General features: G+C 40.4%; 1 protein-coding gene across 1 annotated transcript; it reads right to left on the bottom strand.

The window, feature by feature from the left end:
- Positions 1-14,874: 14,874 nt before the first annotated feature.
- LOC141111082 (uncharacterized) lies at positions 14,875-52,221 on the bottom strand. Its single transcript, XM_073603075.1, has 6 exons — positions 51,964-52,221; positions 33,363-33,552; positions 29,358-29,416; positions 25,623-25,664; positions 22,035-22,085; positions 14,875-18,136 (listed from the first exon to the last, which is right to left on the bottom strand). Exons 1-6 carry the CDS (start codon positions 52,142-52,144, stop codon positions 18,030-18,032), a joined length of 630 nt encoding a protein of 209 aa, XP_073459176.1. The 5' UTR covers positions 52,145-52,221; the 3' UTR covers positions 14,875-18,029.
- Between the last annotated feature and the right edge of the window lie 91,958 nt (positions 52,222-144,179).

Genomic DNA, 144,179 nt, shown 5'->3' on the forward strand with positions numbered 1-144,179 from the left:
GCGCTCACCTCAGAGTATGTGACTAAGTCGCTAAACAAAGTCAGAGAACGCTTTTGAGCCACCCCGCTGCCTAACACTCCGTCCTGGCCCCTCCCCTACGCGTCTTCGACACAAGGCTGATGATGACACATATGCCCTGTGTCAAAGACGCGTAGGGGAGGGGCCAGGACGGAGTGTTAGGCAGCGGTCGTGTTGGGACGGACGCCATATGGTCACTGCTTCACCTATTTATATGCTTGCTTTAGAGTGGTGCACTGACGCACCCTGAAAATGTGAGTACCCCATTTGGGGGAGTGTTTTATCTGGTTTTGGAAATAAATAGTTTAAAACGTTATTACACTATATGGTTCTTTTCTTTCTTCTTATCCACTGACTGTTCCCGTGTTGGAGCCTATGATCCTGTGATCTCCACAGAGCCCGGGGTGGCTCAAAAGCGTTCTCTGACTATGCTTAGCGACTTAGTCACATACTCTAAGGTGAGCGCATTACCTTGGGGGAGTCACCTGTATTGCACCATCGCATGACCTGTAGCACGTGAAGATATAAGCACGTTTGAATATACCACCATTGAAGATCACACACAAGCACTTTATTATCTATGTGCAGGACTTTTTACATGCTCAGTATATATTTATGTTGTTCAATAAGGACTATTGTGTATTTGAATTGTGTGGCACTAAGCACTTTACAGTTTGTTTGGAACATGACAACTTTTTGGTATCTGTAGCACTTATGATATATATCTAAAGCATATGTGGTTTCATATTTGCAGTATTTGCTTATGCACTTAATATTCATTAACTTTTTGCGATTATGTTTATTTACATTTTTGGATGGTTTTATATTATTACACTATGTGGAACTATTTTATTTTACTTATCCTTTGGTCTATCTGAGCTCTCTATTGATCTGATATTTAGAGGCGCCTCTATACATCAATACAGTGACCTCGGCTGGTAATATATGCTTATCCTTTGCCATGAAGTCCATCTTTAGGACCTAGCTGAGCACATACTGATCACCCTAATAAGAAGGTCGCCAGCTTTCTGGTAAGCCTTTTGAGACTGTGTTTTCCGGTGTCACCTCGGCTATCCTTGAAGCTTCCTTTTCTTTCCATCTCTGTCATGGATTTTGGGACTTTATCTAACATATACTAATTTTATTACACCTTGTCTACTGGTTTGAAAAAATTTGTCATGATTTTTAATGGGGACAATTTATCGACACTATTGGAGGTGAAAACCAAGATTTTCATCTTTTTTATCATGTGTATTTGTTGTTCATTTACCCATTAGTTCATGAAATTGTTTAATACTAATGCATTTTTTTGCAATGTCGTTCAATTGCTTGGGATCAAGGTTATAGTGTTCAGCAGATATTTTTTATTTTAACCACAAGCGCAGATTTTCCTTTTTGCTTTTTACTGTTTAGTTATACTTTAAGAGCCCATTCACACTGGGGCAACTTTGGATCCGACTTCAAGTCGCCCCTAGTCGCCTCAAGTCGTGCTACATGAAAAAATCAATGTAAGTGAATGGATCTGTCTTAATACACACTACTGCAGTCGCTCCGACTTCAGAAAAGGTTCCTGTACTACTTCAATCCGACTTGAAGGCAACTTGTACCCATTGATTTCAATGGAAGTTGCCTCCAAGTCTGATCACTGTTCATACTGAGGCAACTTTACAGGAAGCAGAAAGGAAACAGAAAGTGATTTCCTCCACTAAACAGCCAGCCCCCTCCTTCTCACACACAACTGATAAGCTCTGATTGGCCACTTGTAAAGTTCCCTGTCCTGGAGGCGACTTCAAGTTGTGTTGTAAGTTGCCCCAAGTCATGCTGTGATTCATACTCAAGTCGTGTCCAAGTTGCCTCCCAAAGTCGTGCTGGAAGTCGTGTTGCCCCTGTGTGAATGGGCTCTAATAGTGCAGTACCCTGCAAATGTTACAATTTGTCTTTAATGCCTCAATTTCTTTTCGAAGTATAGCAGTTTACTTCTTGACATTTGACTGTGCCTAGGCACTCTTGTTACGTAGCCTTATGATTATAGCTATACAGTATATCTACAGTGAGCTGTCATCAAAGACACTGCAGAATATGACCGATAATCTCATAGGTTTCATAGGTGTATGACTGTGCTGTTTACTTCTCTCCTCGAAAAGGAAGCTGTGCCTAATGACTAACGACTTCCCTTCTTCTTTTTTTTTATTCTGTGGATTTGAACTTCCTAATTCTTCCCTGCTTGCTTTTGACTATTACTCCATCAGTCATTAGATTATCAGTCATCAGGAGGACAGTTTTGACATGAGGAAGCAAAGCCTTAATCTCTGCCAAGATGGCCTCCTCCACAAAGAGACATATTGCAGAACAAGACATGGTAAGTCAATAATAGGAAAAAGATCACCTGTGTGCCAAAGACAATACTGGCATCCTAAATAACCCTTTGACCTCTGCTTGCTTTTTTAGCCACCACTTCTCTAATGAAGGTCTTCTTTAATTCCATTGTTTAATTCCATCGTTTATTGTATTGAAACTGAGGGAAAACATCCAAAGTTTTTCCCCAAACTGCTAAATATATTGCCAATATTAAAGAGACCCTGTCTCCTTTTTTCTAGGAGAAACAATTATTATGATGTGCTATTTCCAGACCTTAAAGAGAACCCTGATGGGTTTTACTTCTTTTTTTCCCCCTGCAAAGTAAAAGCATAATGGGCTAGTATGCACTGCATACTAGCCCATTATGTGACACTTACCTGCAAACAAAGCCCATGCTGTCCCTGCTGCAGGCCGCATCCATGTTCACCCCTCTTCCTGCCGGGACTGCAGACTCTGATTCTGTGACCGCCTGGAGTCACGTGATGGCACTCCCTCGCATGTGCACGGGAGCAGTCTGTCACAACACTTGCTATTGAAACAACGACACGGCACAGCAATGACATCATTGGCGCAGTGTACAGCAAATATCTCCTAAACGGTGCACGTTTAGGAGATATTTACAGTACCTATAGTTAAGTCTTTTTATATGCTTACCTATAGGTACAACTTACCAATGGAGGTTTACAACCTCTTAGTTTCTGCGTCTCCCGCCACTTTAAGAGGGTTATGACACCGGGAGGTGGGGCGCAGCTTAAGATCACGTGACTGCCATGATTGACTGTGACGGGGGTCACGTAGTCCGAGCTTTTGGTTAGTCCACGGTAACTGTGCTTGGAGCGTGCAACACGCATACTCTCAGCACATGTGTATAAGCAGTAGATCTGCATGATTAATTGTTAAAATATCTTTATCGCAATTCAACCCCCTTTATGGTCTTAAAGAGGAGTTCCAGGCTGGGGAAAATTTAAAGTCAGCAGCTACAAATACTGTAGCTGATGACTTTTAATATATGGACACTTACCTGTCCAGGGAGCCTGCGATGTTGGCATCCCAGATGATCTTTGCATCAGCTGTCGGGTGTTGCCGCCGCCATTCCTGGTAAAGGAAACCTACTGCGCATGCACGAAACGCGCTGCACTTTCAAACTGGTTCGGCAGTGGAGGAAGGAGGAGGGGGGCTGAACTTCCAAAGGACTGTGCCGCGGCGCAGTCTCCTGAAAGTATGGAAAGGTACCTGTCAAAACAGGTACCCATTCCCCCCTCCCCCCTGCAAGGTGCCAAAAATGGCACCGGAGGGGGGGAGGAAGCAGATAAGCGGAAGTTCCACTTTTGGGTGGAACTCCATTTTAATACAGCATTTCCTTGATTCACGTTAAACAAGTGCAGAACCATGCAGAGCTGTCAAAAGAAAAAAAAGAAAACTCAGCCGGCAAATGTTTATCAACAGTGATAAACAGAAACAATGTATCTCTCAGTTCTTTTAGATCAAAGGAATGAACTTCCGTCTCCCGAAATGAAGGCAGTTTAATCACTTAAAGACTAAACCTTTTTTGACACTTGCTGCTTGCAAGTTAAAATCAGTATTTTTTTGCTAGAAAATGACTTAGAACCCCTAACATTATATATATATATATATATATATATATATATATATATATATATATTATGGCTGTTACTGATTAAAATTTTCGTGCTTGATTAATTGATTTTTTTTTTAATCGATTAATCGACTAATTTCAATTAATTATAACGCACATACAGATCCAACTGCTTTTAGCTGACATCATGCGTAGCTCCTCCCCCGTACACATTACGTTCAATCAGAACTTCCTCAGGACTTCCTCAACGGGGTTGGGCTACGGCATCACCCTACAGTCTATTTAAATAGCACCATTGTGCATCAGGGGGACCGATGGAGAGCCAGAGACATCCATCACCTGCTGAGACAGCAAAGTGTCAGCTCTTTGGAAAAAAGTGTATCATAAATATTTCTTGATTGCTGGATAACCAATCAGTGTCAGTTCATCGTCAAACTGACTTATAGTCAGGAAAGCACTCAGATATGTTGATTTTCATAGCCAAGTCCAGGATTTACATAGATGTTTATCTGAATACTTTGACCAGTGAGATCAATCAAATCATTAGGATCTGTCTTCCTTAATTTATGATTTCACGGACATCAATGTCACCGGACTCCTCCCCCCTTCCCTTCATTAGCAGACGGGGGCACTTGGGGAAGGGGGGAGGAGTCCAGTGACGTCGATGTCCGTGACGTCACCGGATCTCCAATGGAACTCCCTGAAGACCCGGAAGCCAGCGGAAAGGTGAGTACCGATCAAAATAATTTTGATTGATCAAAAAAATTAACGATTAATCGAGGAATTAATCTTTAATTTTCCAAGCCCTAATATATATACATACATATATTAGCAGAGACCCTAGAGAATAAAATGGAGATTGTTGCAATATTTTATGTCACACTGTACTTGCGCAGTACAGTATACTTCAATGAACTAAAGAAAAACTAAACAAAATAGTAAGCCCAATTTTTTTGTATAATGTGAAAGATGATGTTACACCGAGAATCGTGATCTTTATTCTAAGCAAAAAAATTGTGATTCTCATTATATCCATAATTGTGCAGCTCTAATAGACAGCAATTCATGCAAAATATGCGGCCCCTCGATGCTATGGACAAGGTGCAGAGAGGCTTCGTATTTGCATACGGCCAGCACCAAGGGGTTAATATATTCATCCACTGTGATTCATGTAACCCTTCTCTTGAAATCACTATTGAGCATCACCATTGTTTTGTGATATTAGTGGCAAAGTATTTGTGAAGTGAAGCTTCACCTTATTTACTAAGCTCTGGAGCAACTACACTTGCAGAGTGCAACTGTGCTTCCAAAGTGCACAGTCTTTAGTAAATCTCCCCCAAGGATATATTTAAATGTAAAGTAAGATGAAACATTTTTTAACCTCCCTGGCGGTATGATTATTTCGGATTTTAGGTGCTGAAAGTGGTACAATTATTTTGCATGGAAATTTGGCGTTTTATATTGTAGGTCTATAATTATTAACAATAACACACTTAAATCTGACCAAACAAGAGTCTAGTAGATATCCCGGGTATGATAAAGTTTGAAACACAAAAACATAAATTATAATATAATAAATAAAAATAAATAATTAAAAAAAAAAAATAATAATAAAATAAATTTCCCTACGATTCACTATCGCTCAATTCTGCAAGTGTTCTAATTTACTATCGCTGTTTTCTAGCTGGTCTAAAGCCACTTTTGATGTAAAGGGACACTTTTTGGTTGCTATGGACAATCTCCAGTTTCCAGGCAGAAAGAACAGTATATATAACATAAAACTGCTTGCAGGGCATAGGACAAAGCACTGGGCACAAAAGGGATGTGAAATAATTTCATACAGTACTGTAATCTGTAAGATTACAGTACTGTATGTGTTATGGTTTTTACAATTTTTTGAATTTGCTGCCAGGCTCCGCCCCCGTGCGTCGCGCCGCTTGCAGGGAAAGGAACCTGGCACGGAGAGGCTTCAGAGGAGGACGGAGCCCACAGACACTGCGGGGGACATCACAGGATCCCGGGGACAAGGTAAGTAAAGCCACACCAGGATCCTGCGATGTAATCCCGAGTGTGGCTCGGGGTTACCGCTAATGGTCCTGAATTTTAACCCCGAGCCACACTCGGGAAAACCACCAGGGAGGTTAATATGAGTTATAAATCTTTTTGTTAGTCATGGGCAGATAAACTACTCACACTTTAAACAACACATACTTTTTTTTAATAACCCATAATACTATTAATATGAAAAGTTCATAGTTTGTGCTACGGAAGAATTCAAACCCTTTGTAGGAGTCTCGTACTAACGATCAGGAACTGGGATTCACAGTTCCGGGTCACCTGATCGCTATGATAGCCTCTGGTTGGCTATCACACTGATCAGTCACCATAGAAAAAACTAAAATAGGGCGCACCAACCTTGCGCATTACCCAAGTAATGTTTATTGGTATATAAAGAAAGGAAATATACTCACAAACGGGTCAATCATAAAAGCATTTCAAAGCTCATAATGAGCTCAAAGTGACCAGGTCACTAGGACCATGTCTAACATACCGGAGGACCTTTCAGATGGGTGACGCGTTTCGAGGGGAGATCCCCTCTTCCTCAGAGCCGATCTGTGTTGTTGCATTGACACACTTAATATAGCAAGTGGGTCTCATCACATGGTACTGAGACCCCTGCCACTGGTGGGTGGGGATGGGAGTAGCAAAAAGGCGGGCCACACTCCTGAACATTAAAATCACAGTAATACTGACAATAACAATACAAATGAAAATAATAATAATAAATATAAAATGAATGCATTACACACATCAAATGAAATTATGAGAAGCAATTTCCATATAATAATAATAATAACAACAATAAAAGCTATGACATCTCAACAAATCTGATAGTGGCAGTCACTGTGAGCCCGCCCCTCTGTTTACTTCTTCTTCTGAATGAAGAGAAAGATGCAGTGGGGTTGATTTACTGAAGGCAAATAGACTGTGCACTTTGCAAAGTGTAGTTGCTCCAGAGCTTAGTAAATGAGCATAAGCTCTTCTGACTTCCATCATCCAATAATGTGCAAGCAAAAATGCTGTTTTTTTAATTCTTCTTGCATGTGATTGGGTACATTTTGCAAACTGAAGCCTTACCTCATTTACTAAGCTCTGGAGCAACTACAATTTTGTAAAGTGCATAGTCTAGCTGCCTTTAGTAAATCAACGCCAATGCATCTTCCTCTTCTTGCAGGAGAAGAAATGTAAACAAATCAAAGTGTGTAAAAAAATAAAAAAAATAAGAATAAAAAATAAATAAAAAAAGAATGAACAAAGAAAAAAATATCAATTCATTAGCATCTATGATTTCAGGGTCATTACCCGACCTTGATTTTAGAGTCAAGGTTGAGATCAAAGGTGAAGGTGGGGGTTAAAGGTTCCAGTCATCATATTTTGGGTAGAATAAAATAAAAAGAAAAAAAAATTAAATTAGTATCAGTGTCAGTGTGCTTTTGGGAGGATAAAAACAAATGCAAAATGTGCACCGTTGTTTCTGGGCTGCACTATGGGTACAAACAACAACTAGCACATATGTGGTATCACTGCAATCGTCAGGAGCAGGAGAATTTATTTTGGGTTTAGTGGTAAATTATGATAATAGCAACAAATATACAGTTACTTTTTCTTTAATAATTAGAAAAATATTGTGAGATATCCGTTACCATTTACCACCAAAGAAAGCCCAATTTGTCCTGAAAACAAACAAGATATAATCCACCTGGATACACAAGGTAGTTGTGATGATATGTACAGTTTTACCAATACAGGTTAACTACTTTAAGACCGGGTCTCTTTTTTAGATGTGGTGTTTACAAGTTAAAAACAGGTTTTTTTTGCTAGAAAATTACTTAGAACCCCCAAACATTAAACATTGTTTTTCTAACATCCTTGAGAATTAAATGGCGGTTGTTGCAATACTTTCTGTCACACCGTATTTGCGCAGCGGTCTTACAAGCGCACTTTTAAAAAAAAAAAATACACTTTTTTTAATGAAAAAATAAGATAACAGTAAAGTTAGCCCAATTTTTTTTATATTGTGAACGATAATGTTACGCCGAGTAAATTGATACCCAACATGTCACGCTTCAAAATTGCGCCCTCTCGAGGAAGGGTGACAAACTTTTACCCTTAAAAATCTCCATAGGCAACATTTAAAAAATTCTACCAGTTGCATGTTTTGCATTACAGAGGAGGGCTAGAATGATTGCTCTCGCTCTACCGATCGCGGCGATACCTCACATGTGTGGTTTGAACAGAGCCTGGAGAAGAAATGCTACAAAGGAAAACCACACAAACTACAAAGCACTCACTAAGAAATATCACAAAGCAATCTTCAAAGCAAAAAAAGAACATTTCTCAAACATCATCTCAACAGCCTTAAACCGCCCTCAGGAACTTTTCAAAATAGTCACGCAGACTATGAACCTCAAATGCCTAGAACCCCCAGCAAACTAAACTCAAGAATTCTGCAATGAATTTTCAGATTTTTTCATCAACAAAATCGACAACATTTGGAAAACAATTCAACAGAAAAAAACAACCAACCTCATGCAACTAAAGCAAAAAGAGGAAATAGACACGAACATCACACAATCACCAAATTTTTTGCTGATTCCAATCACCACTGACACCACCAAAAACATCATCAGAAGCCTCCGAGACAGCACATCACCAAACGACATCATTCCCACAAAACTCCTGAAAGAATGTTCAGACATCTTGGCTCCTACGATAACACATCTCATGAATCAGTCATTCAAAGAAGGGATTGTTCCGATCACCCTCAAGCAAGGCATTGTCAACCCCCTCCTAAAGAAACCCAACCTCGACCCTAAAGACTCTAACTACCACAGGCCGGTAACAAGCCTTAACACCATCTCCAACATTATGGAGAAAGCAGTAGTACAACATCTAAAACTCCACCTGGACACACACAAACTCTTGGACCCACTGCAGTCAGGCTTCCGCCCAGGCCATGGCACAGAAACGGCACTTCTTAAAATATGGGGCGACGCCCTCGAAGCAGCAGATGATGGAGAATCATGTCTCCTGGTACTGTTGGACCTCAGTGCAGCGTTCGACACAGTGGACCACAATACTCTACTCATCCGCCTCACAGAAGTAGCAGGAGTCACAGATTCAGATTTACCATGGTTCCTTCCTAGGAAATCATTCACAGACAGTGAAACTAGGAGCCTTCACCTCTGAAACTCGCGCAATTTCTTATGGAGTCCCTCAAGGTTCACCCTTGTCACCCGTGCTCTTCAACATCCACATCCGCCCACTCCTCAAAATCATCAGAAAATCGGACCTCTGCTTCCACTCATACGCTGATGACACTCAACTCTACTTTCGCATCACCGGACAAAAAGACCAATATCACCGACTAGAAAAATGCCTTACATTGATAGACGACTGGATGGATCAAACTCAACGGATCTAAAACAGAGTTTCTTCTCCTCCACGCAAACCGAAATACAAAAACTAAGACCCCATGGACACCACCCTCCATCCTTGGACAGACCATCTCCCCAAGCACCAAAGCCAAAAGTCTCTGAGTCATCTTTGACTCAGAGATGTCGATGGATGCACAAATAGGATCAGTAGTCAGCGGATCTCACCATCTTCTCCGCCTGCTACGTAGACTCATGCCTTTCATTCCAGAAGAGGACAAAGCAGCAGTAGTTGGAACTATCATCAATTCCCGACTCGACTACGCAAACTCCCTCTACATAGGACTTCCTTAATACCAGATTGCATGCCTACAAGTCATCCAAAACACGGCAGCAAGACTGGTAACGGGAAAAAAAACCTGGGAATCCATCTCCCCATCCCTGAGGACCCTACATTGGCTAACCGTAAAGATTCGGATCACATTCAAGACCCTCTGCCTCACCCACAAATGCACACAAGGAAACGCTCCTCAATACGTATGCGAGAAAATAAAACACTAGGCACCTTATTGCTGTCTTCGATCAACTAGCCAAAACCTCCACCTCATTCCCAAGTCCCGCTACAATTTAAAGGGAGAACGAAGATTCGCAGTCCAAGGACCACGGCTATGGAACACTCTACCCATGAACATCCGCATGGAAGAAAACCATCAGGCCTTCAGAAAAAACACAAGACCCACCTCTTCTAAGATGCAGGACAACACAGGAGGGATCAAGTGCCTTGAGGCGCAATTCAGTTCGCATTTGTAGCGCTATAAAAGTAATTCATTCATTCATTCAACACCATTTTCATATACGGGCGCTACTCACGTATGCGCTCGCTTCTGCACGTGAGCTCGACGGGACCGGGCATGTTTTACATTTTTTTTTTTCTTATTTATTTTACCTTTTACTTTTTATTTTTACACTGTTTAAAAAAAAACACTTTTATTCCTATGTAAACATCCCTTGTAATAGAAAAAAAGCATGAAAGGACCTCTTAAATATGAGATCTGGGGTCAAAAAGACCTCAGATTTCATATTTACACTAAAATGTAATAAAAAAAAAAAATTGTCATTTAAAAAAATAAACAAAATAAATTGGCCCTTTAAGAGCTATGGGCGGAAGTGACATTTTGACATAGCTTCCGCCCTGCAGTGTCATGGAGACGGGGATCTTTCCCTCACTCGTCTCCATGTCAGCCCAGGGGACAGACGCGATCGCCTCCGCTGCTGCTGACGGCACCGGTAAGCGGCGGAGGGCACCGAATCGTGGCAGGAGGAGGGGGCCCCTCTCCCGCCTCTGATAAAAGTGATCTCGCAGTGAATCTGCTGCAGAGACCACTTTTATCTTGTACTGGACCGCCGGCCGAACACAGAGATACCAGGGTTATGGCAGCTAGCCCAAAGTAGGGACGTACATCGGCGTGTAGCGGTCCGGAAGTGGTTAAAGTTTCAAAATTGTGCTTAGGCATTTACATTTGTTTACCCTTAGGTGTAAACGGTTGATGTTATTAAAAGTTGCATTTCCATTTCAAACTACAGCCAATGTAATTTTCTAAAACTGTCAAAATAATTTCTTGTAATATGAAACCTGGAGGTGTTCTGTACACTGTTGGTGTATGTGAAGCTTTCACAAATGTAATTTCCTGCTCGTGTAATTGTCTAACTGATTTTCTTAGATGTGCCACTAAAATACAAGTCAGAAGTAGGAATAAAAAATAGAAAATTTCAATTTTGATAAGATATCCCCAAGGGTTAACTGCTTCTAAATGAGCAACTTTCCTCATCAGAACACTGAGCGTGGAAGTTTGCTAGATGGCAAACTTCCACAATTGCTTGACATGGGGCCTGAACATAAAAATAAATGGATACAATACCACCAATTGAAAACATACATAGAATCAAAAATACAGCCATTTTTGACTAACAGACCATTAACTAGTTTCGAACAAGTGTTAATAGACGAGCGAAAACGATTCAAAACTGTTTATTGTATATAAAATGTTGTTTCCCTCCGGACCTCTCAATGAATTAGCATGCATAAGAAAATGGGAGAATGAAATAGGGAGTTTGATTCCAGTATTGGAATGGGATAAAGCATTTTCAGTAATAAATAAAACATCGGTAGCGGTTAAACATCAAAAAAGAAACTATAAGATTATTATGAGATGGTATTGGAGTCCAGTGGCCCTAAATAAAAAAAATAAAGATAATACAGAGACTTGCTGGAGATGCCTTAAGGATGGGGGAACAACGATACATATATGGTATGGGTGTCATAGAGTGAGAGATTTCTGGAGTAAGATATTTGAAATATATCAGAAAGTATTAGGTATTGAAATACAACCAGATGTAAAGGTATCGATACTATCTATAATACCAGGGTCAATAAAGTCAATAAAAATGAATATCCTTCACCATATGACAACAGCTGCCAAAACAGTTATAGGGCGTACACACGGTCGGACTTTGTTCGGACATTCCGACAACAAAATCCTAGGATTTTTTCCGACGGATGTTGGCTCAAACTTGTCTTGCATACACACGGTCACACAAAGTTGTCGGAAAATCCGATCGTTCTGAACGCGGTGACGTAAAACACGTACGTTGGGACTATAAACGGGGCAGTGGCCAATAGCTTTCATCTCTTTATTTATTCTGAGCATGCGTGGCACTTTGTCCGTCGGATTTGTGTACACACGATCGGAATTTCCGACAACGGATTTTGTTGTCGGAAAATTTATCTCCTGCTCTCCAACTTTGTGTGTCGGAAAATCCGATGGAAAATGTCAGATGGAGCCCACACACGGTCGGAATTTCCGACAACACGCTCCGATCGGACATTTTCCATCGGAAAATCTGACCGTGTGTACGGGGCATAATAGCCCGGAGATGACGAGAAATAAAAAGTCCTATAGTACTGGAGTGGGTTTGTGAATTGAACGAAATACAATATATGGAATGGCAGATCAGTAGAGAAAAGATCACAAAGAATCAAAGGTCAAAAATTTGGCAACAATGGGAGGAATTTCGGTCCTCAGCATATATGATGCAATACTTATGAAAGGGAATAAACCGCCCCAGGGAGAGGTAGGGAAAAATATATATATATATATATATTTTTTTTCTCTTGGTATTTTTGAGTTAAGGCTGTTGGATGAATGGAATAGAATAAGGTCCTGTGGAAAAGGACAAGGGAATAGAAAAGGAAGATAGATGGATATAATAGAAATTGTCTTTTGTTAGGGACACAGGATAATATGTATAGCTATAGTAGTAAAGTATTCGAATGTATATGCATTTGTATAAATTGTTTATAAAATTAATAAAAATGGATTGAAAACAGAACTGAGCGTGCAACAGGGGGTTATAATGAACCAGATCCTCCCTTTCAGGAATCAGTCTGGAAAGTACATGGTGAAACAAACAGCTATTTCTTCATGACAGAAAGGGGTAGTAATCAGCAACTACGTTTGTTAAAATTTCTGCAATATACATAGGGAAATATATATTTTTTTCTCAACAGAAGTGGAATTACTTACATAAAATAACCTGCATATACGTGTTTCTCTGTGTACACTTAAATCAATAAATTACACAAAAAAAATAAAAAATCGTTGACGATTAAAGAGGTTTTTAATGCTGTTAAGGGAGGAGCATTGGAGCACCAAACCAGTGTAAGTAGTACTATTTTGGATCAGTAAAAACAATAGCATTTTAACAAAATAAGCACTATTGGAGTCCTTTTCCTTATACGCATGACACGGATTGCACTGCAAAGAGCCAAGGAGACACAGCGGCGGCAGGGGGAAAGAGAAGCAGATAGCTATAGGTTCAGTCCTGGAAGGAAAAAAAAGTGATATATAACTGAGCTTAATTGTAAGGTCACATATTAGGTGAGCACACATCTGGTTGGGGAACACAAGTGTATTTCATAGTCACTAGTATGGAGTATTTAAACGGATACGGAAAGAAGTATTTGGATATATAGAAGCATGCAAGCACGGCATAATTGAATCACCATCACGGATGTATTGCACATTAATGGACTGTTTGTAATCACATGTATATTCAATACTACTGTACGGATTTACAGATATAATCATTGTTTATAGGACATTGATGCACTTTACAAATTGAAGATAGAAGACGGTCTTGCACTTAGGAGATATTCTTTTTAATGAATAGTATATAGTTTTATTAGTGTAATTTATTGATTTAAGTGTACACAGAGAAGCACATATCTACAATTTATTTTTTGTATGCAAGTATTTGCAAACTGGAGCACTTTTGTCGAATTGCATTTAATTATATAGTTTATTTAATTTACAGCATACACAGCGCAGCACATTTTATAATTATTTTAGGTATGCACACATAAGTTTGGGGATGTGATAAGTGCTAGTAGCTTTTTCACTTTTTATTATAGCAATATAGTTGCACGCAAGACACTATACTAAAGAAGTGGCGTTACACTTTACATAGTTAGTAGGGTTGAAAAAAAACACAAGTCCATCTAGTTCAAACAAACAAAAATATCATACAATCCCATATACACAATTCTTCACCCACAGTTGATCCAGAGGAAGGCAAAAAACCCCAGCAAAGAATGATCCACTTTGCTACAACAGGGGAACAAAATTCCTTCCTGATCCCCGAGAGGTAATCGGATTTTCCTTGGATCAACTTTACCTATAATTGTCAGTACCCAGTTATATTATGTACATTTAGGAAAGAATCCAGGCCTTTTTTAAACTCTACTGAGCTGGCCAGAACCACCTCTGGAGGAAGTCTATTCCACATTTTCACAGCTCTTACTGTGAAGAAACCTTTCCGTATTTGGAGATTAAATCTTTTTTCCTATAGACGTAAAGAGTGCCCCCTTGTCCTCTGTAATGGCCTTAAAGTGAGTAACTCAACACCAAGTTCACTATATGGACTCCTTATGTATTTATACATGCTGATCATATCCCCACGTAATCTCCTCTTCTCAAGAAAGAATAAATTCAGTTCCTGTAATCTTTCCTCATAGCTGAGCTCCTCCATGCCTCTCCTATCAGTTTTGGTTGCTCTTCTCTGCACTTTCTCCAGTTGCCCGATATCCTTTTTGAGAACTGGTGCCCAAAACTGAACTGCATATTCCAGATGAGGTCTTACTTGATTTGTACAGGGGCAAAATTATATCTCTCTCTTTTTAACATTTCTGCAGGTGTTTCTCTGTGACCCTACTGCAATTTTTTTCCTGTCTCTGCAACCCCTGCACAAAGATAGAAAATTAGTAAAATGTTCTCATTGGGGACACAGACACAGTGATATAAACCTGGCTTTACACTCCCCCTATGTATCAAAAACTAAACTTGCATTCAATAAAAACAAACAGCATGCAAAGCTTCAGATTTAAAATACTCAATTTATCTACGAAAAAACTTTTCATGAGATTTTTATTCATTTTTTTCATATTCTGAATCAGAATTATTACAACATGTTTAGTAATGAAGATATTAACAACAATAATGGAAATAACTGATGTGTTGGCATAAAGGAAAGCTAACAAAATACAAATGGGTTTACATTTTAGTGATCATATCTAGAAAACACATTTCCAGTTTTCACACCAAAATTGAAAATGCGAATTTATATCATATAGAATTGGTACATTGACTTTGCAAACACATTAGCTATATGTAAAGAAAAATCAACTGTAAATTGTCAAAAAATGCAACATAAATTTCCTACAATTTTCAAAAGCGTTGTGTTCTATTACAAACTGTTCTTTTATAGATTAATGTGGAAATATCTTGGGTAAATCTACAGAATTTAATTATTATTTTATCATTTTTCTGTCCAGTATAAAAGATGAAAGATTGCACATAGACATTTAAACAATACAACATTTTTTACTTTTTCAAAGCACATCTCCATTTATTATCTTAAAGACCCATTTAGAGAATCTGCTTGTTTCGTTTTCTACTTATCTAGCTCCTTTAGGTAAAAAAAAACAAAAAAAACTGTGACTTCATCACCCAATGTCACGATCCTCTTCTTTCAGTTGTGCAATGAGGAGGAGCCTGCAGGGCACATTACATCACATAGGGGCCTCCTGCAGAGCTAGTGGGGTGTTAATCGATTCCTGACCGGCTCACGCAGATATACTGCGGCACAATGGCTCTCCTGGGCGAAATCCCGTATGGGTACGTCCTTCCCCTTAGTGGCTGCCAGAGGGTGCGTCCGTGCCCCCGCTGCACGGCGGGGGACCCAATGCGCATGGCCGGTGGTGATCGCATGCACGAGTGCCAGAACGGAAATTTGTGTGTGTAATTTGTGAGAGAACACACATTTAACCCCTTGATCGCCCCCTAGTGTTAACCCCTTCCCTGCCAGTGACATTTACACAGTAATCAATGCATTTTTATAGCACTGATCGCTGTATAAATGTCAATGGTACCAAAAATGTGTCAAAAGTGTCCGATCTGTCTGTCGCAATACCGATAAAAATTGTAGATCACCGCCATTACTAATAAAAAAATAAAAATAATAAAAATGTCATAAAAATGCCATAAATCTTTCCCATAGTTTGTAGAAGCTATAACTTTTGCGCAAACCAATCAATATACACTTATTGCAATTTTTTTTTTTAACAATTGTGAGTTAAATCGACGCAGTGTCATATTGCAAAAAGTGCCTTGGTCAGGAAGGGGGTAAAATCTTCCGGGGCTGAAGTGGTTAAAGAGGTGGGTCACTCCGCGCACAGAAAGCTAACCAGGGTTACTGGTCTTCTCAACAGGATATGCTTTCATAGGAACTGTTAGGCTTCTTGTACACGGGACGTTTTTACAACCTCTCCTGAACGACTTAACTTGACCGACTTTTAAAACTTCAGTTTTGCCACATTTACATGGTGCGTTTAGTTGCGTTTTGATGTGTTTTGCATTTAGAAGCGTTTAAAAAAAAAATGTATTTTTTTTTCAAAATAGCCAAAAATGAAAAATGCGTGTAAACGAAACGCGGCTAAACGTGAGTTTTTTCGCGTTCTAAAAAATGCCTCTAAACTCAACTGCCTAGAAACGACTATAAATGACCCTGTGTACATGGACAGATAAGATAACATAGAGGAGAGTTCAGGGGCAGATGAAAAAAAAACACCCAACTGCTCGTAAACTTCCGTTTAGCAGAAGCAGTGTACATGAGGCCTTAGCAGCCATAATTTCCAGCTCAATTAATGAAGAAAAGACCGGGCATCATCTTAAAGCAAAGCCCTATAGTAAAGCTGGAGCACATTTCTTTCAGTTTTGCCTAGAGATTAGCTTTAATAAAAATACCAAACACGGTGTCTTCAACATTAAATTCTTTAAAGAGAACCTGTTGCAAGACCATTCATTTCATTAACAATGTTCCCATAAGATTATATATACATTTCGTGTATTTCAGGTATATTATATAACTATAAAAACCTCCCTTGTGTGGACATTAAAGAGGCCTAAGACATCTGATGGTGATCTTGTATTTGATTTCAGCAGCCCCAGCAGATGTAGAAGTATCACTCAACTGACACTCTATACAACACAGTATTTTCCTTCATTTCTCTCTGACAGCTACATAAAAGCATATGTGGAGGAGAGGGGAGTTGAAGAAGAGCTGGGCCAGCACATAGAGTAATTAGAAACTTCCAGAAGAGGAGAGGAGTATGACGTGCAAGGTGTGTGTGTTTGCTCGGAGAGGTACTAGACAATTAAGTCTTCCTGGAGTAGACAGGTTTTCATGCAAGTCAAAGGCACATTGTAAATAAGCTTAAAATAATGCAATTAAAAAACACTGCAAGTAAGCATTTAAAATAGTTAACTTTTCTGTTCTTTACCTACAATTTTTTTTTTTATTTGGTGGAAGAATCTGTTTAAAAATCTACAAAATATAAAATATCCATGGTATATTTGATATAGATGGCATTGTAGGTGCTGATTCTGCTACCAAGGCTTTTTGCAATGCATTATCATTACTAATGTAGTTAGAACTAGCAGTATTGACTCTTCTGCATATAGAGTAGTGAATTACTAAAGAAGCAATTTCCCCCTCGGCTATGTTTACTTTGAAAGTCCAGGCAGGTTCAAGGTGAGTTTCTGTTTTGTTTTCCATCAAATAGAGTCGTCTAACCACTCTCTCTGATTAATTTCTTGATAGAAGAAAACAACTACAGGAGGGCCACAAGGCTTTCTATAGTAGTGCATTACACTGTAAAGTGCATAGAAGCTAAACACAAGTTCTTTTAATTCTGTAGTGCAACTCAAAGTGATAAAGATAAAACTATAGTTGACTCCCCCCTTTGTTATATTGCATTAAGCTCCAAAATGTGATTCCTTCTTGCTATGATTAATGTTTTAGGTTCAATAAAAATGTAGATATGTTAATAAATTTAATTTATAAATTTAATTTAATAAATTTTAATGAATGTAGAAAGGTAGATACTGGTTGAGCTGCTGGTTGCACTGTAGGACATACCATAAAATGATGTGTTGTCACAAACATATGTACAGTTTTGAATATGTTCATACAAGGTAAGTGGTGAACGGAAGCCTTCAGGACATTTACTTGCTTGTAATGATAAGCAAGCCAAGGATCTGAAATAAAGCCACAGTTAGGAGACTGGTCTGGACTGCAGAACTGGCACTTGTGGTTTTTACAGGTGTTGTAGCTGAAATTAAAAAGACATTTAGTTAATATTTGGCTTTTTTTTTGCACTTCTACACATATGTCATGTACATCAGCGATTTTTCTCAGCCTTGAATTGTATTTGCTGTAAACCCAACAACAAGAATGTACAATTTTCCTTAGACGTTGTGCCTATCTGTTTACATTTTTTCAAGCTCAAGTTCATTTTCTGCAATTATAGAAAATACCTGTTAATCTTGTCAGAAATTTGGTGTCCTTGAAAATCTCATTATATGCAATGGAGAGTTCATCATGCTTTGGTCTCAAGTAAATCCGAGAAGCCAGAGAGGTTGATTTTTTTTTTTTCTTGAGATAGCGTGGTCGTGGATTTTTAAAGCTCACTTTGGAATTTAGTTAGTAGCTTGGTGCATAATGATTCTTAGACCCCCATACACACTATTACATTTTCTGCAGATTTTTGTCTTCAGATTTACCAAAACCATGTAGTGCAAGGGCCTGCAAGATTGCATACAAATTGAAACTCTTAAGGTTTGACCTCATATTATATGATTTTGGTAAATCTGAAGACAAAAATCTGCAGAAAATCAAATCGTATGTATGGGGTTTAAGCTTTGGTCAAGGTCAGCTTTAGTCAGGGGAGGGTACTCAATGTCTTTGGAAGAACCCTGATCCAGGAGTGAAGGTTCTGATGGCAGAGATACAGCAGTGGGGGAGGGCTGTGAGCTGGTGCCATGTCCAGCCATGCTGCACTGTTTCTGGGTCCTGGGGAGATAGTGAGTGAGCGTTTTTATTTTCGATGCAGGCATACACTGGGGTATCCCAAGGGGGTTCATGTGTTGCAGGGTTAATTGCAGGAATGTAAACCCCTGGAATCATGGCCGAAATCCCGAGTGGGTCCAGAGCTCTGATCCGAGGCGGCCTCTCCAGTCCATGCCGCGCATGTTCCCCTACCGTCCTTGAATATCTCAACTAATAATATTAGTGAACTACAAACACCATCTTCCTTATTGGGGTTGTACTGTAGTCCTAACACACTGTGGGGTTGATATACTAAAGGCAATTAGACTGTGCACTTTGCAAGGTGCAGTTGCTCCAGAGCTTAGTAAATAAGGTGAATCTTTACTTTGAAAAGAATACCCAATCACATGCAAGGAAAATAAGAAAAACAGCATTTTTGCTTACACGTGATTGGATGATGGAAGTCAGCAAAGCTCCCAATCAATTAACCCTTTCATGACTAAGCCTATTTTTGAAATTTGGTGTTTACAAGTTAAAATCCGTATTTTTTGCTAGAAAATTACTTAGAGTTCCCAAACATTATATATATTTTTTTAGCAGAGAATCTAGAGAATAAAATGGTGATTGTTGCAATATTTTTTATCACACGGTATTTGTGCAGCGGTGTTTTAAACGCAAATTTTTGGAAAAGTGACACTTTCATGAATTTTAAAAAATCCAAACAGTAAAGTTACCCCAATTTTTTTGTATAATGTGAAAGATGATGTTACGCCGAGTAAATAGATACCAAACATGTCACCCTTTATAATTGCACGCACTCGTGGAATGGCGACAAACTACGGTACCTATGAATTTCCATAGGCGACATTTTAAAAAAATTTTACGGTTACCAGGTTTGAGCTACAGAGGAGGTCTAGGGCTAGAATTATTGCTCTCACTCTGACGATCGCGGCGATACCTCACATGTGTGGTTTGAACACCGTTTACATATACGGGCGTGACTTCCGTATGCGTTTTCTTCGCTGCGCGAGCTCGCGGGGACAGGGGCACTTTAAAAAATTTTTTTTTTTTTTTTATTTATTTTATTTATGTTTTTACTTTATAAATTGTGTTTAAAATTTTTTTTTTTTTTTTACTTTTATTGCTGTCACAAGGAATGTAAACATCCCTTGTGACAGTAATAGGTGGTGACAGGTACTCTTTATGGAGGGATGGGGGGTCTAAAAGACCCCCCATCCCTCCTTTACACTTCAAAGTATTCAGATCGCCAAAAACGGCGATTCTGAATACTGTGTACTTTTTTAAATTCGGCGCCATTGGCAGCCGAGTAAACGGGAAGTGACATCATGACGTCGCTTCCGCGTTTACAACGAGAAGGCTGGAACGAAGCCACTCACAGCTTCGTTCCAGCCCGCCCCCAGCCGCCGAAGGCAGCCGAATGGACACCGGGGCTCCCGATCGCACGGGAGGCCCGGTAACAGCAGCGGGAGGCGGCGGGAGGGGGGGGATGTCCCCTCCCGCTCCTCCGGTATAACAACCGAGTGGCTTTTAGCTGCATCGGTTGTTATACACGGGTAGCCGATCGCCCGCTGTAAACAACGGTGCCGGGATGATGCCTGCAGCTGCAGGCATCATCCCGGTATAACCCCGGAAAGCCGAGTACGCATATCTGCGTACGGTCGGCGGGAAGTTCTTGCAGAGGTGCAACTGTGTAAGAGTCAATAGGGTTGATTTACTAAAACTGGAGAGTATGAAATCTGGTGCAGCTCTGTATAGAAACCAGTCAGCTTCTAGTTTTTTTTTGTCAAAGATTAATTGAACAAGCTGAAGTTAGAAGCTTATTGGCTGCCATGCAGAGCTGCACCAAATATTGCAATCTCCAGTTTTAGTAAGTCAACCCCAATGCTCCTCAAGCATACAGGGGTTGATTTACTTAAGACAAATAGACTGTGCACTTTGCAAAGTACAGTTGCTCCAGAGGTTAGTAAATGAGCAGAAGCTCTGCTGACTCCCATAATCCAATCATGTGCAAGCAAAAATGCATTTTTTTTTGTTTTGTTTTTTCCTTGCACGTGATTGGGTATTCCTTGCAAAGTGAAGCTATACCTAATTTACTAAGCTCTGGAGAAACTAAACTTGCAGAGGGCAACTGCACTTTGTAAAGTGCACAGTCTACTTGCCTTTAGTAAATCAACCCCCCAGCTTGGGCAAGTTGTCACCCTAAGTGTCACCCTGAAGTGTGTTACTGGCAGGATCACCAGGTAAAAATAAGGGGAAAAAAGCCTCAATGAGGACTCTAATGCAGCCACCACACCCAAGGACTGATAAGCTACAATATATGATAAGCTACAATATATTCATCATATAGGTGTAAGTTAATATGAGATAATAATATAAAATAATGTTTTGGATACATTTTTTTCCCCATTAGCTGTCCTTCCTATAGAAGAAAAACAGGATGGACAGCTAAACTCCAATATAACACCTTTATTCATATCAATCTTGATCCATACACCAACAGAGGCATGGTTAGCTAATTGTATCTGTAACCTGTGCCTCTGTTGGTGTATGGATCATGATTTATGTGAATAAAGGTGTTATATTGGAGTGCGGCCGTCCACCCTGTTTTTCTTCCATTGATTGCCTAGGCTGAGCCAGCACCCTTCATCTAGGCCAGCAAGGATGGTGTGAATGTGGGATCATCACCTGGAACGGTAATCTCTTTGTTTCCTGTGTTTCTCCTATGTCAGGAAATTACAAAAATACAGCAGCTCAAAACCATACAGCAAACATATGCTTTGACCATGCAGTGCAAAGTAGCGGGTTTTAATGCCTCTTCCCCAGCAGCACATACTCACCTTTATTTAGATCCCCCTTTTCTCCTTTTATCCAATTGGAGTGTGAATAGGAAGTCCTGCATAAGTTCTAAGTCATTTGAAAGGAGCTTATTTTTCTTTCCATCAACTTGTGACAGCACTAGGCCAATCAGCAAGCCCAACCAGAGTAAGTCACATACTCCTAGAAAGTCATAGGTATTTTCTTTGCTCCTAGTGGTTGAACTGAGTGGCAGTGGAGTGAATATATACTACTGGGGATAATGATACTGCAGTGGCAAAGCACAGGTCTACTCTAAATATTTAAAATGTACAATTTCCTATTTAGTTTTTTCTTTATAAATATACCTGTGATTGCAGAAGAAGAATTGTGGGTTGTACTGCTGCTGCTGTTTGATGCTGAAATGATAAAATAATATAAAAATGTTCATGTTTCTCATGTAGCTTAAAGTCAATATTAATATACTCCTTGCATATCCTGATGCAAAGTTTTGATAATGTAAACATCTGTAATCTTCCTAGCCCCACATATGTTAACTAACAACAGTCATACTTTAAAAAATGGCACATAAAAAAATTAGGACTGCTTGTTCAAGTTTTGGAGCTAATTCACTCAGAACAGACAGCTGCTTGAGAGATAAATCGCAGCGAATTTCTCTCCGCCAGCTGTTTATTCTGGCTTCAGTAGGGGGCGGTGTGGTGCATGATTCAGCACATCACACAGTTCCCTATTTTTTTTCACTGAACTTTATTTAAGGTGTGTACAAAAGTACACTTTATTCATGTCATTGTACAACAGAGCGATGAGCTGTGCTGCTGTTTAGTAACATGCGATCCTATACAGTGCAATGTGATAAAATGCAGGACATCTGGTCTGGGCTGCATTGCAGTGTGAATGGGACACACAGGGATTGATTTACTAAAACTGGAGAAGGCAAAATCTGGTGCAGCTAGGGCTGCCACCTGTCCAAGATTCACCCAGACAGTCCAGGTTTTGAATAAGGTCTCCGGGTTTCAGTCGGTCTGAATCCCGGACACATTATTCAGACTGGGCTGTGGCTCCCCAAGTAGCCTAGATACTGTAGTCACACAGCAATCTGTTTCTGTCCGGGATCTGTGGTTGGTTGTCTGGGGGCAAGTTTGTAATCACTGAGGGGGGGTGTCAACAAGAGCAGTTTGGCCACACCCACTGTTTGCCACAGCATGCATAGCTACTCTCCCTGGGACACCCAAAGGTGTGCCAGGTCTTTTATAATTTTATAGTGTATACTATGGAAAAAAATTGGCCCTGTGCTGCTAAGATGTTCAGGTTTGACTTGAAGAAAAGTTGGCAACCCTAGGTGCAGCGCTGGAATCAGCTTCCAGGTTTTAGTGAACAAGCTGAAGTTAGAGGCTGATTGGCTACCATGCACAGCTGCACCAGATTTTGCACTCTCCAGTTTTAGTAAATTAACCTCACAGAAAACAATTGATTTTAGTGTGTCCTTGCAGTGATCTGCATTTCACATTGCACATGTGAATTCAGGCTCAATGGATCAATTGTATAAATTAGCAATGACCATATCTATTATTGTTTTAGTCAGCGTATGACCATCTACATGGTTGTACAAAAATATAGGATGTATTTACAAACTTACTGGTGTGCTGGAGTACAAGTATTGACAGTAAACCTCCAGATAGCAGAGTGATGACTACATCAGTCTGCTACTGATTTTTCATTGTCCAATCTACAAGTTGGGGTGTGGTCTCAGCCAGAGTAAAGACAGCCATAGATGAATCTCGGCCGGTTCAGCAGGGATTGGCTGAGATTCGAACCATGTATGGGCGTGCTGATTGTACCCAAATTGATCGATCAATCAACTTGGGTACAACCAGCTTGTCAGCTCTCCCTCCACAGGAAAGAAAATCACACTGTCTATGGCCAGCTTTAGACTGGCCATACAAGGATGAGAAAATTGAATACATATCTCCATCCACACAAGGGAGGTGAATGGAGGTATTGTATTCTGACAGCGGGGACGCCTCTGCTGTCAGAATACACTTATAAGCACTGCAGCCAATTGGCTGTAGTGCTGATTAAACAAAAATTTTCCAACAAGACCATTTTTGAAAAGTCGATCATTAGATCAACTTCTCATGAATTGGAATGGCCATAGATGGGTTTAAATATGTCCAGTCCTCGCTGAACCAGCTGAATTTTGATCCATCTACCACCAGCTTTATTGACCAATCTGTGTTATTGGTAGTAGGCATTGGTGACTGGGTTATGTGGGCTCATGGGAGGGTGCTGTAGCAAGAAAATGACTACACAAAATCAGAAATCCTTTGGCAGGTAAAACTGTTGCAGATTATGGATTCAACTTTTTTTAACTGTTCTCCTGGTGTTCAGTTTTCCATTAAATTAGTGGCTCTGTCTTTATCATGGTCACACATGTCTGGATCATCGAGCAACAATCTTAGGCATGGTTTCTGGAAGGTTTGACATACAGCCTTCAGTAGTAAATATAAACCTCTTAAGCTATTTTGTGCTTTTTTGGAATCAACTTATTTTATTGTTTGGTTTTCAATGTACTTATTTATATATTGTATTTCTTAGAAGTCCGTATTCTTCTGCCCTGAAGAAGACCTCTACTATAACACGGTTGAAATGCATTGGGGTTTTTCTGTATGACTTTCTACAGTTATTATGCCATCTGTATGCTCACTATATACTTATGCATTGTATGCCATCCAGCCTTAGTTTTAGAGCTCATGTCTTGACAGACAGTTGTGCTTAGGTATACCATTTTTTGTAATAAACATTTTTTATTAACTATTCTGGATTTATTTGCTGCAATACAAAACCCCATAGGGAAATTCTCCTCATCCTTTTTTCTATCATGGTCACACATGTATTAAAATACAACACAAACATTTAATTCTATTAAAGGAGCAATGATATTAAAAATTGATAGTAAGCTCTGCAGCTTGGATAGACCAACATTGAATTTAGCTGGGTCCTTTCTTTCTCTGCTATAGTATTGAATAGAATACTTTTTTTTTTTTTACAAATTTCTGAGCCATGGTGACTTTGCAGTATTGGGCCCACCAGAAACACTGCCTGTGCAAAGTTTGTGTATTTTCCCAGTGTCTCTACAGGCTTTCTCCAGGTACTTCATGTTTGACTGCAACTCAACTATATGATGGCAGGTTGTCTGGCTTACATCCATACTAGAGGGTCTATCTTTTTTTGCCTCTGTTGGTGATATTGGATTGTACACCATTTTGGCACCAAAGACTTCCATTAACAATTTATTTTCTCCTGTGCAATGCCATTAATATTATATATGCAGCTCTTGCAGGTGTACAGGGGCCTCTGAGATTTTGAGGCCCATTAAAATAAGATCCGTCACTGCCTGTAATGAACACTAGAATTGCATCGACCAGGGTACATTCAGTGAATCAAAGTGCTCTGGAAATGAGCAGATTTTTAAAAATAATTATGTTATCACACAATTTAATGACTTGGATTACGTGCCATTATGATAGTAATAATTAGGGACCAAATATATCTGCTCAGCAGTCCCTTGCTGACTCCAGTGTCCATCATTGGACACACACACACACACATATATACACTTTTTATACTTTTTCTGTGACTTTTTTTTTTAAATCAGTGAATAGAACTATTGTATAACTGTCTCCACTGCATATAGCAAGATCTAAATAAAGCATACAAATTCCCTAATTGTCAGAAGCTGATATGCTAATGCTTCTTACTGTGGAGTGCCAAAGCTTACATTTTGGAGCTCCCCAGAATTTCAAACTCTAGGAGCAACTGAGATGCCAAAAGCATATATGACCTTTTAATGAACATTAGAAACCTAAAATGTGTGCTTTTAAATAGTGTAACAGAATGCAGAAAAACTGAATAACTAGACATTAAATTTAACTTACCAATAGTTGTATAATTTGTAGTCGCTGTCGGACTGACGGTATCTAACGAAAAAAGAATGTTTAGATCACAATTTTAAAAACAGCGAAATAAATATATGTAGCACCCTCTAGGGTACAGTCTATTGTGAAGAAAATGTATTCTGACACACAGTAGTCTGTGTGAGTCTGGTAATTGGTTGGGGTTACTGTAGGTCAGGCTGGAGGGCTCTACAGGTCAATTGTCTGGTACCTCCCCCTGGTTCTAGAAGCTACTGGAAGTTTCTAGAAGCTAGTGGGCAGAGGAGATGAGGCTATGATCTGCATATTTCTGGGGAGTCTGACCAATCCCTAGGCAGGAGGCCTGGCAGGGTGGTTGGACCAGCCCATAAATATGGTGGAGCCTGGCCAGGGTGGGTTATTGTAGGGTAGAAGATGGAGTGTTGAGGCTGTGTTGTGGAGCCTGGGAGGGGACCCTGGGGCTAAGGGGTCTCTACCTCCAGGCTGACAGCTAAGGAAGGAGAAAAGCTGAAGAGAGGGATCTCCACTAGCCTTCAGTCTCTTCTAGCAGACACTGGACTGGATAGCATGGGAAGACTTGGACAGCAGGAGCCCAGAACAGCAGTCTTGTCCACAGCAGCAGGATTCCAGGGACAACATGAGTACCTCTACAATCCACCCCCCCCCCCCCCCCGGGCCTAAAAGGGAGAAGTCTGTCGGATGCAATTCCCATCAAGCTTTCCAGGGACAGTGCCAACAGCTAAACCCAATTCCTTGTCCTGGGACACTTTACAAGGCAGACAGGTGGGCTGGTATTTTCAAGAGAGGGGACGTAAAGCTCCCGCAAGTTTGTGACTTTGCGAAATTCCACTAAGGGAGCACAGAGCTCCTACAAGGGGAATTCTTACTGCTGTTTCCAGTCCAGAGTTTGCCAATGTTGTGGTGTACATAGTGAAGGAAGTTGTCCTTGTGTTGTTCTATCAAGTCAAGTTGGACATCCCATAATCCCTATTTCCCATCCAAGTTGTTTTCCCCCAATAAATAAAAAAAAAACAAGCCCATAGACTGATTTCTGTCTTCATGTGAGAGTTGGAAAGTGCATGTCGCCTTGCTGTTTAGGGGAGACCCAAAATACAGCGGCTCTCTAAGAGGTAACACTACATATATATTATGTATGAATGTATATATAAGAATGGCTAGCAGAGACCCTGCAGATGTCTGGTTTGGGGTTTACATCCCATTCAGAATTCTGTTGTATACATTTTGGGACCTCTAAGTCCACTCTTGGAATACACTTCTCCCTTTAGTCAATTTAATATCAGGTAAGACGCATTGGGGCTTATTTACTAAAAACAAATCCACTTTGCACTTCAAGTGCACTGCAAGTGCACTTGGAAATGCAGTCGCTGTAGATCTGAGGGAGACATGCAAGGAAAATAAAAAACAGTATTTTTCCAACACGATTGGATGATAAAATCAGCAGAGCTTTCCCTCATTTCAGATCTTCCCTCCAGATCTACAGTGATTACACTTCCAAGAGCACTTTCAGTGCACTTTCAAGTGCACTTATAGTGCAGAGTGGATTTGCCTTTAGTAAATCAACCCCATAGCCATTATCCTACTGCCTGAGGATAAAATAGGTCAAGACATTAGTTGGCTTGTATCTGTGCCTAAACAGGGCATTCACTCTAGGGAACATTACACATGATAACTATTGCTAACTCACAATATACATTGATCAGCTATAACTTTATGACCACTGACAAGTAAAGCAAATAAGTAAATAATTATCCTGTTACAATGGCATCTGAAAGTGGGTGGGCTATATTAGGCAGCAAGTGAACATGTTGTTCCTGAAGCTGATGTGTTGAAAACAGAAAAAAATGGGCAAGCATGAGGATTTGAGCTACTTTGGGCCATATTGTAATGGTGACTGGGCCAGATCAACTCCAAAACTGCAGTGGCCAGGACCTAACTAAAGTGGTCCAGAAGAGGAAAACCAGTGAAATAGCAACAGGGTCATGAATGCAGGTGAGAAGACAAGGCTGGCCTGTTTAGTGCAAGCCAATAGAAGAGTGACTATGCCCTATACTTTAGCGTTCCCAGCCTAAATTTAATGCTGCTGGACTGTGGGCATCACGAGGTGTGTCTTCGTCTGAGGCTCCACATATACATGCACCTGTGTTCATGTGGGATGTCAGGGTCAGTGTCAAAGGTTAGGGTTGTGGTCAAAGGTCAGTGTCGATTTTAGGTCTTTAGGTAGGTTTAGAAAAATACACATAATGTATATGAATTGCCACAAACATCCGGAGTAAGGGTATTTATTTATTTGTCGGTGGGTCATGGTAATGGCAAGAAAAGATAAAAATATACATATATATATATATATATATATATATATATATATATATATATATATATATATATATCTGTCTAAATTGCCCCCTAGTATAGGTATGAATGTGAGTTAGGGACCTTAGATTGTAAGCTCCTTGAGGGTATAGGGACTGATGTGAATGTATAATATATATGTAAAGCGCTGCGTAAATTGGCTTCGCTATATAAGTACCTGAAATAAATAATATATATATATATATATTTTTTTTTTTTTTTCATTTTTTTTTACTATTTTGGCCAATTTTCATAATAATATAAAAAACAGGAGATATCCATCAACCTTTTCCACCAAATGAAGGCCTAATTTGTCCTCAACAAAAAAAGGTTAGAATTCTCCTGGATACACTAAGACCTGCCAAAGGATTGAATCGTGTATGGGCAGGCTGCATGTACCAAATATGCAATGATTTTTACAGTTCTGTTCAATTCAAAACATATTAATATATTTGTTGAATAAATTATTGAAGGACACATTTTCATGTGTTCTAATTAAGTATATCACCTCTATCTGTAGGCACTTTTTGAATAAAGATCTAAGGTTGTCTGTTCAAATATTTAGAAAAAGTCAAAAATTTCTCTGGTGTGTACTTAATTTTTCTTCCAACAAGCCTGCATATATATGACTCAATGCTGAATGTTAGGCACATTATCAACACAAAAGAGGGAGTCTATATGATCTCAAAACATTGCCTTATGCTTTTCCACTTTTGCAAATAAAGAGAAATATTCTTTCAAGGTGCACTTCTGAAGTCTCCTCCACTTATTTGCTAGTCCATCATGACATGTAAAGCTCCAGCGCTTTCTTTTGGAGCCAAAACTTAACCGACCATTCTTCTTTTTCTTGCACATTTCTACTACTGAGTATGGCATTCCATTAAAGCTCAGATTTACGCTAGGAAATTTGAGGCACAGCAACATCAACATACCATAGCCTCTATGAAATTTATTACTTTTATTACTATTTATTATTATGTAGGCATACACCTTTATAGCGGAAACATCTTAGGTATGCACGTAATACATTTCCCTAAAGCATATTTAAAGATACCTAGAAGAGAATGTCCATAGGCAATCCATTGTTTTGCTACCCATTTAATGAAATGTGTACTTTTAAAGAATCACAACTATTATACTACATTTTAAATCTACAAATAACTTAGCCCTTCCCCTCACATATGCTTAAAGTGAAAATAAATGACCACAGACCATAGGTTCTCAAACCCACCTGCCTGAGGAATACCTTTCTATAACACAGAAGGATTAAAAATATTTCCTTTAGCTTTTTTGAAGACATCCAAAAAACATATACTGTTGGTAGGGCCTGAGGACAGGTAGGAAAGCGTCTGTAATACATGAACTTACCTGGACTTAATGTTATGGAAACAATGAAAGTAGTACCATTGGCATTTTGTATGTGAGCACTAAAAATAAGAAATAAAAAATAGTTTAGTTTTATTTATATAGGAATGTTGTTAGTACAGAAATACCAGATACAGTATGTTAATTCTGATTTAAGCTGTTTATTTGGTTGCAAGGTTGATGGCTGTACTAGTGCCCAGTAACAATCATTTTAGTTATTGGAATAGGCATAACCATAAGCACCAATTCACACATAACCACAGGTAGCATGTGGTATATATGGATTTTGATGGGGCATTCTGTTCATTTATAATAGCCCCTCACCTCATGTCAAGATGCTTAACAATGTACCACAATGCAATGCATGAAATTACATGCACTGTGTTGGGGTGCAAATTCAAAAAATATGTTGGGTTATGTATATTTGTGGACTGTGACTGAGCTTTAAGGACCTATAGAAAATAACTGGGTATCAACAAACCAAAGAATGTGCATACAGATCTACGGAATAGTGTAAATTGACTCTAAGGGGTTAATTTGCTAAAGGTAAATCGACTGTGCACTTTACAAGAGCAGTTGCTCCAGAGCTTAGTAAATGAGCAGAAGCTCTGCTGACTTCCATCATCCAATCATGTGCAAGCAGTTTTTTTTTTCTTGCAAGTGATTGGGTATTATTTGCAAAATGAAAATGTACCTAATTTACTAAGCTCTGGAGAAGAGTCTTGTTCCCTTTAGTAAATCAACCCCTAAGTGATTAGATAAATTAGTAGAGTCTCACCTGCTGCCATCTTATGCTGATACAGCATAGATATGCATATATGTTCCTTGTACACAATATGGTCAAAAAGTTTGTGGAAAATTTGTGGAAACCTTACCATCATACCAACACTATGGAGTTTATTTACTAAAGAAAATAGGCTGTTTACTTTGCAAGGGAAGTTGCACTATTCAAGAGAATTTTCCACAGAGCTTAAAAGAGAAGTTTGGGTTTCAGAAAATAAATACCGTATTTATCGGCGTATAATACGCATCGGCGTATAACACGCACCCCAAGTTTAGGAGGGAATTTTAAGGAAAAATCTTTTAGGAGGGAAGTTTAAGGAAGAAAAACTTACATTAAAATGCCCATCAATGCAGCCTTATCGGTGTCCATCTGCAGCCTTGTCAGTGTCAGTGCAGCCTTGCTCCAGTGTCTATTGCAGCCTTGTCAGTGCAGCTTTGCCCCAGTGCAGAATTGTCAGTGCAGCTTTGCCGCAGTGCAGAATTGTCAGTGCAGCCTTGCCCCAGTGTCCATTGCAGCCTTGTCAGTGCAGCTTTGCCCCAGTGCAGCCATGTCAGTGCAGCCTTGTCAGTGCAGCCATGTCAGTGCAGCTTTGCCCCAGTGCAGCCTTGCCCCAGTGCAGCCTTGCTCCAGTGCAGCCTTGCGGGATCGCCGCGATCCCTGCCGACATACACAGCCGTGTGTAAATTCAAATATGGCGCAGAGACTGCAGGGACTCGGCGGAGCCGAGATACGCATACCCGAGAGTCCTCGGCTTTTCTCCTATAGGGCGGGACTGGGCGGGACTGTAAGCGACGCCGAGAAAAGCAGCGCCGAGAAAAGCCGAGGACTCTCGGGTATGTGTATCTCGGCTCCTCCAAGTCCCTGCAGTCTCGGCGCCATATTTGAATTTACACACGGCTGTGTATGTCGGCGGCGATCGCGGCAATTGCCGCGATCGCTCCGATCAAACAAAATTGGTGGGGATCGGCCTATAACACGCACCCACGATTTTTCCCTGATTTTCAGGGGAAAAAAGTGCGTGTTATATGCCGATAAATACGGTAAATACATATACTCACCTAGGTGGATGCAGCATCAATCAGATTCTATGTTCTATATTCCCATACTTCTAAGACTGAGCAATCAAAGACCACTGATCACTCAGTTCTTAGCCTTCACTGGTTCTCTGGGCTGTGGAGGGTGTGGGAGGGGCTGGCTCAGTCTTCCAACAGCTCACTGAGAGGCTAAGCCAGTTGTCGGTCCAGGCATTTGGGTGGATCCCAACTGTAAGGTCGGGATCGTTCCTGAGCCTGGACTGGCTATGTGATGTCAGCCGGCAGAGGGCTGAAGGCAGTCCAGTGGGCTAAAATGGGTCACAGGAGTCACGGGTCACAACGAACTTCACAAACTGCATCTACAGGAGAAGTATAGCCAAAATTGCTTTAGCCTTTAATGAATGGAGTGAAGCTCTGCTGACTTCTACCATCCAATCATGTGCAAGCAAAAAACATTTTTTTTTCTTGCTCATGATTGGCAAAGTGGACTTCTTTGCAAAGTGGAATTTCACTACATTCACCAAGCTCTGGGGAAAATGCCCTTCCAAAGTGCAGCTTCCTAAGCAAAGTTAACAGCCTATTTGCCTTTAGTACATCAACCGCTATATGACCAGAATGCACTCTTCCAAATCATTTCAGGTTCAGGTGTTTGCAGTGAAGGGTAATGTTTTTGCTACAGCATACAAAGTAATTTTAAACAGTTGTGTGCTTCCAACATTATGGCAACGGTTTGATGGGTTGTCCATTTTCTTTTCCAGCATGACTGTACTCCTGTGTACAAAGCAAGTTTTATTAGGACATGATCTCATGATTTTGGTATGGAGAAACTTGTGTGAATTGCACAGAGCCCTTGCATTGCCTTTACTGAAAACCTTTGGCATGAATTAGAATGCCAATTGTGAGCCAGGTCTTTTTATTGCACCGACGAACCTGACTTTAATGGTCCTTTAGCTGAAGGCGCAAAATTTCCTACAGACACTTCCCCAAAGGGTTGAGGTTGTTATAGCACAAACAGGGACAAATCCATATTAACGCCCATGATTTTAGAACAGTATCCTCAACAAGCTCAGGTAAGTGTAATGGTCAGGTGCCCAAAAAACTGTTGGCCATATAGTGTACATACTGTACTTAGATAGCATTGGACATAGCGTTTCCTCAGAATTTCCTTTTTTTAACATTTCTCACTCAAACTTGCATACATAAACAATGTTGAAAAGCCAGCATATCCAAAGTGCTATCTTTCTACCGAGGGAAGTATAGTCTTGTTCACACATTGCTAGACATAGGGAGAATGTTTTTGTTATGTTCATGAAAAAAATTACCCCATTGCATGATTTCCCCTTTATTTTTGTTCTGGAGGCAGCTACAAATTTTGGAATTACCCTCACATTTGTTCCTGGTGACATTGATGATCAGAATAATGATTGAGAGTCAATCACCTTAACAGGAACACAGACAGCAATAAAAACAACGATTCTAACCCCTTACCACTCTATTCAAAGAAAAAACAAACAAACAAAAAAAAAAAACCTTTGGATATATTTTAAGTTTAAAGCACATTTTAAACCCAAAACCAAAAATGGACTACATTGTAGCTCACCATATCTTGGATGTGGTGGCTTTATTCATTTTATTTTCTAGTCTTTTTTCCCTTATTTTCACCTGGTGATCCAGCCAGTAAGTATGTTATTTTTCAATTAAAATACTTTAACAGATCCAGCGGTCCAGACAAAGTAGCAGTTAGAGGGTTTAGACAAACCATATAACACTGACAGGAGTGCTTACAATGGTCAGCTTTTATTAATTTCGTATTTAAAAACTTTATCCCAAAAGAAAAAAAAAACTGTTTGCTGTAACAGCTTATAAAATGTTAGCTGTAGTTCAGGTTCAATTTGTTAGTCAAGTCCATCTAATTCTGATAGTCTAACACCACTCTCCCCTCAGACAAACAATGCTGCTGCCCAAAGGTGTCTCCATCCAGAGTGGAGGCACCCTAATATAGGAAGTGTGTGACTGGGCTGGATCACCAGGCGAAATAAAGGAAAAAATAATAAATAAATAAAACTAATGTAGCCACTACATCTAAGGATTGGTAAACTGCAATATATTCCAATTTTGGTTTTTGGTTTAATATCATTTTTTTTTTAGTTAATAGAGGTATTTTTTTTTTATCAAAGTATGACTACTCACGTTATGTTAACAGATGTTACATTTTCCGGTGACGTCCATTGTGCCTGCAATAGATTTCCATTCTGAAATGGGTTTCGAAACAAGGGGCTTCCATTGCAGCTAATATTGCTACCAGACCAATTTCCAACAGAATTGGATGAGGATAATGCTTGTAAGATCACTGTGACGTTACCACTGCCGTCCAAATGAACTAGAAAAAAAAAGTATTATTATATATTATAGGCCTTAAAGCTTACTCTCCACCAGTTGTTCCACCAAATCCCTACCCTGCTCCGCCCCTAATTCCACCCCTAAACACACCCTCATAAATTATATCATGAAATGACACTTAAATGTTTTATGCAGAATTAAGTTACAAAAATAAATATTAACAACAACTTTATCAGTGCCTATTAGTGCAGCCTCACCAGTGCTCATCAATGCAGCGTCACCAGTGCTCATCAGCTCAGCCTCATTAGTGCCCATCAATGCAGGCTCACCTGTTCCCATCAATGCACCCTCTTCAGTGCCCATCAATGCAGCCTCGTCAGTTCCCATCAATGCAGCGTGACCTGTGCCCATCATTGCAGTGTGACCTGTGCCCACCAATGCAGCCTCACCTGTGCCCATCATTGCAGCGTGAGGTGTGCCCACCATTGCAGCCTCACCTGTGCCCATCATTGCAGCGTGATCTGTGACCACCATTGCAGCGTGACCAGTGCCCATCATTGCAGAGTGACGTGTGCCCACCATTGCAGCATGACCTGTGTCGAGGAAGAGAGAGGGTAGCCAGATCATCACAGGGGAAGAGAGAGTGGAGGAAGAGGAGAGCTGATGGATCACAGAGCGCGGATTTAGCGAGCTGTAACAGCTTACATTAGAATTGCTGTCTGCTCGGGATTACACACAACCCCGCCTCCTGACATGCGCCTGTGATAGACAGAATGAATCTCAGCATTGGACCGGCATTCTGTCTATCACAGGCGCAGGTCAGGAGGCGGGGCTGTGTGTAACCACAAGCAGATGGCAATTGTAATGTAAGCTGTTACGGCGGGCTATATCCGCGCTCTGTGATCCAGCGGCTTTCCTCTTCCTCCACGCTCTCTTTCCCCGGGGCGATCGCTGGGAGAATGGCTCCCTGCCTCTCCTCTCCCAGGCAGCCCGCGCTCGTAAGCCCTCATTTTCCACTCGCAAAATGCAAGTAGACGAGTGGAAAATTTGAGGGCTGTTATTATATATAAATCTGAAACAAACCTGTTGCGGTTAAAGCCAAGTAGTCAAGGGCTGCATATCAGCCACTATCGATTAGCTCAATGGGAACCGGCTCCACAGAGAGCCAGAACAGGGATCTGTCAATGTAAACAAACAGAGCCTCGTTCTGACAGGGAAGTAGAGTGAAATCGTCTGTTCCTAATGGTTAGTAGGGATGGGCTTTCTGTCGAACATGAGTTTGATTCGAACATTGGCTGTTCGCTCGTTCGCCGAACAGCGAACAATTTGGGGAAAGCCGCGGAACACCCTTTAAAAGTCTATGGGAGAAATCTAAAGTGCTAATTTTAAAGGTTAATATGCAAGTTATTGTCACAAAAAGTGTTTGGGGACCCGGGTCCGGCCCCAGGGGACATGTATCAATGCAAAAAAAAGTTTTAAAAACGGCCGTTTTTTCGGGAACAGTGATTTTAATAATGCTTAAAGTGAAACAATAAAAGTGAAATATTCCTTTAAATTTCATACTTGGGGGGTGTCTATAGTATGCCTGTAAAGTAGCGCATGTTTCCCGTGTTTATAAGAGTCCGAGAGCAAAATGACATTTCTAAAGAAAAAAAAAAGTAATTTAAAAGTGCTAGCACTAGTGCCGGCTATTAATGAAATGTTGGTCCCGACAATACACATAAAAGTAATTGAAAGTCATTGAAAAATAAAAGAAAAAAAATGCGTGGGGGTCCCCTTCAGGTCTGGTATGGATATTAAGGGGAACTCCGCGCCAAAATTTAAATAAAAAAATGGCGTGGGGTTCTCCCCACAAATCCATACCAGTCTGGTATGGATTTTAAGGGGAACTCCGCGCCAAAATTTTAATAAAAATGGCATGGGGTTCCCCCAAAAATCCACACCAGACCCTTATCCGAGCATGCAACCTGGCAGGCCGCAGGAAAAGAGAGGGGATGAGAGAGCCCCCCCTCTCCTGAACCGTACCAGGCCACATGCCCTCAACATGGGGAGAATGTCCCCATTTTGATGGGGACAAGGGCCTCATCCCCACAACTCTTGCTCGGTGGTTGTGGGGGTCTGCGGGTGGGGGGCTTATTGGAATCTGGAAGCCCCCTTTAACATTGTACCCCTACCATTTCACAAAAAGAAAGTGTCAAAATGTTAAAAAAACATAGGAGACGGCTTGGGACAAGTCCTTTATTAAAAATAAAAAAGAGATTCCAGCGATGTAATCCAATAAATCCATGCTTCTACCCCAGCGATGTAATCCAATTCTCAACCTCCAGCGATGGATGATCTCCAGCGACTCCAGCGAGGAACACGCACAGGATCCTGCCTCCACCGGAGACACCCAGCCAATGACGCGGCGCCAGCTTGACAGCTCTTATGTAGCTGAGGGCGGGGCCACCTGTCACGTGACCCCGACCCCCTCTGACAAGGGGAAACGCCAGGGTTTCCCAGTGACGTGTACAGATGACCCCACCCCCCTCTGATGCAACGGGAATCCTGCGTTTGATCAGAGGGGGCGGGGTCACCCGTACATGTCACTGGGAAACCCCGGCGTTTCCCCTTGTTAGAGGGGGACGGGGTCACGTGATGGGTGGCCCCGCCCTCAGCTACATAAGAGCTGTCAAGCCTGCGATCTCTAGCGATGGATGATATATTGTTATTTTTTTCAAAGTTGTCATTTTTGTTTGTTTATAGCACAAACAATAAAAACCAAAGAGGTGATCAAATAGCACCAAAAGAAAGCTCTATTTATGGGGTAAAAAAGGACATCAATTTTGCTTGGGTACAGCGCCGCACGACCGCACAATTGTCAGTTAAAGTGACGCAGTGCCGTATCGCAAAAAATGGCCTGCTCATTAAGGGGGCAAATCTTACGGTCCTTAAAGCTGTTGTATACCCCACTTTGTGGTTTTTATCTACAGGTAAGCCTATAATAAGGCTTATCTGTGGGTAAAATGAATATTTCCTTAACCTGTACAGTTTAGGAAATATTCACCTTGCATGCAGTTGCTGACGTCAGCGGCGCATGTGCTCTGAAGGTCTGATGGATGCTGCCGGAAAATCAGAGTTCCTTGCTAGAACGGAGGACTCCCATGCATGTGCAGGAGTTATGTCATTGCGGCTCCGGCCACTCACATCCCCGAAGCTACGAACCCAGAAGAACATGTCAGCTCCCTCAGCGGTAACAGGGAGGCGGTACGGGGGCTTCGTTTTAAGGTAAGTATTTCATAATGAGCTAGTACGCGATGCGTACTAGCTCACTATGCCTTTTCCTTACAGGTTTTTTTTTTATCGGCCATTCAACCGCTTTAAGTGTTTAATGCACAAAAAAAAAAAAAAAAACAATATAATATCCAATTGTGTTGTAAAAATATAAAATTGTGTTGTAAGATATAAAAGATGATGTTAAGCCAAGTAAATAGATACCTAACATGTCGCGCTTTAAAATTGCATGCGTCCATGAAATGGCACCAAACAATGGCACCTAAAAGTCTCCATAGGCCTCGCTTTAATAGCCTTTACAGGTTACCAGCTTAGAGTTACACAGGAGGTCTGGTGCTAGAACTTTAGCTCTTGCTATACTGTTCATAACATACCTCACATGTGTGGTGCAAATACCGGTAACATATGTGACATTCGGTGGAGTTCGTGAGAAGTGGTGAACCTAACCCTCAGAGCGAAGCAGGGGATAGAAGGTACCCGTACTCGGAGAGTGTAACATCAATCGGATGTGTTTGATGGGTGATTTATCTATTTGTATGAGGTGAACAGGCATTGCTTCTGGTGGTGTATGAACACATTACAAGGAAGATTTGCATATTAGTTTCTGCGAAGCACAGAGCACTGGGTGTTGGACACTGTAAATTGTGTTGTATATTTAGTTTTTTCCATATTTGATAGTTATATGGACTTTTCATTTTGAAAGTATTGTTTTTTATATATGTTGCACTTCACTGGTTGTAGAAATATCCTGTGTGACCTATGTATGCAGTCGCCTTTGCGCGTGAGCATGGGGGGACAGGGTTGCTTTGGATTTTTTTTTTTTTATATGTTATTTTATTTTTTAATTTTTACAATGTTTCTTTAAATTTAATTTTTTTTTAACACTTTCATTGCTGTCACTGGAATGAAAGGAATGTAAACATCCCTTGTGACAGCAATAGGCAGTGGCAGGTACTCTTTATGGGCAGGTCTGGGGTCTACTAGACTCCAGACGTTTCCTCTGGCCCCCAAAGCAGCAGATCAGACACAGATCAGTCTGACTGGCTACTTTACCCAACCAGTAAACATAAAACCAAAACCAGAAGTGACAAAATACTCGAATACAGGCCTACCCCACTTTTAAGTACACAATGGGGTTTATTTACTAAAGCTGGAAAGTGCAAAATAAGGCTCACTTCTGCATAAAAACAAATGGGCTTCTAACCCCAGCTTGTTCAATTAAACTTTGGTTATAAAACCTGGAAGCTCATTGGTTTCTATGCAGAAGTGAGCCTGATTGTGCACTTTCCAGCTTTAGTAAATAAACCCCATTGCGTACTTAAAAGTGGGGTATGCCTGTACTCTATGTTCTTAGAACATGGAGATGATCGGGGTCCTCTGTGACCTCTATTGGCTTCAATCCTGGGTTCCCCGGTGGGAAGGCGGCAGAAGGAATAGCTTTTTTAAAAGAAAGAGCAACGCCTGCTGAAAACAAAGCTACCAGGATAATGCCTGTAGCTGCATGCATTATCCGGGTGTATAGCCACTGCAACTGAAAGATGTACAAGGTTGTGCAAGTGCAGCTGCTCCAGAGCTTCACTTTACAAAGAATACCCAATCACTTGAAAGAGAAATCAGCAAAAAACAACATTGTTGCACATGATCAGATGATAGAAGTCACCAGCACTCTCCCTCATTTACTAAGCTCTGGAGCAACAGCACTTGCAAAGTGCACAGGGTTGGACTGGATTCAATCTCCCCAAACAGCTTTGTAAAGGATAGCAGTTTGAGGGATGTCTTACTGGAACCTTTACCTCTGGCCTCATAGCAGTCACAAAGAAAATTTCTACTTAGCTTAGCGAATGAGGTGACGCTGTGCTGACTTCAATAAATCATTCAATCATGTTTGAGCAAAAAAACCTTTTTTACTTTCCTTTGCACATGACTGGCTATGGCTGACAAAATACATTTTTTACTTCTTTTCACCCCATTTACTATATTTGCTGAAAAATACTATGCAAAGGGAACATTCCATTTGCAAAAGATTACCAATTCATTCACAAAGAAAAAAAAAATAATAATTTTTGCTTGGACATGATTGGATCAATGAAGTCAGTGCAAATTTACTCTATTTAATAAGCTTAGTGAAAAATCTCAGTGCAAAGTAACATTCTCTGTTCTAGTGAGTAACCCGCTTATATTAGACATGTGTAGAACGAAAACATTTGTTTCGTTCCATTTCATTGCGATTAGTTGATTTTCAAAATGTCCTTTAGTTAAATTCATTAAATTTTCAGAATTTGTTTAGTTTTGTTTTGTTTATTCATTTTCAAATTTGATTAGAATTTTCCGACCAAATTGAATACAATTCAACAGAATTCTGAAAATTCAAATTGGCTGCTGAATTTTTCACATCTAAGAATTGCAACATGTTTACAGTTTATATTCGTTTCCAATTTTTAATCAAATTTCGTTATTTTGGACAATTTTTGTTTCGTTATTTCGGTGGATTAGTTACTAATGTGATTCAGAATTTGGGTACATCCAAATTTCCAAATAACGTTAAAATTTGCTGGAAATTCCCTTTAGAACAAAACAAATCGCACATATCTAGTTTGTATACCCTTAGAATTCAAAAATAACAAATAACAAATTTGCATAAAAAAAGAAACACTTAGCTAGGGCCCTTTCACATGGGCTTTCACTTCAGTTCCACTTGCTGTTTTTTAGGTGGACCTGATCGGCAGTTTCATGTGGTTCTATGGGTAGACTGATGTAAGTTCACTTGTGTCCGTTTACACCTGCCTACCTCCGAGGCTATGTGTCAAGGTCAAAGCCAATGTGTTGGCATAAAAAAAATTACAAAGTATTAGAACGTTTTTGGGTGTGTGCTGATTGGAGTTGCAGTTTCTGCATCAAAAATGTAGGCACCTATACTGAATATATTTCGGTTTTATAAGATATGAACATCGATGTATTCACCTTAATTTAAAATACATCTAAAACAAATTTTTCATTTTGAAAAAAGTATGGAATGGTTAATACCCCATCAGATCTTTATTTCTTGCTATCTGTGTTTAAATAGGGTGATTCCCCTTCACTTCCTGTGCTATAGATGCAACAGAAAGTGAAAGGAAATCTCTGTAAAGTGAGGTAAACCTCTTCTTAGACAGTTGTCACTGGAACAAGCACCCCCATTGGAAGGTTTACCCTCCAATCCTGCTTTAGGTGTCCTTTTATGAAAGTGCGGTAAAATACTGCTTTTCAGTTCTCAGGCATTCTCAGAGGAGATCGCTCTCCTCTGAGTGCCTGTTTATGAAAGTGTGTAGATCGCTTCTCATGTTGAGTTGAGGAGCGATCTACAAACGCCGGGAACTCCTGAGAATGGCTCCTCTCACTGTAAACTCGCGTGATATAGCGGGATTACAGTATGAGGAACCATAAAATACAAAGTGTAACACAAATCAGCACACATTATTCCCCAACATATTAATAAAATAATAAAGTTAAATTCCCCCTACACAATATACATTAACCTAATTATAAAAAAACATTGTTTTTATCAATATTTAAAGATCATACATGTCCCTATTTAAATGTGAATGGTGTATAGTAAATGAATGTAATGCACATATGTAATGCAGCTATACACCATTCATATAAATGCAAAATACATTTATAATCATTAAAAAAATAATTTTAATAAAGTATACAAGTATAAATATTTATTAATAAATTAAAATAAAATATATTTCATAATTGATAAACATAAAAATTGATAAACTGGTGCAATGCGAGAACACTGCGAATCCACTGTGGGTTCCCGCATCGCACCGACTCGCATGTCAGTTCACACTGCCATATGCGAATCGCTGGGGAGTGTCAATACATTGTTAAGGACACCCCCAGTTCAGCTTGCATATTGCACTGCGAACTGACAGTCCAGACATGCGATCCGATTCTGGTCCGAACAGAAAAAAGGGTCCTGTGCGTGTTTGCACCGAATGCAGTGCGATATCAGCCATACTACCTGTACAGCTGATATCGCAACGCACAGACATCGCATGTAATGTGAATGGCAGTGTGCTGCGAATTACATGCGATGCCTGTGCGATGTCCGGCATCGCACAAGTGTGAACTGGGCCTAAAAGTTAACACCCCCAAATCAGTTTGCATATCGCAGTGTGATCTGCAAACTCGGACAGTAATCGAATCACCCATGCGATCCGATTCTGCTGTGGACCAAAAAAAGGGTCCTGTAAGAGTTTGGTCCGAGTGCAATGCAAATTTAGCAATACTATCTGTATGGCTGAAATCGCATTGCACAGAGATCGGATGTGATTTTGCACTGCAGTGCGGTGCGAATCACATCCGATCTCGGACACCGCAGCAGTGGGAACTGGCCCTAAATCATATTGCATTTGCACCAAAATGGTACAGGACCCTTTATTTGGTCCGCACTGGAATCGGATCGCATGGGTGTGAACACCCATGCGATCCGATTCCTGCACCATTACATAGTTTGCACTGCGATCTGTGAAATGATCTGGGGGTGTCATTAACTTTACATTGACACCCGCAGTGGTGCGCAGATGTCAATGTAGGTGCGATGTGAAAACCCACTTAGGAATCACGCTGGTTCACGCATCGCACAAGTGTGAACCCAGCCAGAGACGTGAACATCTAAAAAAATATATATACATATATCTATATATATATATATATATATATATATATATATATATATGTAAAAATATATATAATAGATGTATCTATATATAGATATATCTATAGATAGATATAGTCTATATATATCAATAAATATCTATTTATCTATCTATATATATAGATATAGATATATACATATCTATATCTATATATATATATATACACATATATATATATATATATATATATATATCTATATATATATATATATATATATATATATATATAGATATATATATATATATATATATATCTATATACATATAGATATATATATATATATCTATATATATATATACACTATAAATTTCACCAGTTTCAGGCTTCTCACTCTGATTCTCCACTTCTGAAATGGTGAATCAGAAAGTGAGAATTCTGTCACAGATCGCCAGTGAGGTGCTGAGATCGCACCTTCATAAACTGGCCGTTTCTGTGAAGTCAGTTACAAATTCTCACTGTGCTGAGATAATCAGCGGAGAACATGTTCTCCACTGATTATCTCAGTTTCATAAACTGGTTATGAGCTGAGATCAGCGGTGAGACTCGGGATCGCTGCTGATCTCAGTTTCATAAAAGGACACCTTAGTGACAACCAAAATGTTGAATTTTACCAGAGTCCAAACTGCTATCCAAAACTACAGAATACATTTTGCCTTTTAATACACTTTAACCACTTGAAGACTGGGCATTTTCTGGAACTTTTTTTTACATTTTACGTTTTTTGTGATAGAAAATTACTTAAAACCCCAAAACATTGTATTTTTTTTAAACCAGAGGCCCTAGAGAAAAAATTGGTGGGTTTTGAAATTTTTTATGTCACATGGTATTTGCACAGTGGTTTTTCAAATGAAATTTTTGGTAAAAAATGTACTTTTTAAAGTTTTAATGCAAAAAATACAATACACAACCCATTTTTTTTGCAAAATTTAAAACATGATGTCACAGCAAGTAAATAGATACCAAACATGTCACGCTTAGAATTCCATACGCCCACACTAGGCTGTTTCATTTTTCCAAAGATGTGATTTTCATATGACTTTGCTTACGCCCTGAGTCTCAGTGATGTAAAAGATATATGCCAAATTTCAAGAAGATTGGATAATATTTAGGGGTTGCACACATTGATCACTTTTATCAAAGCAAAGTCTGTGGGCTTCACTTGATAAGAAGTCATATACAACAATGCTGGATGAAGAAAGTCCCATTCACGGCTTTCTAGAAGAACAACGAGTGAAATTGGTTAACTACATCCAAAATGTCCTAAAAGACAGAAGTCACCCAAGAGACGACTACAAAGAGTTATTACAACTCTCACTCTTGTACCTAGGAGGTTGGTCTAAAAATGACTTCAGTTTCAGGATCCCAGGGGCACTGCATCAAGCAAGGTGGATGGCAAAGGCAATATATGCACTTAAAATTGTCCTCTTCACTAAACAGTTGAATATTCCTCAACGACAATTGGAAGGAATGAAACGGGTTGCACATTTTGTCAGCCTCATATATGTTCGCTTTTGGCATGAGGTAATTGTAAGTCGATGGGGATGGGCTCCAAAGAATGATTTGGATATGCTACAGCCTTTACTCCCCTCCCCAGATGCAGACGTCAAAAAATGTGCTTTCACAGTTGCTAAGAGACACCTTTGGTATCTGTCAGAAACAAACGAAGGATTGGCTTTTTTGGACGAACGTATTACTCAGGCTGTTAAGGAAAATATGACTAAAAAATTAGAAACCAAACCTGCAAAGAAAAAGGAAGTGAAACGATTAGAGGGTAAAAACACGGTTTTTGGAGGTAAAGACCTGAGCCATTTCGGTACTAATAAAACAAAGACATTCTTTGAATTGTTTGGGATCCATGACGTGACAGAATACAAGGGATTGCATCGTTCAAAGTTTATTAATATAACACATGTTTTGCCTATCATATTACCTATTAATCTTAGTGTATAGTTTTAATATTATTTTAAGTTTGTGATTTCTAGTTTTCCCAATAAAAGTAATTAATATTGAAAAATCTTATTTTTTGCCTACTTTTACAAAACAGATCAAAGTGTGCAACCTCTAAATATTATCCAATCTTCTTGAAATTTAGCATATACATCTTTTATATCACTCAGACTCGGGGTGTAAGCAAAGTCTGCCAAAATTTTACAGTTTATTTTTTTCCATTAGAAAATGAAACACCCTATCCCACGTGTATGGAAGGTCTATAACAACGTTTTACTATCCGTAGACGATGCTTTAAAAGCCTTTACAGGTTACCACTCATAGGCGTGTGCACAGGGTGTGCCAGGTGTGCCTGGGCATACCCTAATGGCCTTGTGTGGTGCATATTCCCCCCTGTTTAGACCACTGATATTTCATCCAAAAAAAATGTTACTAAATAAAATAATTTTAAAAGAATAAAAATACAACTACTGACACTGACCACTGCCCTACTGACACTATCAGTACATATACACATGCATATGTATTTGAGCTTTGGGGTGCACAAACTAATGCAATAGACTGCGCACACCTATGTTACCACTTTAGATTTACAGAGGAGTTCTAGTGCTAGAATTACTGAACATGATCCGATGTTTGCAGCAATACCTCACATGTATGGGATGATTGCTGTTTGTGTGCGTGCATGGGGAACTGATGCATCCGTTCGCTTTTGCGCGCTACTGTGGGAGGCGGGGCACTTTAATTTTTTTTATTTAATTATTCATTTTATTTTTATATACTTTTTTTACACTGTTGCTTTATATTTTTTTAAATCATTTTTATTGCTGTCACAAGGAACATCACTGGGACAGCAATAAGCATGTGACGGGTAGTCTTTATGGAGGGATCTGGAGTCAATAAGACCCCAAATCCCTTCTTTGCACTTGAAAGCATTCAAAACGCCAAGATTTGTTTTTTTTTTAAAACTTTCGAATTTCAAAAAATAGCGCCGTTGACATCCAGGTAAACTGGAAGTGATGTCATGTCATTGCTTCTGGATTACCATAGTGACCTGATCAAAACCGATTATGGCTTTGTATGGGTCTCCGACTAGCGGGTGGCAGTGCAGGCTAGTAGCTCGGGTCTCCTGGTGGGACGGGAGGGCCTGAGAGAGCTGCAAAATGCGGCGGGAGGGGGGAGTAGCGTCCCCCCGCTGCTTGTAATAGCAGTTAGGCTAGTTAGCTGCTCTGATTGCTATTACAAGAGAGCCTGAACATCAGTTCTAAAAAATGGTACTGGGGTGATGCCTGCAGCTTGAAGCCAAATTATGTGATTTGATGGCAAGTGGTTAAAGAAGTCCATGTATGGATATTTTATACATAGTTACATTGGTTCAAGCTGACATCACGGCCCCACCTCTTCACCTCATCCAATCACGGAATGCTTTGCATTCATTCAGAAATTGCAAAGTATTCTCTGAATGATGCCTGTGCCAAGTGGACAACCTCCTGTGTTTAGAATGCAGCCACATGGCATTGGACCTAGAAGCAAGAAGAGATCACAAAAGTAGTGGTGTCTCCTTCAGTGCTTTCAAGCTTCCAGGTGCATTGGCCAGGTATGGTATATGCATGGACCAATGTAACTATGCAAAAAATCTCCTAATCTGGAATTCTTCTTTAACTTAGGACATGAAAACGAAGAACTGCTTTGTAAAAAAACTATCATCTTATGGTGGCTTTATTTTAGGTCAATACCAAAATCTACTGAGCCAAAGCTTCCTAACTGCTTATGTTATTGTATAAATAGTAGGTAAAACTGCAATTAGTCCTGATCTAATGAAACTTGTTTTACCCATGTCTTGTTAATTATTAGTTATGGTAGCATTAGAAGTTAGTGTAAATAGTTTTCGCAATCCTAAAGATGGAACAAGTAGTCATTTAAGTATTAGCTGCAGCGGAGTTGTAAAGGAGTTGTAAAACCTGAAGGTTTTTCACCTTAATGCATTCTGTGCATTAAGGTGAAAAACCTCCTGTGATGCAGCAACCCCCCAGAGCGCCCCTTATATTTACCTGAAGTCTTTCCAGCGACGGGGACGGTCTTTCCAGCAACGGGGACGAGCACAGCAGCTCCAGCCGGTGTCTCTGGTCCTGATTGAACAGACTGATAGCAGCGCAGCCATTGGCTCCCACTGCTGTAAATCAAATCCAATGATGCAGGAGCCGGGGTGCGGGCCAAGTCCTGCTGTCTGTGTCAATGGACGAAGTGCCCCGAGGGAGAGCAGCTCTCCAACGGTGCACTCGAGAAGAGGAGGAGCCAGGAGCACCTCTGAGGGACCCCAGAAGAGGAGGATTGGGGCCACTCTATGCAAAACCAACAGCACAGAGGAGGTAAGTATGACATGTTTGTTTTGTTTTGTTTTGTTTTTAACAAACCTATACATTGACTTTAACATAAGAACTAGTAGAGGAAAAGGAAAGAAAGATTAGTGACGGAAATAATATTGGTAGTAAAAGAAGCTATAATGGAATTTCATTCTAACAATATGTTAATAGAATGAGTGATTTGAATACCAGTGGATTGATGGAATATGCATAGATGCAGAAGGGTTGATTTACTAAAGGCTATTAGACTGCTTACTTTGCAAGGGATTTATCCCCAGATCTTAGGGAATGAGTAGAAGCTCTGTTGAATTCCATCATCCAATCATGTACAACCAAATATGCAGTTAATATATGTTCTTTTCATGTGGTTGGGTATTCCTTGTAAGTGATATTTGACCACGTTCCATAAGCTCTGGGGCAAATCCCCTTGCAAGGTATACCTTCCTTTGCAAAGAAAACAGCATATTTGCCTTTAGTAAATCAATCTCAGTATCCTAAAGGTACCAGTCAACAATTGTGTCCTTTTTACTCAGCTTTATAACAGTAGGATTTAAAAATGATTGTATGTCTAAGGTATGCCCATCATCCTTTACAGAAACCCACAAGCTGACTAATCTTGGTAGAAGATAAGGTAATCAGAATGGAATTTCCAAGTTAATGTTTAACTCTCCCCTCCCCAACAAGTTAAAATAAAACTAAAGTGAAAACTTTTTTCATTTTGGATAGAGTGGAGAATTTTAAAAAGCTCTGCCAGTTTCTTTGTTTTATTGTTCTTGTCACATGGGCAGACCAGGAAGTGAAAGTAGATCTATTCAAAGTGATGGAAATGCCCTATTAGACAGTTGACACTAGGAGAAGTGTCTCCATTGGAAGATTTCCCTTCTATCATAGGTGTGCACAGCCTCTTGCATTAGGGTGTGCACCCCAAAGCTCAAACACATATGTGTGTGTGCATGTGTGTATATACTGACAGTGTCCGTAGAGCAATGGACGGTGTCCGTAGAGTACAGATTGGTGTCAGAAGGGCAGTGGACAGTGTCTGTAGTTTTTTTTTTTAATTATTTAATTTTTTTATTATTTTTTTACAATATTTTTAGGAGCTCTGTTAGGGGGCTTTGGTGCAATATCAGGGGTCTGAACAGGGGGAATCTGCACCACATAGGGTGATTAGGGTGTGTTCAGACACCTATGATTGCTATTCTGTTTAGATTTGAAAATTTGGGATTTTCTCTGACTTTCATTCCCATTGTGAAAGGTTAAAAAGAGAGACTGAATCACCCTAATGGGGATGCAGATAGTAATGTAATTCTGTCAAGGATTATATTATCCCACCACTCTATCCAAAAAATATTAAGAATTGTCTTTGGCTTGCATCAGCGATCTTTGAAAGGACATACACATATACACTTGGCTGGTGTGAACATGCATGTTTATGCTATAATAGTTCTACAGAACCTTCATACCCTTGGCTACTATCTTATGTCTAGGGGTCCCTTAAATAGGGAAGTGTACCTATAGGTAAGCCTATATAATATAATAAGGCTTACCTATAGGTACTGTAAATATCTCCTAAACTTGCACCGTTTAGGAGATATTTACTATATACACTGCCGCCAACATCATCGGCGCATGCGTACTGAAGGAATAGCCTGCTTGTGCCGTTTCTTCAGGGCCCGTCCCTTGTCCGGCACACTTGCGCGGGAGTGACATAGTCACGGCTCCGGCCAATTACAGCGCCAGAGCCGCAAACCTGGAAGTAACTCCAGGAAACATGTCGGCTGTGTGAGCGGTGTGTTGGGGCCGATCCTGGTCATCATTCTAAGGTATTTCATAATGAGCTAGTATACGACGCATACTAGCTCATTATGCCTTTGTATTGCAGAATTTTTTTTGGGGGGGGAGGTCTTTTTTCTGAGTTTTACATCCTCTTTAAGTAACAAATCATCGTTCAAAAACTTCTATTCCACACCCTATGCCAACAACATGTTACTCAACAAAGATGAAACTGTATAGATGGTCCTGCAGGAAGCTCAAGCTTATTTTGAATATTTAAATAGTAGAGGAAATTAAATACAGTATTCCTTCTTCTTGGAGTAATTATATGGCCTGTTTGGAAAATTATGTCATGTGAAACGAATATCAGGAAATGTACTGAAGTTATATATAGCAAAACATATAAATCAATTTTGTATTGTATAAAACTGACAACTTTTATAACACATATGATCCTCCATAAAAACATCACTAACCTGAAAAAACATGGTCACTTTTTGATCAATACAAATGTGGTAAACAGTATAAAGGCAATAAAGCATACACAAAAAATAGAATTTTTCCTACAAGATCACATATGGGAAATATATAGGCAGCTTCTCATCTGTACATCAGTGTGTCACTGTTAAAGGAAATATATTTGCACCTTGTGATAAGTAGAGTTGAGCTGAACACCCTTCGGTTTGTTATGAACTCTCAAACTCTCTCACAAAAATTCGGACCCAAACCGCAAACCCTTTTACAGTATATGGGACCCGAACTTGAAAAATCAAAAGTGCCCATTTTGAAGGCTTATATGCAAGTCATTGGCCAAAAAAGGGTATAGGGGCCTGGGTACTGTCCTGGGGGAAATGAATCAATGCAAAAAAAAAAAAAAAAAAAAATTTTTTTACAGGAGCAGTGATTTTAATGATGCTTAAAGTGAAACAATAAAAATTAAAAACTCTTTTAATTATAGTGCCTGGGGGACCCCTTTGTCTGCCTGTAAAGTGGGGCATCTGTACCATGTATAGAACCCGCTGCAGCAAAACTGATATTTATAAAGAAAAAAAATGACATTTAAATTACTGGCAATACAATACCATTGCCAGCAATACAAAAATTATTTAAAAAAATGTGTGGGGGTCCCCCAATCCATACCAGGCCCTTCAGGTTTGTTATGGATTTTAAGGGGAACAACATGCCAAAATTTAAGAACAAAACGCCCCCCCCCAAATCCATACCAGACCCCTTTCCGAGCATGCACCCGGGCAAGTCAGGAAAGGGGGGGGGATGAGCGAGTGCCCCCCCCTCCTGAATCATACCAGGCCACATGCCCTCAACATGGGGTGATTGCTTTGGGGCGGGGGCCCCTCCCTATGTAAATGAGTATAGAGTACTCATTCACCAAAAAAAGTGTCAAAATGAATAAGGACAGGAGGCAGTTTTTGACAATTGCTTTATTAAAACATTTAAAAAAACAATGTCCCCTGATGTAGACCCATTGTCAATCATGACGCCAACCGCACCGCCAGACTCGGAAAAAATGCTCCGCCCGCCAAGGCTAACTGCCGAATGCCTTCTCTGCCGTTTGACAGCTCTGAAATAAATAAGGGGTGGGGCCACCTGGTGACATCACCTTGTGGCACCGCCCCCTAGTGACATCACCAACCGAACAACCCGCTGAGCATCCCGCAAATTTGAGTGTTTCCTGGACGGGCCATAGTTCTACAGCAGTATCACTCCTGATGCTACAACTGTTCTATAGTAGTATCACACCTAGGACTAGAACTTTTCTACAATAGTATCACTCCTGGGACTACAGCTGTTCAAATGTAGTATTACTCCTGAGACTATAACTGTTCTACAATAGTATGACTCATGGGACTACAACTATCTACAGTAGTATCACTCCTGTTAATACAACTTTTCAACAATATTGTTACTCCTGAGACTACAACTGACCTCCAGTAGTGCCACTCCTAAGACTACAACTGACCTCCAGTAGTTTATCTCTTGGGACTAAAACTATTCAACAGTAATATCACTCCTGGGACTAGAATTGTTCCACGGCTAGTTTGGAGCCTTTGATCTAGTATTTCCTCATCAACTTACAGGCAACTTGTGATTGGGGTCTGGTCTCTCCTCTTCCTGATCATCCAGGAAAATTGAATTTGATATTGTGAAATGTCTTTGCTTTGACTTATGTATTGAGTATTCCTTTAGTCTAATAACTGTGTTATTCTTTATAGTGACCATATATACAGTTGACTGATAGTTCTCCTGAAGAAGCCATCATTATGGCGAAACATGTAGAGACGTATTCAGTTGTATTTTCTTATGTACTGTATGGTCTGTTTTTGACAATAACATGTTGAATTTTAAGATGTCTGTCTTAATAAAATTTTGATATATTATTATATATATTTATTGTTTTGCTGTGTTATATAGCACCCTAAAAATCAAATTTTCTTTGATCTGTTCTACAGTAATATTACTCCTGGGACTAGAACTGTTCTACAGTAATATCACTCCTGGGACTAGAACTGTTCTACAGTAGTATCACTCCTGGGACTAGTACTGTTCTACAGTAATATCACAGTAATATCACTCCTGGGACTACAACTGTTTGACAAGTCACACTCCTGGGACTAGAACCCTTCTACAGTAGTATTACTCCTGGAAAAACAGCTGTGTTATTGTAGTAACACACCTCAAACTACAACCATTCTACAGGAGTATGACTCCTGGGACTAGAATTTTTCTACATTAGTTTCACTCCTGGGACTACAGCTGTTCAAAAGTAGTTTTAATCCTGAGACTATAACTGTTCTACAATAGTATGACTCCTGGGACTACAACTGTCCTACTGTAGTATCACTCCTGGGACTAGAACTGTTCTATAGTAATATCACTCCTAGGACTACAAATGTTCTACAGCAGTATCACTCCTGGAACTAGAACTGTTCTACAGTAACATCACACCTGGGACTACAACTGTTCTATAGTAGTGTCACTCCTGGGACCACAACTGTTCAACCGTAGTGTCACTCCTAGAACTGTTCTACAATATTATCACTCCTGGGACTACATCTGTTCTACAGTAGTATCACTCCACGGACTAGAGCCGGTCTAAAGTAGTATCACTCCTGGGGCTACATCTGTTCTACAGTAGTATCACTCCACGGACTAGAACTGGTCTAAAGTAGTATCACTCCTAGGGCTACAACTGTTCAACAGGAAAATCACTCCTGGGACTTTGAACTATAGGAACCATAAGACAATAACATGAGGTAGTTAAACAGAGCTATAATAGGGCTTTGATTAGGTATGCGGTTGAACTGCAGCAGTATAAGGCTATGACCATTGTTCTGCGTAATGCTTGAAAAAAAATTTGCAGATAAAGGTACAACCACAAAAATGGTTTTAGTTCAGCTGTTAATATTGTTACATCCATAGCATCACACTCATTTAATGATCAGAGCATCAAATCAGATATTCCTGGATAAATATTTGAGGTCAAAACAGCCCCCTCCCTGAAAGTACTCAGGGAGTCCTGCAATGAGGATTAAGTTTGCCACACACATTGCAATCTGACTATACAATCTCCTTTAGAGTTAGCAACACCTGTGTAGTTCAAGTGCTTGCTTAATTATATGAAAATCCATTAGATAGTTTAGGAACGACCTTTTTTGCTAAATCGATATTAATTTATACAAAGATACAATCAGATTGTAACATGTTTAGTGAGCTTTAGTCACTCTTCTGCAGCAAAGTAGTCTTATTCCTCTTGTTGCATTCTCAAATTTACTCAGAAAAAAAGAATACCCATTCAAATATCTATAGCAGCTGTGTATTGCTGCAACCTATACATTGCCATACATTACTAGAATTTTTTAAAAAATCTTTGGTTTTTATAACATATGTTCGATTTTCTAATGGTTAGTGGAGTCAAACCAATGATCCTTTTCAACTGTAGTGATGAGAAAATTGTAATGTGCGTGTTCTAGGCACAAAAGAAATCTATTTAATACATTTGGGATTCCACTAAAGTAAAAAGTCTGGATGAAATTGTAGGAGCATTCAAACTAAATTTATTGATTTAATAATGGCAAAATCTAATCCTATGATGAATGACTTTTCAGAATTTCCGCACAAACATTAAAGTAAGATTCTACTGGAATATAGCCAGGTAAAGACACAGATCCCCCACCCCCCACCCTCCCCCCCCAAAAAATTATTAGTTTTACTCCACTTACAGACATTCACCTACATATCAGTTTTGGGTGGCCTGAACCTCCTTTAAAGCATACAAGCTAGCAACTTAACCTGATCATAAAGTACCATGTATTGTCATATATAATTAATAATAATAATATAATATACATAAAATAAAATAGTCAACTTACCGGTGTAGTTTGTATTATTTGAAAGTGTTGCAGGAGAGACAGTCAAATTAAAGGCTGAGGTGCTGTTCCCAGCAGTGTTCATTATTTGACATTGAGCATCTTCAGCGCCATTAATGCCCAAAATTGTGGATATGACCAGAGCCAAGAACAAAAGAAGGTTGGTAATTCCTGTGTGTGCCATTGGTGATGGGAGCTTATTCCTATGTAGTCAGCAAGCACACAAACACTGAGAAAATACGGGCTTGGGAAAAATCTACCTTATATCCAGCTGTTCTGATGCAAATTATTAAGGGTGGGACTAATAGCCAGCTAGCACACTCATTTCATAAAGATTACACATTAACTATTACACAAAGTACTGAATGCTTAGGGGAAGTTATTATCTAAACCATGACATATACTATTCCTGTTTTTTATTATCCAAAACCTGACACTTCCCTTGAAATTTACATACCATTGGACATACAGGTACAACTGATACAAAGTAAGAAAAAAAATGTAATAAAGACAAACAGTAGAAGAGAAACAACAAAAAAATACATATATTTAAGTACAAGCAAACTCAATTACTAAAATGTAATTTGCACTTTAACAGGTTAGAATTTCAAAAGTAATTTTCAATCATTTTAAATCTGCAGCTTTCATTAAAATAATGATGATCCTATCACAAAGGTCCTTGTTCAAACACTTCCTGTGATTAGGTGTAAACTGTCATCCAATTGTTCTCCTGCATTGTCGACCTGTCACATCCTGTCACAGAGGTCTCCAATCTTTTCAGTACAAGGGCCATATTGTATATTTTACAAATACATGAATAAACTGGAAATTAATTATAAACACGCTCCAAGAAATAACTTTACTGTATTTTCTAATAAAAGTCCCCTCGTTTAACATCAGAACCCCCCCCCCCAATCACATCAGAAGCCTTTCTAATCACATCAGAAGCCCCAGCAATCACTTTAGAAGCCCCCCAGTCACATCAGTTGTCTCTTCTTTCACATCAGAAGGCTCCTTCATCACATCAGAAGCTGCCCAATAGCATCATAAGCCCCCCTTTCCATCAGTCACCCTGTTACATTGGAAGCCCACTCCCCCAAATCACATCAGAACCCCCCTCCCTCCTATTCACATCAGAAGTCTCCCCTTTTACATCTCAAGTCCCTCCATTTACATCAGAAGTCTCCTCCATCACATCAGAAGCTCCCCAATCACATCAGTAGCTCCCCCTTTCCATCAGTTACCCTTTTATATCAGAAGCCCCTCCAACCACATCAGAAGTCTCCCCATCATATCAGAAGCCTCCTCCATTACATCAGAAGCTTCCCCTTTCCATCACTCACCCTTTTATATCAGAAGCCCCTCCAACCACATCAGAAGTCTCCCCATCATATCAGAAGCCTCCTCCATTACATCAGAAGCTTCCCCTTTCCATCAGTCACCCTTTTATATCAGAAGCCCCTCCAAGCACATCAGAAGCCTCCCCCATCATATCAGAAGCCCCCTCCATTACATCAGAAGCTCCACTAATTGTATCAGAAAGCCTTCCTCGTCACATCAGAAGCCTCCTCCATTATATCAGAAGCCTCCTCCGTCACATTCGAAGCTCCCTAATAACATCAGAAACCTCCCCCATCATATCAGAAGCTTCCCAATCACATTTTTTTCAGAAGCCCCTCCAAATACATAAGAAGCCTCTTCCTTTGACTTGAGGAACCCCCTCCCCTTCCATCAGTCACCCTTGTACATCAGAAGCCACACATCACATCAGAGTTGCTGCTGGCCATGTACTATCTTACAATGGGCTGGATGTGGTCCTAATTTGGAGTCCTCTGGTATGGACTATATGCGACTGTGCCAGCAAATATTTAGCAGGTGTACCCACTGTTGTCACTATGAGGAAGTTGATGAAGGCAATGTGCAGCTGACACTGGAGCAAATGCACACAGACTGGAAGTGTTTGAAAGAGGCTGGAGGAGACCAGTAACACTGAGACGGCCATAGGGATGAAAAATGTGAAAACATTATTTTATATTTTAATGTCTATGCAAAAACTGCAAAAACAATAAATTACCGTATATTCCCACTTATTGCTCAATCTTCCATACACCAGAATTATTAAAATAAATAAACTGAAAGGCGCATGTAATGCTGTTTGATACATTCAAATTGTATCGAGAAATAACATATCTTGTTGAGCTGTCCGGTGCTGACCAAGTGTTCTTACGGGATGAAAAAATATTTCAATGTATGCAAGACAAAAACTAAAAAATAATATATAGCCAGTGTTGCACCTTTAAACCTCCTTAGCATAACCCTTTCAGCCTTTTTTTACATCTATGTATGGAAAAAAACAATCATCCTATCAGGTTTACAGTGTCAATGGCATTTTCTATAGTATGGTAAGTGGTGACAATGCTGGGAACAGCTAGCAATATCACAATGATGTCATCACTTTCAAGACTTTAGGCTGATGTGGCAGAACACAACATTTTCATGTCCTGTGATCCTGCCCAGCTGGTGTACACCCTGTACATTACTGGCAAGTGGCAACAGTTCTGAGAAGGAAGAGCCCTGTCAGCCTCTGAATTTTGGATCTGGGCAGTTTGATTTATTTTCAGTATGTAATCATCTCCACTAGCCCAGGGCTGTTTTATTGCATCAGTGGAAATGATAATCTGCTTCAGCCTTACTCCAGCTCTTCCCTGCGTAGAGATAGTGGTTATGTGACCACGTTATCAACCTAAAAAAGGTATTTTATAGCATACTTTTACAAGTTAATAATCACAATCTCATTGTTCATTAACTTCCTTACATTTTGTCTAGTTTTCAATCAAATTAGCATGCTGGACATAATTCCCACTGTGGGAAGCCCACAATCCCCAGGCCTGCTGTTAATACTAGCCCATATATCCACCTTTACCACTAGGCACATTTTTCAAACAAGGAGCCCAAAAAAAGGTGACACAGGTAATTGAGGGTGTTGTTCCCTCAACACTTTATGAATTAAAGTGAAACTCAAACCAAAACTCATTGTGTATTTCTGGATGGGGTGGGAGGTTTAGGTCCCATGCACACAATCTGCACACTGACATTTCCAGGACCCATTGGTGCCATGCACAGCCACCCATTGAAATGCATTAGAAAAGGTGTACACTGCCTGCTCCGGGGGTCATGTAAAGCACCCCACTAACTTATGCACTGAACACAGATAGTGTGCACCTTCAGAACATACTTAAGTGCATGTGCGGGTGTTTTATGACATCCTTGGCATTCAACCGCGTACAACCACCTCTTCAAATGCATCTCAATTAGACTTTAAGAATGGTTATTCCAAGAGAATAATCTGACCATCAAGACAGACCTCACATTTTGCTGAATCACTACTAGAATGAATCTTTATAGATTCACTCATCATTAGTTATCTCCCCAATTGTGATCTGATCCTTAGTGGTTCCATCATGTAACAATATTAAATAATATAAAAGGTAATTGTGAATAGAATTTTCACTTGGAGGTTGTTCTGCCACTCTTTCTGGGTTAAACCCTATTTTATCAAGCAGGACATCCACCTACCCTTAAGCTTGCTCCTGCCAAATACTCTCCACACACTTTATTCTTTCCAGGCTACTCTTTTCCTCCATAGCTGGAATAGTACCAGCCAACCTCCTACCTTCTATAATCCTTCTGGTCCCCAGACTCAATTTGCACAGATTTTTAACTTAGATGTATTTGTGCTGATCTAACTTAACATGTTTACTGAAAATTTTGGGGATAAGCATGTGAAAAGCTCACACACCTCTACCCGTTCTACCTCCGGTCCATAAGAAATGATCATCTTCTTCTCTTCCTCTCTCCTCCCACCACACTGTGACCCACTGCTAATGTTGCACAAGAATTTCACATTCTTTCCATTGTGCCTAAATACATCCCATTCTTCATCCTCCCTGCTCCTCTAGTCCATGGTCATCACCTGTCTTCATCCCCTTTCTCTCTCCTCCTCTCTCCCTATACCTGCATAAGCTCACCATTGCCTCCTTTCTCCTTCTACTCCAATCAGTTTTTGTTCTGCTTTTCCTCCATGGTGCAACTTCTCTCCACGCCCTGTCATGATTATTTTCTACTATACATCTCCGAAACCTACTATCTGCTTTGTTCCCCTCATTCTATCCAGAATCATCTGTCTCTTCTCTTTTCCTCCACAAATTATGGTCATCTCTGCCTCTTTTCCCAGTGCCTCAAAATCAGCTACCGCCCTGCCTCCTACAACCTGCATTGTTGTAATCTGCTTACACTGTTTCCCCTCTTGAATAGCTCTTGTGATATGGTTTCCTTGATCAAATACAGTGATATGTGACCTGCTTAGCTATTGTTTGATTGCCCAGCAATGATTGATTACCTGTGTGCTATAACTTGCACACAACCTAAAAACTATTCATTCTAAATTAACCTGTTCATTAACATTTGGGAATACATTTGCTAGTATTTTAGTTACTATATGGAGGAAAACACTTCAATTTGTTTAAAAGTGGTACACCTACAGCAGACAAACACATTTCTAAATATAAATTTTAAAGATATAGTTAAGGAAACCAGCACAGCATTGCTGACTGAAGAATAATACATGACTTAACAGAAATCTATGTATCAATGTGTCGACTCTTGTTTCATTCACCAGACCAACAAAGGGGATATTTATGAAGCTGTCAATGTGACTTTCATTAAATATACACTGGTGGTGCATCAATTAATATTATTTTAAACCCATAAAACTGGAAGAATCTCCTGCAGTGAATGTTTTGTAAATGTCAGACTAATTGCTGTATAAATATGACTCAAGCGTTTAGAAATCAGTAATTAAATCTTTAAATCATCACATTTAAATTATACTTTTATTTATATAATTTATTGATATAATTGAATATTATTTTACATTACATTATTTTATAGTAGGGATAATGTTATTATATTTAAATGTATATTTCCAGTTTTAGATTTTAGTAGTTATGTAACAGTATCATGTTAGATGATATTAGATAATGTTAACATAATAATATTTATACCTTTTTGTGCCACTATGCCTAATGCACTATATTACCAAAAGTATTGGGACACCTGCCTTTACACGCACATGAACTTTAATGGCATCCCAGTCTTAGCCCCTAGGGTTCAATATTGAGTTGGCCCACCCTTTGCAGCTATAACAGCTTCAACTCTTCTGGGAAGGCTGTCCACAAGGTTTAGAAGTGTGTCTATGGGAATGTTTGAAAAATTCTTCCGGAAGCGCATTTGTGTGTCTTTATGGACTTTGCTTTGTACACTGGTGTGCAGTCATATTGGAACAGGAAGGGGCCATTCCCAAACTGTTCCCACAAAGTTGGGAGCATGAAATTGTCCAAGATGTCTTGGTATGTTGACGCCTTAATATAATATATATAGAGGGAGAGAGAGAGAGAGAGAAAGAGAGAGAGAGAGAGAGAGAGAGAGAGAGGTTCTCGGGCAGTCCTCTTCTCTTTTAATTTTGTGGGTTTTTTTTTTTTTTTTTTAATTATCAGCATGAGCACTGGATGTTTGTACAGCAACCTATCTTTTGTGTGGGAAGAGTGACGTGAAATTACTTCTTTTAATGAATGTATCAATGTATAATCTTTGTATAATTTACACTATATTAAATTGTATAATCATTTCTATCTAATTTATATCAAATAATTGGAATACCATATATATTACCAGATTTACAAGTCTGCGTTTATTGATGTGAGGATGACAGACCAAATTTGGCAGCATTGGTATACCTCTGTTGACAACCACTCTACAACCAATTTGCCTACCCAAACCACCCATACTCTGCTAAAATCCTGCTTCATTCTGAAATGATATTGAATGAGTGTTTTCCCTGTGGGGTAATTTGTGATCTCTAAGGACAGGTGCCCACTCCAAAGACTGGATCAGTGAATGGGCAGGTGCAGGAAACAATCACCAGCATTGTTACTTGCTCTAGCCAAAATGATGGCTGCACTATGATGCAATGTGTCTTTCCTGTCTCCACACCTGCACCCCCAGATGCCTTGACCTGCATTTCCAACCTCACAGGTACAGCCACATCTTATCTTCCCCTGGTAGCCACGTTAAGTTGAGTCCAAGGGTGTATCAGAGCTGACGCTGTCTAAGGTAATAAAGAAAATAAAGGTAAACCACACTAACCTAGTGGGTAAAATAAAATAAACTTTACTATACTACATCAGGATGTCTAAAAAACACATGAGAGAGTAACCACTTTTGAAAAACGTATCAGTGATCTTGATGATATTTTTCACCTATTCATCTCCAGGGTCAGCAGTTTAGATACTTGACGTAAAGGGACGTAAGATGAAACTGCTTATCGTGAAAATAGATTGTGAAAAAACAACTTTCAGTTAGGCTCGATTCACACCTATGCATGTTGCTTTTGAGCGTTTTTGGAGGTTTTTTTTTCATGCTTGGCACGTTTTTGAGCCGCGTTTTTGCCGCGTTTTTGCCGCGATTTGCGTTTTGCGTTTTTTTTTTTTTTCATTTTTTTTTACAGTCTTAACAAAAAATTACAAAAAAATAAAAATAAAAAAAAATAAATAAAAAAAACGGCAAAAACGCACCAAAAACGCACCAAAAACGCATCAAAAACGCTGCAAAAACGGTGCACTTGCGTTTTTGATGCTTGTCCATTGAAAACCATTACATGCAAAACGCTGCTTTTTGCATGAAAAAAAGTCCCCGACCCTTTCCAAAAACGCAGAGATACAAAAAAGCATTGATGTGAACATGTTCCATAGGAACCCATGTTAAAAAATTCCCGTGCATTTCTGCAAAATGCAAAATGCATCAAAAAACGCGCTAGTGTGAATGGGGCCTTAATCCGGCAAATTTAAAAGGGTGAAAGGTGTGGATTCTGCAGTTTTTGCAAATAGCTGGTTTCTTCTACACTATTTATGGAACTTAGTTCTAATACAGTATCTCACAAAAGCTTTTCATGTGACAACATTGAAGAAATGAAACTTTGCTACAATGTAAAGTAGTGAGTGTACAGCTTGTATAACAGTGTGTTATAGTGTGTTACATTTGTTGTTATCGCTCTCACTCTCTCATACTGGTCACTGGAAGTTCAACATGGCACCTCATGGCAAAGAACTCTTTGAGGATCTGAAAAAAAGAATTGTTGCTCTACATAAAGATGGCCTAGGCTATAAGAAGATTGCCAAGACCCTGAAACTGACCTGAAGTTGGCCAAGACCATACAGCAGTTTAAAAGGGCAGTTCCACTCAGAACAGGCCTCGCCATGGTCAATCAAAGAAGTTGAGTGCACATGCTCAGCGTCATATTCAGAGGTTTTCTTTCTGAAAAAGACGTATGAGTGCTGCCAGCATTGTTGCAGAGGTTGAAGGGGTGGGGGGGTCAGCCTGTCAGTGCTCAGACCATATGCCGCACACTGCATCAAATTGGTCTGCATGGCTGTCGTCCCAGAAGGAAGCCTCTTCTAAAGATGATGCACAAGAAAGCCTGTAAACAGTTTGCTGAAGACAAGCAGACTAAGGACATGGATTACTGGACTGGATCACCTAAAGGGACCAAGATAAACTTATTTGGTTCAGTTGGTGTCAAGTGTGTGTGGCGGCAACCAGGTGAGGAGTACAAGTACAAGTGTGTCTTACCTGAAGTCAAGCATGGTGTTGGGAGTGTCATGGTCTGGGGCTGCATGAGTGCTACCTGCACTGGGGAGCTACAGTTCATTGAGGGAACCATGAATGCCAACATATACTGTGACATACTGAAGCAGAGCATGATCCCTTCTCTTCCGAGATTGGGTCACAAGGCAGTATTCCAACATGATAATGACCCCAAACACACCTCCAAGGCGACCACTGCCTTGCTAAAGAATTAATACTTGTGTCAATTCAAATCCTATAGGGTCTAATTAAAGCCTAACTATGCTCTTGCTACCACCAGTCTATTTCCATGGGTATTGTTTGTTCCATATCTGCCTAAATTGTCTCTCTGTCACAGACCATTCTTTTATACCTGGAGGTTAAGTTCTTTAGAATCCTAATGAGGGGGTAAACGAACACGTTCAACAAGACATAAAGGACTATGGGGATCATAACATACACTTTACATCCTTCCAATCCTCATGGGATACATTCACTAGTGGCTCCTAAAATCAAAATATTGCCATATACAGACCCTCTTGTCATGCTGTAAAGTCTTCCCTGGACTTAAAATTGCAGTCTGCTTGGAAGTCATACTTTTAAATCACCTCTGTCTACATAATCTAACTACTCTATGGGGGAGTTCACCATGATCTACAGTTACACAAAGTGCCTATAATTTGAAAGAAACTCCTATACCAATTTGCCTCCCTTGTTATACACAGCAGAAAGAATATCAAGGCCCTGGAATTCCTCTCACATCTGAACACTTCCATACCTAACATTAATTTCTGAGATGAGACCCTTTTTCATATTCCATAGATGCACATATGAAATTTGTTCAATTCTGTGAGCAACTATACATAGATACTCTTTCAGCTTCTAGACCTGTTCTCAGAATTTCCTTCAACACCCTGCTCCTTTCTCAACTGCCGCAAGAACAAAATTGTCCCTGGACAAACACATCACGTGTCTTCTCTCCTAACAACACCTCTGGCTTAATGGGACACCTATTTAATGGTATAAATCCAACTCTGACATGCTTTGCCAATGTTACAAACTGGGGTAGATATACTAAAGGCAAATGGACTGTACACTTTGCAAGTGCATTTGCACTTATTTTCATTTTCAAGAATACCCAGTCAGATGCAGAGAAAAAAAAAAAAGTTTTGCTTACATATGATTGGATGATGGAATCAGCAGAACTTTACCACATTAACTAAGCTCTGGGGGAAATGAGTGCAACTGAACTTGCAAACTGCATAGTCTGTTTGCCTTTAGTAAATCCACCTCAGTGTGTTCCTTGAGACCTTTGAAAATGGTTCCATGAATGAGGCACTTATCATTCTATTGCCTTAAACCAGTAAAGACAAAATGCAAAATGGTTTCTATTGCCCTATTTCACTCTTAAATAGTGACATCAAATTATTTGCCAAACTTCTAACATCACTTCTATCAAAAGTGAATCTCATGCTTATTAATCCAAGCCAGGTTTTATGCCAAGTATCCATGATAATATTTAGAGGCTGTATCTAAATATTGATATTGCTATTGCATCCAAACAAAGTAGTTTGGTTATTTCTTTGGATATTTGAATAGCCTTCATTGATGTTCATTGTAATTTTCTTTGGGAAATTATAACCAACAGGGGGTTTGGTCCTTTTATTCTTAAATTGGTCCAGCCCTTAACAATGTCCAGGCTAACATTGATATATTATCAGCTTTCCTTACCCAGTGGAGCACCTGGCAGGGCTTTCCTATATCACCCTTGCTATTCACTATAGTCATGGAACCTTTGTCTCCTTTAGACTATCGCCTTGCATCAGTGATATTTGCTAGGGCCCCAGAGAATTTCACTCTGTGCGGAAGACACATTCTTTTCATGCATTGTTACATGTTGTGGGAGACTCTCAGGATTGGCGATAGATTGGAATAAATCCACTGCCTTTCCAAAAGGCCCTTATGACTACCTAGCCCAATCTAAATTGCAAACCACTGACCAATTTAAGCACTATGGATATTTGTCTATAATGACTTCACTAAGTATGAGTCTTTTAATATAACTCCTATTATTATTCATATGAAAACCAGGATACAAATCTGTCTACAATCCCTGTCCTTAAATCTTATCAGTCGCATAATCTTAATTAAAATTATATTCCTTCCCAAGTGTCCCTACGTCCTTAAGGCGTCTCCTATATTTTTCTCTCTACAATTATATCAATGTATAGATTCCATTATCTTTACTTTTAGCAATTTGCAACTGAGAATAGCCAAGTCCTCCTTGCTGGCCACACAATTGGAGGGAGGCTTGGCCTACCCTAATCTGTTTATTTACTTCACTGCTTTCTGAATCTTATGTATCTATGATTGGTTATATTCTGCAAGCTCTAGTCCCTCTACTGCATTCATGGCAACAATAAAAGTTCATCCTTAGGCCTTACTAAATATCATCAATAGAACTACCTTAAAAATTGCAATAAATGATCGCAAGCAAATGTTCCTTTGCTGACTCGAATGCTAAGGGGATTTTCTCACATTCTCTACCTCATGTTTCCTGACTCTCCTGTGGCTTAACCGTAGGCTGAAAGAACTTTACAATCACAGTTAACTTGGTGGTCTGACAAATGTGCTGTATACCTTTCACAGTTTTTTTGTAATTTAGTTATTCCTCTCCTTGGAATCTCTTGGGGGAAAAAATGCAGATCAGTAATTAATTTGTCTTCAAACTCAGGACTCATGAATACCCACAATGATCTGCAACTATTTACAAACTAAAGGCCCCCAACTGTTTATAACATCCCACTGCAACTCCCACGTCAACTACTACTCCACTCGTTATCCAGTAGGAACGGGCTGTCTGTGTTCCGGCCGGCGAAACAGACGTTCGGACTTGTTACATCTACTTTCTTGTAAGTGCATTACTTTTCTTTTAACAATAAACAATCATTGGTTTTACACTATTGAAGCATTTATTTCTTCCTATGTACCACGACTTTTCCCTGCTGATCCGAGCTGCTGTAAGTGACTTCCTACCATCTGGGGTCTGCTCGCTGTTTCATGGAGCCGATGTTTAGCACAACATATGCCTTCCCTGATCCTCTGTAATGGGGGATCATGGTATTCCGGTAAGGGCGCATGCTTGTTGACTTGTGGTGGTGGATTTCACATACTATTTGAAGACAACAACCGATTCACCAACATTTCATACCATCTTTCATATTTTGATGGACTTTAATTCACTTTAATTTATATTTCACTGGTGTAATTATAGCATTTTGTTTACCGATCACTGTCCATTGCTAATTATTGGTTTTGGTTTTTATACACGTCATATATACCATGTAGTTTTTTTACATATATGTGTGTTATGCTCACTATATAATATTTTTAAGGGTAGTGCGATTATGTTATATTCTACATTCATTTTACATACCTTCTGAATCTGTCTGACTGTACATATTGCTCATTCTTTATACATGGTTATTTGAAATTTTCCACGGCTACATGTACAGCCATTATTTGCAGGTCACGGATTCTTCCCGACTGTCTATATAGCACTGTCCTATGTATATATGTATTGTTCCCAATGCACATTTACTTTATTGTGAACTGTTTTGTTGAAAGGATGCCTGAGTGTTATATTGTAGTCTGTTCCCTGCTGATCTGACTGCATGCCCCTATAACCCCACAACTACTATAGCCTCCCTCAAGCTAGTGACCTGGAATGTGCGGGGGCTATTCGCCAAGACTAAACTTGTCGCTATCCTCTCCCATCTCAAATCTCTACGGGCAGATATCTCTGTTCTTGTGGAGACTCATGTTACAGGTCAAATGCAGTTGGCACTTAAAAAACCCTGGGTTGGATGGCTATACCAGGCCCCGTGTCAGGTACTCACCAAGGCCGGAATTCTGAGAGGATACCCCTGAGGGTGGCACAGAGGGTATCAGGCATGGAGAGGCACGGGTTGCCAGCAGGTGTGCAGGCCACAAAGGTATCTCTAGGTGTGTAGAACTCGTGTAGAATGGACTGGTTGCTGGACCGATGAGAAGCTTGGCAGGGGCTAAAACACCTTGACCTGGAAACAGGAACTGGAGAAGGATCCACTGAAGTAGCTGAGGGTAAAACACAGGATTAAGCAAAAACAAGTCCTTTAAGAAGGCCGAGGGTCAAACACCAGGTAATCGTAATAGCAAGTCCTTCAAACAGGCCGAGCGTCAAACACCGGATAATTGTAATAGCAAGTCCTGAATCAAGCCGAGGGTCAAACACTGGAGAGAAGATAAGCAGAGGAGTCCTTAATCAAGCCGAGGGTCAAACAATGGAGAGAAGATAAGCAGAGGAGTCCTTAATCAAGCCGAGGGTCAAACACTGGAGAGAAGATAAGCAGAGGAGTCCTTAATCAAGCCGAGGGTCAAACACTGGAGAGAAGATAAGCAGAGGAGTCCTTAATCAAGCCGAGGGTCAAACACTGGAGAGAAGATAAGCAGAGGAGTCCTTAATCAAGCCGAGGGTCAAACACTGGAGAGAAGATAAGCAGAGGAGTCCTTAATCAAGCCGAGGGTCAAACACTGGAGAGAAGATAAGCAGAGGAGTCCTTAATCAAGCCGAGGGTCAAACACTGGAGAGAAGATAAGCAGAGGAGTCCTTAATCAAGCCGAGGGTCAAACACTGGAGAGAAGATAAGCAGAGGAGTCCTTAATCAAGCCGAGGGTCAAACACTGGAGAGAGGATAAGCAGAGTAGTCAAACGATCAGGGTCACTATAGGCAGGAACAGGTATGCAGAGAGTAAATGGGAACACTGGGAGCTGAGAAGACAAACCAGCAACAAGCACAAGGCATAGCTGCCTTTATATAGGCCCGCCAAGGGGACGTCCCGCTGTGCGTGCATGCGTTCATGTACCCACGTGTGTTAACCCGTTTGGATCACGTGCTCGTACCCACCGATCGTGTACCCGTACGTGTTGATATTCGACTCTACCGCGCAGGCGCACAGGCATACTGACAGGCTCTGACTCTGCTAATCCTCTGACAGTGCCCCCCCCCCAAGGGGCAGCCTCCGGATGCCCAACCTGGGCAAGAATTCTGGTTGTCTCCTGTGGAAATTTTGTATTAAACGAGGGGCATGTAAGTTGCTGGAAGGTTCCCAGGAGTTATCTTCTGGGGGGTATCCTTTCCATTTGACAAGATACTGGATCTGTCCCCCTCTTTTCCTACAGTCCATTATAGACTCCACTTCATACTCCATTTCACCTTCAGTTTCAATTGGAGGAGGTGGTGATTCCGTTCTTCCAGAAAAAGGGCTGGGGACCACTGGCTTCAGTAAAGATGCATGGAACACCGGATGTATTTTATACGTGACAGGAAGGGCTAACTCGAAAGCCACAGGGTTCACCACCTTCTTAATTTCAAAAGGGCCAATGAACCTTGGACTTAGTTTGCAGGATGGACAAGGCAATCTGAGATTAATAGCGGATAGCCATACTTTGTCCCCAATCTTGAAACTTGGGTTAGGCCTTCTCCCTCTGTTATAGTACTTCTCGTAACTGTTTTGAGCCTTCTTCATGGTTTCCTGGATCTGCAAAAAATTGGTTTGAATAAAGTTTATCCGATCTTGTACTGCAGGGGTTGACACTTCAGGAATGGAATCTGGCAAAAAGGAGGGATGGAAACCGTAATTAGGTGTTTGGTGAATGGCGGAATGAGTGGAATTGTTGTAAGCAAATTCTGCACAAGGAAGGAGAGTGGACCAGTTATCTTGGGAACATGAGCAAAAGCAACGGAGATATTGTTCCAGGGTTTGATTCGTCCTTTCTGTTTGACCGTTGCTTTGCGGGTGGTATGCTGAGGAGAGGGAGGTCCTTATTTCAAGGGATTTGCAGAGATCCTTCCAGAATTTTGAGGTAAATTGGATTCCGCTGTCTGATACGATGTTATGGGGAACACCATGAAGCCTCACGATTTCTTTGATAAAAATATTTGCTGTAGCCAGGGCAGAAGGGGTGCCCATCATGAACAGGAAGTGTGCCATCTTTGAGAGGCGATCAACCACCACTAAGATGGTAGTAAATTTTTCAGAAGGAGGAAGGTCCACAATGAAGTCCATAGAGACCTCTTTCCATGGAAGTTCAGGGACAGGAAAAGGTCTCAGGAGCCCCCAAGCCTTAGTGTTTGACCCTTTGTTACGTTGACACGTAATACAGGATTGGGCATAGTTTTTAAAGTCCTGACTCCAACCCGGCCACCAGTAGGAGCGATGAACCAATTCTGAGGTTTTCCGGATCCCGAAGTGCCCTGCCAACTTATGGTGGTGGAAGCTCTGTAATACTTGAAGTCTTACTGGAGAGGGAACAAATACTTTATTTTGGGCCCACAGTAGGCCATCCCTCTTCCTTAAGGAGGGTACTTCAGGTTCCGTGCATTGGCTGGATGCCTCTTTGATGGCAGTTTCGAGATCAGGTTGGACAAGAAGGAAGTTATGTGGGGATAAGATGGTCCCAGGCTCAGTTGCTTCATTGACTTCTGGAAACATTCGGGAGAGTGCATCCGCTTTTCCGTTCTTTGGACCGGGTCGGTAGGAGATGTGGAAATTGAATCTGGAGAAGAATAATACCCAGTCGGCTTGTCGAGGTCGGAGTCGCTTGGCCGTTCGGAGATACTCCAGGTTCCTATGATCAGTAAAAATCATTATGGGTTGAGACACACCCTCCAGCAAGTACCTCCACTCCTCCTGAGCGAATTTTATAGCCAGTAGCTCTCGGTCACCAACGTCATAGTTCCTTTCAGGTGGGCTTAACTTGTGAGAGGCAAAGGCAACTGGATGAAGAAGGGCCTTCGGACCGCTCCGCTGGGACAAGATTGCACCTGTCGCTGATTCGGAGGCATCTACTTCCAGTACATATGATAAGGCTGGATCAGGGTGTTGTAGTATAGGAGCTGATGTAAAAAGACCTTTCAACTTATCAAAGGCTTCCTGTGCTTCCTGGGGACATTGAAACTTGACTTGCTGGCGGGTGAGTCGAGTAATGGGAGAGATAATTAAAGAGAATCCTCTAATGAACCTGCGGTAAAAATTGGCAAAGCCAACGAACCGCTGGATTCCCTTCTTATCTGAAGGAGCTGGCCATTCCTGGATGGTTTTAACCTTTTGTGGGTCCATTGCGACCCCTTCCGTGGAGATGATGAACCCAAGGAACTGGATGGTGGTTTTTTCAAACTCGCATTTCTCCCCCTTTAGGAAGAGACCATGCTTCCTGAGAACTGAGAGTACCTTTTTTACATGGGTGCGGTGTACTTCTATTGAGGTGGAGAAAATCAAAATATCATCAAGATATACAATCACAAAGTTATCTAGGTACTCACGGAAGATGTCGTTGACTAGGTGTTGGAACGTGGCCGGAGCATTACAGAGTCCAAAAGGCATCACTAGATATTCAAAGTGCCCAAACCTGGATCTGAAAGCCGTTTTCCATTCATCCCCGGCACGTATCCGAACAAGATTGTATGCTCCCTGTAGGTCTAGTTTGGTAAACACTTGGGCGGTTCTGAAGCACTGGAATAGTTCAGAGATAAGAGGGAGCTGATATCGGTTCTTCACAGTGATCTTATTAAGTTCTCTATAGTCCACACAAGGCCTCAAAGATCCATCCTTTTTTTCAACGAAAAAGATACCCGCCCCAGCTGGAGAAGAGGAAGGACGGATGAATTTCTTTTCCAGGTTTTCATCAATATAGGAACGAAGAGCTTCCAACTCAGTCTCAGACAGTGGGAATATGCGACCAAAAGGAATCTCGGATCCAGGTAGAAGATCGATGGGGCAATCATAGGAGCGATGGGATGGTAAACTGTCGGCCTTCTTTTTGTCAAAAATGTCCAGGAATTCATGATATACTGCAGGGACATGCTGAAGATTGTCTGATATTGGCTGTATGGCCAAGCAGGAGGCCGGTGTGCTGGTGGTAGGCACGAAGCAATGTTGAGAACAGTATATAGATGAGAAGAGAATTTCTTTCTTAGACCAACTGATTTGAGGGTCGTGAGCTTGTAACCAGGGGAAACCCAGGATAACAGGGAACATGGGTGACTGTAGAAGAAGAACAACAATGGCGCCACTCTAAGTGCAGTATTAAAAAGGATTTTAATAAATCTTTAAAAACAGGTACTCACAAAGGTACATATGATCAGGCATGTAAGTGTTGGACAGGTAGTGCCAGGTGTCCCAGAGGTATCATCCGGTCACCTCCTCAGATGTCGTTCCGCTGTGGAGACAGGCTGCGCTGCTGTATGGACGGCAGATCCGGCCGCTGGAACGCACTGTGTATGATCTGGGGGGAGCGAAGGCACTTCCGGGTCCATGCAGGGGTAGCAAATAGGCGACGCGTTTGCGGAGCTACGCTCCTTCCTCAGGCCTAACGTGACCCGTGATTGGTCGAACGAGTTATAGTCTAAGACGGGCTGGGATTGGGGGAGAGATCTGTCTGTCACTGTGAGGCATAGGCTATGAGCTGGACGCTGTGTGCTAGTGTGTCAGCGTCTACAGCTGTATCAAAACTTTACACAAGACTGCGCCGTGTACATGTGAATGGGAAAAAGGAGATGATGATACTTACTATATTTTCCATTGGGATAGTATTATCTATGAAAGAAAAAAGGGGGTTTTTATTGTAACTCATAAGAAAAAGGCATGTATAGGTAGAATGTGTAGCTGGAACTAATGCTATTGAATGCACTAACTTTAATAGCAATGTGGTAGAATAGGGGATATGCATACCTAGTAGGATGGGAAATAGGGAGATAAAAAAGCCTCAATGGACTATGGTGAACAAGAAAACTCATTGAAAATAGAATAACAATAATAAGAAGAAAAAGAAAAAGTATTATAGAATAATTATAATAGTATAATAATGGTGATGAACTAATAAATAAGATAATAAAAATATTATTATTGAAAAAATCTGAAAATGGATTGAAATACTTATAGTATTGGGGTGATATTGATGTTCTTGCAAAACTGCTAAATTGTAAAAGGGGTGGAATGTAAAAAAGACGAAGACTCCCTGATTCAGACCAAATTGGGAAAGATGAGAAGAGACCTAGATGATTTCAACCTAGGGAGGGTCTTCAATTGGAAGAGGAGCCACCGCGCTCCAAACACAAAACATTCAATCCACCCCCCCACCCACCTTACACCTCTCATGGAATGCATAGTGGGACCCCCAGGCGAAAGACCATGGCCACTGTCAAGGCCCAAACCCTTACTTCAGACCACGCATTCCACTAACTTCCACTCTAGAATTATGTTACACCCACTCACTCCCAAACCTCAACGCATACCTAATAAGAGAAGCAGACCCCGCTCGAATACAAATCAAAATTCAAATACAAATACCCATTCCAACAACCACCATCCTCATCCCTCCGGCAATCTCACCCACACCAATGAGAAAATCACTCCCAGTGGGCCTACAAGAGACAACAACATCAACTCAAGCAATTTTTCTTTATCCCAGAACCACACTATGGATTCTTCAAAACCCAATCCCATATCTGGTTCAATGACAACCTCTGTTTTGGCTAAATCCATTAGCCGTACCCCTGTCTCTGGCGCTGGTCTTCAGAAGGCCAACACACAGACACATGGCCCTCTTCCCCATACAGATTCTCTAGCATCTACCATATCAGTTCCATCCAACTGCTCTTCGCCTGTTACACATGATTTTTTAGTAATTCCCTCCTCGCTGCCCAGCCGCCCATTCATAGGGAAAAGAAAATTAGAAGAAGAGGAAAGCGAGGGGGAAAACAATGGCATAAATCACAGGGCCAAATCCCTCAAACCATAAAAATATATAATCTATCTTCCCATCACCTGTCCCCAGCTGAGGTCTCAATTCTACAACGGGGCCTCAATTTTGCCCCCACCTCACTACCCAACTCATTTCAGTTATTTAAAGACCTTCATATGTTTATCCGCAACCTTACTCTTAGACGCCACTACAGCATGAAAACATCTCCAGTGACTGAGAGTCACATACCTCCCAATTTAGTTGAACCTAATGTTTCTTCAGACAATAGTGATCTACCTGAATTGAGTATCCTAAAGGAATTATATAACATGGAGAGTGATGATGAGGATGTAGATTTACTCCTTCTTACTCAGCATCTCTCTACCTCTCCCCCCATACAGTACAGTACGTTTAGGCCCAAATCCGTGTTCAATCCCACACACTCAAAGGGACCCTATTTGCAAACCTTCTATCAAGTGGTGTTTTCTGACATTAAAAAACTTTGTCAACTGACACACGACAGGCATCCAAACCACTCCAATCTTACTTCCCAAGAAAAACTATCCCTCAAAAATCTCACTGACAATCACAACATAGTCATCAAGACGGCAGACAAAGGCGGGGGCATTGTGGTCCAAGACCGCAGTGATTATCTAGCTGAAGCCCGCCGTCTTCTGTCAGACGATAGTACTTACCGAAAACTGCGCTGCGACCCTCTGTCAAGCTTCACTATAGAAGTCAAATCGCTCACAGATAGAGCTAAAAACAACAACATTATTTCAAAACACGAGTATGCTTTCTTCAATCGGCCATTTTTTTCCACCCCGTATTTCTATCACATTCCGAAAATACACAAGAGTATCCAAAATCCACCAGGTCGACCCATAGTTGCGGCTATGGACAGCATTACTAGTTCCATTTCCCAATATATAGATCAGTTCCTACAACCACTTGCAATCAGTCTCCCCTCCTACATCCGAGACGGATTCCATCTCATCCAACAGCTAGAACACTACACTTGGGAATCCACATACTTGTGGGCTTCCCTGGACGTTAGCTCTCTTTATACTTCAATTCCACACCACATAGGTCTCAGAGCTATCGCCAGCTTTCTTTCTTCCGATCCCATGCTGAATTCCGGTCAGGCAGAGTTCATCCTAGAGGCCACGGAATTCTGCCTGACCCATAACTATTTTGAGTTCGATGGCGACTTCTATCTTCAAACAAAGGGCACAGCTATGGGTGCGAATTTCGCACCCAGCTATGCTAATCTGACTATGGGCTACTGGGAGGCCAATTCCATCTGGCTCAATAACCCCTTTACCTCCCATATAGTGTTCTATGGGAGGTATATAGATGACATTATCATCATTTGGGATGGCCCGGAGTCCCTTTTCTTTGATTTCATGAAACACTGCAATAACAATGAGTATGGCCTCACCTTTACCTCCGAACATGATCAGTTTCAACTCGCATTCCTAGATCTTCTACTTTTTCACGAAAAAGGTAAAATATTGGCCAAAAACTACAATAAGCCGACAGCAGGAAACTCCTTTTTGCACCATCAGAGTTGCCATCATCCTAGATGGATTGCAAATATTCCCAAGAGTCAGTTCTGCAGGTTACGCAGAAACTGTACCAGACAATCCGATTACATCACGGAAGGGTCCCACTTAAAACAAAAGTTCTCAGATAAGGCTTTCCCATCAAAACTCATAAACGAAGCATTTGATTTCTACCTGTCAGAACCCCCCATATCCACCAGTGAAATCATTCAATCTACATTACAGCCGGTTAGATTTGTGACTCAATTTCACTCTAAACACAAAGCCATGGAACGCATACTCACCAAACACTGGTCGATCCTTCTCCAGGACCCACATTTAAAATCCACTATCACCTCCAAACCCAAGTTCACGTACCGGAAGAGCAGAAACATCAAAAATCTGGTAGCACCCAGCAAATTTAAAAGTCAACAAAATTTCAAGAAAACATCTCTCTGTCTTATTCCCCTCATCGGGATGTACCAATGCCGTAAAAAACTATGCCTCACATGCAGTCATGTCTATCATGGTCAGAAAGAATTCACCATCAAGGGCCAGACATATCAGATCAGTAACTTTTATAACTGTTCCACAGAATTCGTCATCTATTGCTTGACATGTCCATGTGGGTTACACTACGTAGGCCGCACCATACGCACTTTGAGAAAGAGGTTTGGTGAGCATCGCCGCCTAGTAGAGGCAGGAGATGACCATCACAGTGTTCCCCTCCACTTCCTACGCAAACACAATCATTCTTCATCTGGTCTCAAGGTTTGGATCATCGAGTCAGTTCCCAGTACGTTCCCACCGGCAGAGCGTTTTAAACGTCTCTGCCAGAGGGAAACGTACTGGATATATACTTTAGATACCCTGACTCCTGGAGGACTAAACGAGGAAATAGAGACGAGCAGCCTTATCTGACTGCTCTCCTAGTCCTCCAAGTCCCACCAGGACGCTACAACTCCCAACATCCCTGTTTGTCATTTAACTCATTTTTCACTCTGAAGCAGGAACCCCAGCTATATTATTACATATGTTCTCCTCTCCTTTTCTCTCCTCCCCTTCCCCCCCCCCTCCCCCCCCCCTTAGCCTTTTCCGTCCGATGTACCATTGGCCGCCAATATATCATGTACAATCACCATTCCAAGTCCAACTAGGACATACTTTTCTTCATCTCACAGAAACACTTACCAGTGTGGTCTTCTATCAAAGTACATTCCACCCCTTTTACAATTTAGCAGTTTTGCAAGAACATCAATATCACCCCAATACTATAAGTATTTCAATCCATTTTCAGATTTTTTCAATAATAATATTTTTATTATCTTATTTATTAGTTCATCATCATTATTATACTATTATAATTATTCTATAATACTTTTTCTTTTTCTTATTATTATTGTTATTCTATTTTCAATGAGTTTTCTTGTTCACCATAGTCCATTGAGGCTTTTTTATCTCCCTATTTCCCATCCTACTAGGTATGCATATCCCCTATTCTACCACATTGCTATTAAAGTTAGTGCATTCAATAGCATTAGTTCCAGCTACACATTCTACCTATACATGCCTTTTTCTTATGAGTTACAATAAAAACCCCCTTTTTTCTTTCATAGATAATACTATCCCAATGGAAAATATAGTAAGTATCATCATCTCCTTTTTCCCATTCACATGTACACGGCGCAGTCTTGTGTAAAGTTTTGATACAGCTGTAGACGCTGACACACTAGCACACAGCGTCCAGCTCATAGCCTATGCCTCACAGTGACAGACAGATCTCTCCCCCAATCCCAGCCCGTCTTAGACTATAACTCGTTCGACCAATCACGGGTCACGTTAGGCCTGAGGAAGGAGCGTAGCTCCGCAAACGCGTCGCCTATTTGCTACCCCTGCATGGACCCGGAAGTGCCTTCGCTCCCCCAGATCATACACAGTGCGTTCCAGCGGCCGGATCTGCCGTCCATACAGCAGCGCAGCCTGTCTCCACAGCGGAACGACATCTGAGGAGGTGACCGGATGATACCCCTGGGACACCTGGCACTACCTGTCCAACACTTACATGCCTGATCATATGTACCTTTGTGAGTACCTGTTTTTAAAGATTTATTAAAATCCTTTTTAATACTGCACTTAGAGTGGCGCCATTGTTGTTCTTCTTCTACAGTTTCCAGAGGATTGCTTCTTCTTTACCAACAGGGCTGCCTTCTACAACTGTTTTAATTGGACTTTAACCCAGTTTCTTTTTGGACTCTAACAGCTTACAGTTTGCTGTTTGATTACCTATATAAACTTACAGTTCCAGATTGTTATTTCATGATATTATTTGTACAGCATCTAATCACCCCATTTATTTGCAGTTAGATTGTTTGGGGGCCATAACTGTTTTCTGACTATAGTGAACATAGCGCTCACATCTACATGTTTGGGAACATGGGTGAGCTGATAATGTCAAAGCAAAGAAATTCTTGATGGCCAGAGTCTGTGGAAGTGAGAATAGGTTTGGTTTCTTGAGTAACAAGTCCTGAACATGGTAGGCATCCATCAGCTAGATGTATCCGCAGAGGTTGTTTCTTGTCTTGGAGGGGAACATGCAGGGTGTGAGGCAGGGATGCATCCATGTTGGTGATACATCCCTGGCTCCCTGATGTTAGGTGTTGAAGGCGACCCTCAATTTGGAAGTAACCATCCTGCAGTCTCTGGACAGCCTGTGTAAGGGCTGTAACCTGCTGGCAGAGGGCCTCGAGGGGAGAGCCGGCTCTGTCGGCCTCTGACATGGCTGGTTTGTACTGTCAGGTACACACCAAGGCCGGAATGCTGAGAGCGGCTTCCCTAGCAACTAGGTGCGCGATACCCCTGAAGGTGGCACAGAGGGTATCAGGCACGGAGAGGCACGGGTTGCCAGCAGGTGTGCAGGCCACGAAGGTATCTCTAGACGTGTAGGTCCCGTGTAGAATGGACTGGTTGCTGGACCGATGAGAAGCTTGGCAGGGGCTCAAACACCTTGACCTGGAAACAGGAACTGGAGAAGGATCCACTGAAGTAGCTGAGGGTAAAACAAAGGATTAAGCAAAAACAAGTCCTTTAAGCAGGCCGAGGGTCAAACACCAGGTACTCGTAATAGCAAGTCCTTCAAACAGGCCGAGGTTCAAACACCGGATAATCGTAATAGCAAGTCCTGAATCAAGCCGAGGGTCAAACACTGGAGAGAAGATAAGCAGAGGAGTCCTTAATCAAGCCGAGGGTCAAACACTGGAGAGAAGATAAGCAGAGGAGTCCTTAATCAAGCCGAGGGTCAAACACTGGAGAGAAGATAAGCAGAGGAGTCCTTAATCAAGCCGAGGGTCAAACACTGGAGAGAGGATAGGCAGAGTAATCAAACGATCCGGGTCACTATAAGCAGGAACAGGTATGCAGAGAGTAAACGGGAACACTGGGAGCTGAGAAGACAAACCAGCAACAAGCACAAGGAATAGCTGCCTTTATATAGGCCCGCCAAGGGGACGTCCCGCTGTGCGTGCACGCGTTCGTGTACCCACGTGTGTTAACCCGTTCGGATCACGCACTCGTACCCGCCAATCGTGTACCCGTACGCGTTGATATGCGCCTCTACCACGCAGGCGCACAGGGACGCGCCGATACTGACAGGCTCTGACTCTGCTAATCCTCTGACACCCCGTACACCTCCAATTCTCATGGCGTTGCTATCCTGATTGTTAAATCAGTACAGTTCCACCTTCATTCTTTGCAGTTGGACCCCCAGGGTCAGTTTTTATTTTTGCATGCCACTATCAGTGGATTGAAAGTTCTCCTGATGGTATTTTATATCCCCCCACCATTTCAGTTCAGTGTCCTACAGGAGGGAGTGACCTTCATGGCTCAACACCCTACGGTGCCCACTATATGGTTGGGGAACTTCAACATGACAATAACTCCCAACTTATTCAAAAAAGGAAAGGTAAATTTGGGACTTTAAATGAGGCTAGCACCAAAGGGATGCTCACCTCCATCCCGGTCATTGGTTAAAAAGAAAGAGAGAAGTGGGACTTTAAATGAAGCACACAGCAGCACAAACGCAGGTCAAGTGACCAGAATTAATTTATTAGGTATAATCCATGGTATGTAAAAAACATTTTGGGCATCCAACCTCTAAAATGCTGTGGGCATCAAGCCTCTATATAATAAACCATGGATTGATTATACATAAAATACACGTAAATTACACAAGAAGTCATGATCCATTGTCACACAGAGAGCAAAGATAACAATCAATATGCATATATATATTAAAAAATATTTTTTAGGATCATTCCATGACATATGCTCCTGATGAGCGGTTCCTATATCGCGAAATGCGTAGAGCTTTGATTATTACCAATCTTCCCATATCATGGAATACCAAGATTTCAATGATTCCACTTACCTCCATAAGTATCTGTCATGGCATTAAATCTCTTTTATTATTTTTATTTTTTGTCGTAATTTTCATGGCTCTTTTTGGGTCTAATCGCAGTAACAAATGTACACATGCATATTGATTGTTATCTTTGCTCTATGTGTGACAATGGATCATGACTTATTGTGTAATTTACATGTATTTTATGTATAATCAATCCATGGTTTATTATATAGAGGCTTGATGCCCACAGCATTTTAAGGTTGGATGCCCAAAATGTTTTTTACATACCATGGATTATACCTAATAAATGAATTTTCGTCAATTGACCTGCGTTTGTGCTGCTGTGTGCTTCATTTAAAGTCCCACTTTTCTCTTTCTTTTTAATAAATCTCAACCTTGATAGACTCAGCTCCACTATTCCAGTGTAACCTCAACCCTCAATTACCAGGTTTGGGAGGTTCCTTTCAGAGTTTGCCATGGTAGACACCTAGAGGCATTAGGATCCAACATCTGTTGCTTACTCCTGTATTACCCCTTCACACTCTGCTATGTCCTGCATTGACCTCCTCCTAGTCTCGCCTGCTCTATTGCCCGATCTGCTCAATGTGGGGTTTGGTGTCAGGATGCTCTCTGACCACTCCCCATACTGGGCATCCCTACCTTTGCCTGCTCCCCCCATAGTCTGCATATGGAAGCTGAATCCTATTTGGCTTACCACCATGTCAGACCTGGAGAGTATTCAGCGGGAATGGGTTCACTTTATTTGCACCAATCAGGGGTCGGCATTGATAAGGGCAGTGTGGGAATCCTTTAAACAACATGCCCGCATGATCCTTTTCTCACGTACTAACAGACACAAGGCCTCCTCCAAGATTGTACTTCAACAGGCGGAAGAACGTTTGAGATCTCTTGAGCAGGTTTTTCTCACTGACCCCTCTGTAGCCAATGCTTCCATTGTGAGAATTCAGTCTAGACTCTGGTGTCCTTTTATGAAACTGAGATCAGCGGCGATCCCGAGTCTCACCGCTGATCTCAGGTCATTACCGGTTTATGAAACTGAGATAATCAGCAGAGAACATGTTCTCCGCAGATTATCTCAGCACAGTGAGAATCTGTAACTGACTGTCACAGAAACGGCCAGTTTATGAAAGTGCAATCTTAGCACCTCACTGGCGATCTGTGACAGAATTCTCACTTTCTGATTCACCATTTCAGAAGTGGAGAATCAGAGTGAGAAGCATGAAACTGGCTGAGTATTCTGGAGAAAGCAACAAGTCTTTTGACTTCTTTCTTTTACCAAACAGTCATAGTACATCTTCCCCACCATTACACACCCCAAAACCAGCAGGATAGGAATTTATAGTGTATATATATATATATATATATATATATATATATATATATATATCTATCTATCTATCTATCTATCTATCTATCTATCTATCTATCTATCTATCTATATCTATCTATATATAGATATAGATATATACTGTATAGATATAGATATAGATATATATATAGATATATAGATATATCTATCTATCTATCTATCTATCTATCTATCTATCTATCTATCTATCTATCTATCTATCTATCTATCTATCTATCTATCTATCTATCTACTGTATCTATCTATATATATATATATATATATATATATATATATATATATATATATATATATATATATAGATATATATATAGATATCTAGATATATATAGATAGATAGATAGCTATATATCTATCTATATATATCTAGATATCTATATATATATATATATTTTTTTTAGATGTTCACGTCTCTGACTGGGTTCACACTTGTGCGATGCGTGAACCAGCGTGATTCCTGTGTGGGTTTTCACATCGCACCTACATTGACATCTGCGCACCACTGCGGGTGTCAATGTAAAGTTAATGACACCCCCAGATCATTTCACAGATCACAGTGCGAACTATGTAATGGTGCAGGAATCGGATCGCATGGGTGTTCACACCCATGCGATCTGATTCCAGTGCGGACCAAATAAAGGGTCCTGTACCATTTTGGTGCAAATGCAATATGATTTAGGGCCAGTTCCCACTGCTGCGGTGTCCGAGATCAGATGTGATTCGCACCGCACTGCAGTGCAAAATCACATCTGATCTCTGTGCGATGCGATTTCAGCCATACAGATAGTATTGATGAATTTGCATTGCACTCGGTCCAAACTCATGCAGGACCCTTTTTTTGGTCCACAGCAGAATGGGTGTTCACACGATTACTGTCCGAGTTTGCAGGTCGCACTGCAATATGTGAACTGATTTGGGGGTGTTGTTAACTTTTAGGCCCAGTTCACACTTGTGCGATGCCGGACATCGCACAGGCATCGCATGTAATTTGAAGCACACTGCCATTCACGTTACATGCGATGTCTGTGCGGTGCGATATCAGCCGTACAGATAGTATGGCCGATATCGCACCGCATTCGGTGCAAACACGCACAGGACCCTTTTTACTGTTCGGACCAGAATCGGATCGCATGTGTGTTCACACATATGCGATCCGATTCATGTCCGAACTGTCAGTTCGCAGTGCGATATGGAAGCTGAACTGGGGGTGTCGTTAACAATGTATTGACACTTCCCATCGATTCGCATATGGCAGTGTGAACTGACATGCGAGTCGGTGCGATGCGGGAACCCACAGTGGATTTGCAGTGTTCTTGCATTGCACCAGTTTATCAATTTTTATGTTTATCAATTACGAAATATATTTTATTTTAATTTATTAATAAATATTTATACTTGTATACTTTATTAAAATTATTTTTTTAATGATTATAAATGTATTTTGCATTTATATGAATGGTGTATAGCTGCATTACATATGTGCATTACATTAATTTACTATACACCATTCACATTTAAATAGGCACATGTATGATCTTTAAATATTGATAAAAGCAATGTTTTTTTTTATAATTAGGTTAATGTATATTGTGTATGGGGAATTTAACTTTATTATTTTATTAATATGTTGGGGAATAATGTGTGCTGATTCGTGTTACACTTTTGTATTTTATGGTTCCTCATACTGTAATCCCGCTATATCACGCGAGAATACAGTGAGAGGAGCTGTTCTCAGGAGTTCCTGGCGTTTGTAGATCGCTCCTCAACTCAACATGAGAAGCAATCTACACACTTTCATAAACAGGCACTCAGAGGAGAGCAATCTCCTCTGAGAATGCCTGAGAACTGAAAAGCGGTATTTTACCGCAGTTTCATAAAAGGACACCTCACTGCTCAATTACACTTTGAAAAAGCCAAACAGGGAATCTTTTTTTTAGTAAGCAACGTATCTGAGTACGGTGAATGTGCAGGCAAACTGCTCGCTTATAGGGCCCATCTTGACCACAGGCCCCAGGTGGTGGTCACGCTTCAGTCAGCCTCTAGGAATAAGATCACAGACCCTTCCCAAGTAGACGATTAGGTGGTTCTACTCTGACCTATACGCCTCCACCGCCGTCACTCTCAAGATGAACTGACTGCGTTCCTTCAGGTCATAGACTTTCCCACCCTTACCCATTCTCAGATTAGCCAGCTTGAGGCACCAATCACTACAGATTGCATTGAGGAGGCACTGGCGCATCTTCCACCCTCCAAGGCGCCTGGCTCTGACTGACCCCCCTTAGAGTTTTATGACCAATTCAGGGAGGTCCTCATCCCCAAACTGCAAGTACTATATACCCACATATTTGAAACTGCCACACTTCCAGTTTCCATGGGTGAATCTCTTGTGGTCTTAATACCCAAACCAGGGAAAGACCTGCTTTTTCCCAAGTCATACCGTCCCATATCTCTCCTGAAGTTAGACGTCAAGATCCTAGCCAAAATCCTTGCCTTGCGGCTTAACAAAGTAATGCTGAGTTTAATACACTCAGATCAGACGGGGTTCATGCCGAACAAGAAGACAGCGTTTAACCTCTGGAGGCTCTTCATGAATCTTCAATCTACACATGCCAATATTGGATCCATGGTAGTGGTCTGCCTGGCAAAGGCGTTCGACTCTGTGGAATGGAGCTACTTGTGGGAGTGTCTCTGCAGGTTTGGCTTTGGCCCAAAATGTATTAAATGGCTCCAACTCCTCTACCAGGCTCCCACTGCTTGGATTCAAGTCAACGGTAGGATCTCAGACTCCTTCCTGCTATCCTGTGGCACCAGTCAGGGCTGCTCTATATTCCCATTACTGTATGCCCTGGCTGTAGAGCCCCTTGCCTTCGCCACCAGGGCACATCCAGACATTAAAGGCCTCTGCATGGGGCAGGTGACCGAGGTCATCAGCCTGTATGCGGATGACATGCTTCTCTACTTGGGGACGTAGGCCCTTCACTCCAGGTGGCTCTGCAACTTATTAAGCAATTTGTGGTATTTTTCAGATTACAGATCAATTGGTCTAAGTCCCAAATCCTTCCACTAGACGTAGATGCCCCCACAGCAGACCAAGCTGCACTTCCCCTGGTCCGAGCCAGCAGGATTAGATACCCGGGCATACAAATTTTACGATCTCTCACGGATTACATAAGCCTTAACCTTGGTGAAAATGACACTCCTTCTCACGCTCCAGATGACGTCAGAGTAACGAAACGCGTAGGGTGGGTCAACACACGCTCCTGCATCACTTCCGGTTGCCGGTTTTTGAGTCAGCAACAAATGCTTTAATGTTTTTCACTGAATGTGAGTACCTTTCTTATGCTTTGGAAGCAATAAATTAGTTGAAACAATATTACACTATTTGGAATCCTTTTTCTTCTATGCTTTTATGGTATATGAGACAAGAGTGGAAACTGCCATTATATTGGGGAACATCCAGTCTTCAGAGTGCTACACAGTGGCAGATACTGTGAATGCTCCACACCCCAGGAGGGGGGGGGGATTCGGGTGAGTGCAGCCACAATAAGAGCACGGATAAGACAAGCATGCAATGATCACCTTTGAAAAGTGGAAATTATCAAAAATTGATTTCACCAGCACAGAAGCACAGAAGCACTTTATTCTGTACATTCGTTGTTGGGATTATTTATTATTTTTTTTATTTATTTTAAATGCATATATTTAAATTAGGTTTTCACTAGCACAAAAACACTTTATTTGTACATTTATCAATGTGGTTTTTTATACCTCCATGAAAGTATTGGCACTAATTTAGTCCTATATCTATTTATTATTTGGTATTGCATATCTTATACGGATATTATATATTTATTTGATCTTTTTGTTTTTTGTTTGGAAATAAGTTTTTCTTTTTCATTAACACATATGAAGACATGTAGTATAATATGTTAATGCACCCTTATGCACATGCATGTGTCAGTGCACAATTTTATTTATTTATTCAATTGGATATATTTTGTTCACATTAGTAGTTTTTTGGCTCATTAAGGATAGTTGCACAATAGAACTGTGCCACATCTACTTCGTTTTCTTGTCCTTCCCAAATTGCTCTACCCCTTTTGGCATGCCCCCCTATACATCCCTACACATATCTTAAAATCTATGGAATCTATTCTCAACACGTTCATGTGGGGTCCCTCCCGACACAAACTATCATGGAGAGCTCTGAAGTGTCCTGTCCTCTTGGGTGGCACTGCTTTACCTGACCCAGCCCTGTATTATATTGCTTCTCAGCTATCTCATTTTTTTCTATTACAATCAAGAAGACAGGGATAGGTATTCTAGCCTTGTATGCTCCTTGGTCTCTAGCCTGGTAGCCCACCCCTTTCAAGTTTTACTATGGGGTACTCACAAGTTGCCTCACGTGGGCAACAGGAGTCGTATGATATTCCATCACTGTAAAATCTTGCAACTGGCTATGACCATCACCCAGGTCCCCATACTCCACACTCACACACCACTGTGGGACAACCCGCACCTGCCGAATTGCTGACTGTCCCTGATTATAAACTATGGACTGCCCAGGGGAGGTTACATTTCTCTCACAGATCATAGCCAATGGTTCGGTAAAAACATTTCAAGCTCTGAAAGACGGTTTTGGTGTGCCTAACCACATGTTCTTCCGTTACCTGCAACTCTGTCACGCCCTCTATTCACAATTCCACAACTCCAGCTCCAGCCTTGAATCGTTATACCTGGTGGAAGTGGTCACGGGTCAGGACCCCAAGAAACAAATTTCTTCATTCTATATACACCTCATGTTACCTGTGGCCATTGCTGTAGGTAACATTATCAACATTATCAAATGAAATCCAGGTGGGAGATGGATGTGGGGAACGTGGCGGATGAGGACTGGGAAGAGGTGCTGGCCTCTTGTAAATTAGTGTCCCCTAAATTGTCTGATCACCTTACTCATCTTTACATTCTCCACAGGTCCTACCTAACACCGATTTGCCTTTCCAAATATAAGCCGGGGCACAGCCCGGCTTGCCCTAAATGTGGAGACCCCGGGGAACATTCTATCACCTAATATGGTCCTGTCCCTCCCTTCAAGGATACTGGTCACAGGTGGTCAAATTCCTCCATGACCGCATGGGTTCCCCATGACTCTATGCCCCCGTCAGTGTTTACTGGGCCTACTCTCCATTGCCGAGGAGGAAAAATATCTAAACATATTTTTGCAAGAGTCTCTGTTCTTGGCCAGGATGCAAACAACAAGGACCTGGATCAAAGCGTCCCCCCCCCCCCACACCATCCGGCAGTGGATTAGGGCCATAAATGTCAACCTTCCTTACAAAAAGTACTGTATAGGGGCTGCCTTACTAAATACAACAAAATATGGGACAGGTGGCTTGAGGATTCCTCCACCAGCACTGATGGTAATCAGTAGGTAATCTTCACCTACCATGCGCAACTCTCTCTACCCCATGCTACATACACTCAGCCTCAAATTCAATGTTTGCATGCTTTCCCACATTGGGGCACACCTGGTTATGTTGCACTGTACTGGGTTGTTTCTTGATCCCCCCATGTGAGTATAATTAGCTTTGTCAGTTATAGGTTCCGGTAATCCTCGGTATCTTGACCTTATAATATTTCACATTCAGTATGGTTATGTCAATGCTTTCATTCTTTTGAATAGGGCCTGTTGCACTCTGTATTTGTTTGTTTATTCTTCCAATATTCTCAATAAAACGTTATTTTTTGATTTAAAAAAAAGGTACAAAAAATATACAAAGACAAAGCTGAGGGTCCTATAAAATTTGTCAACCATGGTTGGACTCTCGAGGTGTGCTGTTGTCTGACTCTCCATTTTCTGCTATACTTTCAAAGACCTTTATGACTATGGCTGTTTAAACCTTCCACATGGTTGACTTTAATTATATCATCAACATGAGGAGAGAGAAATGTATGTGTTGTATACACATTATATTGTCAAAAGTATTGGGACACCTGTTTTTACACACACACAAACTTTAATGTGGTCCTAGTCTTCCTCCGTAGGGCTCAATATTGAGTTGGCCCACTCTTATAACAGCTTCAACTCTTCTGAGAAGGCTGTCCACAGTTTTAGGAGTGTGTCTATGGGAATGTTTGACCATTCTTCCAGAAGCTCATTTGTGAGGTCAGGCATTGATGTTGGACGAGAAGGCCTGGCTCGCTTTATCCATTCTAATTCATCCCAAAGGTGTTCTATCAGATAGAGCTCTGGACTCTGTGCAGGCCAGTCCAGTTCCTCCACCCCAAACTCGCTCATCCATGTCTTTATGGACCTTGCTTTGTGCACTGGTGCGCAGTCATGTTGGAACAAGAAGGGGCCATCCCCAAACTGTTCCCACAAAGTTGGGAGCATGAAATTGTCCAAAATGTCTTGGTATGCTGATACCTTAAGAGTTCCCTTCACTGGAACTAAGGGACAAAGTCCAACCCCTGAAAAACAACCCCACACCATAATCCCCCCTCCACCAAATGATTTGGACCAGTGCACAAAACAAGGTCCATAAAGACATGGAAGAGTGAGTTTGGGGTGGAGGAACTTGACTGGCCTGCACAGTCCTAACCTCAACCCGATATTAATGCCTTTGGGATGAATTAGAGTGGAGAATGCGAGCCAGGCCTTCTCGCCTTCTCATCCAACATCAGTGCCTGACCTCACAAATGCTTTTTTGGAAGAATGGTAAAACATACCCATAGGCACGCTCATAAACCTTGTGGACAGCCTTCCCAAAAGAGTTGAAGCTGTTATAGCTGCAAAAGGGTGGGACAACTCAATATTGAACCCTATGGATTAAGACTGGGATGCCATTAAAGTTCATGTTCGTGTAAAGGCAAGCATCCCAATACTTTTGACAACATAGTGTATGCCTATATTAATGGGTATATGTTACATGTGATTTTCCTAGTACATTTTTGGCTCTGTGCAGCCAACTTTTTACTGTCTTCTTGGACATGGTGGTTACTGTGACTGTTGTACTTTTGTAAAGCACAAATTAAATTAAGTGGATCATATGAAGTTTTTTTTTTTTTTTTTTTTTTTTTTTTACTTTCATGCACAAATGTTTCCAATTAAAATAAAATATGACTGGTATACATATAATAATAGATAGAAAATAGTACAATCAAATATATTAAAGTAATCTTTCCATTTTGGTCATACCAATAGAAAACAGATTTTTTCGCCTTTTGTGATCTCTATATACCACTTCTACAGACAAAATAAACCGGTCTAAAAGCAGAACCTGGTCTATGCTTGGTGGGGATCCATGCCCATGGAGCTTCGACCCGCTTGGTAGACCATTATCTCACATAGACCTCCATTCTTGACTTAGCGCAGATGTCCTCCATGCAGCGGTTTAATAAACTTTAGCAACATGATTTCTGTCTCCAGTCTTTTTTTTAATCTGTATAAATCTTTTGGTATTAAAGTACACTAGCCAATAAACTGTCTATAGGAATAAAATATAGTCAATAGAACATAGTCACTCAGAGGTGTCTGCCCAAACATTCATATATATATACATACATACATACAAGGTGAAATATTACTAATGCTAATTAAATAATAAAACACAGAAGCACACAAAAAAGAAAGAAATCATAATAAAAAATGTTCTTGCAAAAACGTATCAGTAAGTGAAATCTCTATTAAAGTGATGAAAAGTATATTAATTTAACCAAAGTCCATCAAACGTTCCAAAATAAATGTCCAAAATGTGTCATGAAATATTGCTTCAATTCTTTTGACTGTAAATCACACATCAAGTTATCACCACCACAGTGAAACTGCAGATTCCTCTCCATTAAAAATTAACATGCACCAGACAGTATTGCCATTCATTCTCATGACTGGCAAATAACGCTTAAATGTTGGCACATAAACCGCCTTGGAGTTCCAGTCAACATCCAGATCTCATATGGATAGCAACATGTAGAGGGCAATAGAAAACACGCCTCCAATAGTGTAAAATCTTAAGGTACCAGCTATTTAAAAGAATTGCACTTACATTTAAAATAAATCAAAAAAGCTCATAATAAAATTATTAATCAATATAATGTTTTATAAGAAAAAACAGTGGCGCTGCATATGTAAACTTGTGATAAGATAATAAATAGAACAACTAGAAAAGCTACAATTTCTGGGGAAATTGTGAAAGTGTTCTTGCCTCTACAACTGGAGTGGGCGGAGTAACTGGGTGGAGTGGCTTGAGTAACTGTTGTGTGGTTGGAGTGGCTGGAGTAACTGTGAAAAGTGTTAAAAAGCTTAATATTTTAAAAAGTATAAATAGTAGTAAAACAGTTGAAGTTCCATCATTAGCTGAAAGAGCTGAACATTTTTTTCAAAAATTATTTTTTTTTTCAAAAATGATTTTTTTTTTTAAATGATTTTTTTTTTTAAATGATTTTTTTTTTTTTTTCAAAAATATTTTTTTTTTTCAAAAATAAATTTTTTCTCAATTTTTTTTTTCAAAAACATATTTTTTTTTCCAAAAATAATTTTTTTTTCAAAAATCTTTTTTGTTCAAAATATTTTTTTTTTTTCAAAATTTTTTTTTTCAAAAATTATTTTTTTTTTCAAAAATTATGAATTTTTTTTTTTAATTTTTTTTTCATAAATGATTTTTTTTTCAAAAATGATTTTTTTGATTTTTTCAAAAAAATATATTTTTTTTTCAAAAAATATTTTTTTTATTGTTTCAAAAATATTTTTTTTTAAATGATTTTTTTTTCAAAAAATATTTTTTTTATTGTTTCAAAAATATTTTTTTTTTTCAAAAATGAATTTTTTTTTTTTTTCAAAAATAATTTTTTTTTTTCATGGGGCGGTCATAATGTTTTGGCAGATCATGGGGTTGTCAGCTTTTGTCACCTCCCACTCTAGTTTTAAACATTTCGCCATTCATTCCTATGGGACCAATTTCACCGCAAAAACAACGATATTTCGTGAACCATTCGGCGAAACGTTCCACAAAGTAATATCACACCAATTAAATGACATTGAGACCGGATTCACACTGGTATTTTTCAGCTTTTCACAAAGTTCCACAAGGTAATAGGACACCAATTAAATGACATTGAACATTTCACCATTCATTCCTATGGGACCAATATTGCCGCAAAAACGACGATATTTCGTGAACCACAAAGTAATAACACACCAATCGGGAACAATCCGCTCGTTTCGGTATATTACTTGTCTCTGTAGTGTAAAAACTGTGGGAGGAGTCTACAAGCATTATCAAGTCTAGCAGATGAAGTCACATGCATTTGGGGTGTCTCAGCATCTTGTGTTTACAACCACTGTTTCCTAGCAACGCTCATGCCCTGTATATGCTTCCCAAATAATACTTCATCAAAACTGCCCCATCAGAATTACCCCATCAAAACTGCCCCATCATATTCCTCTATTATAAATCAGTACATGGTGTGTCTGTCCCCTCCCCCTGGGCTCTGTAATCAGAGCTGAGATGCTCCAGCCACCTCCCCCCTGTGTATAACAGAAGCTTTGGTAACCATGGCAACAAAACAAACACAGTACACGCTGATTAATGGCTAAAATTTCCTGAAATGACCTCTAAACAAATGGCCGTATTTTAAAAACTATACATCCTACAGCAAAGATCTTTATATTGTGAGAATCACAAGACCCAGACCTAGATTTTGATACATAGTATGTCTCTGAAATGTTAAAATTGAAGGCACGGTCGCAGTTTAGAAATTGCCCTTCAAATTTGAAGGGGCTAGAGTGTAGTTTCAATGAATGTCAATGGACGGCGTGAGTTGCAAACAAATGGTCATATTGTGAAAACTATCAGGACTATGGCTTAGCCGTGGACATGTTTAGTGGCAGCAGGGATAGCTGAACGTTTTGATATAAGATTTGTGTAGGTGGGCCTGAAAATGAGGGAGTGGCGGCAGTTTAGAAATCATGTTCTGATTTTCCAGCTTTTGTCATCTCCCACTCTAGTTTCCCCATTCATTCCTATGGGACCAATTTCGCCGCAAAAATGACGATATTTCGTGAACCATTCGGCGAAACGTTCCACAAAGTAATAGCACACCATTCGGGAACAATCCGCACGTTTCGGTATATTACTTGTCTATGTAGTGTAAAAACTGTGGGAGGAGTTAGGGTGGTAAATTTGGCTATAATAATAATAAGAACTAGAAAAGGTACAATTTCTGGGGAAATTGTGAAAGTGTTCTTGCCTCTACAACTGGAGTGGGCGGAGTAACTGGGTGGGGTGGAGTGGCTTGAGTAACTGTGAAAAGTGTTAAAAAGCTTAATATTTTAAAAAGTATAAATAGTAGTAAAAAAGTTCCATCATTCGCTGAAAGAGCTGAACATTTTTTTCAAAAGTAATTTTTTTTTTCAAAAATGATTTTTTTTAATCAAAAATGATTTTTTTTTCTTCAAAAATGATTTTTTTTTTCAAAAGTAATTTTTTTTTTCAAAGGTAATTTTTTTTTCAAAAATGAATTTTTTTATTTCAAAAATAATTTTTTTTTCGAAATTATTATTTTTTTTAAAGTATTTTTTTTTTCAAAAATAATTTTTTTTTTCAAAAATATTTTTTTTTTTCAAATATATTTTTTTTTCAAAAATAATTTTTTTTTTAAAAGAAATTTTTTTTTCAAAAATATTTTTTTTTTCAAAAATAATTTTTTTTTTTCAAAAATATTTTTTTTTTCAAAAATATATATTTTTTTTTTCAAAAATGATTTTTTTTTTTCAAAAATTATTTTTTTACTTTTTTCAAAAAATTTTTTTTTTTTTCAAAAATATTTTTTTTTTTACATGGGGCGGTCATAATGTTTTGGCTGATCATGGGGTTGTCAGCTTTTGTCACTTCCCACTCTAGTTTTGAACATTTCGCCATTCATTCCTATGGGACCAATTTCGCCGCAAAAACATCATTTCGTGGACCATTCGGCAAAACATTCCACAAAGTAATAACACACCAATCGGGAACAATCCGCTCGTTTCGGTATATTACTTGTCTCTGTAGTGTGAAAACTGTGGGAGGAGTCTACAAGCATTATCAAGTCTAGCATATGAAGTCACATGCATTTGGAGTGTCTCAGCATCTTGTGTTTACAACCACTGTTTCCTAGCAATGCTCATGCCCTGTTTATGCTTCCCAAATACTGCTTCATCAAAACTGCCCCATCAGAATTACCCCATCAAAACTGCCCCATCATATTCCTCTATTATAAATCAGTACATGGTGTGTCTGTCCCCTCCCCCGGGCTCTGTAATCAGCTGAGATGCTCCAGCCACCTTCCCCCCTGTGTATAACAGAAGCTTTGGTAACCATGGCAACAAAACAAACACTAACAGTACACTCTGATTAATGGCTAAAATTTCCTGAAATGACCTCTAAACAAATGGCCGTATTTTAAAAACTATACATCCTACAGCGAAGATCTTTATATTGTGAGAATCACAAGACCCAGACCTAGATTTTGATGTATAGTATGTCTCTGAAATATTAAAAATGAAGGCACGGTCGCAGTTTAGAAATTGCCCTTCAAATTTGGAGGGGGCTAGAGTGTAGTTTCAATGAATGTCAATGGACGGCGTGAGTTGCAAACAAATGGTCATATTGTGAAAACTATCAGGACTATGGCTTAGCCGTGGACATGTTTAGTGGCAGCAGGGATAGCTGAACGTTTTGATATAAGATTTGTGTAGGTGGGCTTGAAAATGAGGGAGTGTCGGCAGTTTAGAAATCATGTTCTGATTTTCCAGCTTTTGTCATCTCCCACTCTAGTTTCCCCATTCATTCCTATGGGACCAATTTCGCCGCAAAAACGACGATATTTCGTGAACCATTCGGCGAAACGTTCCACAAAGTAATAGCACACCATTCGGGAACAATCCGCACGTTTCGGTATATTACTTGTCTATGTAGTGTAAAAACTGTGGGAGGAGTTAGGGTGGTAAATTTGGCTATAATAATAAGAACTAGAAAAGCTACAATTTCTGGGAAAATTGTGAAAAGTGTTCTTGCCTCTACAACTGGAGTGGGCGGAGTAACTGGGTGGAGTGGCTTGAGTAACTGTGAAAAGTGTTAAAAAGCTTAATATTTTAAAAAGTATAAATAGTAGTAAAAAAGTTGAAGTCCCATCATTAGCTGAAAGAGCTGAACATTTTTTTCAAAAGTTTTTTTTTTTCAAAAATGAATTATTTTTTTTCAAATATGATTTTTTTTTTTTTTTTTTTTAAACGAAATTTTTTTTTTCAAAAATAATTTTTTTTTCAAAAACTGCCATCAAAACTGCCCCATCAGAATTGTCCCATCAAAACCGCCCCATCATATTGCCACCATCAAAACTGCCCCATCAGAATTGCCCCATCAAAACTGCCCCATCAGAATTGCCCCATCAAAACTGCCCCATCATATTGCCACCATCAAAACTGCCCCATCAGAATTGCCCTATCAAAACAGCCCCATCATATTGCCACCATCAAAACTGCCCCATCAGAATTGCCCCATCATATTGCTACCATCAAAACTGCCCCATCAGAATTGCCCCACCAAAACTGCCCCATCATATTGCCACCATCAAAACTGCCCCATCAGAATTGCCCCATCATATTGCCACCATCAAAACTGCCCCATCATAATTGCCCCACCAAAACTGCCCCATCATATTGCCACCATCAAAACTGCCCCATCATAATTGCCCCATCAAAACTGCCCCATCATATTGCCACCATCAAAACTGCCCCATCAGAATTACCCCATCAAAACTGCCCCATCATATTCCTCTATTATAAATCAGTACATGGTGTGTCTGTCCCCTCCCCCGGGCTCTGTAATCAGAGCTGAGATGCTCCAGCCACCTCCCCCCCTGTGTATAACAGAAGCTTTGGTAACCATGGCAACAAAACAAACACTAACAGTACACTCTGATTAATGGCTAAAATTTCCTGAAATGACCTCTAAACAAATGGCCGTATTTTAAAAACTATACATCCTACAGCGAGGATCTTTATATTGTGAGAATCACAAGACCCAGACCTAGATTTTGATATACAGTATGTCTCTGAAATATTAAAAATGAAGGCACAGTCGCAGTTTAGAAATTGCCCTTCAAATTTGGAGGGGGCTAGAGTGTAGTTTCAATGAATGTCAATGGACGGCGTGAGTTGCAAACAAATGGTCATATTATGAAAACTATCAGGACTATGGCTTAGCCGTGGACATGTTTAGTGGCAGCAGGGATAGCTGAACGTTTTGATATAAGATTTGTGTAGGTGGGCTTGAAAATGAGGGAGTGGCGGCAGTTTAGAAATCATGTTCTGATTTTCCAGCTTTTGTCATCTCCCACTCTAGTTTCCCCATTCATTCCTATGGGACCAATTTCGCCGCAAAAACGACGATATTTCGTGAACCATTCGGCGAAACGTTCCACAAAGTAATAGCACACCATTCGGGAACAATCCGCACGTTTCGGTATATTACTTGTCTATGTAGTGTAAAAACTGTGGGAGGAGTTAGGGTGGTAAATTTGGCTATAATAATAAGAACTAGAAAAGCTACAATTTCTGGGAAAATTGTGAAAAGTGTTCTTGCCTCTACAACTGGAGTGGGCGGAGTAACTGGGTGGAGTGGCTTGAGTAACTGTGAAAAGTGTTAAAAAGCTTAATATTTTAAAAAGTATAAATAGTAGTAAAAAAGTTGAAGTCCCATCATTAGCTGAAAGAGCTGAACATTTTTTTCAAAAGTTTTTTTTTTTCAAAAATGAATTATTTTTTTTCAAATATGATTTTTTTTTTTTTTTTTTTAAACGAAATTTTTTTTTTCAAAAATAATTTTTTTTTCAAAAACTGCCATCAAAACTGCCCCATCAGAATTGTCCCATCAAAACCGCCCCATCATATTGCCACCATCAAAACTGCCCCATCAGAATTGCCCCATCAAAACTGCCCCATCAGAATTGCCCCATCAAAACTGCCCCATCATATTGCCACCATCAAAACTGCCCCATCAGAATTGCCCTATCAAAACAGCCCCATCATATTGCCACCATCAAAACTGCCCCATCAGAATTGCCCCATCATATTGCTACCATCAAAACTGCCCCATCAGAATTGCCCCACCAAAACTGCCCCATCATATTGCCACCATCAAAACTGCCCCATCAGAATTGCCCCATCATATTGCCACCATCAAAACTGCCCCATCATAATTGCCCCACCAAAACTGCCCCATCATATTGCCACCATCAAAACTGCCCCATCATAATTGCCCCATCAAAACTGCCCCATCATATTGCCACCATCAAAACTGCCCCATCAGAATTACCCCATCAAAACTGCCCCATCATATTCCTCTATTATAAATCAGTACATGGTGTGTCTGTCCCCTCCCCCGGGCTCTGTAATCAGAGCTGAGATGCTCCAGCCACCTCCCCCCCTGTGTATAACAGAAGCTTTGGTAACCATGGCAACAAAACAAACACTAACAGTACACTCTGATTAATGGCTAAAATTTCCTGAAATGACCTCTAAACAAATGGCCGTATTTTAAAAACTATACATCCTACAGCGAGGATCTTTATATTGTGAGAATCACAAGACCCAGACCTAGATTTTGATATACAGTATGTCTCTGAAATATTAAAAATGAAGGCACAGTCGCAGTTTAGAAATTGCCCTTCAAATTTGGAGGGGGCTAGAGTGTAGTTTCAATGAATGTCAATGGACGGCGTGAGTTGCAAACAAATGGTCATATTATGAAAACTATCAGGACTATGGCTTAGCCGTGGACATGTTTAGTGGCAGCAGGGATAGCTGAACGTTTTGATATAAGATTTGTGTAGGTGGGCTTGAAAATGAGGGAGTGGCGGCAGTTTAGAAATCATGTTCTGATTTTCCAGCTTTTGTCATCTCCCACTCTAGTTTCCCCATTCATTCCTATGGGACCAATTTCGCCGCAAAAACGACGATATTTCGTGAACCATTCGGCGAAACGTTCCACAAAGTAATAGCACACCATTCGGGAACAATCCGCACGTTTCGGTATATTACTTGTCTATGTAGTGTAAAAACTGTGGGAGGAGTTAGGGTGGTAAATTTGGCTATAATAATAAGAATAATATATATGTGAGATAACAGTAAGTGGTCTTGCTATGCAAGAACACTTAATAATATATATGTGAGATAACAGTAAGTGGTCTTGCTATGCAAGAACACTTAACTAGAAAAGGTACAATTTCTGGGGAAATTGTGAAAGTGTTCTTGCCTCTACAACTGGAGTGGGCGGAGTAACTGGGTGGGGTGGAGTGGCTTGAGTAATTGTGAAAAGTGTTAAAAAGCTTAATATTTTAAAAAGTATAAATAGTAGTAAAAAAGTTCCATCATTCGCTGAAAGAGCTGAACATTTTTTTCAAAAGTAATTTTTTTTTTCAAAAATGAATTTTTTTTATTCAAAAATGATTTTTTTTTCTTCAAAAATGAATTTTTTTTTTCAAAAGTAATTTTTTTTTTCAAAGGTAATTTTTTATTTCAAAAATATTTTTTTTTTCGAAATTATTTTTTTTTTTAAAGTAATTTTTTTTTCAAAGAATTTTTTTTTTCAAATATTTTTTTTTTCAAAAATAATTTTTTTTTTAAAAGTAATTTTTTTTTCAAAAATATTTTTTTTTTTTTCAAAAATAATTTTTTTTTTCAAAAATATTTTTTTTTTTCAAAAATGATTTTTTTATTTTTTTCAAAAATTATTTATTTTTTTCAAAAATATTTTTTTTTTACATGGGGCGGTCATAATGTTTTGGCTGATCATGGGGTGGTCATAATGTTTTGGCTGATCATGGGGTTGTCAGCTTTTGTCACCTCCCACTCTAGTTTTGAACATTTCGCCATTCATTCCTATGGGACCAATTTCGCCGCAAAAACGTCATTTCGTGGACCATTCGGCGAAACATTCCACAAAGTAATAACACACCAATCGGGAACGATCCGCTCGTTTCGGTATATTACTTGTCTCTGTAGTGTAAAAACTGTGGGAGGAGTCTACAAGCATTATCAAGTCTAGCAGATGAAGTCACATGCATTTGGGGTGTCTCAGCATCTTGTGTTTACAACCACTGTTTCCTAGCAACGCTCATGCCCTGTTTATGCTTCCCAAATACTACTTCATCAAAACTGCCCCATCAGAATTACCCCATCAAAACTGCCCCATCATATTCCTCTATTATAAATCAGTACATGGTGTGTCTGTCCCCTCCCCCGGGCTCTGTAATCAGAGCTGAGATGCTCCAGCCACCTCCCCCCCTGTGTATAACAGAAGCTTTGGTAACCATGGCAACAAAACAAACACAGTACACGCTGATTAATGGCTAAAATTTCCTGAAATGACCTCTAAACAAATGGCCGTATTTTAAAAACTATACATCCTACAGCGAAGATCTTTATATTGTGAGAATCACAAGACCCAGACCTAGATTTTGATACATAGTATGTCTCTGAAATATTAAAATTGAAGGCACAGTCGCAGTTTAGAAATTGCCCTTCAAATTTGAAGGGGCTAGAGTGTAGTTTCAATGAATGTCAATGGACGGCATGAGTTGCAAACAAATGGTCATATTGTGAAAACTATCAGGACTATGGCTTAGCCGTGGACATGTTTAGTGGCAGCAGGGATAGCTGAACGTTTTGATATAAGATTTGTGTAGGTGGGCTTGAAAATCAGGGAGTGGCGGCAGTTTAGAAATCATGTTCTGATTTTCCAGCTTTTGCCATCTCCCACTCTAGTTTCCCCATTCATTCCTATGGGACCAATTTCGCCGCAAAAACGACGATATTTCGTGAACCATTCGGCGAAACGGTGCACAAAGTAATAGCACACCATTCGGGAACAATCCGCACGTTTCGGTATATTACTTGTCTATGTAGTGTAAAAACTGTGGGAGGAGTTAGGGTGGTAAATTTGGCTATAATAATAAGAATAATATATATGTGAGATAACAGTAAGTGGTCTTGCTATGCAAGAACACTTAACTAGAAAAGGTACAATTTCTGGGGAAATTGTGAAAGTGTTCTTACCTCTACAACTGGAGTGGGCGGAGTAACTGGGTGGGGTGGAGTGGCTTGAGTAACTGTGAAAAGTGTTAAAAAGCTTAATATTTTAAAAAGTATAAATAGTAGTAAAAAAGTTCCATCATTCGCTGAAAGAGCTGAACATTTTTTTCAAAAGTAATTTTTTTTTTCAAAAATGAATTTTTTTTAATCAAACATGATTTTTTTTTCTTCAAAAATGATTTTTTTTTTCAAAAGTAATTTTTTTTTTCAAAGGTAATTTTTTTTTTCAAAAATGAATTTTTTTATTTCAAAAATAATTTTTTTTTCGAAATTATTATTTTTTTTAAAGTAATTTTTTTTTCAAAAATATTTTTTTTTTTTCAAAAATATTTTTTTTTTCAAATATATATTTTTTTCAAAAATATTTTTTTTTTTAAAAGAAATTATTTTTTCAAAAATATTTTTTTTTCAAAAATAATATTTTTTTTTCAAAAATATTTTTTTTTTCAAAAATATTTTTTTTTTTTTTCAAAAATATATTTTTTTTTTTTTCAAAAATGATTTTTTTTTTTCAAAAATTATTTTTTTACTTTTTTCAAAAAATTTATTTTTTTTTCAAAAATATTTTTTTTTTTACATGGGGCGGTCATAATGTTTTGGCTGATCATGGGGTGGTCATAATGTTTTGGCTGATCATGGGGTTGTCAGCTTTTGTCACTTCCCACTCTAGTTTTGAACATTTCGCCATTCATTCCTATGGGACCAATTTCGCCGCAAAAACGTCATTTCGTGGACCATTCAGCAAAACATTCCACAAAGTAATAACACACCAATCGGGAACAATCCGCTCGTTTCGGTATATTATTTGTCTCTGTAGTGTGAAAACTGTGGGAGGAGTCTACAAGCATTATCAAGTCTAGCAGATGAAGTCACATGCATTTGGGGTGTTACAGCATCTTGTGTTTACAACCACTGTTTCCTAGCAACGCTCATGCCCTGTTTATGCTTCCCAAATACTGCTTCATCAAAACTGCCCCATCAGAATTACCCCATCAAAACTGCCCCATCATATTCCTCTATTATAAATCAGTACATGGTGTGTCTGTCCCCTCCCCCGGGCTCTGTAATCAGCTGAGATGCTCCAGCCACCTTCCCCCTGTGTATAACAGAAGCTTTGGTAACCATGGCAACAAAACAAACACTAACAGTACACTCTGATTAATGGCTAAAATTTCCTGAAATGACCTCTAAACAAATGGCCGTATTTTAAAAACTATACATCCTACAGCGAAGATCTTTATATTGTGAGAATCACAAGACCCAGACCTAGATTTTGATGTATAGTATGTCTCTGAAATATTAAAAATGAAGGCACAGTCGCAGTTTAGAAATTGCCCTTCAAATTTGGAGGGGGCTAGAGTGTAGTTTCAATGAATGTCAATGGACGGCGTGAGTTGCAAACAAATGGTCATATTGTGAAAACTATCAGGACTATGGCTTAGCCGTGGACATGTTTAGTGGCAGCAGGGATAGCTGAACGTTTTGATATAAGATTTGTGTAGGTGGGCTTGAAAATGAGGGAGTGGCGGCAGTTTAGAAATCATGTTCTGATTTTCCAGCTTTTGTCATCTCCCACTCTAGTTTCCCCATTCATTCCTATGGGACCAATTTCGCCGCAAAAACGACGATATTTCGTGAACCATTCGGCGAAACGTTCCACAAAGTAATAGCACACCATTCGGGAACAATCCGCACGTTTCGGTATATTACTTGTCTATGTAGTGTAAAAACTGTGGGAGGAGTTAGGGTGGTAAATTTGGCTATAATAATAAGAATAATATATATGTGAGATAACAGTAAGTGGTCTTGCTATGCAAGAACACTTAATAACTAGAAAAGGTACAATTTCTGGGGAAATTGTGAAAGTGTTCTTGCCTCTACAACTGGAGTGGGCGGAGTAACTGGGTGGAGTGGCTTGAGTAACTGTGAAAAGTGTTAAAAAGCTTAATATTTTAAAAAGTATAAATAGTAGTAAAAAAGTTCCATCATTCGCTGAAAGAGCTGAACATTTTTTTCAAAAGTAATTTTTTTTTTCAAAAATGAATTTTTTTTAATCAAAAATGATTTTTTTTTCTTCAAAAATGATTTTTTTTTTTAAAGGTAATTTTTTTTTTCAAAAATGAATTTTTTTATTTCAAAAATAATTTTTTTTCGAAAATATTTTTTTTTTTAAAGTAATTTTTTTCAAAAATAATTTTTTTTTTCAAAAATATTTTTTTTTTCAAATATATTTTTTTTTCAAAAATATTTTTTTTTTTAAAAGTAATTTTTTTTTCAAAAATATTTTTTTTTTTTCAAAAATATTTTTTTTTTTTCAAAAATATTTTTTTTTTTCAAAAATATTTTTTTTTTTTCAAAAATGTTTTTTTTTTCTTCAAAAATTATTTTTTTACTTTTTTCAAAAATTATTTTTTTTTTTCAAAAATATTTTTTTTTTAATGGGGCGGTCATAATGTTTTGGCTGATCATGGGGTGGTCATAATGTTTTGGCTGATCATGGGGTTGTCAGCTTTTGTCACTTCCCACTCTAGTTTTGAACATTTCGCCATTCATTCCTATGGGACCAATTTCGCCGCAAAAACGTCATTTCGTGGACCATTCGGCAAAACATTCCACAAAGTAATAACACACCAATCGGGAACAATCCGCTCGTTTCGGTATATTACTTGTCTCTGTAGTGTGAAAACTGTGGGAGGAGTCTACAAGCATTATCAAGTCTAGCAGATGAAGTCACATGCATTTGGAGTGTCTCAGCATCTTGTGTTTACAACCACTGTTTCCTAGCAACGCTCATGCCCTGTTTATGCTTCCCAAATACTGCTTCATCAAAACTGCCCCATCAGAATTACCCCATCAAAACTGCCCCATCATATTCCTCTATTATAAATCAGTACATGGTGTGTCTGTCCCCTCCCCCGGGCTCTGTAATCAGCTGAGATGCTCCAGCCACCTTCCCCCCTGTGTATAACAGAAGCTTTGGTAACCATGGCAACAAAACAAACACTAACAGTACACTCTGATTAATGGCTAAAATTTCCTGAAATGACCTCTAAACAAATGGCCGTATTTTAAAAACTATACATCCTACAGCGAAGATCTTTATATTGTGAGAATCACAAGACTAGGGATGAGCCGAACACCCCCCGGTTCGGTTCGCACCAGAACCCGCGAACGGACCGAAAGTTCGCACGAACGTTAGAACCCCATTGACGTCTATGGGACTCGAACGTTCGAAATCAAAAGTGCTCATTTTAAAGGCTAATTTGCATGGTATTGTCCTAAAAAGGGTTTGGGGACCCGGGTCCTACCCCAGGGGACATGTATCAATGCAAAAAAAACTTTTAAAAACGGCCGTTTTTTCGGGAGCAGTGATTTTAATGATGCTTAAAGTAAAAAAAAAAAAAGTGAAATATTCCTTTAAATATCGTACCTGGGGGGTGTCTATAGTATGCCTGTAAAGTGACGCGTGTTTCCCATGTTTAGAACAGTCCCTGCACCAAATGTCATTTTTAAAGGAAAAAATCTCATTTAAAACTGCTTGCGGGTTTAATGTCATGTCGGGTCATGGCAATATGGATGAAAATCAGTGAGACAAACGGCATGGGTACCCCCCAGTCCATTACCAGTCCCTTTGGGTCTTGTATGGATATTAAGGGGAACCCCGCACCCAAATTAAAATAAGGAAAGGTGTGGGGCCACCAGGCCCTATATACTCTGAACAGCAGTATACAGGCGGTGCAAACAAGACAGGGACTGTAGGTTTGTTGTTAAGTAGAATCTGTTTGTAATTTTGAACATTTTTAACGTGTTTAGCTCCAGCCAAAAAATCTTTTCTAAGCTTTTTGGAAAACATAGGGAAGGGTTATCACCCCTGTGACATTTGTTTTGCTGTCTTTCCTCCTCTTCAGAAGATTTCACCTCACTTTTTTGTCCCAATGAAAAATGTTTTTTGAAAATTTGGGTTTTTTTGTGGAACAAGGATTGGAAAGCATCAGTGGAAAGGAGAACTTGTTTTCCCATATTAACTCTTACAGGAGAGAATTTCCCTTCCTAGGGGTAGATTTCATCTCACTTCCTGTTGTCTCCTTCCGTTTGCAAGTAGGAGTCGTTTGTAAGTTAGATGTTTGAAAGTAGGGTCCTGCCCTATATACTCAGCAGAAATTTGGGCCTTAGGTGTTGCTGTGGCCACAACACTGTAAGCCCTCACAGGGCCCTGCTGTGAAATATTAGATCAAGAATTGTAATTACATGCCCCTGTTGAACAGGAGCTGAAAAATTAGGCCTTAGGCACTGGTGCTGGTGCCACAACACTGCAACCCCTCACAGACACTCTAGTTGGAACGCAGGAACGAGCCCTGCTGCAAATTATTGCTTCAAAAATTGTAATTACACGCCCCTGTTAGACAGGGGCAGAAAAATTGGGCCTTAGGCACTGGTGCTGGTGCCACAACACTGCAACCCCTCACAGACACTCTAGTTGGAACGCAGGAACGAGCCCTGCTGCAAAGTATTGCATCAAAAATTGTAATTACACGCCCCTGTTAGACAGGGGCAGAAAAATTGGGCCTTAGGCACTGGTGCTGGTGCCACAACACTGCAACCCCTCACAGACACTCTAGTTGGAACGCAGGAACGAGCCCTGCTGCAAAGTATTGCATCAAAAATTGTAATTACACGCCCCTGTTAGACAGGGGCAGAAAAATTGGGCCCTAGGCACTGGTGCTGGTGCCACAACACTGCAACCCCTCACAGACACTCTAGTTGGAATGCAGGAACGAGCCCTGCTGCAAAGTATTACATCAAAAATTGTAATTACACGCCCCTGTTAAACAGGGGCTGAAAAATTGTGCCTTAGGCACTGGTGGTGGCGCCCAGAACCAAAAATGTTCTTACAAGCTATCAGCGTGATGATTGAGGAGGAAGAGGATAATTACTCAGGGATAGTCACTCAGCATCAGCATAGGCAGTCTTTGAAGGGATCTGAGATTTCAAAAAAAATTATTCGGTTACATCAGCATCAGGTGCTTGGTAGCTGGTGGTGATCCAAGACTCATTCATTTTTATGAAGGTCAGCCGATCGACCGAGTCGGTGGACAGACGCACCCTGTGATCGGTTACCACGCCTCCAGCAGCACTGAATGTGCGTTCCGAAAGAACGCTGGATGCAGGACAGGCCAGTAGCTCAATTGCATACTGTGCAAGCTCTGGCCAGTGATCCATCCTCAAGACCCAGTAACCCAGAGGATTTTCGGTGGGAAAGGTGTCCAAGTCTGATCTTGCCCCTAGGTATTCCTGCACCATGTAAAACAGACGCTGGCGATGGTTGCTGGAACCGATCATACCTTGGGGCTGCGGACCAAAAAATTGTCTGAACGCATCGGTCAGACGGCCACCTTCTCCACCGCTCCTTCTTTGACTGACCGAAGCCTCAGCAACACGTTGTCCAGAAACAGGAGTTTGTAACCTCCCAGTCTCTGGGAACGCGTTGCACAGACCTTTCTGCAAGGCCTCCCGAAGATGTTTCATCCTCTGCTCCCTCTGCGATGGCAAGATAAGGTCCGCAACCTTACCCTTGTAACGTGGATCAAGGAGGGTTGCCAGCCAGTATTGGTCCTTCTCCTTGATACCACGAATACGAGGATCCTTACGCAGGCTTTGCAGGATCAGGGAGGCCATGCAGCGTAGGTTTGCTGAGGCATTCGGTCCGGAGTCCTCTGGGTCACTAAGAACGACATGGTCCGCAGCCACCTCCTCCCAGCCACGTACAAGTCCATGTGTTTCTTGGGACTGATCCCTTAAAGACTGCTGCTGATGCTGAGTGCCAGGCTCCACCTCCATACTGACACAATCTTCCTCCTCCTCCTCTTCCTCCTCGTCCTCTTCCTGTGTGATCGGCGGGCACGCAGGAACACTGTCTGGATAAAGGGGGCCTTGAGAGCTAAGGAAGTCCTCCTCTTCCTGCCTCTGTTCTGCCTCAAGTGCCCTGTCCATTATTCCACGCAGCGTGTGCTCCAACAGGTGGACAAGGGGGACAGTGTCACTGATGCATGCACTGTCACTGCTCACCATCCTCGTGGCCTCCTCGAATGGTGACAGGACAGTGCATGCATCCCTGATCATGGCCCACTGGCGTGGGGAAAAAAAACCAAGCTCCCCTGACCCTGTCCTGGTGCCATAGTCGCACAGGTACTCATTGATGGCCCTCTGCTGCGTGTGCAGCCGCTGCAGCATGGCCAACGTTGAGTTCCACCTGGTGGGCATGTCACAGATTAGGCGGTTCTTGGGCAGGTTAAACTCCTTTTGGAGGTCCGTCAGCCGAGCACTGGCATTATATGACCGGCGGAAATGCACACAGACTTTCCTGGCCTGCCTCAGGACATCCTGTAAGCCCGGGTACCTGCCCAAGAACCGCTGCACCACCAAGTTAAGGACGTGAGCCAAACAGGGCACATGGGTCATTTGTCCCTGTCGGAGGGCAGAGAGGAGGTTGGTGCCATTGTCGCAAACCACCATTCCTGCCTTAAGTTGGCGTGGCGTCAACCACCTCTGAACCTGCCCCTGCAGAGCTGACAGAACCTCTGCCCCAGTGTGGCTCCTGTCCCCCAAGCACACCAGCTCAAGCACCGCATGGCATCTTTTGGCCTGCGTACTTGCGTAGCCCCTTGAACGCCTACGGAGCACCGCTGGTTCCGAGGAAGAGGCCATGGAGGAAGAAGAGGAGGGGGTGGAGGAGAGAGGTGTGTCACAATCAGCATTTTGGAGGCGTGGTGGCGGAACAACCTCCAACACTACTGCACCTTGTCCTGCATCCTTCCCAGCTGCCAGCAGAGTCACCCAATGCGCCGTGAAACTTAGGTAACGTCCCTGTCCATGCCTGCTGGACCATGAGTCAGCGGTAATATGCACCTTACCGCTGACCGCCCTGTCCAGCGAGGCATGGACATTGCCTTCCACATGCCGGTAGAGAGCCGGAATCGCCTTCCGTGAGAAAAAGTGGCGTTTGGGTACCTGCCACTGAGGAACCGCACATTCCACAAACTCACGGAAGGGGGCAGAGTCTACCAACTGAAAAGGCAGCAGTTGAAGTGCTAGCAATTTTGCCAAGCTAGCATTCAACCGCTGGGCATGTGGATGGCTGGGAGCAAACTTCTTTCGGCGGTGCAGCAGCTGGGGCAGGGAAATTTGCCTGGTACAATCTGACGTCGGTGTACCAAAAGCAGATTGCCCACAAGTACTTGGCTGTGACACACCTAATTCTACACCTTCATTCCTCTCACTGCAGGTCTCAGAGAGGACTGAAGGTCTAGTGGGGTTGGAAATCTCAGCTGATGAGGAGCAAGGAGAGATCCTCTTTGTTCTTTGGTGTGGGTCTTTTAGATACGCTTGCCAACGAACTGCATGGCAGGTCAATAGGGATGAGCTTCGAGTTCGAGTCGAACTCATGTTCGACTCGAACATTGGCTGTTCGCAAGTTCACCGAACAGCGAACAATTTGGGGTGTTCGCGGCAAATTCGAATGCCGCGGAACACCCTTTAAAAGTCTATGGGAGAAATCAAAAGTGCTAATTTTAAAGGCTAATATGCAAGTTATTGTCATAAAAAGTGTTTGGGGACCTGGGTCCTGCCCCAGGGGACATGGATCAATGCAAAAAAAAGTTTTAAAAACGGCCGTTTTTTCAGGAGCAGTGATTTTAATAATACTTAAAGTCAATCAATAAAAGTGTAATATCCCTTTAAATTTCGTACCTGGGGGGTGTCTATAGTGTGCCTGTAAAGGGGCGCATGTTTCCTGTGTTTAGAACAGTCTGACAGCAAAATGACATTTTGAAGGAAAAAACTCATTTAAAACTACCCGCGGCTATTGCATTGCCGACAATACACATAGAAGTTCATTGATAAAAACGGCATGGGAATTCCCCAAAGGGGAACCCCGAACCAAAATTAAAAAAAAAAAATGACGTGGGGGTCCCCCTAAATTCCATACCAGGCCCTTCAGGTCTGGTATGGATATTAAGGGGAACCCCGGCCAAAATTTAAAAAAAAAAATGACGTGGGGTTCCCCCTAAATTCCATACCAGACCCTTCAGGTCTGGTATGGATTTTAAGGGGAACCCCGCGCCAAAAAAAAAAAAAAAAACGGCGTGGGGTCCCCCCAAAAATCCATACCAGACCCTTATCCGAGCACGCAACCTGGCAGGCCGCAGGAAAAGAGGGGGGGACAAGAGTGCGGCCCCCCCTCCCTCCTGAACCGTACCAGGCCACATGCCCTCAACATTGGGAGGGTGCTTTGGGGTAGCCCCCCAAAACACCTTGTCCCCATGTTGATGAGGACAAGGGCCTCATCCCCACAACCCTGGCCGGTGGTTGTGGGGGTCTGCGGGCGGGGGGCTTATCGGAATCTGGAAGCCCCCTTTAACAAGGTGACCCCCAGATCCCGGCCCCCCCCCTGTGTGAAATGGTAAGGGGGTACATAAGTACCCCTACCATTTCACGAAAAAAGTGTCAAAAATGTTAAAAATGACAAGAGACAGTTTTTGACAATTCCTTTATTTAAATGCTTCTTCTTTCTTCTATCTTGCTTCATCTTCTGGTTCTTCTGGCTCTTCTGGTTCTTCTGGTTCTTCCTCCGGCGTTCTCGTCCAGCATCTCCTCCGCGGCGTCTTCTGTCTTCTTCTCCTCGGGCCGCTCCGCACCCATGGCATGGGGGGGAGGCTCCCGCTCTTCTCTTCTTCTCTTCTTTTCTTCTTTTCTTCTCTTCTTCTCTTCTTCCTATTCATTTTCTTCTCCGGGCCGCTCCGCAATCCATGCTGGCATGGAGGGAGGCTCCCGCTGTGTGACGGCGCTCCTCGTCTGACAGTTCTTAAATAACAGAGGGGGGCGGGGCCACCCGGTGACCCCGCCCCCCTCTGACGCACGGTGACTTGACGGGACTTCCCTGTGGCATTCCCCGTGACGTCACAGGGAAGTCCCGTCAAGTCACCGTGCGTCAGAGGGGGGCGGGGTCACCGGGTGGCCCCGCCCCCCTCTGTTATTTAAGAACTGTCAGACGAGGAGCGCCGTCACACAGCGGGAGCCTCCCTCCATGCCAGCATGGATTGCGGAGCGGCCCGGAGAAGAAAATGAAGAAGAAGAGAAGAAAAGAAGAAAAGAAGAAAAGAAGAAGAGAAGAAGAGAAGAAGAGAAGAAGAGAAGAGCGGGAGCCTCCCCCCCATGCCATGGGTGCGGAGCGGCCCGAGGAGAAGAAGACAGAAGACGCCGCGGAGGAGATGCTGGACGAGAACGCCGGAGGAAGAACCAGAAGAACCAGAAGAGCCAGAAGAACCAGAAGATGAAGCAAGATAGAAGAAAGAAGAAGCATTTAAATAAAGGAATTGTCAAAAACTGTCTCTTGTCATTTTTAACATTTTTGACACTTTTTTCGTGAAATGGTAGGGGTACTTATGTACCCCCTTACCATTTCACACAGGGGGGGGGCCGGGATCTGGGGGTCACCTTGTTAAAGGGGGCTTCCAGATTCCGATAAGCCCCCCGCCCGCAGACCCCCACAACCACCGGCCAGGGTTGTGGGGATGAGGCCCTTGTCCTCATCAACATGGGGACAAGGTGTTTTGGGGGGCTACCCCAAAGCACCCTCCCAATGTTGAGGGCATGTGGCCTGGTACGGTTCAGGAGGGAGGGGGGGCCGCACTCTCGTCCCCCCCTCTTTTCCTGCGGCCTGCCAGGTTGCGTGCTCGGATAAGGGTCTGGTATGGATTTTTGGGGGGACCCCACGCCGTTTTTTTTTTTTTTTTTGGCGCGGGGTTCCCCTTAAAATCCATACCAGACCTGAAGGGTCTGGTATGGAATTTAGGGGGAACCCCACGTCATTTTTTTTTTTAATTTTGGCTGGGGTTCCCCTTAATATCCATACCAGACCTGAAGGGCCTGGTATGGAATTTAGGGGGACCCCCACGTCATTTTTTTTTTTTAATTTTGGTTCGGGGTTCCCCTTTGGGGAATTCCCATGCCGTTTTTTATCAATGAACTTCTATGTGTATTGTCGGCAATGCAATAGCCGCGGGTAGTTTTAAATGAGTTTTTTCCTTCAAAATGTCATTTTGCTGTCAGACTGTTCTAAACACAGGAAACATGCGCCCCTTTACAGGCACACTATAGACACCCCCCAGGTACGAAATTTAAAGGGATATTACACTTTTATTGTTTGACTTTAAGCATTATTAAAATCACTGCTCCTGAAAAAACGGCCGTTTTTAAAACTTTTTTTTGCATTGATCCATGTCCCCTGGGGCAGGACCCAGGTCCCCAAACACTTTTTATGACAATAACTTGCATATAAGCCTTGAAAATTAGCACTTTTGATTATTCATGTTCGTGTCCCATAGACTTTAACGGTGTTCGCATGTTCGAACGAACTTTTTTCCTGTTCGCATGTTCTGGTGCGAACCGAACAGGGGGGTGTTCGGCTCATCCCTACAGGTCAACATATGTCTGGTCAAGCATGTGGTACCCAAGCGGGAGATATTTTGGCCACGCGAGATACGCTTGAGACATATGTTGCAAATAGCAGCGGTGCGATCTGATGCACTCGTCTCAAAAAAGGCCCACACCAAAGAACTTTTTGAATAACGCGCCCTGCACATGTGGAGCTTTGGGGTGTGATGCAGTCAATGTGCTGCCCTTAGGCTGGCCCCTGGAGGGCATCCTGCCTCGTTGGTGATGTGCTGCCGCCCCCTCCTCCTCCTCCTCCTCCTCCTCCTCCTCCTCTCTCCTATCAGGCACCCACGTTGAGTCAGTGACCTCATCATCCCCTCCCTCCTCATCACTGGAGCAAACCTGGCAGTATGCTGCAGCAGGGGGAGCATGACTGCCAGATTGCTGTCCTTCTTGGGCACCCCCTCTGTCCGCGCTCATGTTACTGCCTTCATCGAGCTCAGTATCGTCATCAGAGCCTTCCAAACGCTGGGCATCCTCCTGGAGCATGTACCCAACACTGTGGTCAAACAGTTCGAGGGAATCCTCATGAGGACATGGTGGAGCTAGGGAAGGAGTCACTGATGACATTGAGCTGAGGGAAGAGGCCGCTGCTTTGCCAGACAAAGCACCCTGGGCATGGGTGAGAGAGGATGAGGAGGATGAGGACGGCTTGGTCATCCACTCGACCAAGTCTTCCGCATGTTGCGGCTCAACATGGCCAGCTGCCGAAAAAAAGGCCAAGCGTGTCCCATGGCCACGTGCTGATGAGGATGCACCGTCTCCACGACCAGCACTAGACACAGAGCCTGCTTGCCCTCTCTTATTGGCTTGTGACTGTCTGCCTCTCCTTCTTGGCCTTCCAGACATACTAATGGCCTGTAGCTGCACTAAGCTGGGATAGAACACCTGTACTTTTCTTCAAGTAGCTTTATATACTGTAACCAGACAAGCCTGCCTGTCAGTAGGAAGATAACAGGAACGGATCTAGCTGAACACTGTGAGCAGGACGCACTGTACTAAATGTAAATAGTCTAGCTGCCTGACCGTGGTACTAATAGGATCAAATAGAACACCTATAATTTTCTTCAGGTAGCTTTATATACTGTAACCAGACAAGCCTGCCTGTCAGTAGGAAGATAACAGGAACGGATCTAGCTGTACACTGTGAGCAGGACGCACTGTACTAAATGTAAATAGTCTAGCTGCCTGACCGTGGTACTAATAGGATCAAATAGAACACCTGTAATTTTCTTCAGGTAGCTTTATATACTGTAACCAGACAAGCCTGCCTGTCAGTAGGAAGATAACAGGAACGGATCTAGCTGTACACTGTGAGCAGGACGCACTGTACTAAATGTAAATAGTCTAGCTGCCTGACCGTGGTACTAATAGGATCAAATAGAACACCTGTAATTTTCTTCAGGTAGCTTTATATACTGTAACCAGACAAGCCTGCCTGTCAGTAGGAAGATAACAGGAACGGATCTAGCTGAACACTGTGAGCAGGACGCACTGTACTAAATGTAAATAGTCTAGCTGCCTGACCGTGGTACTAATAGGATCAAATAGAACACCTGTAATTTTCTTCAGGTAGCTTTATATACTGTAACCAGACAAGCCTGCCGGTCAGTAGGAATTTAACAGGAACAGATCTAGCTGAACACTGTGAGCAGGACGCACTGCACTAAATGTAAATAGCAGGAACGGATCTAGCTGAACACTGTGAGCAGGACGCACTGCACTAAATGTAAATAGTCTAGAAGATAACAGGAACGGATCTAGCTGAACACTGTGAGCAGGACGCACTGCACTAAATGTAAATAGTCTAGAAGATAACAGGAACGGATCTAGCTGAACACTGTGAGCAGGACGCACTGCACTAAATGTAAATAGCAGGAACAGCTCTAGCTGAACACTGTGCGCAGGACGCACTGCACTAAATGTAAATAGCAGGAACGGATCTAGCTGAACACTGTGAGCAGGACGCACTGCACTAAATGTAAATAGCAGGAACGGATCTAGCTGAACACTGTGAGCAGGACGCACTGCACTAAATGTAAATTGCAGGAACGGATCTAGCTGAACACTGTGAGCAGGACGCACTGCACTAAATGTAAATTGCAGGAACGGATCTAGCTGAACACTGTGAGCAGGACGCACTGCACTAAATGTAAATAGTCTAGAAGATAACAGGAACGGATCTAGCTGAACACTGTGAGCAGGACGCACTGCACTAAATGTAAATAGCAGGAACGGATCTAGCTGAACACTGTGAGCAGGACGCACTGCACTAAATGTAAATAGCAGGAACGGATCTAGCTGAACACTGTGAGCAGGACGCACTGCACTAAATGTAAATAGCAGGAACGGATCTAGCTGAACACTGTGAGCAGGACGCACTGCACTAAATGTAAATTGCAGGAACGGATCTAGCTGAACACTGTGAGCAGGACGCACTGCACTAAATGTAAATAGTCTAGAAGATAACAGGAACGGATCTAGCTGAACACTGTGAGCAGGACGCACTGCACTAAATGTAAATAGCAGGAACGGATCTAGCTGAACACTGTGAGCAGGACGCACTGCATTAAATGTAAATAGTCTAGATAGAAGATAACAGGAACGGATCTAGCTAAACTGAATACAGTGTATATATATATATGCAACACCTGGGATGCATATATATACACAATACACTGTAAGTGCAGCTAACTGACTGACTGTTCTGCCTAATCTATCTAACTCAAATCAAATGACACTGTCTCTCTCTCTCTCTATCTCTCAGCACACCGGAACACACACTACACAGGGCCGCCGTGCAGGCGGCCTTATATAGTGTGGGGTGTGTACTAAATCCCCTGAGCCATAATTGGCCAAAGCCACCCTGGCTTTGGCCAATTACAGCTCTCTCTACTGACAGCGCTGTGATTGGCCAAGCATGCGGGTCATAGTGCATGCTTGGCCAATCATCAGCCAGCAATGCACTGCGATGCCGCAGTGAATTATGGGCCGTGACGCGCCACACGAATTTAGCGCGAACGGCCCATAATGTTCGCAATTCGGCGAACGATCGAACAGCCGATGTTCGAGTCGAACATGGGTTCGACTCGAACACGAAGCTCATCCCTACACAAGACCCAGACCTAGATTTTGATGTATAGTATGTCTCTGAAATATTAAAAATGAAGGCACAGTCGCAGTTTAGAAATTGCCCTTCAAATTTGGAGGGGGCTAGAGTGTAGTTTCAATGAATGTCAATGGACGGCGTGAGTTGCAAACAAATGGTCATATTGTGAAAACTATCAGGACTATGGCTTAGCCGTGGACATGTTTAGTGGCAGCAGGGATAGCTGAACGTTTTGATATAAGATTTATGTAGGTGGGCTTGAAAATGAGGGAGTGGCGGCAGTTTAGAAATCATGTTCTGATTTTCCAGCTTTTGTCATCTCCCACTCTAGTTTCCCCATTCATTCCTATGGGACCAATTTCACCGCAAAAACGACGATATTTCGTGAACCATTCGGCGAAACGTTCCACAAAGTAATAGCACACCATTCGGGAACAATCCGCACGTTTCGGTATATTACTTGTCTATGTAGTGTAAAAACTGTGGGAGGAGTTAGGGTGGTAAATTTGGCTATAATAATAAGAATAATATATATGTGAGATAACAGTAAGTGGTCTTGCTATGCAAGAACACTTAACTAGAAAAGCTACAATTTCTGGGGAAATTGTGAAAGTGTTCTTGCCTCTACAACTGGAGTGGGCGGAGTAACTGGGTGGGGTGGAGTGGCTTGAGTAACTGTGAAAAGTGTTAAAAAGCTTAATATTTTAAAAAGTATAAATAGTAGTAAAAAAGTTCCATCATTAGCTGAAAGAGCTGAACATTTTTTTTCAAAAGTAATTTTTTTTTTTCAAAAAGTAATTTTTTTTTTTTCAAAAATGAATTTTTTTTATTCAAAAATGATTTTTTTTCTTCAAAAATGATTTTTTTTTTCAAAAATGATTTTTTTTTTAAAGTAATTTTTTTTCTCAAAAATATTTTTTTTTTTCAAAAATAATTTTTTTTTTCAAAAATAATTTTTTTTTCGAAATAATTTTTTTTTTAAAGTAATTTTTTTTTCAAAAATATTTTTTTTTTTTCAAAAATAATTTTTTTTTTTTCAAAAATAATTTTTTTTTTCAAAAATAATTTTTTTTTTTCAAAAATATTTTTTTTTTCAAAAATAATTTTTTTTTTCAAAAATATTTTTTTTTTTTCAAAAATAATTTTTTTTTTCAAAAATAATTTTTTTTTTCAAAAATTTTTTTTTTTTTCAAAAATATATACATTTTTTTTCAAAAGTAATTTTTTTTTTTCAAAAAGTAATTTTTTTTTTTTCAAAAATGAATTTTTTTTATTCAAAAATGATTTTTTTTCTTCAAAAATGATTTTTTTTTTCAAAAATGATTTTTTTTTTAAAGTAATTTTTTTTCTCAAAAATATTTTTTTTTTTCAAAAATAATTTTTTTTTTTCAAAAATAATTTTTTTTTTTCAAAAATAATTTTTTTTTCGAAATAATTTTTTTTTTAAAGTAATTTTTTTTTCAAAAATATTTTTTTTTTTTCAAAAATAATTTTTTTTTTTTCAAAAATAATTTTTTTTTTCAAAAATAATTTTTTTTTTTCAAAAATATTTTTTTTTTCAAAAATAATTTTTTTTTTCAAAAATATTTTTTTTTTTTCAAAAATAATTTTTTTTTTCAAAAATAATTTTTTTTTTCAAAAATTTTTTTTTTTTTTCAAAAATATATATATTTTTTTCAAAAATATTTTTTTTTTCCTGGGGCGGTCATAATGTTCAGCTGATCATGGGGTTGTCAGCTTTTGTCACTTCCCGCTCTAGTTTTGAACATTTCGCAATTCATTCCTATGGGACCAATATTGCCGCAAAAAACTACGATATTTCGTGAACCATTCGGTGAAACGTTGCACAAAGTAATAACACACCAATCGGGAACAATCCGCTCGTTTCGGTATATTATTTGTCTCTGTAGTGTAAAAACTGTGGGAGGAGTCTACAAGCATTATCAAGTCTAGCAGATGAAGTCACATGCATTTGGGGTGTCTCAGCATCTTGTGTTTACAACCACTGTTTCCTAGCAACGCTCATGCCCTGTTTATGCTTCCCAAATACTACTTCATCAAAATTGCCCCATCAGAATTACCCCATCAAAACTGCCCCATCATATTCCTCTATTATAAATCAGTACATGGTGTGTCTGTCCCCTCCCCCGGGCTCTGTAATCAGAGCTCAGATGCTCCAGCCACCTCCCCCCTGTGTATAACAGAAGCTTTGGTAACCATGGCAACAAAACAAACACTAACAGTACACTCTGATTAATGGCTAAAATTTCCTGAAATGACCTCTAAACAAATGGCCGTATTTTAAAAACTATACATCCTACAGTGAAGATCTTTATATTGTGAGAATCACAAGACCCAGACCTAGATTTTGATATATAGTATGTCTCTGAAATATTAAAATTGAAGGCACGGTCGCAGTTTAGAAATTGCCCTTCAAATTTGAAGGGGCTAGAGTGTAGTTTCAATGAATGTCAATGGACGGCGTGAGTTGCAAACAAATGGTCATATTGTGAAAACTATCAGGACTATGGCTTAGCCGTGGACATGTTTAGTGGCAGCAGGGATAGCTGAACGTTTTGATATAAGATTTGTGTAGGTGGGCTTGAAAATGAGGGAGTGGCGGCAGTTTAGAAATCATGTTCTGATTTTCCAGCTTTTGTCATCTCCCACTCTAGTTTCCCCATTCATTCCTATGGGACCAATTTCGCCGCAAAAACGACGATATTTCGTGAACCATTCGGCGAAACGTTCTACAAAGTAATAGCACACCATTCGGGAACAATCCGCACGTTTCGGTATATTACTTGTCTATGTAGTGTAAAAACTGTGGGAGGAGTTAGGGTGGTAAATTTGGCTATAATAATAAGAATAATATATATGTGAGATAACAGTAAGTGGTCTTGCTATGCAAGAACACTTAAATAGATTTAGTGTCTGATAATTAATATCAAAAAAATCTCCACAAGTGAAAGTGTCCAGAAATAAGTCAAGCACAAAGCCCATGCATAGTGATGAAGTCCATATGCAAAGTGAAAAATCTTCTTAAATCAAAACAATGAAAAATATGAAAAGTATATGTAAATCTTCCACCACACCAAATGTGATCGTGTTCCACTCCCTATTGAAATCGCACTCATTAGAAAAATATGCCTTGCATTCTCATGCTCAGCTCACAAGCAGTTAAAGACCACCAGGGTTTAATCAGATTTCGTCTCTCAGCAGCATTCAATAAGGGAGGAAGTTCCCAACAGTGGACATGAAATAATAAAAGCAATTCTTAGATGTGATGGCTGCATTAGTTCTTTCCTTTATTTTCTCCTAGCGATCCTGTTTTTCAACAGAACAAGGTGTCCTGATCACGTCCCAATAATCTGAGATCTTCAGCTGCAATGCTTACAACAGGTGATGGAATTAGAACTTTTGCTTGTGTTACTAATGAGCAAACCTGTGCTTGCACAGAATAAATTAAGAGACGAAAGCTATCGGCTACCGCCCCGTTTATAGTCCCGACGTACGTGTTTTATGTCACCGCGTTCAGAACGATCAGATTTTCTGACAACTTTGTGCGACCATGTGTATGCAAGACAAGTTTGGCCCAAAATCCGTCGGAAAAAATCCAATGGATTTTGTTGTCGGAATGTCCGATCAATGTCCGATCGTGTGTACAGGGCATAAGTGTCAATTCTGTCTGATGCTTTGTTCATCTGCTATCAGCATGAATTACTTCTGACAAGTTTTCCTGACACAGAGAGAGAAAAGGTGACAGGAGAGGGAGCTCCAGCTGATTTACAGCTCTGTTCCTGTGTCCAATCAGCTCTCAGAGCTCTCCTCACTGAGCTCTGCAGAGTATAATTTTAGCTCTCCGCCCACTGTACACCAGTTTAGTGTTGTCTTCCACTCACACCAGCTGCCTGCTTAATATACAGAAGTGATGACAATATCTTAATGTTAACGATAAAGAAAGTTACACTAGAAGTCAAACAGGAAGTAGGTGTGGCTGTGCTTGGTAGAGGGGGAGGGGGGGCTGAAGGGCGTGAATCACAAGGCTTGCTAAACAGAATTACATGACCATCTGTTTGGCAGCTAGTATATATGCATTTCAGCTGTCTGTTTAGTTGTTTATGTGAAAAGTGAAGTAAAAGTAATCATTACAAAGTACAGTATGTTTTTGATAGTCTTTATTAACTTAAAAAGTAAAATAAAATATTAAAACAATAATTCATTTATATATACAATTAACAGTGGCTTTCTAATACAATGTAAGGGATATGTGCCATGGGGCAGTAGGGGGTCAACTGTGACTTCATAGTCATGCAATAAACATGTCAATAAGTTGTCACTAATAAATAGCTTTGGTATGACTCCTCATTTTATAAGGCGCAACTGAATCCATATATCCCTAAAAATAATCCATTGAGGGGCCAGAGAGACCATCATTTTGTTGTCATCGCTCTACCGGTGTATTTTGAATAGATATATTCTGTAAATAGAAAGCACTACATACTAGGGAAGATGACAGGTTAGGTTATTGTGGTTCTTTGCCTTTAATGATAGAAGTAGAGGTAACTGTAAATCTCACACACTGGGTTTACAAACAGCAGGAGCAACCCAATAGGTGAATTCAACCCTTTACTGCTTTCTGCAAAAAAAAGTAAAAAAACAAAACAAAACTTGGGTGAATTTTAATTTTACAGCCATCCGCTGATTAGGATAAAGTGAATTTCATATTTATACTGAAGAGTTCATAATTCATTATGTTGATCCAGATGCTGGAAGTTGTGTTCATAACAGTTTGCTGGTGATCACAAGAAGGCTGAGGGTCTCAATCAGTGCTAAGAACATTGAATATGGCTGAATTGAAGAAGCAGCACTTGCTGAACCTGAAAAATAAAAGTTACTACAATTATGCATTTCTCCCGTTGACAAATAAAACAATTATAGATGAATTTTCTGATTATTTGGGAGATCTGGCATAATAAAGACAAACATTTTGGATCACAAAGATTTTAAACTCTATACAGTATAAATAATAAGGACACAGCAGTTTCTAAAATACCATTCATATTTGTTATGACAATCTAAATTACAAAAAAATACATCAGGATGAAGCAACCCTAACGCATACTTTGGAAACGGTGCAAAGAACTCCTTAAGCTCCTTCATATTGTGTGATTTCGTTTCTCAAGATGGCAAAAATTGTCCCAGACCAAACATTACTAAAAAGCTAAACTTTTATATATAGTCTTATTTTGCGTAGTTTGTATAGGCAAATCAGAGAGTATATATATAAAATTTTGTCTTTGGTTTACTGATTTTTTTTTTTAAGGATGTATTTGTGTTGACTCGACCAAATATGTGTAAAAAGAGTTAACATTTTAGGTTATACTTTTAAAGAAGTTTGCCGCATTCTTTTATTTATACGGCTGGGGTTGCTAACCTTGCCTAGATGGTAGGTAAAATTTGTACATCTTTTTCAGCTTAAGAGTGGTGTTTCTTCATGCTGAATTAAAAATAAAGCCAAACAGATCTAAGCTCATGGGCTGGCCCAAATTTGCTCTTTTTTGTCCCCAAATTAGCTCTTATGTGATTGTTTTACAATTGGGCCTCAGCTTGTGTCACCAAAGGGTTTAAAGTGTTTATGCTAATTTAATATTGGGCCTCAACAGACGGCTCTGGGTTTATCATAATGAAGATAATATTACTACTGAAAAACAACATTAGTAAGTTACACCCATTCAGTTTGGCATGGCACATCATGCAGGGACTGAACATAAAAGCCCTAAAGGCTGTGTAATTAGCAGTGTGGTAACTCTCTATCATGTGTCTGCTTGTTGAAACTTCTGCTGGGAACTGGAAGTTCAAAGTCAGAAACCTGAAACGCAAGAACCTAAACAGCATAGTTACAGTGTATATAAATGATCTACATAACCCTGTTAAAATGTCAGGTTTCTGTGATGTAAAAAAATGAGACAAAGATAATTAATTTCAGAACTTTTTCCACCTTTAATGTGACCTATAAACTGTACAACAAATTGAAATTAGGTGGAGGGAAGTAAAAATAAAAAAATAAAATAATATGGTTGCATTAGTGTGCACACCCTTAAACTTACACTTTGTTGAAGCACCTTTTGATTTTATTACAACACTCAGTCTTTTTGGGTCTGAGTCTATCAGCATGGCACATCTTGACTTGGCAATATTTGCCCACTCTTCTTTGCAAAAACACTCTAAATCTGTCAGATTGCGAGGGCATCTCCTGTGCACCGCCCTCTTTAGATCACCCCACAGATTTTCAATTGGATTCAGGTCTGGGCTCTGGCTGGGCCATTTCAAAACTTAAATCTTATTCTGGTGAAGCCATTCCTTTGTTGATTTGGATGTATGCTTTGGATCGTTGTCATGCTGAAATGAAGTTCCTCTTCATATTCAGCTTTTTAGGAGAACCCTGAGGGTTTTGTGCCAATATTGACTGGAATTTGGAACTGTTCATAATTCCCTCTACCTTGACTAAGGCCCATGTTCCAGCTGAAGAAAAACAGCCCCAAAAGCAGGATGCTGACACCACCATGCTTCCCTGTGTTTGTGCGCCAAGCATATCTTTTGGAATCATAGCCAAAAAGTTCAACCTTGGTTTCATCAGACCATAACACATTTTCCCACATGCTTTTGGGAGACTTCAGATGTGTTTTTGCAAAATATTGCAGGATTTGGATGTATTTCTTTGTAAGAAAAGTCTTCCGTCTTGCCACTCTACCTCATAGCCCAGACATATGGAGATTATTGTTACATGTACCACATAGCCAGCACTTGCCAGATATTCTTGCAGCTCCTTTAATGTTGCTTTAGGCTTCTTGGCAGCCTCCCTGACCAGTTTTCTTCTTGTCTTTTCATCAATTTTGGAGGGACGTCCAGTTCTTAGTAATGTCACTGTTGTGCCATATTTTCTCCACTTAATGATGACTGTCTTCACTGTGATCCATGGTATATCTAATGCCTTGGAAATTCTTTTGTACCCTTCTCCTGGCTGATACCTTTTAACAATGAGATTCCTCTGATGTTTTGGAAGCTCTTTGCGGACAATGGCTTTTGCTGTAGGATGCGACTAAGAAAATGTCAGGAAAGACCTACTAGAACAGCTGAACTTTTATATGGGGTTAATCAGAGGCCCTTTAAATGATGGCGGGTGTGTACTGACTCCTATTTAACACGGGTTTGAATGTGATTGCTTAATTCTGAACACAGCTACATCCCCAGTTATAAGAGGGTGTGCACACTTATTTTAGTTTTTTATTTTTACCCCCCCCCCCTCCCCAAAAGATTTCAGTTTGTTTTTCATTTGAGTTGTACAGTTTATAGGTCATATTAAAGGTGGAAAAAGTTCTGAAATTATTTATATTTGTTTTATTTTTCTACGTCACAGAAACCTGACATTTTAACAGGAGTGTGTAGACTTTTTATATCTACTGTATGTAACACTTGATTACATACTATATATACGTATGCCGATTAGCATGTAGATATACATTACGTAGAGCATGCCTGTGCAAATATTATAAAAATATGTTGTACCATATATTATGTAGCAGAGTGCACATAACCATTCATATCATTAAGCCCCACCAAGGTATCTTACAATCCAATGTCTCTACCACAGTGATATAATTACACATACAGATACAGACACATACAGATACTTTGACTAGTGTGGTTGGACACCAGCTAATCTACAAATATTTTTTGGTTGTGAGAGAAAACCCATGGAAACACAGGGTAGAAAAAATGTACTTCTTGAAGGTATTTTTCAGAAAATAAACTAAACATGGTCCCTTTAGCAACTGTTTGTTTAACACATCTATTATTAACCCCTTAGCTCCGAAGGATAAAACAAATCCAAATGCCTAAGCACAATTTTGCAACTGTAACATGTGTTAGTAAAACTGTATATATCATCACAACTACTTTGTGCATCCAGGTGGATTATACCTTGTTTTTTTCAGGACATATTGGGCTTTCATTTGGTGGTAAATGGTAATAGATATCTCCTGATTTTTTTTTTTCAATCAAAGAAAAACTGGCCCAAAATTGTAAATTAAAAAAAAAAATGTTACTGCATATTTGTTGCTACTACCATAACCTTCCACCAAAGAACAACCCAAAATTCTCCTGCTCCTGGTGATCGCAGTGATACCACATATGTGTATGTTAGTTGTTGTTTGTACCCGTAGTATGGTCCAGAAACAATATTGCACATTTTGCTTTTTTTTTATCCTACCTAAAACACTGACACTAATTAAAAAAAAAAATCCTGTCCAGAAAAATACTGACCTTTGACATAAACACTAACCCTGGCACTAACCTTAATCTAGGTATATTTTTTTTTATTATTATTTTAATAATAAAATATAAATAATAATAATATAAATTTGACACACTTTTTTTTGTCTCTGCAAGGAAAGATATACGATATATCTCTCTCCTCCATTTACAGAGAGAGAAAACATGGGGGCAGGCTTTACAGTGACTGATCACTGTGGTCAGAGGCTATCACAGCAATCAGGTGACCCGGAATTGGGTGTTCCAGGTCCCGATCGTTAGTATGATCAGCAGTTGCTGATAGTATTAAAAAAAAAAAGATATATGGCATTGTCTCCATGGGCTGGCACAGGTATCATAAGGGCTGGTATCCCCATGACTTGAAGCCTCAGCTGTAAGCATCCCTACCCTTGTGATTTTAGGCCATACAGTAGGACTGTTAGATCTTCATCATAAATCAACAATAACTTTATGTGACAGACACAGGGATGTTTCACAGCAACAAGACTCTATGCATATTAGGGAAGGGTTCTGTGCAACCACAAGTATTATATGAGGGCCTTCTGTTCTCATTTGTCCCACACAGTGCCAGAGTGGAGTTATTCATGGAGGAGAACGTAAATTAATTAAATAATGTATTAAACATGTTTAAAATGCTATAAAAAGTCCCAGCAGTACAAAATACTTGCTATATGGTGTATAAAAACCTAATCAAACCCATCTCTGGAATGGATTTTTGAAGATTTGTTTATCGGTAAATATTAATCAATATTAAAGTTCATCTTTGGGAACATGTTACGTTCTACACATTTTTTAGGATGGAACACGTAACATGTTCCCACTGCTACAAACTTTCCTAGAGCCATCACCTGTAGTAACAGTGAGCCGAGGATCTTCTCCCTGAACTCGCTGTCACAATTTTAACAGAAATGTGGATGTGCAGGGTTTCGCCCTCCTGGACCCATCACTCATTCACAGAGTTCTGTGAATGGGAGAACTACAAGTACTGACAGCCTTTGAAGTTGTTGGCTTGTAGTTCGCAATGAACTACCCCAGCGCTGTTTGGCATTCTAGGTAGTTCATGGTTTCTTTCTGTCATTGTATACGAGATACGAGCAGACAGCTTACACTTGCAGTCTCATTGCAATGCTTTGCAGGCTTCTAGTAAAAAAAATAATACATACACATTTTTTAACTGCAAAAAATATATACGGTAGATATTATTTTTCATTTTACAAACGTGAACTTATCCTTTACACAGTTGCCACTAAAAAAAAAGGGTAATCTCCCAGTGGTGACACCTGTTCTAGGGACAGCTGTCAAAAGTGGTATCTCATCTCAATGTATGGAGTTTTTCTCTTTCTCTCTTCCTTAGAATATAGGTGTAGTTAAATTGCTTCAATAATGTCTCAGACCACAATAAACTACTTTCCTTTCTATATCCATGACAGGTTTAACTGGAGTTCCACATTTAATTACACTTACCAGCGTGTAGTGTTTTTGAAAGTTTGTAAGACACACTTCCATTTCTGATTGAGACTCTAGAAGTAAACAAAAGTCACATGAGAAAAATCCTGCTAATATTGTGGAATGCATGCAAAATCCATATTTGTTTTAGCTTAAGACAGAACTAATTTATTTCATGCAAACACTCTAAAATTATAATTATAATAGTGCCTACGTGCACACTTGCAAAACTATGTATCTTTCCCATTTCTCAGAAGGTCTCCCAGTTTTTGTGTAGGCAGAGTGCAGGGTCTGGCATTCTCTACGATCTTTTAGTTTCAACTCTGGAGGTTGCACAGCTTAGAGCTCATAGACTTTCCACACCTTCCTCTTAGTATGTCTTTATGCATTGGAAAAAGGGGAAGAGACCATCACTGCACAAAACAATGTGGCTTTCTCCAGTTCTAGCTTTTTGTGCCTTCTCATTTGTTGACAGCAGCCTTTAAAAGAAGTAAGGCCTTTTTCAGATGGACATCCTCTATTCCAGTCAGCAGGGGATCTACAAACAGATCCTCAGCTAAACTGAAGCTAAACAGAATGGATGTCACTGCTTTTTCCACTCCAACTTGTTAGCAGAGGCATATAGACCCATGTTAGGTCTTTGGGCAGGCACAATTAAACGGGCATGTATTCCTGTACATCTACTTACCTCCTCACGTTCAGGTCTTAAAAAACAGAAAAGGATTAAAGGTTTTTTCCTTTATTTCTGACTTAGACATATTCAGAGAAAATTGGATGTAAACAAATAGACTGACGTTGAGCTTCCAATCAGGTCTGCCTAAAAAGTGACAGGTAGATCTGATTAAACCGTGAAAGGACCCTAACAATTTGCCATTAAAAAAGCAGGAGACAGGGAGGATTAGAGTGGAGATAGAACCGTCCTATTACATGCCTGATTCTTGGCAAAGAATGGAAATAGTTTATACAGGCAACTTTCAGTTAGGAAATTACCGTATTACATCCCCTTTATGCATTGACAAAAGGGGAAGAGACCATCACTGCACAAAACAACGTGGCTTTCTCCAGTTCTACTTTGTTGTGCCTTCTCATTTGTTGACAGCAGCCTTTAAAAGAAGTAAGGCCTGTTTCAGATAGACATCCTCTATTCCAGTCAGCAGGGGATCTACAAACAGATTCCCACTCCCCAGCTGAACTGAAGCTAAACAAAATGGATGTCACTGCTGTGACATCCATGTGTGTTAATTTTTTCCACTCCAACTTGTTAGCAGAGGCATATGGACCCTTGTTAGGTCTTTGGACAGGCAAATTTAAATGGGCACGCATTCCTGTACAGGAGGATTAGGGTGGAGATAGAACCGTCCTATTACATGCCTGATTCTTGGCAAAGAATGGGAATAGTTTATACAGGCAACTTTCAGTTAGGAAATTATTACATCACTTCACTAAATATTACATTCTTCAACTTCCACTACTGCTGAGAAACAGATAAAAGCTGTGGCTGGTAGACTGGGAACATGCATGTACCTCAATGATGTAACCCTTAGAAATATAAGAATCAATTGGTACTTCTACCTGCAGAATTTTGTTAAATATGTCATATTAGTATGGAGTGACCTATTAAGCTGATAGGTATTCAATAGTAGTCTAAAGTCCGTCTTCTGCATTGCTATCTGTTATGCTCTGATCACATTTTTAATACTTACATTAAATCAACAGAATCAGGAATTGATGAAGATGGGGATGAGGTCCAGTTAGCAATGAGTGAAGTATTTGCATCAAAGGTGTAATTAAGCAGTGGTCCTCCAATACAGATACTACTTCCATTTAGGGACCATGTTCCAGCAGCTGTGTTGTTTGATAGAGCCTGAAGTAGGACTGTGACACTTTCATTGCTATTGCCAGTGACATTAACTGCAAATCAAATATGAACTGTTATTAGAAACCTGTCAGTGGAGATAAACCTTTATCTACATATTTAACATCAATGCACCTTCATGTCAAAACAGTTACAGTGTATTTTTCTTTTGTAACTACTATTGGTTTCAGGAAAACCAAGTTGCACATGAGTGTGAGCATGAATCTGCACATGAGCTTGAGCATGCACTTTGAACTGACTTTGGTGCCCAGTGACCTTTAAAGCACTGCAAGGCTCAAGATCATAGCTGAGTGTTTGTCAGCTCCTGTGACCAATTACTAGCCCCTGCTTGTTCCTGTGATGTACCCAGTTTAACTTCTGACTACACCTGATCTTGATCCCTATGATAGCTAATCTCTGGCTTGCTTCAGCTCATCTTCTGCTCATGTGATACTGACCTCGGCATTGCTCCTTTTATGCTCTCATCTTCAGAATCTCTACCTATCTGCCTGTGTGACCACGTTCCTACCTCCTGCTTCTGTAAGCCCTGTGATGACATCCGGGCCAAGTTCCTCTTCTGCTGCTTCTACTTCATCGCAAGAGTCAGTTCTTCTGCTGGCCCATGCCACTCCATGACTTGTCCTGTCCTACCCTGTCATCAATCTCAGGGACAAGCAGGACAGGAGGCGTAAGAGAGAGCTCTCTTATTAGTTTGACGTCTACTAGATACATGACTATTGGTTATCTTATATCAAATTTAGCCTTAGATGTTTTGTATTGTAATACTGCTAACTCATTAAAAAGTCATATTTGTAGCATTTCGTAATTCAGTGACCCAAATGAGTCAGCAGAAAATACACTCACTCTTCTGAAGGCGGTACATATTTCCAAATGTTCTGAGATGGGAAAAAGGGACAACTTTTAACAGCCTGGTCACATCCTCAATCACACAGACCAGTCAGAATTAATGATACGTTAACCCAGTGGTGCTGTTCTTTTTACCACTTCTTTTACTGTATGCTAATACATGATACAAATAATGCAATAATAGGAAATTTCTATTAAAATGTTAGTGCAATATAACTATTTTGGCAGTTGAATAGAAAGTTCACCTATGCAGTCCACTACATCAAACCTCAAAGCAGGACAAAATAATGTGGTTATAATTTGGTTATATTTGGCTCTTGGATATAAGAGCACTTAATATATATCAAATTTGGTTTAGCTTATTTTTTGGGGGGGGGCTCTTTTATTTAATTATTTTTAAAACAACCCAGCTACATAACATGCGTTTTTAATAATGGTTTTCAGCAAATGTGTGAAGAATATCACATTTGTTGTGTTAAAAATAATAGTCCAGTAAGTATCACTGTATATCTATGACTGCTGACTGATTTGGTCAGTTATTCCGCGTACACACGAGCGGAATTTCCATTGGAAAAATCTTGGAAGGTTTTTCCAATGGAATTCCACTCAAGCTTGGCTTGCATACACACAGTCACACGAAAGTTCGCTGAACTTTCGACTGTCAAGAACACGGTGACGTATAACACTACAAAGAGCCGAGAAAATGAAGTTCAATGCTTCCGAATTTTTAGTGAATATAATGTTAATATGGGGTGAATGCCACAATATGCACTTTATAAATATACTCTTATGTTTTAATAATAAACACAAGCTCCACTAATATGTTAGTCAAATGACTAGTTTCTCCTATTATCTAAAAGGCATCCAATCAGGACAGAACATGGAAGCTGCCATTGTTAATTTGTTTTTAAAAGCTCAGGCTCTGGGACAATCAACAAGTGACAGTGGGGTAAGGCATGTGCCAAGGGTGCCACTTGAAGGGAGCACTGCGCAGGGGCTGTTACAGAGGGTGGGGGGGCTTGAATGTGCTACAGCACCCTCAAAAAATCTGTTACCACTCTTATTTCATTGTGAAATCTCAGATTTCCCAAAGTCTCCCATTTACTGTCACTGTACAGTGTCATGTCTTTGTCTGCACCATGAAGATGCTTGATACTCATCCAGGGCAGGTGGCAGCATCCAACATAAGGAGGAGGAAAGTTTGCCTCTGTCCTGACCTGCTCTGCCTCCCATCCTCTGCAATACTGTAGCTTCTGTATGATTCTAAAGGTAGGACACTGATCTGAAGGACTATGCGGTCACTGATGTGAAGGCATTCTGAGGATTCTGGATTCTGATGTAAATGGGAAGCTCTGATGTGAAGAGGGCTCCTTACATGAAAGAAGGGACTCTGATGTGAAAGTTGGCTGAGTCACAAAGACAACAGAGACAGTCAACTGGCCAGAGTCTGAAGGGACTGCTCTACCACTCAGTGCAGAGGTGGATTAGACTGCACTTACAGCACACAGGATTATAGTTGATTTATTAAATAAAAATCAACTATAAAAGATTAACAAGTTTGACTTACTTTTGTGAGTGTACATGCTAACCTAAGATATGGGCGGCAGAAGTTTAGACAAGGACGCAATTTCAAAGCCTGACATATTCTCAGTAAATATGTCCCTGCTATCAGCCTACTACTGATAGAGTTACTGACCTGGAACAAGCAAGCAAGCAGCTAGCAAAATCAGAACTCCTGACCTGCATACTTTTTATGCAATGAACTATTAAGCAGTGAAGCAAGGTTAAGGATGACCACTCTATAGCATCCACATTTAAAAATGTATTAACAGTGATAGTTCCTAAATTTTATATAGGCTTCTACCTTACCATGACTGATAAAGAGTAGCTAGTAAAAGTCATTGAACTATGCCAAACCTAAAACATGTCAAAACAACACAAACATTCTGAAGGCAAAAAGTGAAACTGAGCAAGCTAAAATGTTAACTTTTGAAGATGGTTAAAGCATATGTATAGCCAAAACCTTTTTTCTTATTTTGGATAGAGTAGGGAATAGGTAAAACCTCTGTCAGCATTATGTAATTTGTTGGGGAGATATCTTCAACGAAGTGAGAAGTATTCCCCTTCTAGACAATAATCACCAGAACAGATGCCACATTGGGAGAAGTACCCTCTTCACACCTCTTGTTCTTGTGACAAGTGTTGGAGGTCCCCTCACTTTCTGTGTTGGGGACAGTGGTCCTCAGGACAACTGGAAAGGGTGAATCTCCCCAGCAATAAAAGCTTGACAAGAGTTTTAATTCTTCCCTGGCTCAATGGAAAACTTAAACAACATTCTTTTCCAAGAATAATTATATATACAAGCACGTAAAAACAGAAGCAGACATAACAGCACAGTGTCTGTTGCTTTAGCAGAATCAATAAGTTCTGAAAGTCTCACCTGTATACACAGTATCATTGTAGAGGACCTCAGGAGAGATACTCATCTGATAGAGGTTTGATGATGTTTTGTTTGGAAAGTCACACTCTGATGCTTCAGCTGTGTGTCTTGCAGTGATGACTCCAATAAGCAGGAGAAGAGCAGCGCATTTTTTAAGAGACATCGTGGTATGAACCTTTTGTTCTGTGGAGTTCACTTGTGCACCTCTGTTTTCTTGCACACCTTTATATGCTGCAAGGGTAAAATTATGTACTTTCCCACTTCCTTCTATTTCTTTACACAAGGACGAATTCTTTATGAGTTACACAATAAAACTGTTCCTGTTTTTATTGAAACCAATTTAGCAGCCATGTATTAATTGCAACACACGTATAATCTTTGACTCACCCATAAGAAAAACATTGGTTATTCATGTATACATTTTCTATACGTCTATTAAAAAATTAGTGACTTAACTTTTTCCACTTTCAGCATGACTGATCATTGAAGTAAATAATAAACCAGTTTGATTGGTTTCACTTCACCCTAATAATATCTATATTGCTATGTGACGTCTTTCTAAAACTAAGAAATTATGAAATAGTTCAAATTTGTTTCTATAGACTCATCAATGGCTCATCCTCATAGGAAGCAATTAATAAATAGGTTTTCCATTTATTACACGATACCTTCTTGAGGAAGGCCAGGGGGGTGTACCATACCATCTGTTTCAGTTCCACTCAGGAGCAGATTCAGGGCTACTTTGTTTTGTTTTTTGCCTTTTTTTAGGGATGCTAATGCTTCTTAAATTATATCTGTACTTTTGGTTGAGTTTTCCTATATGTCCCTCCTCCCCAACCAGCATTTACCAAAGTCTTAAACCTACATGGCTCTACTTCTGTGAGACTTTTGCTGTGCAACCCACTGGGAAAGTCAAATGTCTCATAGCCAGACTACTTCTTCCTTGCATGCCTCACTTCATTTCTTTGGCCAGGCCTTTCATTATTTGTCCCATTGGTGGACAGACCTTCTATAAAAACAAAAATTACATAATGATGCAAAGCCATGCAGGGAAGACCTCACAGGGGCTGGAACAGCTTAAGGTGACCATACACTGTACAACTGAATTTTATAATCTCTTTTAGATGTTCCATCAACCGTGTAGCTCAAGGGTTTTCCTGATTGGATACAAATGAAAACAATCAATTACGTTTGTTCTCAAATTATGTCCTTTTGGGAAATCTAAACAAGATTGCCACCAGAATTTGTACAATCTGAATACATAGCATATGGCCATTTTTTTTTCGAGCTATAAACAAAGAACGGCCGACAATTTTGAAAATAAACAAACAATATTTTTTACTTTCTGCTCTAAAACACATCCAGTAAAAAAATAGAAAAGAATCAAATGTCTTCATTAATTTAGGCCAATATGTATCCTGCCACATATTTTTGGTAAAAAAAATCCCAATAAGCGTATATTGATTAGATTGCGCAAAAGTTATAGCATCTACAAATTATGAGATATTTTTTAAAATGTATTTTTACTAGTAATGGAGGTGATCAGCTACTTATAGCAGGACTGCTATATTGCAGCGGACAAATCGGACACCTAACTGACACTTTTGATACTTTTTTGGGGATCAGTGACATTATTCAGTGTTAAAAACATGTACTGTCACTGTACTAATGACACTGGCAGGGAAAGAGTTAACATCAGGGGCAAAGGGTTAACTGTGTGCCTAGCTAATGTTTCAGTGTAGTGGGGTGCTTTTACAAGTGGAAGGCATCAATTCATATCCTTGCTTTGCAGGAACACAGAATCCATGCTTTCTGTACTGACAGAATGGCAATCTGCCTTGTTTACATAGGCAGACTGCTATTCTGTCAGTGTACAAATTGATCAGCAGGTTCCGGCAGACATCTGGTCAATGGGATCTGCTGATCAGCTCCCGCTGTGTAAAGTTGCAGCGGGAGCGAGCTGGCGTCGCACATTCATGCCCGATACCTGGGAGTGCAGGATCTCGATCCTGAACAGCGCTGCTGCCCTGTAGCAGTAGATCTGCTATGGGGTGGTCAGCAAGTGGTTAGGTGTAAGATTAGGTGTATTTACTGGTGGCAAAGGAGGGACATTTAAAATAACAGTGCTGCAAGTACAGTTATTCTTTACACCTTGGAAACCAGTTGTTTTACAATGCTTGAGTAAGCCAAGTAGTTCTAGTTTTTCCGATTTTACATATGGAACACATAGGAGTATTAGATCATAATGTAGTAAAACAAGTTTTAATTGTGGGGATTTATAAAGCACCTCATGCATACAATATTTATTCACATATTTAGCTCCATATTGAAAAACAAAAGGTAAGCAAGAATTGTTCAAGTTCAGCATACAAGGGTATTGCAAGGAAGTATAAGGATATCAAAAATATTCTCAATAACCGCGCTCAGGATTGAATTGTTAAACTACTGAAAGTAAGATAAAAAATTTTTATATGATATCCAAAAATAAAAATATTAGAAATCGAATAAAAATTAAGCTTGAGTGATAATGTCAGAGAAAAAAGTCCCAAAACCAAATCATTAGTGAATGAAAAAATTACAGAAAGCAATAAATGTCATAGAACTGTGTGTATAAAAAATGTTGATAGCAAAGACAAAAATCCCTGAAGCGAAATCAATGTTCACACGGTGATAAAAATATAATTGACACACACAGTGAGGAATCCACCACCTGTAAAATTAAGCGCTTACCAGAGGCAAGCTATATATCAGCTTGTAAGGAGTAACCACTCATTAGAGGACACCACATTCGATCTCCTCACAGAGAGAGGCAGACAGGAACCCTCCGTCCAATGTATCCACGTATTCAGCAGAGAAGACCCCGAGGGATAAAAAATTAATTCTCCATAGTGTAAATCCGCATATAATATTTATTGAAAAGAATATATCCACTTACATCAAGGAGTGCAGATAAAAACATGAACCGAAGATAAAAGCAGCCTGCTGGCCTGCATGCGCCCGTTCTACACAAGATAGAAACGATGACGTCAGTGCGTCAGCCTTCCAACGTACGTTTTGTCCTAATAGATGTCGTCATGGGAACGGGCGACGCACTGACTCATCGCCATTTATAATACAGATACAAAGCCAAGCCTCGCTCTGAAGCTCGGGCAACGTCACCACCACTTCCGATTTCTTAGCAGGAGGTGTGTGGATGATAACAATCAAATCAAAGGTATTGGAACCGTACCCAACATAATAAATAACAAAAAAAAAGGAGAGAAACTGAATTTGTTTCACAACATATATAATCATATAAATCAAAAAATAAAATAAAATATAAAACACCAAATATGCCATAACGTCCGGAACTGAAATTAAATATTCCATTATGCCATCTAGTGGAGAAATGGAAGAAGGCACATAAAACCCCTAAAAATATTTATAAGGAAATAACTATGTAGTGTGATAATCAATGTCTGAGTACCAAAGGCACTTTAATGGTAACAAGACCTCTCTCTGGATGGTATTGAGGAGGTACATTTCCATACCTACCCCCCAACTTAAGTGTTTATATATTGGGAAATAATATTCCATAAATAATATAAAGGACAAAAATTACTGAACGTATTTAGGACGATAGTATTCAAAAATGTATTAGTCAAAAAACCAAATTTGATTGACCAATTACTAATTAGGTGATAATACACTACCGCCACCCGAATTTCAGAGCAAGTTTACAAAGAATAATATGTTGAGATTAATTTGGAATTAGCACCCAATGTCTAAAATACTCTCTCTACAATATAAATAATTGAGTGGTATAGTAATATACCCACCAACGTACAGAGAAAATATAGACAAACTATATTAATAAAATAATCATGAATTATCTAAAAAAGCATTAAGATCTACCTCAACATTAAGCCCAAAAGGGGTATATTCAGGCCATCTCAAGTCTAGATATCCCACGTATCACGGAACCCCCCCTCCAATGTGGGGTATATCTATCAATCCCCAAAAAGATGGTCTTACTTGGGTCCCGATTATGAGCCCCGAGATAATGCCTGGAGACCGGGTGTTTGGGGAAACCTGTTAAGATGTTAGTTATGTGTTCGTTAAGCCTTACAGAGAGGGGGCGTTTAGTCCTCCCCACGTATTGCAATCCGCAGGGACATTGGAGGAGATACACTACCCGTTCTGTAGAACACGTAATGAATGATTTGATCTCAAATTCTGCCAAGGTACTGGTGGAAATAAATTTATGTGTTCTCCTATGTGTACAACCACTAAGAGAGCACAAAATACACTTCCTACATTGGTAGAAACCAGTCATATATTCAAAAAACGCTTTCTTAGCAAGAGGAGGATCAAGGACATTAGGGGCCACTCTACCTCTAAGGGAGGGAGCACCCTTATATAGCACTTGTGGTTTGGCTGGAAGGATGGTACTTAATACCTGATCGTTCATGAGAACATGACAATGTTTTTTGACCATATTTCTAAAGAAAAAATTCGCGCTAGGTGTACAAACAGTAACTTAGTGAATATCACCCGTGAAGGAAAATCCTGCAGCTATGCACTATACCTTGATAAGGGCACTACTAAATAGATATAACAAAAAGCACAGCGCTGGATATAAATGCAAAAATACAACAAAAATTGATATTACTATTAAAGCACCAACAACTTTCATATGTGATAAAAGAAAAAAATAGAAATGAACAATAACATGAATGCTTCACTATAGTGATATATATGCATGAACAATAACATGAATGCTATAGTGATATATATGCATGAACAATATGCTTCACTATAGTGATATATATGCGTGACTACTCCCAGTTTTTTATCCACACATTTAGAAAAAGTCCAAAGATGCAAAAAGTATGTCAAAACAAATGTCCAAAAAAGCAATTAAATGTGACTTTGAATAATAAATCCGTGACTGTCACCGTGTTGAAATCCCGTCACCTGGTATAGATTGAAGGCTTACCAGATAGCCTCTGATCAGAGGCGTAGAGCTAACAGCTTGGGGTTTGCCCTCCACAGCGGCTGGAACTTTAGCTGGAATGATGGATGTAGATCCACAAACGATCGCCACAGGCTTCCAGACAGCGGTACAATCAGGGAAGAGAGCTCTCACCGATATGGAAGCGTTTAAAAGAAAAGAGAAAACTCCAATGGTGTAGAACGTTTTATCTCTTGTTTATTAAAAAGTCGCCTCACTGGCATCCATAAAAACACTTTTCCTTGCAAGGAACCAATACAGCTTTAAAACAAAAACTCAGCGCATGCGCCGTCGGTACGAGTGTGTCTATCCTACGGCCATTTCGTCAGAAATGACATCATCAGGGGCACGCCCGCACGTCTGCGCATGCGTCTTATATATCCGAGCGGCAAAACGAAAAAGTTCAGCCATTGGTAACACTAGGAAGGTGTTAAAGCTGCAAACAATTACCCTTCCAGAGGGATGGCAATTACACACACACCTGCTTTTTAACCCTTACAATTAAAACTCCATAGAGTCATCATGGTGCCATCTTGTGGACAAATTTGATATTACTTCAGAGCAATGGATTTTATTACATTACCCTTACTATTCAAAAGCTTTATTAAAAAACATTAAAAGAGGTGGGGGAAAAAAAAGAAAAAAGAAACCAATGACTAAAGATTCATTCGAATCACCCTTCAGCAACTGAAATCATATAAACCTCTATATCAATAAAAAATAATAATAAAGAGAGGAGGAATTTAGATATATTTCAATCAAAATTTTCTATATATTCAGAAATATATTCTATATTCAGAAATCACAATCTGAATACTGTATCTCCATTCCGACCATATCATAGAATAGCGAAAACCCCATTATAAAAAAACCCCATTATAAAAAAGGGGGGGACATTAACTTTAAGAGGAATTTAAGAAAAAAAGAAGAAGAAAAAAAAGAAAAATTACAACAAAAGAAGGAAGAAAGACAGGAGAGGGGACATCAACTGTTATTAATAAAACAGTTGATGTCCCACTCTACATTAAGGCCCATGGGTACATGACAGCCCAGACGGTATATCCAGTTAGTCTCACTCCTGGATATAGAATGTCTACTGTTGCTCCCTCGCCAGTGTGGTATATATTTCTCCAAGGCAAAAAATGTCATGCCTGTGGGGTCCCTGTCATGCTTAAGGTCATAATGTTTTGAAACATTATGTTTGTCAAAACCCCTTCGTATATTGGCGATGTGTTCACCCAATCTGACCTGTAACTTCCTGGTAGTACGCCCTACATATTCTAACCCGCAAGGGCACCTCAAAAGATATACTACACATCTTGTGGTACAGGTGATAAAGGATCTAATCGGATATGTCATACCTGTCCCAGTTGATGTGAACTCAGTTAGTTTCCTACCCTTAAACTCATTAATTTTACAAACTTGACATTTTTTGCAAGGAAAAAAACCTTTTAGATCACCAAAAAAGGTGGGTCTTGTGGGTGGATCCGGGACGTTAGGTGCTATAAAGTGCCTAAGGTTTGAGGCTCCCCTGAATAATACGCAAGGCTTATCTGCCAGCAAAGGCCCCAAGACCCTATCATTTTTTATAATGGGCCAATGTCTCTTAATTATTCGTTTGATGGCCCAGTGTTGACTGGAGTAAGTAGTCAAAAAGGCCAAACCAAAATCCTCTCTGTTCTCTACTTGTGGTGGATTATCAACTAGAAGGGACTGGCGATCTCTATTTCCCACTTCTGCTATTATTAAATCTAGAGTCTGATTTTCATAGCCCTTGGTCAAAAATCTAGATTTAAGAACCAAGGCTTCTTTTTTGTAATCCTCTAGATTAGTGCAGTTGCGCCTGAGTCGCAAAAATTGTCCCTTAGGGACTGCTGATAGCCAGGAACGGTGATGGTAAGAGTCTAATGGAATGTACCCGTTCCTGTCTGTTGTTTTGAAGTACGTAGATGTAATAAGCCTCCCATTTTCAATGGTTATTTTCAAATCCAAAAAGTGAATCTGCGAAGCATTCACTTCATATGTAAGGACAATACCCCTATCGTTATTGTTCAAAAATGATAAAAAGGCCATGACAGATTCGATGTCACCGTCCCATATGAAAAGGACATCATCAATGAACCTTTTCCATAGGATCAGCTCATCGCGTCTCACATTCAAAACCACATCCTCCTCCCACTTGGCCATGAATAAGTTAGCCATGCTCGGAGCAAATTTTGCTCCCATGGCTACTCCCTTTATTTGTAGGTAGTGAGTACCACTATACCAAAAGTAATTGTGCTTCATCGAAAAGTCCAGTAGCTCCAACACGAATTTACTCTGCGTGATGGAGATACTGGAGTCTCGATAAAGGAAATGCTGCACCGCTTCAAGGCCTAAGCGATGGGAGATAGCCGTATAGAGTGATGCTACGTCTGCGGTTACCAGCAGATATGAAGATTTCCACTCTATCTCACCTAGTAAGTTGATGACATGTTTAGTGTCTTTTAGGAAGGAGGGGGTCCCCATCACCAGTGGTTGTAAGTATTTATCAATGTACTTACCGACTCGTGATGTAACTGAGTCAATCCCACTGATGATGGGTCTTCCAGGGGGATTGACCAAGGTTTTATGTATCTTAGGCAATATATACATAATTGGCAGCCTTGGTGCCAAAGGCACCAGATATTCTCTCTCCTTTTTGTTCAGAATGCCCATATCTGAGCCCTTCTGAACCAAGGCTTTTAAATTTTGTTTAAATTTTGAAGTGGGGTCTGCGGGCAAGGGGGAGTATGTCTCAGAATCAGAGAGGATCCGTATCATTTCATTAGAATATGACTCTTTATCTAAGACAACAATGGCCCCTCCCTTGTCCGCAGGGCGAACCACTATGTCCTTCCTCTTACAAAGAGATTCCATTCCAACCTTAATGTCCTGTTTAGATCGAATAACTCTTGTATTCAAACTTGCCAGATCTTTAATAACCAAATCCCGGAAAATATTGACATTAGGCGCCAAATTCCCCGGGGGGTTGAAAAGTGAGGCGTTGGACAAGTTTGAATGAACGATAGTAGAGGTTTCCCTCATTGATTGTCTGGTTGGATTGCTCATAAGATACCTTTTGATATTTAGTCTCCTTGTATACTTATGGACATCTATGAAGGTTTGGAACTTATTCAGATTCCGTTCTGGGGCAAATTTTAACCCTTTACTTAGAGTCAAAAGTTCTTCCTTAGTTAACTCCTTATTGCTAAGATTAATAATACCATTAGTATCTAGGTCCTTCTTCTTTTTGGAGTAAAGATTCCTCCCCCCTCTGCTCCCTCTCTTCCGTCTCCATTTCTTTTCAGACCCCCCCTGTTGACCTTCTGAAAATCCCGCTGATTTGAGGGGGGAAGGGGGGCATCATAGCCCCTCCCTACCCTCAAATTAGATCCTCTAGTGTTATTGGATAGGGGAATAAATCTGTTCCTGGTAACCACCCCATATTGATCCTGTGGATCATTATGTTCATGGGGATTGGGTACCCCATTGTAATTAGAGTGAGGGTGTTGTTCTTCCCAATGCCTCCATGGGGGTGGTGATTGGTAGTTAGGGAGAGAAAGAGAGCGTCTACCTCTACCTCCTCCTCTGAGATGGCCTTGAGATTGGTATACGCCTACTCTGCCCCTTGGGGGTTTGGGAGAGGTTTGATATGTGGTAACTCCACTATTAACTGCGGGGGGGGGGGGCGCAGATCCACTTCAGTTGGAACTGGTAATGGTTCCGAAGGAGCTACAACCTGCCATTTAAAGACTATATTATCACTATAGTCTTTAATATCTCTGTTATATTTCCTTTTCTTCTTTATTCTTTGTTCTGATTCCTCCTTGATTAAAATATTTTTTAGAGCCTCAGATCTCTGCACATATTCAGTTTCAGTCTTAAAGGGTGTTAATTTGCTCTTAATATTATTAATGTCTAAATCCAGAGCAGTCAACTTTCGTTTCTTTTTTGCTATTAGAAACTGTAAAAAATTTACTCCCGCCTCATTAAAATACTTAAACCATTCGGCTAACTCACTGTCTTCCTTTTGAGGGTTAACATCCCATCGGAGGCTCCTAGGGACCATATTTAATCTAACATATTCCTCCAGATATGCTATGTCCCACCTAGTGTGAACCTCAGTGATGGTCAAATTTTTCAATCTCAAAAAACAACCTGCTAAATCATCTCTTGGGTCATCATTACCATCAAAAACCCCTGCAGTGTTAGTGACAATCTGTGATCTATAATCAAAAATATCCATTATGGATACACCAGCAGCAAATAGTGCTTATCAAAAGTGAATAAATATTTCTAAAGAAAAAATTCGCGCTAGGTGTACAAACAGTAACTTAGTGAATATCACCCGTGAAGGAAAATCCTGCAGCTATGCACTATACCTTGATAAGGGCACTACTAAATAGATATAACAAAAAGCACAGCGCTGGATATAAATGCAAAAATACAACAAAAATTGATATTACTATTAAAGCACCAACAACTTTCATATGTGATAAAAGAAAAAAATAGAAATGAACAATAACATGAATGCTTCACTATAGTGATATATATGCATGAACAATAACATGAATGCTATAGTGATATATATGCATGAACAATAACATGAATGCTTCACTATAGTGATATATATGCGTGACTACTCCCAGTTTTTTATCCACACATTTAGAAAAAGTCCAAATGTTTTTTGACCAGTTTAGCTACACTCCTATGCTGTAGGGAGTAGGTAGTAATAAGGGGGATCGAAGGTACCCTATCTTGATTGGGTACTTTAGTTTTCAACAAAGTACTCCTATCAATAGTTTTCACCTCTTCCAATGTCCCCTTAAAGAAGGCCTCAGAATAGCCCTTCTCAAGGAAACACCCTCTCAAGACATCAGCCTGAGATAAAAACTCACCCTGATCAGAACAGTTGCGTTTCAGGCGTATAAGTTGGCTCTTTGGCACCGACTTAAGCCAGGTCTCATGGTGACAACTGTCAATGGATATATATGAATTGCGGTCCGTATTTTTAAAGAAGGTGGCTGTAGTAAACTGCCCATCTTTGACCCCAATCTTAAGATCCAAGAAGTTGATCTCAGTCTGGCTGGCTTCATACGAAAGTCGAATGCCACAATCATTGTCATTTAACTCACTCATAAAAGAGTCCAAATCCTCCCGGCCCCCATTCCACAGGAGGAGGATGTCATCTATATACCTGGCCCACAAAAGTACCTGAGGTCTCTGGTGGGCATAGATGACATCCTCCTCCCATAGGGCCATAAAAAGGTTCGCCAGGCTGGGGGCATATTTAGCCCCCATGGCAACCCCTCTATCCTGCCTGTAAAATTGGCCCCCAAACCAAAAATAGTTTTGAGTCACTACAAAATGGAGTAATTGCATAATAAAACAAATTTGTTCATCAAATAGGGCAGAATCACGCCTAAGATAATATTCTACCACAAATAATCCCAAATTTTGCGGTATTATTGTATATAATGAGGTGACATCAGCTGTCACTAACCAATATCCTGAGGTGGGGGTATAATTAGCAAGTAGATTGATTACTTAGCGGGAATCCTTCAAATGTGACGGCATCTTAGTAACTAATGGCTGTAAAAAGAAATCAATGTACCTGCCCACCCGGGATGAGATGGAATCAATGCCACTAATGATAGGGCCGGGGGGGCAGGTAGGGTGCTTATGGATTTTCGGCAGGTAGTAGATAACCGAGGTACGTGGAGCCCTAGGTATCAGATGTAATTTTTCTTTGTTGTTTAAAATGCCTTGTTCAAATCCATACTGTACTATTACCTCCAATTCTTTCTTATATTGGACCTTAGGATCTGACCTTAAAGGGGTATAAGTATCACGGTTAGGGATGAGCTTCGAGTTCGAGTCGAACTCATGTTCGACTCGAACATTGGCTGTTCGCAAGTTCACCGAACAGCGAACAATTTGGGGTGTTCGCGGCAAATTCGAATGCCGCGGAACACCTTTTAAAAGTCTATGGGAGAAATCAAAAGTGCTAATTTTAAAGGCTAATATGCAAGTTATTGTCATAAAAAGTGTTTGGGGACCTGGGTCCTGCCCCAGGGGACATGGATCAATGCAAAAAAAAGTTTTAAAAACGGCCGTTTTTTCAGGAGCAGTGATTTTAATAATACTTAAAGTCAATCAATAAAAGTGTAATATCCCTTTAAATTTCGTAGCTGGGGGGTGTCTATAGTATGCCTGTAAAGGGGCGCATGTTTCCTGTGTTTAGAACAGTCTGACAGCAAAATGACATTTTGAAGGAAAAAACTAATTTAAAACTACCCGCGGCTATTGCATTGCCGACAATACACATAGAAGTTCATTGATAAAAACGGCATGGGAATTCCCCAAAGGGGAACCCCGAACCAAAATTAAAAAAAAAAAATGACGTGGGGGTCCCCCTAAATTCCATACCAGGCCCTTCAGGTCTGGTATGGATATTAAGGGGAACCCCGGCCAAAATTAAAAAAAAAAAATGACGTGGGGTTCCCCCTAAATTCCATACCAGACCCTTCAGGTCTGGTATGGATTTTAAGGGGAACCCCGCGCCAAAAAAAAAAAAAAAAACGGCGTGGGGTCCCCCCAAAAATCCATACCAGACCCTTATCCGAGCACGCAACCTGGCAGGCCGCAGGAAAAGAGGGGGGGACAAGAGTGCGGCCCCCCTCCCTCCTGAACCGTACCAGGCCACATGCCCTCAACATTGGGAGGGTGCTTTGGGGTAGCCCCCCAAAACACCTTGTCCCCATGTTGATGAGGACAAGAGCCTCATCCCCACAACCCTGGCCGGTGGTTGTGGGGGTCTGCGGGCGGGGGGCTTATCGGAATCTGGAAGCCCCCTTTAACAAGGTGACCCCCAGATCCCGGCCCCCCCCTGTGTGAAATGGTAAGGGGGTACATTTCACGAAAAAAGTGTCAAAAATGTTAAAAATGACAAGAGACAGTTTTTGACAATTCCTTTATTTAAATGCTTCTTCTTTCTTCTATCTTCCTTCATCTTCTGGTTCTTCTGGCTCTTCTGGTTCTTCTGGTTCTTCCTCCGGCGTTCTCGTCCAGCATCTCCTCCGCGGCGTCTTCTGTCTTCTTCTCCTCGGGCCGCTCCGCACCCATGGCATGGGGGGGGAGGCTCCCGCTCTTCTCTTCTTCTCTTCTTCTTTTCTTCTTTTCTTCTTTTCTTCTCTTCTTCTCTTCTTCTTCATTTTCTTCTCCGGGCCGCTCCGCAATCCATGCTGGCATGGAGGGAGGCTCCCGCTGTGTGACGGCGCTCCTCGTCTGACAGTTCTTAAATAACGGGGGGGGGGGGGGCGGATATTACACTTTTATTGTTTGACTTTAAGCATTATTAAAATCACTGCTCCTGAAAAAACGGCCGTTTTTAAAACTTTTTTTTGCATTGATCCATGTCCCCTGGGGCAGGACCCGGGTCCCCAAACACTTTTTATGACAATAACTTGCATATAAGCCTTGAAAATTAGCACTTTTGATTATTCATGTTCGTGTCCCATAGACTTTAACGGTGTTCGCATGTTCGAACGAACTTTTTTCCTGTTCGCATGTTCTGGTGCGAACCGAACAGGGGGGTGTTCGGCTCATCCCTAATCACGGTCACCCAATATCCTGGACATCTCAGCAAGATAATCCTTCCTATTCAAAATAATAATACCCCCCCCCCCTTTATCCGCTGGTCTAATTACTAAGTTTTTATTCTCACATAGAGAGTCAAGACCTGATTTTAAATTTCTATTGAACAGTACTCTTTTGAGGGGTAATTGTTCTAAATCCCTAAGTATCAAATCCTTGAATACCTTCAGGGAAGGGGCCCTAGCCCCGGGGGGGGTTGAAGAGGGAAGCATTTGATAACCCCGAATGGCGGTACTCATTAGAATTACTCCCACCATTCTGTATGGGGTTAGAGGCCATATACCTTTTAATGTTGACCTTACGCACAAACTTATGTACATCAATATAAGTTTGGAATTTATTTAAACCACGGGGGGTGCAAACTTAAGACCCTTATTGAGTAAGGATTTCTCAGAGTCACTTAAGGTGATCGAACTCAAATTGAATATCCCATCACTGGTTACGGTTTTTTCCTTTTTAAATCGCAATCGCCTCCCCCCTCTAGATCCTCTCTTTGGTCTGCCGACCTTTTGGTGCCCTGAATTGGCCTGTGAAAACCCCACTGTTGGTGATTGGAACCCGAAGGGCCTGGATTCCCTTCACCCACAGCGGATCCACCCAATCCAGGATACGATTGTGAAGCCACTCCATTATGGCCATCAATATTATTGAACTTGGTCAAGGGACCCTCAAGGTCACTTAGGGGGTAAAACTGGTTGGAGGTACTAATATTATAATCAGGATAACCTCTTCTCTCATTCATGGTGCCGGGATTCTTAAACTCTCGTGTTTGGCCATCATAATAACCTTGTTTAGAGCCTTGGTCAAAACCATAGCCTCGATCAGGGTAGGAACCGAACTCAAAGGCTCGGGGAGACGGTAAGTATTCATCATACGTGTTATACTGGTCCTGTGATCTACCCTCAAAGGGTCGGAAGGCTGACGCACTGACGTCATCGTTTCTATCTTATCTCGAATGGGCACATGCAGGCCGGCCGGCTGCTTTTATCTTCGGTTCATGTTTTTATCTGCACTCCTTGATGTAAGTGGATATATTCTTTTTAATAAATATTATATGTGGATTTACACTATGGAGAATTAATTTTTTATCCCTCGGGGTCCTCTCTGCTGAATACGTGGATACATTGGACGGAGGGTTCCTGTCTGCCTCTCTCTGTGAGGAGATCGAATGTGGTGTCCCCTAATGAGTGGTTATTCCTTACAAGCTGATATATAGCTTGCCTCTGGTAAGCGCTTAATTTTACAGGTGGTGGATTCCTCACTGGGTGTGTGTCGATGATATTTTTATCACCGTGTGAACATTGATTTCGCTTCAGGGGTTTTTGTCTTTGCTATCAACATTTTTTATACACACAGTTCTATGACATTTATTGCTTTCTGTCATTTTTTCATTCACTAATGATTTAGTTTTGGGACTTTTTTCTCTGACATTATCACTCAAGCTTAATTTTTATTCGATTTCTAATATTTTTATTTTTAGATATTATATAAAATTTTTTTATCTTACTTTCAGTAGTTTAACAATTCAATCCTGAGCGCGGTTATTGAGATTATTTTTGATATGTTATTTGTGTATGCCCCACAATTATAACTGCTGCTTATTTAATAATTTATGTTTGTGTAAGCGCTGTATTTTTGTTTATTTTCTAAGTATAAGGATATTTTTGAGGGTTAACAGAAAAATAAAATTGTTGTGATACAGATTATATTGGAATAAATGTCTATAACTTTTGCCAATATTAGACCTTATATTACCTGTTTTTCTGATATCCATTGAAATGCTGTCAACCTGCCCAAATAAACGAATATGAAGATATTCTCTGAAATATTGCCTGTGCCATGCGCAACACAGGAAAGGCAGGGAGAGTTTAGAGAGCTGAATGCATGGCTAAAGACTTGGTGTAAGAAGGAGGGATTTGGGTTTTTAGAGCACTGGGCTGACTTTTCATAGGGGTGCAACCGACATGCTAAAGATAGTTTGCACCTATATGGGAGGGGGTCTACTGTGCTGAGGGAGAGGTTTATGGGAAGGCTGGATGAGTATTTAAACTAAGATTGTGGGGGGAGGGTAAATTAGCTTATAATGGAGCAGACAAGTCAGACAGGAGTCAGCCCCTATTGGTGGGTGAAATGGGTAAAGGTGGGGGGAGGGCTATGGCAGATTATATGAAGGTTCCTATGTTACAAACAACCATTGGAAATGGTACTATTTGTACAAAAATAAAAAGTATGCAACATACGTTTGCAAAATGTGACAATGAATTAAAGTGTTTGTTCACCAGTGCCAGAAGTCTGCCAAGCAAAATAGTTGAGTTGGAAGCTCTGGTGCCCAAGGAGAACTATGATTTAATTGGTATTGCTGAATCTTGGCTTCATTCTTCTCATGACTGGGTGTCAGAGAGGTTACCTTGATAGACGCTGTGCTGGCCGATCTGGTGCATGCCGGTGTGTGCCTGTGCGTGCTGGTGCGCGTGTTGCTGTGTGCGCTGGTGTGCGCGCCCTGTGCGTGCTGGTGTGCATGCCCCTGTGGGCATTGGTGTGCAAGATCCTGTGGGCGCTGGTGTGCGTGCTGGTGTTTGGGCGTGTGCGGGTGTGCACGCCAGCATGCGCATGTGTGTGGTGTTTGCCGCCAATTGGACTATTTAGGTTAGCTGTGCACTCTGCTCGGTGCTGCCTGATCATCAGCTCCCCTGTGCCTTGCTCCTGTTACCTGTACCTGTGTTCCTGATCTCCTGACTACTCGGCTTGCTACTCTGATACCCCTGACTTCTGCCTGTACCTGACCTTGGCCTGTTTGACTCCGCTACTGCCTGCTCCTTTGTACCTCGCTGCCCGCCTGTTGCCAAACCCTGCCTGCTCCTGCTCAGCACCCGTTTGCCTGTGTTCCAGCCTACATACCTGCTGTTGAAAGATTGTCTACCTTCCAGCATCTAAATCCTACCGCCAGGCTCTCATACCATTCCACACTCCCGTGCCTTCTGTTTATTCTACCAGGGCCGTGAGTCGGACACATAAGGGAGACCACCCTCTTCCCAAGCGGACTCACCGGTCAGGTACGTTGAAGTCTGATACTTGGCTATTAATATTCCTGGCTATGCTCTCTTTTGGAAAGACAGGGTAAAACTGAGGGGTGGTGGTGTCTGTCTCTATGTGAGAAGTGATCTCAAAGTGTGAAAGAGGACCTAGTTGATGGAGAGTGTGATGAGTCTGAAGCATTATGGGTGGAACTGTACATGTGTGTGCGTACTACAAAGGTTATCATTGGAGTTTGTTATAGACCTCCCAGTGTTAATTAGGAGGCTCCTTGCACAGATGGACAGGGCTGCAAGGGCTGGGACAGTGATAATAATTGGGTGATTTTAACTACCCGAAATTTGACTGGAGTAATGGCTCTGCTGGGACAGTTAAAGGGCAAAAATGTATAATCCTATTACAAGACAATTTTATGGTCTAGTTTTCTGAGGCCCTGACTAGGAATGACCCTCTGCTGGACCTGGTAATTTCAAACCATGCAAAGCCTATTACCAATAGTCATATAAAAGAACATCTGGGTAGCAGTGACCATAACATGATTTAATTTAATGTTAGCTGTAAGCAACAAACACATATGGGAGGATGAGGGTTGCACTCCAGGACTTAATCTGGGAGGGAATATTGCACACAGTCACACAGAACAGAAATGGGAATTCTTCAAAAAGTCTGTGTAAAACCTATGTGGCTCACGGCCAAAGTTAAAATAGCTATACATAATCAGAAAAGAGCTTTTAAATAAATATAAAAATGAAGGAACACTATCATTGTTTAAATGCTACAAAGAATATAACAGAATATGTAAAAAGGAAATCAAGGACACAAAAATTCAAAACAAACAACAGATTGTAAAAGATAGTAGAACAAACCCCCAAAAATGATTCAAATATATTAATAGTAAAAAGATCAGGTCTGAGCATGTAGGCCCTTTAAAAAATAATCTAGAGTGGGTGACTGGTGACAAAGAGAAGGCAAATTTATTAAATACTTTCTTTAGCTCTGTGTATACAAAGGAGCATGGGGGAGCTTGTGTGTATAATGGGGGGTGGTAGTGACACAGCCCCAAATGATCCACAATGGCTCAAATGTGATATGGTCAAAAAAAATAGACAGAATAAAGGTGGATAAAGCACCTGGACCAGAAGGCATCCACCCATGAATCCTAAAAGAATTGAGCGCTGTCATTTCAGATCCATTGTTTATAATATTTAGTGACTCATTAATGACTGGAATGGTACCACTGGATTGGTGTAGGGCCAATGTGATACCCATATTTAAAAAGGGATCAAAGTCTTTACCAAGTAACTATAGACCTGTTAGTTTAACTTCTAAAGTCAGGAAGATACTGGAGAGTTGAATAAAAGACTGCATAGACTAGTTCTTGCTGGAAAAAAATATTTAAGCAACAGACAGCATGGATTCATGTAAGACAGAAGTTGTCAGAAGTTGTCAAATAAACCTGATTTATTTTTATAAGGAGGTAAGTAAAACCTTGGACAGAGGGGTGACTGGGATTTAGCAAAAGTATTTGACACAGTTCCCCACACACGGCGAATGTGTAAGGTAAATTCTACAGGCTTGGAAAGATCAATTTATAAATACATAGAAAACTGGTTAAAAGACAGAATTCAGAGATGTAGTGGTTAAATTATTCTTACTCTGAATGGTCTAAGGTTATCAGTGGTGTACCCCAAGGTTCAGTGCTGAGACCTTTACTTTTTAATATATTTATAAATGATATAGGGTCTTGGATTAAAAGTGACATTTCTGTCTTTGCAGATGACACTAAGCTATGCAGTGGAATAATGTCCTTACAGGATGTCTCCAATTTACAAGCCAACCTCAATGCACTGTCTAATCGGGCAACTAAGTGGAAAATGAGGTTTAATGTTAATAAATGTAAAGTTATACACTTGGGGGCTAAGAATGTGCATGCATCATACATACTAGGGGGAGTACAACTGGGGGAATCAATGGTAGAGAAGGATCTGGGGGCTTTGGTAGATCATAGGCTCAATAATAGCCTGCAATGCCAAGCTGCGGTTTCCAAAGTGAGCAAAGTGCTTTCTTGTATTAAGATGGGTATGGACTCCAGAGAGAGATATCGTTATGTACCTGTACAAATCATTATGAAGACCTCATATGGAAAATGCAGTTCAGTTTTGGGCACCGGTTCTCAACAAGGATATTGGGAAACTGGAGAAAGTGCAGAGAAGGGCAACCAAACTGATAAGAGGCATGGAGGAGCTCAGCTATGAGGAAAGATTAGAGGAACTGAATCTATTCCCTCTTGAGAAGAGGAGATTAAGGGGGGATATGATCAACATGTGTAAATACATAAGTGGTCCATATAGTGAACAAAGTACTTTCTTGTATTAAGAGAGGTATGGACTCCAGAGAGAGAGATATGATTTTGCCCCATTCAAATCATTAGTAAGACCTCATCTGGAATATGCAGTTCAGTTTTGGGCACCAGTTCTCAAAAAGGATATTGGGGAACTGAAGAAAGTGCGGAGAAGGGCAACCAAACTGATAAGAGACATGGAGGAGCTCAGCTATGAGGAAAGATCAGAGGAACTGAATTTATTGACTCTTGAGAAGAGGAGAATAAGGGGGATATGATCAACATGTTCAAATATATAAGGGGTCCATATAGTGAACTTGGTGTTGAGTTATTCTCTTTATGGTCAACACAGAGGACACGGGGGCACTCAGTCTAGAGGAAAAGAGATTTCATCTCCAAATATGGAAAGGTTTCTTCACAGTAAGAGCTGTGAACATGTGGAATAGACTCCTGCCAGAGGTGGTTCTGGCCAGCTCAGTAGATTGCTTTAAGGAAGGCCTGGATACTTTCTTAAATGTACATAATATAACTGGGTACTAACATTTATAGGTAAAGTTGATCCAGGGAAAATCCAATTGACTCTTGGGGGATCAGGAAGGAATTTTTTCCCCTGCTGTAGCAAATAGGAGCATGCTCTGCTGGGGTTTTTTGCCTTCCTCTGGATCAACTGTGGGTATAGAATTGGGTATACTGGATTGTAGGATATTTTTTATTTTATTTATTTATTTTTTATGGTTGAACTGGATGGACTTGTGTTTTTTTTCAACCTGACTAACTATGTAACTATGTAACTATGTAAGACTTTATACAGAGAGGCAGAGAACTTCATGCTTGTTAACAGTTGGGTTGGACAGCCCTTCAGGGTTGGATCGGGGGTGGGCCAGGGGTGTCCGCTGAGCCCTTTGCTATATGTGTTCGCAATCGACCCCTTCGTCAGAAGGCTAGAGGGCGGACCGTTGTGCGGGGTACCGGTGGGCATTACTGGTGAGCCGCCCTTGAGGGTTGCAGTCTATGCTGATGACATTTCTGTCTACCTCTGGGACAGAGGAGGCGCAGGAGGTGGTCTCAGTTATAGAGCAGTATTCTGAGGCAACAGGCTCCAAGGTCAACAGTCATAAAAGTGAAATTTTTTTGATGAGCGAGGGAGGTGAGAGCTTTGCACTTCCGGACACCTTCCCGAGGCCTCAGCAGAAAACCAAAGTATTAGGCACCAAGTTTGACCCTGATGATTACAGTAAGTCAAATTGGGAAGCCAGGCTGAATGATGCTGATGTCAAGGTGAAATACTGGAAAGGGTGGCGGCTCTCCTTGAGGGAAAGGGTGGACTTGATTAAGACCTACCTGATTCCTACCTTTCTGTATGTCAGCTTTGTTTGCATCTTGCCAGAGTCCTTCTATACCAGGATTTATAGTTATTTCTTCCACTTATGGGGGAACAGGCTGATTCTTGTGAAGCGGAAAGTTACTTACCTAGCTAGGTGGAAGGGTGGCCTAGGGATGGTCAACCCGATTGTGTTCTGCTCTCTGATATTTTTGAAATATAATCTTGGTAACATGCTAGCAGAGAGACTGCCTGGATGGGTAGGTATTTTCCAGATCTGGTTTAGACCTTTTCTGGGCCATTGGGAGAGTGGCGGGCCAGTGAAAAGCCTAAGGATCAAGCATGGTAAGCTCCGTTGCCCCGTGCCTGAAAATTCTTAGACGGTGGCATGTGACAGCAGAGGATATCCGATCCCTCCCTAGGAGACACCTGGGTGAGGAGATCGCGGGTACTGTCTTTCATGCGCCGCTGCCCTTAAGGGATTGCCCAGGTCATATTATGAGGGAGGGTTTATGTTTAATAAATTCTGAGCGGATTCCCTTGAAATTTAGGGACCAGGCCTGGCTCGCTTTCCACGATAGGCTCTATGTGAGGGGGAACGTGAAGTGCTGCTCTTTGGAAAATCGGGTGTTGTCCAAGAGTGGAGTGTCAGGGTGAAGTGGAAACCATGGACCACTTCTTGCTTCGGTGCCCTTTCAATATAGAAGTCTATAAAAAAGGTGGGGAGGGCTCTGAATGTTTTTGACTAGCATGTCTTATGCTGAGTGGGTGTATGGAGCATTGCAGAATCGCAAGGGATTTGATGTGGACCTTCTTTTTATAGTCAGCTTAGTAGTCCGATATTACACCTGGAAAGCATGGTGTCAGGTATTCCTTCTGCAGAAACAGTAGCGTCTCCAGCTTTCATATTTAGGGGGCACATGGGGGGACAGGGACAAAAGTTGGGGGGCAACTATAAGATGCAATTATATATATATATATATATATATATATATATATATATATATATATATATATATATATATATATATATATCCTGAAGCCCTTTACTACGATCCCACAATGGCCCTTTCACATGTTCTGCAGTGAGCTCCCTTACTACTGTATTGGGCCCCCCCCCAGGGTGGCAGAAAACAAGAGATATATGTCACCAGCATACCAAAAAAATATAAGGGTCCAAAGCAGTTGGAGAACTGTTAGTTTTGCAAAGGTTGTCTTGCCACAGGGCCCTGGTATTCTGCCACTGCGGGGTTCCCCAGCCCCCTCTTACTGTCCTGCTCCTGCTATTGACAGTGCTGGTCTGGCATCTCTTGGAATTTACAGGCTCGTTCTGCTGTCCTAAGGATGGGAGAAATCAGTCTGTTTTTTCAGTAACTGAGAGTCCTGGTGGAGTCCTTCCTGCAACTCGCTCTTCTCCCTGCCAATGAGCATGCAGGGGAAGGAGCAGATCGGGCGGCCGTGGTTGTGTGAGCGCTCGCATTATGCAGTGTCAGCAAGCAGAGGGAGGGGGGGAGGAGTCACCCGCAGGAGCTGACTGGGGACGCTCTCCCTCTTAGACATTGCCTTTTTGTAAAAAAAAAAAAAAAAATTTATTTTTTAAATTGGGGGGCACATGATGGGGCACAGCATAATGTTGGGGTGTCAGGGCCCCCTCTGGCCCCCCTAGGGACGCCATTGCGCAGAAAGTCCTTCCTGTTCCGGTAGTGATGTGTGAGATTGTTGGTGAGGTAAGGAAAATGTATGGTCTTGAGAAAGATAGATGGCAGCAAAGGGTCTGGATAAAGGCGTGGAGGAATATCAGGCCTGTAGCTGCTGTTTGTTGATCTCTGGGTGTTGGGTTCTTTCCCTATTTTCTCTCTGGACACTCCTAGATTTTCAAAGGTAAACATAATTTTGAAGAAAGGCTACATACACATGATAATCTATGTTTCTTGGTCTGAATGTTAATCAAGTTGAGTAATGTGTAGAATTTTTGAAGACGTCTGTGCTATTTAGTGATATATATATTATATACAGTATATTATAATATAATACAGTGATTTTGCTCTTGGTTGGAAAAAAAAACAACTTTTGTTCATATATTATAGGTTGAAGTAAGCCTTTATTATTATTATCATTATGTTTAGTTGTGTATACAATATGTTATGCATACATAAAAAATATATATATATATATTTTTTTGTAATTTGTAAAAAAAAAAAAAAAGTTGGAATGTGTTTCTTGTTTGCAAGATTCTTAAAATAAAAATTGCCAACTCAATATTGAACGTTCCAATACGTTTGATAATATAGTGTACATCTGGCATGCTATTTTCTTTCCTTGGGTTCCTCTGTTTTTTTTAGTATTTTTTAAGTTTCTGCTTACTTGATCTCTCTATGATTGCA

The sequence above is a fragment of the Aquarana catesbeiana genome, linkage group LG10 (genome assembly GCF_042186555.1).
Source record: "Aquarana catesbeiana isolate 2022-GZ linkage group LG10, ASM4218655v1, whole genome shotgun sequence".
Classification (NCBI taxonomy): Eukaryota; Metazoa; Chordata; class Amphibia; order Anura; family Ranidae; genus Aquarana; species Aquarana catesbeiana.

Excerpts from the sequence above, each read along its gene's own strand:
- LOC141111082 (XM_073603075.1), bottom strand. The coding sequence starts at position 52,144 with ATGGCACACACAGGAATTACCAACCTTCTTTTGTTCTTGGCTCTGGTC. Across the intron at positions 25,665-29,357 it reads TTCCATAACATTAAGTCCAG|ATACCGTCAGTCCGACAGCG; the intron begins GTAAGTTCATGT and ends TTTTTTCGTTAG. Across the intron at positions 22,086-25,622 it reads TACAAATTATACAACTATTG|CATCAAACAGCAGCAGCAGT; the intron begins GTAAGTTAAATT and ends TTATCATTTCAG.